At 39.0% G+C, this 125,553-nt stretch overlaps 2 protein-coding genes across 5 annotated transcripts; one reads left to right on the plus strand and one right to left on the minus strand.

The window, feature by feature from the left end:
* Positions 1-7,355: 7,355 nt before the first annotated feature.
* ulk4 (unc-51 like kinase 4) lies at positions 7,356-75,788 on the plus strand. 4 transcript variants are annotated; one of them, XM_029504402.1, is made up of 37 exons: positions 7,356-7,386; positions 8,106-8,246; positions 8,511-8,610; positions 8,920-9,059; positions 9,142-9,304; positions 9,778-9,879; positions 10,142-10,225; positions 10,457-10,523; positions 10,927-11,073; positions 11,385-11,584; positions 12,272-12,341; positions 12,562-12,628; positions 12,776-12,868; positions 13,085-13,145; positions 13,228-13,442; positions 13,960-14,006; positions 14,457-14,535; positions 21,799-21,906; positions 23,948-24,031; positions 34,762-34,923; positions 35,516-35,701; positions 37,580-37,707; positions 42,508-42,641; positions 42,881-43,002; positions 43,208-43,264; positions 43,539-43,590; positions 44,154-44,248; positions 47,163-47,214; positions 48,166-48,355; positions 49,023-49,115; positions 53,887-53,935; positions 56,022-56,127; positions 62,956-63,122; positions 64,845-64,931; positions 67,259-67,453; positions 71,878-71,966; positions 75,384-75,788. In XM_029504402.1, the coding sequence occupies exons 2-37, from the start codon at positions 8,109-8,111 to the stop codon at positions 75,448-75,450; spliced, it is 3,996 nt and encodes a 1,331-aa protein (XP_029360262.1). In that variant the 5' UTR covers positions 7,356-7,386; positions 8,106-8,108; the 3' UTR covers positions 75,451-75,788. The 4 variants fall into 4 exon arrangements, with proteins under 4 accessions (XP_029360262.1, XP_029360261.1, XP_029360264.1 ...); XM_029504401.1 differs by having other exon boundaries at positions 7,372-7,397; XM_029504404.1 differs by lacking the exon at positions 64,845-64,931 and having other exon boundaries at positions 7,372-7,397.
* A 1,141-nt stretch (positions 75,789-76,929) lies between these two features.
* ctnnb1 (catenin (cadherin-associated protein), beta 1) lies at positions 76,930-89,900 on the minus strand. Its single transcript, XM_029503537.1, has 17 exons — positions 89,750-89,900; positions 83,839-83,889; positions 82,990-83,217; positions 82,655-82,908; positions 82,333-82,571; positions 81,876-82,077; positions 81,641-81,785; positions 81,394-81,497; positions 81,138-81,272; positions 80,753-80,956; positions 80,198-80,356; positions 79,890-80,009; positions 79,486-79,636; positions 79,189-79,310; positions 79,023-79,083; positions 78,028-78,278; positions 76,930-77,751 (listed from the first exon to the last, which is right to left on the minus strand). Exons 2-16 carry the CDS (start codon positions 83,849-83,851, stop codon positions 78,064-78,066), a joined length of 2,352 nt encoding a protein of 783 aa, XP_029359397.1. The 5' UTR covers positions 83,852-83,889; positions 89,750-89,900; the 3' UTR covers positions 76,930-77,751; positions 78,028-78,063.
* Between the last annotated feature and the right edge of the window lie 35,653 nt (positions 89,901-125,553).

Below are 125,553 nucleotides of genomic sequence, written 5' to 3' on the forward strand. Positions count from 1 at the left end.
TTGATTAGAATGTAATAGTACAAGGCGGATGCAGTAAGAAGAAAGTAAAAGTACACACATGTCAAACTGACAAAATATAACAGATTAATTAAGTGATTAATATATAATGAAACAACAGCTCTAGAGTTGTGTTTAGAGCTAAGCTGAAGTAGATACTGTCTCTATGGACTGCCCATATGAAGCCACTGATGAACAAGCTACTGTAGCTGTAGACCTAAGTATCCATGATTACAAAGTAAGTTGGCTGACAAGCCAAAGGGGCAGACCAAAGTACAACACATCAGAATCACTCAGTAGCGGCTGGCTGCAGAGCACAGAAGAGGAACTTGGGTAAGTTTCTATTAATAGTCACTGCAGAACACACATACAACTCTGAAAACAAGTTGGTTGATATGTGCAGTACACCTTAACTCACCACTTGAGAAAGTTTTTGTTGTACCACACCCTGTTTCTCTTCTTTTTATCTTCAAATTTCTGTACCTTCTTTGCCTCACCACTGTTGATCAACATCTATCTTTTTCCACCCCAGTCTTTTCCTAGACATATTGAGTCAGATCCTAATGCCTTGTGGGAAGCAAAATTTAGGTCATGCAGTTTCCATTATTTAAGAGGACATCATACTGTTGCTACTGACAACAAACCATACAGTCTCCAGAAAACCTATGACAGGCTGCAATGACATATTTGTTCTATAAGTCAGAGCCATGGTCTTTCTGTTGATGGTAGCAGGCCAGAAGAGTTACAAATTAAACTGTTCTGGGACTTACTCTTCAGACGAAATTTAATCTGACTACAGTTTAAAAAAAAAATAAATTCTTAATTAGACCCCAAATTCTATTCAGCATCAAATAATGACACAAATATTTTTGCCAGAAAAAGAGAAAAGTCTCTTAAAAATGATATTGTTATACCTACTGTACTGCTGACCAAACAGTGTGTTGCCAAAATAAAGGTCAGAATTACCAGGTTCTGTTGGGGCAACAGTATTTCTGCCCTTACTGATCCCCTTTTAGGTTCACAACAACTGAGTTGGATTGATTTTGGAGAAAGTGGATTTCAATAAGCAGACGGATCATAAACTCAAGAACACAATAACTGCAATTTTATTTTTCTCTGTGGAAAAGATATGTTTTATCACTTTCTGTGACAGCTCACAAGTTTTAGTTCTTTCTTAATGTAACAATCAAGAATTTGTGTCATGGTAAACCGGTTGAAATTTGTGTTTTGGTTTTCTTTTTACAAATCAGGAATTCCAGTATGTGTTCAGATATTTACTTGTTCAGTCCCAAGGATAGGCCTGTGAGAAATTACTCATCCAAGTTAAGTGTTATATCCTTCACTTTAATAAGAGTTTCTCATTATATTTTATATTTCTGAACTTCCCTTTCATAATGATTTAAGTGATTAAAACCAAATCAACTGGTTCTCGGTCCAGATATGTAGGGATTAAAAAAAGGGATTAAAAAAGGGGGATAAAAGGATTCACCAATAAAAAAATATTACTGCTGATATTTTTGGAGGGATATGTTGGGTCTTTTCAACAAGTCCATAAGGCAAGGTAAGGCAAATTTATTTGTATAGCACTATTCATTCACCATAAAGCATTTGATCTAGACTGGTCCATGTCTAAAGTGCCTTGATGTAACTCTGTTATGATTTGGTGCTATATAAATGAATTTGATTTGATTTAATTGATGCTTTTTACACAAAAGAGGAAATAGTCAAGGCTTACACTGATTAAATTAAAAAATTGCTTCTAATACAAATTGTAAGGTCCATTATTGAACAAACTCAATTCAGTGGTTTTTCATAATTTCAAGAGCTACAGATACTCTGCTGACTACATTTGTCAGGTACTGTAGTAGAGAGAGTAGGAAGAGCCATGGGGGAGTTAGGGGCATAGTGATTTTTTATCTGTTTCATTTTAATGGGGGGATCCCATGTTATCATTTTTTATAATGTAGACAAAAGCATTCATCAAAAATAATGAATTGATGAAAGACTAAGATGTGATCACTATAACTCCACTTGTTCTATTATAGAATTACAAATGACGATTAGTGTAAGGATTAGTGTAGGACTGCTTAGCTGGGCTGTATTTCTCCCAGAGATGATTTCCCCACACATTCATCTTATCTCTATAGTTCCTGCTGACATTACAACACAGACAAGTGTCTGTATTTTTATATCCAACTCCTGGGAGAGTTTCTCCATTTGAACTCCTGTAAACATAGCTGAAAATCTTTTCCTCTAAAGCCAAGGTCAACTAAAAGAGGGCCGAGTGAAAATGACTCTTAAACCCCTTTAAATCCCCTGTTTTAGACTTCTTTTAAAACTTCTTGCCTGTGTGTGTGTGTGTGTGTGTGTGTGTGTGTGTGTGTGTGCGCGTGCACATGCTCTTTTATGGAACTACAATCTATGTTCAGTAGCTCTCTGAATGGGAAATATGGTTAATTTGACATTCCATTTTAATAATAAACTTCTGTTATTTCATTTTGGCTATTTGGAAGCTAATTCCTACTACATGAAACTCTTTTTTTTTTTTTTTTTTAAATCACATCCAGAATCCACCATCTTTTAATCAAGACACAATTATCAATCAACTGCAAGAAAAGGGACTATTTTACAGCGTAGATGACACAGAAATGCACAGACAAGGTTATTTATTTTAGAAGCTTATTTTCCTGTGACCAAGCAACTAGTAGCAAGTTCGCCTGAAAGTTTGGATATACTAGTCTGTGGGCTCTGTAGCATCAGTCAATATATCAATTCACAATAGATGCCTCTGCAGCACTTTTCAGCAGCAGAGTGCTGAGGTGTGCCCTTGCTAGAGGGGATTTCCTGACTTTCAGTTGCTGATAGACCATTTTGACTGGGAGTGTGGCTGGTTTCCAGTGTAATGCGTCTATCTGTGCGTGTCCTGGTTAATGGAATAAAGAAGGGCATGCTGATGGATAAGTGTCTCCATCGGTTGTCTGTCTGTTAGTTGAGCGGATGCTCACATGCTGTGAGCTGGGAAGTTGCTCTAACACAGGAAACAATGTGTACACCTCACTGTGAATGGTCTCTGCTATGAGGCACACTGGGGGTAAGGACACAAACAAACTGCTTCAAGATGTATTGCAGAAACCCTGTTCTTGTCTGCCTCAAGAAAAAGGTCAGAGGCTCAGTAATAAGGGTCCATATTCCAGCTCAGACCCTCCATAACTGAAAGATATACAAATATCCAGCAGTAACACTGGCTGCCACTGAAAAACTGCAATTTTTGGCATTTTCTTTGTCGATGTTTAAAGACTTTCTGTTTGGTTAAATGTATTAGAGTCTCAGTTTGAACCTACTTGAGTATGTCCTTGCCTGGCCCAGTATAAAGATTTCTCTTTACTCCCTTCTAATTTGGTTGGGTTGTGTTTCATTTTATCCCTGTGAGGGCAATCGGGAAATCACTCATTGGTATATGAAAACAAATTGTTAGGGTTAGGGTTAGCATTCTAGCACGCCTTGTCTTTCTGGGGGGTATGTGTTTGACACAGAGTGAGAAACGCTGAAGGACTGCAATGAAATTTGTGCCTTGGTCACTTTCTTGTAAATTTTCTACAAACTAAAACATGTATGGACACACACTTAGTTCACTCTCAGCTCGACTGGCCTCACACAACAGGAAGACAATGAGGGAAGCTATGGAAAGATGAGAGGCAAAGCTCCTGCTTGATTTTGAAGACCTAAAGGTCACGTGATCAGTCAAAGGAAGCAGACAACTTCTCTAAAATGTGTTACATCCCTTCATGCCTATCTGAGAGTTGAACACCTAAACGCTGAAGGGTGTTGCACCAGTGAGAACGTAAATACTCTAGTTGTTTTAGTTGTGGTCTTTAGTTGTTCCAAATTATATGATGTGAAAATAACTCTTAATGTATTGCCATTTGTGCTTGGTAATAAAGACACATGAAACGGAATCATTATTGGTGGAATAAGTTTAGCTTCAGTTTATCGTCACATCAAAATACACTCATGGTTATAAATGGTAGGTTACTTTATATGCCAAAAGATCAATCCAGTCGGTGTCAGGTCCCAATTAGGCAGATAAGAGTGAATCCTTCAAGCTTTGAAGTTAATATTGAGGGCATCGTTATATAAAGCAATCTTTGACTTTATCCTTCCATTCAATGCAAGTTTACACTGACACAGCAGAACATAATGAACACCATCATTACTGAAATCAAATAATACATATTTCAGTCAAAACAGGTGAGTGTATTTTCTTGAATATAATCCCAACTTGTGTTTTTTGTCCAGTGAGAAGGAGACTTATTTTGTACAAAATGATTTACCATGTGTCATTAGTCTCTGGAGTGAAGAGAAGTGTGTGTGTGTGTATTTCAGAGTGAGAGAGGTCAGAGAAGAAAAAACACACACCACGTGAATCCCTTTATCTGTCAGAAATAGGAGATATTGCTTTATGTCGGGTGACTGGTTGTGATAGCGGAGGTGGTCAAGAGTGAGGCCTGCTGCGCGTCCCAGCACAGAGACAGTATGCAGACCTTCTACAGATCATGTGCTATTCCTTGGCAAAACCTCCTGGAACCTTATTTAGCTTCCCAAGACTGGCTGTGAAGCCCTCCCTCTCAGCTGTAGAGCTGAGGTAAATGAAAATCAATGATTTACTATACGTTTAAAAGTTTAACAGTACATGTAAAAGTGTAACTAATGCAAATGTATCACACTGTATCCAACTTAAAAGATTCTTTAGTGGTACACAACATATTACACATCATAGTAATTCTTATGGTGTGCAGTATATGTTCAATAATAACTTTTCCTTGTGGTTAACAATGGTACGCTTTTGAAAAGGCTACTGTCGTGGAAGACAAACTCAAATACTTAGATCTGATTCACAGAAATAATGCTCATCTTGACCGACCTGGGCAATAATTATATCCTTACTTGGCATGAATGGAAACAGTTCGCTCAGTCTCAGAGAGGGAGCTGTGATGATATTCAGGGCTGCTTGGACTGAGGGGACTTCAGTCACTTTTAATGAGTGGGGGCAGATTGACTGTGATAGGATTAAGTCTGCTTAAATCTGAAATCAATCTTATTAAAAGGTGCCCACAAGCCGCCGTGACAAAGTGTCGAGGCTGAAAATGTTCACTAGTGAGTGAGACAAAGCGTGGCCAGAAAACCGAGGCAGCAGATCAGGCAGCCACATTACGCTCATTCAACACGCTGCACATGATCCGATACATCCGAGGCAGATACTCAACACATCAATCCGACCGGCAGTAAAATAGTTTCAAAACACTCCGTGTGTGTGAAGTTACGGCGAAAACCGTTAAAGGAGTCTCAGACTTAGAGGAGTTAGTAACTCATCTGACGACCTGCACCTGCTCCGGGAGAACTACCAACACAGGACCACCAAACAAACGATCTCTGAAACACTTCTTACCTCGGCAGCACACAGTCCAGAAGAGAAGAGGACCAACTGATTCCGTTTTATCTGTTTGGTAACCAGCTGCAGTCCGCGGCTCCCTCAGAGGAACTCTGCTGTGACTAACCCGGAGCTCCGACAGGACTACAGAGTCCGCTGCCAGCAGGAGATCCGGGACAGGAGCTGGGATCAGGCCGACCTCTGCCACTTCACAACACCCTGCACACTGATTTCCCTCCTTCTCCTCCAGGACACGGATAGAATCACTCAATGAAACAGAGCCGCTGGGCTCAGTGGAGTCATGTAAAAAAAGAAGTGGATGGACATCCGGTGTTAGACATTTCAAAATAAACTTCAGACCTAGCTTTAGCTTCCATTACTGTGTATGTTTGTTTTTTTTTTGTTGTTTTTTTTTTTGTTTTGTTTTGTTTTTGTTTTTTGTCCTTTTTTGGTCTGGATATTTTAGCAAAACTGTATTGTATTGATTATACATAGCCTAAAAGACAAAACCTCCTAACTTTATAGTTTCTAATTTGTGACCATAAACTTTTATTGCCATACTTGCAAGAAAGCGTTTTAATTATTGTAGGTATATATATATATATATATATATATATATATAAGTGACAATTTGTGACAATTTGTTGGTTAGGAGAAATGTAACTATTCACATGGTATATGTCCAAAGTAAAATCATCATCTCATCTCGTCTCAAAAGCTTCCTGTTTTAATTATTTGTGTCAATGAGCTATTTTACCTGTTGTGTCCATTTAGTTTCCCAGTGGCTAACAGAGGAAGGCTGGAGACCTGAGATGTACAGTTGAAAGGAAGCTACCAATTTGTTTGTTCTATATACTGTAATAGTTTTTGTGATCATGGCATGGCAGACAATAGCCATACAAAACATTGCATGTGTCATCAAAGATGTCACTAGTCATTAAAACAAACCTCTGCTAGAACTGTGGTCATTATATTAATTTCATCATTCACACAATGCCGCAAGAAGCAAATGCAGTGGAAATTGAGTTCAATTGACTTCATTTCTTGCTTTTATTTTGTACCATAAAATGCCCTCAGAGGAAAAGGCAGTTTTAGTATTTTCAGGTGACTTTATAGATGGGGAAGTTTTCATTTTAAGTTGTTGGTACTGACACGATTTCTATTGTCCATCGAATCTTGTTGTTTGTTTCTTCACCTCACTTTAGGCTGACATGTGTGGTTCATACAAAAAATATCAACTACATCTTTATCTTTTAATTTATATTTTATTAGATTAACATAGTATTTGACATAGTGGTTGATCTTATAAAGAAATACATTCAGGGTGTCAGTGTATCCCACTCAGTAAATGCGTGACGTCATCCTACTGTCTCTGTTTTTGGGAGTGTGGGGATTATCGACTATAGATTATAAACGTTGAATATAATAACAGTATTTGCACCATTTTCTTCAGTGTGGTTTGAAGGAACAGAAAATAGGTATTTTGGAAAATTAATGCTTAAAAGACAAATTTAACGAGAAGTAAAATCACTTTGATATAAGATGTGAAGTTGTAAAATGTCTGTATTTTGTTTCTGCAAGTACAACAGTGTAATTTGAACAGTAATACAGCAGTTTTACTGGAAATGAAATCCTTTGCTCTAAAATACTGCCTGTGCGCTGTCTGTTGTGTCCACGCTTGTGTCTTAGCAACGAGGGAAAATGCTACTTCGAGGTGGTCAGGTAAAGACCAACAGAAACGTTTATACTAAATTAAAGTTTTTATACGGATCACGTGCAGTTAAAGTTCGTTAATATGCGTTTTTACATTTCTTTGTACACACTCGTTGATTTCGATTGTTGGCTTTTGTTTCATTTGAATTCAACAAATTCAAGACTCCCCCCTTTCTAGCTGGCATGACTTGACCCACTGCGCTTCCGCCAACAAACAGCGCGTCGTCGTCTAAGAGGTAACTTCAAAGGTAAAGAAAGAGTAAGTTTAAGGAAAGGGAAACTAAATTCTGTCGGTGTGCCCAACAACGTTTTGGAGTAACTACGTTGCTTTTTCGATGCTGCAATGAACCGTTATCTTGTTACAAGCGAACTGCCCCCGCCGCTGAATAGACGATAAAGTTAGCGGTTCTCGCGTACTAACACAGCTGTCCACCTATAAGTTAACGCTACATGTTATTTCCTCAACTTTGGAATGATTTCATTTCCAAAGTGTCTTTTGTTTAATATAACACGTAGCACGCAATGTATCTGGTTTGCTGCTTGTGGTAATTTAAGGTACCAAATCAAAAAGTGAATCTCTGGCCAGGTGTCATTGAGCTAATTAGGCATTAACGTTATCATCTGGTAACTTTCACAGGAAGTCGTTTTACACAGAGATTGCAGGGGGATGTAAATAAATACCTGATATATATGTTAGTTCCCCATCGAACTATAGTTTATTTTAATGCTTGTTTTAATATTATACTTTACAATTCTGAGTCGGTTTTTGTTATTGATTCATTGGGAAAGGATATTTTGGGTAAAGTGTTTGCTCTAGCATCATTGTTTAAAAATACAGCTAAGAGAGTAGAATGATAAAAATGTGATTGTTTTTGTGTCTGATATTTATCTGAGTTCTCTTTGTGAATTAAATTATGCTGAAATTTGTAATAGTTGTAACTTTAGGCTTCTTGATTAATCCTCACAGAGGATGGAAAACTACATCCTGTATGAAGAGCTTGGAGTAGGTAGTAGCTCTGTGGTCTACAAAGGAAGAAGGAAGGGCCATCTCGATTTTGTGGCTATCATCTGCACTGACAAAGCCAAAAGACCTGAGATCACTAACCACGTAGGTTAACATGTTAATCTTCTAAAGACATCCGTTAATTTTTTTCTGATAATACTGTTTCATGCAGCCTGATCAGTGATCACCAACCATAAAAAGTGGTTTAAAGATTAGGAACTACAGTGACCTACTTTTGTACACTTTAATTTGGAAAAAAAAAAACAAAAACAAAACACAACATTTTGGTCCTACAACAGCTACCGCTTTTCAGTCTGTCGCTAAAGAGTAACTTTATATATGTAATGCCTTGTTGCTGTTCCCTGCTAGGTTCGTCTCAGCCATGACTTGGATCATCCAAACATAGCATGCTTTTATGAATGGTATGAAACCAGTAGCCACCTCTGGTTGGTAGTGGAGCTCTGCACAGGTCAGTGATTATTATTGACTCTGGATAAGTAGTAATGCATCATCAAATGAAATCATCTTTTGCAGTTCATCCAGTAAATGATGGCAAATGACAAATGCATCTCATAGAAGCTTGCAATTGCAAAATTTTGCAAGCAGATAACTATATTTTGTGACATATGCAAGAATAAGAATATATCTTGTTTTTATGTTGAGAGCTTGCTGTTTTTATTTTTTTTAACTAAATTGTTTAATAATTGTTTATGTAAATTTCTTTGTCTCTCTCCCTTGTGCATTTTCATTTGTCTCTCTCTTCATCTATATCTGTTAGGTGGTTCCATGGAGTCAGTTGTTAATCAGGATGGATGTCTGTCAGAAGATGTTGTGAGGAGGTTTGGATGGGACTTGGTCAAAGCATTGAGATACATGCATGAATCAGGAATCATTTTCTCAGATTTGACCCCTTCTAAGGTTTGAATTCATATATCAACATAACAGAAACACTACCATCATCATTACCTTATAGATAATGGTGTCTGTTTGTCGCCTGCAGATTCTGCTGGATGGTAGTGGCATCCTAAAGTTTGGGAACTTCAGTCTGTCCAAGGCAGAGGGAGAGACACTGGAGGATTTCTTTGTGCAGGTTGCAACATCTGAGAATGCAGGAGAGAGAGATGAAAAGGAGACCTTTGACAACATTAGGAAAAGATTGCAAGGTCAGATAGAAATCTAATCACATTAGCTATCTGTGCATTACTGATTTATAGAGAAGCTTAACAGGAACAAATTTTATGGGTTAGCAAGGGTGAATTGGATTTCATGGTAAGACTTCTGGCCAGATGTCTGGGTTTAGGACCACAGGAGGTTTATTGAGAAGAACACTTCTTGTCTGGCTTATTTCAGGAGTGACAGTAGTCACAAGGAGATGGAGCATGTTTGTGCTATGACATAGTGATCACATCAGAAATTAAAAGCATAGGAAATGTGTGGAAAATTACATACATATACAAATTACATACATATCTTTGGACTGTGGGAGGAAACTGGGAAGAACATGCAATCTCTGCACAGAAAGGCTCCAGGCCTGGGAACCGAACCAGCAACCTTCTTGTTGTGGGGCAACACCGCTAGGCCACTTTCCTGTTTTTGTGTTTCCTCATTAACATACTTATGTGATGTATATTTTCAGGTTCTCAAGCATACTGTGCTCCAGAAGTTTTGCAAGGATCAGAAACCAATATTAACTCGGATCTTTGGGCCCTTGGTTGTATACTCTACTACATGTACACTGGTACACACATGCACAAGCATGCTGACATGCATATACCAAATATGATTAAGTGCACATTGTATTAATGATTTACTAACCCTAAACCTGTGTTGGAAATTTTCAATTTATGATGGTAAAAATGTAAATAGATTGTAATTATTAATAAATAGAGCTAATGTGCTGAGAAACCAAACTGCAAATAGGTAAAACAAAGCAACTGTAAAATAGAAAACAGGATACAATGCAGTCCAAAACTTAAACCCAAATTGTTTTTGTTTTCCAGGTAAACCTCCGTTTTATTCTGATAGCCCTAGTGAACTAACAGACATGATTTTATATCAGCAACAACCACCTCCCAGACAAACAGGTAAGTTTAGTTATAGTTTCTCACACAGCCTACCCACATTTTTTGCAGCTCTACCAAAATATTTTTATTTTGGAGTTGAAATCTCAAAATATGTCATTAGCAGTATAATGCTGTGTTTGGGGCTACTTTATCTTAAATGTTGTTGAAAATAAAGTTTTTAGGTTTAGTTTTTTTTTTTTCCATAATTTGTTTAATTCCTGAAAACATAATTTTTTGTACCTGTGTTTTCAGTCAGTACCCCCAGTGAGGACTTCCAGAGTCTTCTGAAAGCTTTGCTACACAAAAACCCGCATGAGAGGTTAGCATCATGGACACAGCACACACACACCTACTTACACACTTACTACTTATGTCTTTACAGCATTTTGTCACATTGGGGGCTGGAAATCTTGAGGAAGCTTATGATTATATTTGATTGTAATTACAATACGACAGCCCCCCTGTGGTCTTTGAAGAAATACAATTCTTATAACTTATGTATCGCTTTTCTGTGGTATCAACAAAAAAACTAAACACATTTTCCGCTAAACTAAGTCCATTACTTTATTCTAATCCTGTGGCCTGTTAAGTTTTATAAACAAAGTTGGATTGACAGAGAGCAAGAGAAACACTGAAGAATTTTCTTCAGTGTTAGTTTGTATTTTGTGTTGAGCTAGTCATGTTTCACATTTACTTTCAGCGTTGTTGTATTTGTTCTTCAGGATGAACTGGCCAGAGTTGTTGAACCACCCTTTCTGGTTACCTGTACTGACAGAGGAAGACTACATAAAAGAGGGAGAAAATGAGGATAAAGAAGGAGATAAGGAAAAGATTCTCTGCTCTGAGGCAGTTGTAACTGCTAGCTCGAGGTTTGCTGCCATATTATTATTTTCTCGCTCTTACAGTTCCAACATCATTCTACAAACATTTTGTTGCCATTATAATCTAAACAAATCCGTGTTGTGATAAAGCAGTAATAAACACATAAATGGTAGCTACATATGTTAAAGTACTACCTACGCTTAAATTAGTGGCAGAGGTTTAATGTTTTGAAACACATTTCATTGTGATTCTGCAGAATTATAGGGCACAAACCAAACATTATGGTCACTGAAAGCAGTTCATATGATATTTATTTTACTTTTTGCTGAATAGTTTGTGTTGATCAATATCTCTACAGATACACAAGGACTCCTGACCCTGCACGTCCACTACAGGTTGATGAATGCCAGAACAGGCACATGACTTTGCCGACAAATGCAACAACTGACAAATGGCCTGATTGCCAACAAATTGTCAGCGACACTACTGGTGGAACCTTAAGGAACAACCAGAGCTTTGTTAGAGAGTTAGAAAAGGGGAGAAAACAAAAGGGACAGGGTAAGGCAGAAGATAACCCCAAGCTAACTGGAGCCCAGCACGTGTGCCACACGTTGCAGCCCCAAAAGTCATTCACACTAAGTAACACATTAGCTTAGTTCTGTGTTTGGGTATGTTTAACATGTATTAACTTAGACATAAAAGTAATTTTTGGCCACAACATGTATGTTTTCTGTGTGAGTGAACTATATTTGTGTATAAGGAGTTAATATGAAAGGAATTTGATCTGACATTTTATGCTGTATTTATTTAAGCAATCACTGTCGTCATGATAAGCAACACTGTTTGTTTCAAAGTAATAGCAGCATTCAGAATTTGTAACTTTATAGCCACAGGCATGGTCAGCAAACCCACACTGTTTAACAAAAGATTATTTTCTTCAGTTGTCATGCCTTTACCAGCCTATTTTTTCTCTGTTTGAACTATGCGAAGACAGCTGTAGTTATCTGGGTTTTTTTTTTTAATAAGCCAATTCCGTTGTGTCCTATTGTTTCCCCTTTTTTTTTTACTGCAAACCTCTTGATTTTTCAGTTTACCATTTCTCCAATTTTATAGATTCACCTTCTGATTAAAATGTGTGTTCAGTCTTTCACCTGCATTGCCTTTACTAGGCATGAATCCCAGATAAGAATGACACAACGTAATGTCAAATTTCTGATTCAGTGTCTTATGTGCTTCCTTTTCCAGATAACGTGTTGGAGTTTAGGCCAAAGAGTGGTGTGGATGAGGACAACACTGAGGATATTTTTCAGATCAGGTATCAGTTCAGTCTGTCTATCTAGTCTGGTAGGAGTTCTCTGGGTCACAGTGGCTACTCATGTTTTCATGGTCAATTAATGAGTTAATTGATGACCTGGATAATGTCTTTACTCTGAAGAAAAATATTAATCTTAAGTGTTGCACTAATGACTACTCTGCAATTTACAAATTCTGTCAGAGAAATTATATCTAAATATTATTTTTTTATTCTCCTCTAGCTCCCGTGCCAACTCAAGGAGGAGTTGTAGTACCCCAGACTCTCTAAACCAGAGCCTTATACCTCAGGTTACTGCCATCATATAACTACAGATAGATGCGATTGTTATTATACTAGTATGACTGACTTGTACCAACAGTATTAACAATACTTCACTCCTCTTTTAATGAGGTTGATTCTTCTTTTCTTTTTTATTTTTTCTCCTTTGCTCCAAGGCCAGCAGTGGTACTGACATCACATCCTGTGTGAAAAGTCTGCTCTATACTGAATGCGATCTGACTATCACCCCAGTCATGGACAACCCCAAGGTTAAATTATTGTACACAGACCTTTAAAATACATCTATTTACTTTCAGTGAACTTAAGTTGAAAGGGTCTTTCTTGCACAGTTTTCTTTAACTTGTATAACTTGAATTTTTTGCCATGATAACAATAAAATTACCCGAATGGGAAGGAAGGGAAATAGTTACAGGGAACTTTAGAAAGCCATGAATAAAGTTCATTTTTCTCTTTCTGTTTTTTAGATTTTAAAGAGTCGTCCTGTTCGATTTGATTCTAAAACCCTTTGTGTGCCAGCCCATTCAGGTACATTTAAACATTTTTTTCAATCTGTGTTAAAGATTTTTCACAAACTAAAGTGTGCTTATTCGCCTCCTCTCCTCTCTAGTTGAGAAGCTGCAGTCCCTGAGTGAAGAAGAGTGGCATGTCTTCCTCCTACAGCTCTGTTCATCTCTTGAAGAACAGAATGTCCCCAACCCTCTCTCCTCCATTTCTGCCGCTGCTTCCTCCGCCGCCACTCGATCCAAACTCAACCTACTTTGCTACCTCTGCTGTGTGGCTGGACATAAAGTTATTGCTAACCGGCTGATTAACTCAACACTGGTAGGAAAACATGGATTTACTCTCAATGTACCACTTCGTCTCCCAGAGTAATTTTGGAGCCTTAGGGAGATTTTAGATCATAACAGTAGGAATCAATGTAGGAGTCCTTGCTCTTAGCTTAGTTAGTTGAAACATTACTTGTTTGTAAACTAGAACACATACAAAATAATAAATTATGAATTGGTGTTTTTTTGTGGTTCTTGTGCCCTCGGTAACATTTTTGCTCGTAATTTTGTCAGCTATTTTCATAATAGTTCAACCAGGATGATGTAACATGCATAACTTTCTTTCCATTGCTCCCAACTGGTCATTTGTCAAGCAGGAGTCATTAGAGCAGCAACAAAAACATAATCCTGTTGACTTGCTAAGGGTAGATTCCAAGCATCAAACTTGATCAAGGTTACTAAAAGGCATAATGAATCTAAAATGTGTGTTTTACTGTTACACATCAACATTTCTCAGAAATTGGCTTCTCTCTTTCTGTTATCTGTCTCTCCAATCTATGCCCTTCATTCAGCTTCCAGCATTGACACAGCAGTTGCAAAAAGCTCCAAATTGGGATGTGTAAGTACAAATTATATTTCTGTAAAATTGTGAACTTGTACAAGGAATGTTTGGTTAATAGGTACAATATTAAAATACAGACTGGTAAAGATTAACTACGAGCTACCAAGAGATATCAAAAATATTATTGATGTTACAGACCTTAAATAGGATAGAAGAACTCTCATCACTCAGCCACCAGTCAAAATGGTGCTTTTGACTGTACATCAGGGCCAGACAATCACATGGAAGATGGAACTTCCATTTACAAAGATGTGGCATTTTTCTTACCTTCTTTATGCCATCATTTTCTCTCTATTTGGAACTATGTTTCCAAGTTACTGAAAAAGCAAATGCAAAGAAGATGCAAAGATTAGTTTTTGGACTATACTAAGATTGTCCTGTGTTGTTATGCAAATAAACTCAACTAGTCACATATTTGATTTAATGAAAATTAAAAATATTTTTCAGACGAAGCAAGATTCTCAGACTGATGGGTCTCCTGGCTCTGCACTGCACTAAACTTGGAGAGGACAGCCCTGTTTCTGAGGTGCACACAGACAGACATGCACTTGGAAGTAAAGATTTTATATTGTGTTGTTGTTGAAATATTTGGGTTGAAAGTGTAACATTAGCAACACAGAAACAAACTTAATTCTTAAACAAATTGGTGCACTGCAAAACAAGAAAAATTGTTAAATTCAATTCAAATCATGTATTTCATATCTAAGTATAACGGCAAGCAGCAATTACGGGGTCCAAGCCCACATAAACAAATTGTTTAGGGATGTTTATTCTGTGCGCAAAACATCAGTGATGAATATTTTAACAGGATAGTGTATAGAAAATGTTCATGAAAAATATTGGGTTACTGGGGGATTTATGGGGCCCATGTTTCTTGGAGTAAGAACTTTTCCTTCAGAAATTACACAGAGGTCAGTGTAAAGGTTTTCCATACCAAGTTTTTTGTTGATCAGGCCAGTGGTTCAAAAGCAGACAACTATTAAATAACAACAAACTCGTGAACCCAAACCCTAACCCATTGCAATTAGATTGACACATAGCTCTGACACTATCTGATTTAGTGATTATTCCTTTGCAATTAAGATAGAGGATACCCCAGAGGCCCTACAATTTAATTTTTTCAGCATTTGATGTTACAGTTCATGAGAAGATAATTTTTAAGTATTGTTTTTTTCACATATTAAAAATTATCTTCAAAATGGGCATGTTCAAGTGCTTCTGGTGACTGTATTTTTTATGTATTGCTTTCAAATTTGAAATATCTTGTGTATGATATTGGCTCATTTGCATATTAATGAGTAAAGGATTGGCTTGTGGTGGCCATGTTTTTTTGATGTACCATCTTCTGCTTCGCAATTTAGGAAATCATCATTATGCAAATTAGCTTAAAACCCAATATGGCGGACTAGAATGATCCAAGAGGCAAATTTGTTCCTTGTAATGAAGGGAACCTCACTACCAAGTTTGGTGACTTTTGGTCAAAAGGGCCAAGGGGCATGACCTTTTGAAAATGGCAACATTGATCCAAAATGGCTGCCAGGTCATATGACCCATAGACACCAGCTTGTACACTGGTCAATTGATCAGGACATGACCCTCTAGAATCCTACCAAATTTGCTGACTTTTCAATGTATGGTCTTGAGTTTTATGGGCAGAAGAAGAAAAGTGACAGGAAAAAAAAAAATAATAATAATAAGCCGAGCAATCACTATAGGGTTCCATCTTCGCTTGGACCTCTAATTATTATACTGGGGCTTATCCTAACCTTTGCAGAAATACTTAAGTCAAAACTACAGTACCGATTTTCACCATGGGGTGGCTGCAATGACTAGCAGGAGCCCGCCATAAGCATCTTATAAATAGGATGATGAACGTACTTTTATGCAGATGAACATACAGAAAACACATGATTGATGATGATGATTACACCGTTGTATATAGTAACATTGCTTCATCAATAGAAAGTTCTTGTCCATGTTTGAATACATATCCGTGATATTTCCTTAGAATTTTACTAATGACTTTTGATTTAGTTTTGCTTGTGGCATCAATAGTAACAACAGGAAAAACCTATAACTTTCTACAGAAGATGAGGATGGGAGTGGTTGTTTAGGTCCACTGTAAATTGATAATACTATAATCCTAGTGTTTACCAGCAGGGGGCATTAAAAACCTACAAGACAAAAAGTCTATAATTAGCCTCACTGCCCTCCCTCTCATCCATGTCAGACAGACTGACATCATGACACTTTCCCTAGCCCCCATTCTTACCTTAACTATCATTAGTGATAACCCTAGCCCTTACCCTAACTAATCCAAACCTAACCCTAATTTTATCCATCACCCAATAAATCCTCCCTTCCTCAAGTCCTAACCTTCAAACAGCCCTTTCAGTTTGTGAGGATAAGCCAAAATTTGGAATTCCAGCTTATAATAATAGAATATGGTTGTGATATTAACTAGCACAACTATTGTGATAGCTATAATAATGTTTTGATAGCTTTTTGATATTATATTAATCTTTATAGATTATTTGTTTATATGTACAGTATATATTCCATCTTTAAAATTATTTGCTAAATAATTACCATTATCTTTGTCGTAACCTTTCCTTGCTATATAGTAAATGATGCAAGTAGATTATAGCTGCACATAGTTTACAGTATTCACAAGTATTCACTGTAGCCAGTTAATCATTCTAAAATTAATGCAACCTAATACAAAAGCCCTGCAGTGAGTACCATCTTCATGAAGTTTATAATCATCAGTTTTTTCAAAATTTCCCTGTTGTTTATTATTATTATTATTATTTTTATGAGCAAGTTCATTTTACTCAATAGTCACTTTGGAGGAAGTAGTTTGTGGTGATTCTGTTATTTTTTTTCAATCCAATGACAACATTAAAGTGGTCTCAGACTTTTGGATCCCATTGTACATCAATGTGGGAAGACTGAATAACAGACGCAGCTTCCAAAATTATCTTATCTTATCTTGCAGTTAAAAAAAAAGAAGAATATTATAGCCTACTTGAGGGGAGGATTTATCCCAACACTGTTTGCATTGATCTGCACTAAATTTATTTTGTAGTTCCTCATAATCTGCCAAATGTAACTGTTGTCACAAGAAAGTGCTTTAAAGTAATAGGACACACTTGTCGACATGCAAGGTCTTTTAGACAATTCACACACAAAGACAATTCCGATGCTTTATTGAGCCCCCCTCAATGCATACGCGCACACACACACACACACACACACATTCAAACTGTGTGGTGCTGAACTAATTCAACGTAAAAGCAGTTTAGTATGGTGGTGAGATCTGGAGCCGCTCTCCCTTATTTGAGCCTTTCATCCTGAGCAGATTTAAACACCCTTCTCCTGTCTCTCTCTTTTCTTGTTCAATGATTCTTTGTCTCTTCGTCTTCTTGATCACATCTGTTTATTATTCTGAGAGAAATCCATTCGGTTACAGTTGCTCGTATCCTATGTACACTTCTCTTCCGGGATTATTTTTTTCTTCTCTCTTTCACCACTTGTACTGACACTTTACTGCTACTAAGTCGTCACGGCGATTTACAAAATGGCTGACTGTTGCATAGCAGTGTTTTTCGGAGTGCCTGTTGTTACAGACAAATGGCGGAACAGTTTTTTCTACTACCCTCCATACCTCCCTGCAGCTTTTGTTGGATAACAAATTGTTAAGCAATGGGCAAAGCTGTCCTTCTGTTTGTGTCTATGACTATTTTTGTGTGCATCTATAGACTCAGCAGCGCTTCCATGTGTACGTGTCTGGGTGTGCGCACTCAAACATGCATTTGCCTGTCTGCATAGGCTTTTTTGAGAAATATTTAGAAATATTTAAAAAGGTTTTTGCAGGATAGTCTGTACCTTCTGCACCAGTGTTGTTCTATTTTCCTTTCAGTGTGTGTGTATGTGCGTGTGCGTGTCAATGAGTTTGTGCATATTCTCATGTTATAGTGATATACTTATCATTTCTGCGTGTGTTGTCTCAGCAGGGGTTCTCCTGCTGCAGTCTTGCTGATTGGAGTATGAGGGTTGGGTTTAGTTACCATGGTAACTGCTATATACTTCGATCACCCTCCACCCCCCCCACCCCCCACCCCCCCCACACACACACACACACACACACACACACACACTCATATACTCATATACAGACACACACACCTGTCTGTCTCAATCTCGTTCTGTCTTTTTTGTCTGTCTGCTGTTTTCACTTTTCCTCATCTAGTCTATTTGGTTTTGTCCCTCACACTCCCTTTTTCCTGAAATCCTCAAATTGAATTAAATCAAAATAAAAATTTCTGGGTTAATGGTAACATGACCTTTCTGCTTTCCTCGTGCAACTTAGTGAAGTTAAGGGAACAATTTACATAAAATCTCCCCTTCACTTATTACTGATAAAGTTTTCTCTGGCTCTTACAGCAATTCAGCCTGTAAAGCTTCCACTGTGTAAGTTGTTTCAGTAGAATGTGGGGTCAAAAAGGTATACAGTCCAAAAGTCCACAGCAATCTGTAGGTGTGTGTGTGTGTGTGTGTGTGTGTGTGTGTGTGTGTACCTGCCATGAGACATCTGAGAAAATACGTACATGCTGTAAAGGTTAATCATCTCACTAACAGGCTTGCATGTTAATTTTCAAAATTAAGCCAATTTAAGAGGAAAACTGTGGGCGTGAAGATAAGAAGGTTAGAGTTTGCTTTTAAATCATCATCATTTTAAGTCATGTGACATTTACTCTGTAAATGTCTAATAGTTTACCAACCTTCTCCCTGTATTCTGTTTTTGCACATATAGCTGATCCAAGTGCATATGTAGTTACACATAATATATGTTGACATGCACTATTTAAATGTGTGAGAGCACCTTTTGTCTGCTGTGTTGGGATGTCTTCTCATTCTGTGTGCTGAGTGTTGTTTTTATGTGTAAACAAAATGCTTATGTTTCTGTGTTTTTGTGTGTGTATTCATGTGCATTATTTGAGGTAGTGCTGAGATTATGTAAATGTGTTCTGGGGGAACTGTTGTGTCTGTGCATGTGTATGCACATTTGTGTTTTCACTGTGGCTAGTTGCACAGTGGTGCCTTTCACCACCTTATGCCTGACAGCAGCTGCATGGCCAGTTTCAAACACAACCCAGAATCTTAACTTCCTACTCAGCAATTTATATTATAAGGGGGTTCAGCTCAGGAAGGGAGACAGAAAGAGGACATCACAGTAATATGGGAAACAGAAAGAAACCCAAGAGCAGATTTTTTTTTCATTATTCATGTGCTTCATTAATACAGTGGGTTAACAGTGACACAGCATGTTGCAAGTTATATTCATGCTCGCTTACATTCAAAATAGGCAGTAGTAGAGAATAGAGAGAAAAACAACAGAGGGTGGAGATAGTGGAATGAGATCGAAAAATAAAAAGTGGAGAAGGGAGGAAGGAAAGATAAAAGTAAAAAAGAGTGAAGCAGTCCTTACATCAGATCACAGAGGGGGGAAGTTGGCAGTAATGCTAATGCCAAGAAGCAGCAAGCCAGCAAGGCTGTCTCTGCATATACTTAACTCTCTGCCTGTGCCTATGTGTGTTTGTGTGTCTGACTTCACATGTATCCAGCTGTGCGTATCTATAACTGTGTCATCGAGTGTATATCGGTTTGTGTATGCATTTTACTGGTTTGCACTGAGATTGTTGCTGCTGTCCAACTCATATTGTCCTCTTTAATGCTCTCCATTTTACCCAGTCAGTTTTTCTTTTCTGTTTCTTTCTCTCCTTTGAAGTGTGTGAGTGTAAATCACACAAATGGGAAATGGAGCAACTACTATAGAATAGTAATAAATAGAAAAACAACAATAAAAACCAAAAAAAAAGTAGAGAGAATAATATGCCAATGAAAAAGTTTGTAATGTGGCCGAATCACAAAATGGACAGAAGTGCTGAAATTAAGGAGCAATAAGTCTCTTTGAATCTGAAGCTACACAGTCCTCTGGCTAACCTATGTGGAGGGTGACAAACGTTGTGATGACATCTTTCTCTCTACAAGTAAATTTATGAGGTCTAGTCACATCCCCAGGAGTGAGCCTATTGCAGTCAGCCGCTCTCAGGCTATTTCTCTAGACGCATAAAACATCAGCAACGTGATGCCACTGAAGTTGAAAGACTACAGGAAAGATAGCTGACTCTGGCTCTTTGTGTAGAGTTCCTGTTCAAGTCCACTTTGCCCTCCAACAGGTTATACAGACTAGTTTTCTCCCAACATCTCCACCATCTCAACCCCGGTGTATGGGAGCGTAGCTCTGGCCTTCCTGAAGTATACCACAAGTCTCTGTTTTGCTAATGTTGACCTGCAGGTGGTTAACACAAACAAACAAAACTATTTTGTCACTTGTGCTCTCATCAATAGCATCACAATAGTTGCAGTTATAATAGTTTTTTTTTTTTTTTTTGGTAAGAAGACATTGACTGAGTGAAACCAGGCCGGATGAGAGTGCACTTGTGGGTGGAATTTGGAAATAGGCAGCAGTACAGGTGTGGAATCAACTTATTTAGATACCGTGCAGCTACTATTCATTATTGTCATTTCAACTTTTATTCCAACACAGAATTAGATTTTTTTGGTAACAATTCACTGCAAGAGATTATCTTTCAACCCTTCATAATGCTATCATAGCAATATTTTTAATACTTGTAGTGTGTAAATGTAATTTTGGGTCAGTATTGACAAGAAATTAGATATATATAGTAACTGAATTAATTTTAAAACCAATGCTGTTTTTGTAGTTTTTTTTTTGTGGCAATGAAAAATGTTGAAACAACATTGAACATTGATATCAACGTTAAACTCTGAATCTGATTGTTATGAAGTAAACAACTGAACAGTTATATATAAAAATCAACATTTCCTCTGGTCACCACAGTCTATAATGGTGACAATCTTTCTAAATTAACGCAAAAGTCGTGTGATTTGTTGCTACTTAGTGGTTAAATTAACATATTCAGTTGTACTTGTTCTGATACAAGCTAATTTGAGCTAGTAATATCCTGGCATGTTTTTCATTTAAGCTTTTGTTTCGCCAGCAGAAATTTGTAACTTTTTTCGGCAAAGGCTACAACGAGCCTACTGTAATCTGATTGGCTGAAATGCAAAATACAAAAGAAATAAAAAATTGTGTTGGACATACACAAGTATTCTATTATGAGCAGTGTGACAATGGACTGGAGTCAGGCAGGTAGAACCATTAAAAATAGGCTAAGTGACATACAATCAGAACTTTTTACATTGTACTGTAATTAAGACATTCACTTTTCTGAGTCGCAGGGTTGCTGGAGCCAATCCCAGCTGGGTGAGGTTGGGGTACACCCTGGACAGGGTCACCAGTCCATCACAGGGCCAACACACAGAGACCAACAACCACTCACACACTACACTAGACCTACAGACAAATTAGAGTCACCAGTTAACCCAAACATGATGTCTTTGGATGGTGGGAGGAAATGCGCGCAGGCACGAGGAGAACATGCAAACTTGGCACAGAAAGGCCCAAGGCTGAACCCGTGACCTTCTTGTTGTGGGGCAACGGCGCTAACCACTAGGCCACTGTGCTGCCTGTAATTAAGACATTTAAGATAAAACAAAATCATCAAGTGTCGTTGACTAAACTCTGTGGGTTGACTTTGTTGAAAAATGTTTACTAAGGCAGTTTCTTTTGATTTTACATTTGTAACAGCAAAAAACTGAAGTGCTGATAAAATTGTCTCTGTTTCTTCTTCCTTTCCAGGTTGTGTCTACATTGACAGGCCTGTTGAGGGATAATCTGATGAATACTAAAGTAAAGCAATTCTTGCTGCCGCCACTTGGAGAGTTCCTCTACCTAATCGCATCTCAGGTACATCCTAATGCCGCTGCCAAAAAGAATATTCTTTTTCCCTTATCTTTTGAAAGGTTACTTTTTAATATTTTTCTTTCATGAGACAGGCCAAACAGAGGGTGGGCTGTGGTATTTGATAAAGGTTTCTGATGATGTCTTGAGTTTTTGGGTATACATCTTTGTGCACTGGCCTGTGTGAAAGAACTGATATGAAAGAGCCAGGAAAATAGATGTCAAGACAAAAAACCCACTAATGCCATGACGGAGACGCTTTACAGCCACCCTTTTTAAATAATGAATACACTGATCAGGCATAACATTCTGACCACTGACAGGTGAAGTGAATAACACTGATCACGGGTGGGATCAGTGGGTGGGATATTTTAAAATATTTTCACCCTCAAAGTGTTATATGAAGGAAAAATGGGCAAGCATAAAGATTTCAGTGAGTTTTCAAGGGCCAAATTTTCATGGCAACACGAGAAGTCTCTAAAACTGCAGCTCTTGTAGGGTCTTCCTCGTCTTTGGACATTACATCCATAAAAACCTAGTTTGGGCATATCTGAGGCAAGCCTTTAACATATGAAACATAAAGCCCTCTGAGCTGTTCATTATCAACCAATCAACATGAATGACTAAAATTGTGATACGATAGACTGGACATGCTGCAGTGTGTCTGTTTTCAATTTAATCTGTTTGCTCTCTGTGATTGTCAGGTCGACATACTAGATCATATGCTATTAATGACATAATCAGTCAGCCAATTGATTGGGTTATATGCGAGAAGGACAATTAATCCACTTGAGTGAATTCCACTTGTTGCTTAGTCATCTTTCACAGGGAAAGGTCTCTTTTCTTTCGGTAATGCCTGCTTACTTTTGAAGTAATTAGTCAACATGGATGGTGCTCAAAGCAGGAAGAAGCTATAGACCTTTCTTTATTATCTCATTGAAAAAGACCAAGCTTGAAGGAAAAAAAAAAGTGTGTGATTAAGTGTAAGCTATTTATTTGCTATTTATTTGCACGACTGATGGATAACCTTCAAAGATCACCCTGGCTGATTACACTTATCACTCTGCTGAAGGTACAAAAAAATCCCCCCACCCCTTAAATATTTCAGATCAAATGGGAGAAGGGTTTTTGAGTGGTGTGTTCTTAATTTGAGTAAATCTTAAATTTACTGAATAAGGTGCAAGGATTAACAAAGTAAATGAGGGTTTTTTTGTTGAGTAATAGAGAAGTCATGCCAGTAAAGTCATCTACTTTACTCCTCTGTTCTTCTGCAGTGCCAGTCAATGACAATGATTACCAATAGCCTCTTGTGCTGTCTTTATCCTCAAGGTTAGATATAACCTGCAGCCATGCACAGTTGCAATGGAACAGAGCAATGTTTCATAAAAATATAAAAATTTTGGTTGAAACTTTGTGGAATGTAATGATAGTGCAGGTAAGATTGGATATGTACATGTAGATATGTTCTAGTGCTTGTTTCCTCCGGATACTCTGGTTTCCTTCCTCTGACCAAAGACAACATGTCTAGGTGAACTCTAAATTGTCTGTAGGTGTGAGTGTGAGTGGTTGTAGGCTGGTGACCTGTCCAGGGTGTGCCCCGCCCTCACCCAGTGTGAGCTGGGATTGGCTCCAGCACCCCTTGCAACCTGGAAACAGATAAGCGGTAGAATATGAATGAGTGAATAAATTAATATTTGAATGCACCAACAAGAAAAATTTAAGAAAACATTCGTATAATCCTTACAAAACCTGTTTTTCCAAGTAAAATCACAATTTCAAAGAAAAAAAACAAGATTCAGCTATAGTTAATAGTTGCATGCTGCTGCACAAACACTGGAACCAAGTAATCAAGATGTCACAGCTCCTCATGCTCCCATGTCCCCTCCTTAGCTTGGCCCTTTCTTGCTCTTTTCCTCACTTTTCTCTACTTGCATCTGTTCCACGCCATCTCTCTGCCTCTTGCTCATTCCCACTCCTCCATTGCCCCCACCCCCCACCCATACCCCCTCCTCTCACCCTTTCTGTCTTTTCTATGCCTCTCTATCAGGAAGAGAAGAGAGGCTCCCCAGAGGGACTGTGGTTCATTCCCGCTGCCGCCTACACTGGCTTAATGAGGAGCCTGCGGGAAGGGGTGAGTGTCTCTGTATGTGTCTGCGTGTGTCTGTTTTTGTGTCTCTGCCGGTGTAGCTGTGACTAAGTTTCTCTCTCTCTGTGTACCTTCAAGTATGTGTGTATGCACAAGTGTGTGGCAGGGGATCCCTGTGAACAGTAATGATGAGGCAGCTGTGGGAGCCTAAAGCGTTGTTTGCCAGCTGCAAGTCAAGGGCATGCAGAGCAGTCACACACACACACGCATGCGCGCGCACACACACACTCTTACCTGCATCAAACACAACCCTTTACTGCTCAGCAGCCTGACCTCAGCAGCAATTAGGACCCTCCAGAAACACACATACAGCAGTTGAAGCAGAAGCACAAACAAAAATGTATGAAGCCTTTTTTTTTTTTCCAGGCTTTCTATTTCAATTTCTATTCTCCTGTCTCATTCTTTTTATATTTAATTATATTTCCCATCTTAATTAATCTGTAACAAAAAGTAAAGCTGTGTACTTAAATGTGTAAATAAATAAATGGTTAATGGAATAATGTTGCCATCATGCTACTGATGAGACACTGAGATTGAAACTGATCTTAATTTATTTTGGTCAATGCATTCCTATCCCCATCAATAGGTGCTTCAATATGGACTCAGAATGATACCTTGGCCAATTAGGATGAATAGAGATATTTGAATTATATCTCTGTATTTTATTGAGGTGGGCCAATTGTTCAGTTGTAGGCCAAAGCCACAATTTAAATCTCACAAACACTACTGTAATCATGTGAATAAATAGGATTAGATATTATGTCCTATATTGATGAAAATAGGGTGTTCTTACAGTATTTTCCATAGCAATAAAAGACTAAATAAAATATAGTCCAATTAGAGATTTCTTTTCACCTGCTTAACTAAACACACAAAAATTACAGAATCTTCAAATAATTTCACAATTTTAACAACATCAGGTCTTTTTGAGCAGCGTGAATTGGTACTGTCCCTTCTCCATGTTGCAGGAGAACTAATGAACAATTGTGGCCGCGTTTGTGCATTGACGCAGAATGAGAGTAGGTGTTGGGTTGTGTACAGAGTGACAGAAAGGCGACACACAAACACTGATGTGACTGAGGAAACGGGTTATGTAATTCAATTGTAATTGAAATTAATGTTTTTTCACATCATGTGCCATGTTTGAAAATACCTGGTTTTCTACAGAATTGGACTTAACAGCCAATTAAACTGATTAAAAGCCCAATTGAGAAAAATTATTCTAATCCTCAACTGATGGATTGCCACAATAATATCATCCTACAAGATCACTTCATAAGCTTATATTCCTTAATTTCACATGATATTTTCCTTGTAGTGTTGTGTCAAGGTGTGCTTTGGCACACTTAGGTTGTGCATATCGTTTCTTTTTTGAAATTAGCAGCATAGTCTGTGTTGTCCTGCCATGGAGACCATATAGCATATGCAACATGACTTGGATATGATAAGATCATAAAGAACGATGTTCATCAGCTCTGGTCCTCACTTCAAGCGTTGAGCTTTTACTTGGAGTTTTTTTTGTTGTTGTTAAGTTATTTATCATTCATTGCTCTTTGGGTTCATCTTAGGTAGATAAAGGTTCTTGAAGATCGTGAAGAGAATAGCAACAGAACTAACTAATCTCCATCTATAGACAGTTTATCTGTTTGCTGATGAATATCTAACACTTTGAGGTCACTGTGTAACCTTTTCAGCCATATGGAGATCAACATTTCTAGATCTCTGAGAGATCTCTCTTTTATGAGGCATGTTTCACATCAGAAGATGTTTCCTGTGCCAAGCAGTGTTTTCTGTAAATCCAAATAACTATAATCGATGCACACAAAATTTGTTTCACTAATCCAATAATTTTTGCGTTCTATGTGTTAGCATTGAATGTATTGTATTTTAGTTGAACATCACACTCGATCACTCATTCATGTTCAACCACTTCTGCTTCCGGGTTGTGCGGAGCGCTGGAGCCAATCCCCGATCACATTGGGCGAGGGTGGGGTACCTCCTGGACCGGTCACCAGTCCATCACAGAGCCAACATACAGAGACAGACAGAGACCTACCACTCACACTCAGAACATTTAGAATTAACTTAAACATGGATGTCTTTGGATGTCTTTGGAATTGGTACATTGGAATATGGAATTATAGTATAGTATATAGTATAGTATGGAATTATATTACAACCAAGTGCTTCCATATCACGTCATAATATATAGTGATCTTTGTAGTGTTCTTACAAGGTGAGCCAATGCTGCTGAGTATTTTAGTGGGTTATAAGACTGATAAATACAGTGGACAGTTGGGGAAGGGGAAGGATGGGCGTTGTTTTGTCTCTTGGAGGTAGAAGGGGTCTTACTGGGGTGGCCCACTATAGCAGAATGAATATAGATGAAACTCTGCTCTGCACAGTTGTCAGCTAGTACCTACTGTTGCTTCATTACCACTGGGAGTGCAGTGGGGGGCAGATGAACAGAGGAGGGTGCATATGACAGGAGCAGGGTGTGGGGTTGAGGGGAGGAGAGAGGAGGTTGACTTATTTATCATTATTGAGCTGTGAGAGTACGCTGATGGAAACACACACACATTCATACTCACAGCCTTAGGGACCAGACACTCATCCTAAGACCCAAGCTGCCTCTCTCTTACCATTTTTTTCTCACCTTCCTCTCCCCTCCCTCTCAACCCTTTCTCTGTGTTATTGGCTTTTTTTCGTGTGGATGCACAAGTATATTTAGCATTATTATTACAGAGCTGCCTAATAGTCTGACTGTGTCTCATGGGAAGTACATTTCTTGCACTAACAAGGCGGTCACAATATACCATAGCATACTATACTTTCATAGGGAGTCATATAGCTGTACTGTTGAGATTTAATGATATCATTCTTAATTCACAATGGCCATGTATCTGTTCATTGTTTCAAGAATGCAGATTAATTGCACATCAGTATCAGAACACTGTTATATGATTTTATTTATCAGTGCAATTTGTTACATTGCAATGTAATCACTGCTATCATTAGATTGTTTTTCAGAGAAAAGGAAATTCAGTGTAAATTTAAGCTTTGGTGAAATGAGCAAATGACAAACAATCCACTTTTAACCCTGCTCCACCAGAGGTTGACATGCTACATAAAACAATATCGGACAGGAGTTACTGGCACATGTTTCTCCAAATCACTATATTACTGTAATTTGCTGTCTGATGAGTAAACCGCGACCAGACAGGGCATTGTGTGACTTGCTAGTTCTAGCATGTTTTCTGTCAGCTGCATGTTAGTGTTTAGCTCCCTACCTGCATTGATGTATTGACAACTGGGAACTCAAGCATCAGACACAAACAACTGTGAACCAGAAAATGTAATATCTGGGCAAACTGCAGAAAACTAAATTTGATTATGGAATTTGTGTACAATATACGTGGTTGTCTTCAGTGGATGAAGAAACAGTTACTACTGCCTCCCCCTCCTTCCAAATACAAGCTCACGCCCTTGTGTTGTGTGAAGACTGACACATCGATTTAGTTTACTGCAGAAATTTGTATAATTGCTCAATGTGTGATTGCCAGTAATATGAACAGTAAGAGCCTGCAGAAATGCTAAGGATATGCCTAATTTAGATGAGTTTTGAAAAAGCACTTTCAGTTTTACCACTTTCAGTTACCATCATGGTCACAATAGTTTGTAATATCTAATTTGAAGAATCCCAGTCAAAATTTTGATCATGTTATGTTTAATAAATATTGGCTGACAAATAAACCTCGATGAACCAACTGTTCATCTGGCTCAAATAAACATAACGTGTATGTTTATCAATTTTCACCCCTTTCATCGCAGTAAAATCTTTCAAAGCACAGACACAGAACTGTCACCTGTCCATCACGGTGCTCTTAAACCAGAAACGCTGCTGCTCCTCTGTGCTGGGGTATGACAGGGATCTTGAGCTTCAAATAAGTTGTTAAAACACATAATGACAGCTCACAGTGTTTGGAAAGAGTGACTCCGATTCTTTTACAGAAGATGAGTAGAACAATTTGATTACTGGTCCGAGCAGTTGTCAACCTGGGCAGGTAGTGGAAAAGGGGTCAATCATCTTTTATTAGCAGATTTACCTGCAGAAAAAAGAAAAATTATATCAACTACGTTTGGTGGGAGAACAGAAGTATAGAGGAACTTGTTCCAATTTAGGGTGCGCTTTTCTTATGGTCTGTCACAAAAGGAAGCATGAAAACATATAAGAATACTGTTTAGTAAAGCTTTAGATATAATAGTTCAACTACTAACTAACTACAACTACGTCTTTGAAGATCAATCAAAGGTGGAATGAGGTCATTCAAGATTCAGAAATGTTTGTCTCTTGGGTTTAATTTGACCTTGATTTGAAAGTTAAATATTCATTAGCCCCACGCGATGCCAGAAGCTTGCTGTGGTCTGTAAGCCTGTTCAATAAACTGTCCTCTTCTGAAGTCAGAATGTGTACAAAGGAAAAGTTCGACAATCCAAGCTTTGGTTGTTTTTGTCTAATTTGATATATCACCAGTTGCATTCTTATTAGTATTTTTGCATGAGCACAGCATCAAATAATTAGTACTGCATCTTTAGTGTGGTGTGGTTTGGACAAGGAGATTGCCTGCCAATGGCCTAAATGTAAATATGGTGCCACACACTCTTTATCGAGTGACAGCATTGAGATGCAGTGCCAAGACCTTGTCTAATGTGCTCCAGGCAGTTTGGTTTTGATGAGTTTCTGACCCGCAGGATCACCCCAGCCCCCTCCGCTGCTTTTGAGAATTTTCCTGATTTGCAAGTAAAGCACTGGAGAAAGAAGCAGAGCTTGTCGGACTAGAAAAACGGTCAACTGGGGAGGGGGGGGGCATAAAGCCAAAGAGAGCATGGTGGTGGAGGTAGTGACAGAGTGAAAGAGACAGTATCATCAGTGTAGTGCTAGAGGGGGAGTGATGGCTGGGAGTCAGAGAGAAAGAGAGAGAGTTGTACTTGGAGAGGGGGATTGGATGGCATGGAGTGAAAGACAGGTTTCCAGGCCAGACTTGAGCTGCAGGAAATTATTTATGAGCATGAACAAGATGATGCCTGTGAAGAAAAATCTGTGTGCTTGGGCGCATGTGTGTATGTGTGTGTGTCTTTGTGTATACTGCAGAAATTGGGTGTGAACAGTACTACAGATAGAAGCCAAGGGGCAGAATGCAGAAATCCCTGTACATCCACACACACAAACATACATACATGTGCACACACACACACACACCCCATACACACTTATGCACAGCAGTGGTGAGCCTATTAATGATTTATCAGTGTCTTCCACAAAGGAAAGGAGAACAGAGGGGCACTTTCTAAGACAGTCATAGGTCCTGCCCTTTAGTCTCTAATATAGGATGGGATATGACCACTCTGTACAAGTGAGCCTGTGACTACATTCACATGTAGTGTGGCTGCGAGCTATTGTGTAAGATAGTAATGCGCTTGTATTGACTAGCTTATTTAACAAAAAGAAGAGCCCCATTATCCTTTACACACATATAGGGGACAGCTGATGGAATAATGTATAGTGTATAAAGATGTAAAGATAATGACCAATAACATTACACATTCATGTACAATACATGCTTGTACTCCTGCCTTTCAGATTGATTTTTGCTTATCATTTTGTGTCTTCTTAGGTAATTGGCCAGTCTCTGTTTGCCTACCTATAGCCCATTTTTTTTATGTTTGTATCTCTCTCTTGTCTGTTAGTTTGCCTATTAGTTTAGAAATGTTTTGTCTGTCTTCTTCCCCCTTGAACTTGTTGCTCTTTTCTACCACTTTGTCCCTTTCTCTTCCTCCTTCCTCACACCTCACTGTCTGCTGGCTTGTAAATCAGACAGTCTGTCTCTTTGACTGTGATTATTAAAGGTGTTAGATGTGCTATGAGCAGTTGATAGATGGTGTCTATTTCTGCCATAAGGGCTCATTCAAAACCAGGTGCACTGGCTTTTAAAGCACTTTAATTACAGAGGAAAACCACATCAGACATGTGAACACACACACACAATTGCGCACACAAAGGAACACAGACAAATCCTGAATCGTTTCATGTGATGTGTATCTCTTTCTACTTGAGACTCAGCAGTCAGGTGCAAACATGTTGGGATATAAAACTAATCTACTGATCATGACTTGAAGACAGATTTTTATTGTTAAATATCTGCCTAAACTTCAACTCTTTTCATCTCAGAAACAATTTTCTAACGTTTTTAGCAAGAGGTTCAAAGTTGTGCAAGTCCTGTCTATATGCCCTGAGATGTAGAATAAGGGAGGTTTTTTAATTTATCACTTGCCAATAAACCACTAATTTCTGTTGGAACCTGACGAAAAAGGTGGAAATATTGTGTAAACGGACACAGCAGTAAGAGAAAATAAAAGCATGTTGTTTTTTTTAGCAGTTGCCAAATTGACATGTTCAAGATAATTTGATTAAATCACCTGATTAGATTGTATTATTATGATTAAGTAATTATTAATATGAATGGTTGTAAATTATACTTAGTACCTACTCAGAAATTAATGCCGGACATTGGAAGCCAAACATTGGATCAGACTAGATCTGTCATTGAATTAGATCTGCCAGTTACATCTCTTTAAAGCCGAACTCCATACTCAAAATTCACAGAAATTCAGTCTCTTACTGATCATAAAAAATGTATAGCCATCGTGCAGAAGGAGATGCAGAGTTGTGGCAATGAAATAATGAAAAGATCTGTAGCATTTCATAATCTTTTCGTAGCTACACTTGCTGTTTTGTGAAGTGTAAGGCATGTAATAATTTCCAGTACCATAATTTTATACTTTTATTATATCCCTTTAATTGTCTATTTCTTTTTATTTCTTTCTGTTCATGCAGATTTTTCACATTTGCATAGTAATAACATAAATGTAAGATATATATATATATATATATATATATATATATATATATATATAAAAAATAACTTTTACTATTTACTAAGTCGATGATAGAATAAACTGGATCACTGGATGAAGATATCACATGTGTGTGTGGAGTGGGCACAGGGAGTGCATGCACACACACACACACACACACACGCACACTTACATCTAACTTGTGAACTTATCATGGGAGAACAGAGAGGGATGGTTGTTACTGGTTATTACACACTGTGGTGCCAGAAACTTTGTACAAGTAAGTTAAGGGAGAAACTAATCTTTTTACAGTTTACAGAAATAGAGGGCTCCATCCATTATTTATTTATTTATTTATTTATTTATTGCAGGGTGAATTTAAAATGTATCGCAACATTATTGCATATTTAGCTATGAATGAACATTTTTGTTCCTTTAGCAGCATGTTTATGCTTAGTGCAAACAACATAACCTCCCTTCCTAAATATTCTGTCAGCCAAACGATGCATAGCTGAGTTTCAGCAGCCGCTAAACACACAAGCACTACTAAATCAAGTCATCCTTCATACAATGAGCTCCTAGAGAAAACAATTATGCACAACAATTAACTAAATATAGAATTGTTTTTATATGCTCCACAGTACATCCATGCTGACAGTTAGCCAGCTAGCAATAGCAACATTTGCACACACCAAACATATTCACAATACTGTTAACCGCTCGTCAGCTAACTCCCGACAGGAGAAGTAATTCCGCCTTGGCTTTATCTGCAATTGCAAAAAGGAGATGAAACTGCCAAACAAAAACAAACAGGAAAAAAAATGCAAATTACAAATGTGCTTTCTCGGCTGTGACATGACAAAATGCTACAGGTTATGGAGGCTGTCTCTTCTTTTCATATATTGTGATTGCTTGGTCTGTAGATGTGCATTGTTGCAGCAGACACACTCTTAGGTTTCTGACAACCTGAATTTCGCCACAGGCACAGTGCAATCTGGGACCACTGTTGGACTGATGACAACAGACTCTTCCATGTTTCTCCCATGACTGCTGACTTACTTTCAGCCCAAAACTGTACAGTGTAAAGGGAACTTTAGTCTATTGAAAACTATAAAACTATATAAAACTACATAACTATTTAGTCAACAATCTTGGTATTGTAGAGAGGGAGTGAAGACAATTCTACAGCTCCAATGATTTAAATGTATTGTAAGAACAAAAATTACAGTGGTTGTATACTTTGAGGAGTAATGTAAAATTACATATTTCTCACAATTTACACCCAAACTTCGAAAAGCTTTGTGCATTAGATGACCTTGCAGGAAAAGTATTGCGAAATCTATTGAAAATTGTTACTTTTATTTCTTTAAAGTTGACTTTCTCGAGATGTGAGGTTTAAGTAGGACACTGAGTATAATATAATGAGTGTGTTTCTTCGACAAACTTGTTTCACACACTGGAAGAAATTATAATGAGAATAACTTAGTCTTTCCTCTGCTCCTGAATTTCTCTCTCTGCATCATAATGATGGAGCTTCTTGCATGTGCTGCTTGTTTCTCACCACATGTAAGGATATTCCTCTCATTCTATCTTTCTCTCTTTCTTACAGTCTCCCCTTCTCCTTCTCTCTTTGTGTAGTTCCTGGCAGGGCTACACTCTATTAAATACACAGGCACTGGGTGCTCCCCCGTGGGCTCATTAGTGAGCTGGCCCGCAAAGTCTGGGGAATGCTGGAACAGACCATTCTATTGGTTCCCAGAGGGGTGCCAGAGGATTCATTATGTTGTCGTGCTACGTAGTCCCATGGTATTGAATACACAATGTGATGTCCTGTATTAGATTAATTGCTAGGTATCAGTTGTGTTAAAGTTCCCATGTGGTTGAATATTGTCTAATTTTAGTAAAATGTTAAATAACTGTGGATCACAGCCTAGCCAAAGATGTATTTCAAATGTCAGAATCAAGATTTTCTCCCTTCTAAAATGCTAATTTTGTGATGGACATAAGGGGTTCTGCAGTGGAACATGTACATTATCTTGCTCTTTTATCATAGTGCATATGTTGAGCCAGATGGGCTCGAGGTGATTCTTTTCATGAAACTGATGAACATAGGTTGACACTCAAACTGGCAGATTGTCCAGCAGCAACAATCTGGCCAATTTGAAGTCATGCTTATTAGAGTGGACTCCAAGTTTCATAACAGAAGCATATGAAGTTGTTGTTTGTGGAAACTTTTCAAACTGTTCCTGCCGACATGAGCTACCCATCATGTTTAGACTTCCTGGGGGGAAGGGGCTGTGTAGCTAGCCATATTTTGCCAAGTCTATGACTGCTAACTGTTTGAAACATGCTGAACCAAAACCTGGGTGCCATTGGGGTTCATTTTAGATAACATTAGTTTCAAGTCTAAAACAGTTTAACATTCACTTGTTCAAATGGCAGAGATTTACTTTGACATCAAAAAGATGACAGGTGATTTAATAATTTGATTCTGTCTGTGTTTATGCCTTTCTTTTCATAAATGCCACACATTCCATATATGCATAAATGTATGCATAGCCAAGGAAGCCAGTTGTAAAATTCACAATTAAATAATGTAATAATGGCATTATCTCTCACCTGCACTGTTTTTCAGAATTGCCATAATGGATTGTTACAGTGAAATGAATGTTTGAGCTGTTATTATGAACCTTTACCAGGAAATGTAGTTAACTATGCTTTATGAATAGATTCTATTGTATCTCATATCTAGGGAGAGTAGCATCTAAATGATGTAACACAGTGAAACAACAATAACCTGACAGAGGCAATCACTTCTGTTCTACTTCGTGTCTTTCTCCACAATGACTTTACTGGAAAAACTCATTTCCTCAGCCACAGAGATTTCATTAGCCCGGCCCCATTGTCTGTAGATAAATACAGTATACTTACAAGCATACAGAAAAACACTTTCACACCAACTCATAGACATAGACTAATTCACACAACCCAACTGTACTCTTCATGTTCTATCTTAGGTGATGAGGAGAGCTAATCTAAATGTGATTATGATTGTGTAATTTCTTTATTCAGCTGTGCCTTTTTATATATATTTTTTACTGAGTTTTTTTGGTTTTTGACTTTAACTTAATCAACTAGAGGATTACAGCATATACATGAAAAACATTGAGACGGAAAATACTACAATGTTCTCTGGTGTTAGGATGCTTGTGCACATTTTTACAACATGAAAGCTTATCTTCAATCATTTTAGTACAAATAAAAGGCACACCCCCACACATATTAAATATTTGCACTGGTCCAGTGGCTGTACCCAAGGGGCTTTTCTACAAGTATTGTACTACAACAGTAAATTATTTCTGTTCTGTTTCCTATGGTAAGGAGTGTTATTAAATGTATTTGAAGGAATACGCTTTGACTACACTCTTGTTATTTTATTTTGTATTTTTTTAGTGGTGCAGTAAGCAGTATTTTTTCACTAAATGGACTCTAACATTGTAATAGCTATTTGCATGGTTAATTCTGTATTGCACAACAGTAACAATGGGGTCCTTTTTAGTTTGGTTTTCTAGCTGTTGTACCATAGTGAATATAAATGTTTTAGCGTGTTTTTCCACTTAAAGGACTCTGACATGAAGCATTTGTATTACAACACAGAATTAATCATGCAAATGGATATCATGATATTAGAGATTTCACTCGCTTTATATTGGAAAGTGGCAAAGGGGTCTTTTTAGGATGGTTTTGTAGTCATTCTACCATAGTCAATATAAACAATTGAAGCTGTTTGCCTCTTACAGGATGATCCCATAGTTCATCACATGGTTGCAAAAATTATAGAGAACATCTCTACCACTGTTTCTGGATCCTCCCACCAGCTGCTTTCAACAAACATAGGCTCCGCCCTGTGGTACCTTTTCACTCACTCCACTGTGGAGGCTGTCAGAGTCACTGCAATCTCTGTAAGTTCACACATGAAAACACACTGTGTAGGTACAACAAACTAAAATGAAGATCAGACACACATATAGGTAGTAAAGATACTTTCACAAATTGGAAAAAAAATGTTTTTGATCTTCAAGCAATACATGTTTCATGGAGACTAATGGAAAGTCAAGCTAAAAGCTGGCAAATCCTGCTTGTATTTTGTGATTGCTGATGATAAATGATATATTATATAATAATATATTTACATCTATTTACTTAACTCAGATCATGAAAAAGAATGGCTTCCTAAAGCTAAATTACAACAAAAAGCTTTTTGCAAATCTGTCAACTTTGTTTTACATTGACATTTATTATCTGTGTTCTTCTGAAGAATTTAATGTCCCAAATCCCCAATTACCTCATCATCTAACATCATAATTTTAGTGTTAATTGTATTCTATTGTAGGTTATTGATCGCCTCATGTTAATGCATGGTTTGCGAGACAGTAATAGCTTAATATCAGCAACACAGAATACAATGTGACATCACGAAGGACTCATGATCCATGGATGACATACATTACCTGTGTGTTTATTGGTCTAGTGTTTCTATCTGCTTGCCTCCAGTCTATTTCTAGGCTAACCCGGGTGGCCCCTGCAGTCTTCTTGGCAGTATTTGACACATGTGGCCCCGCAGCCATCTTGGAAGGTCTGGATGGAACAGGGGCCAGGGTACAACAGCACCTGCTCACTGCTATGGCATCTGCCTTAGTCACATCCCCCATGCAAGCACACCGTGTCACACAGAACAGGGTATGTGGATGCTGTCTTGCATACTTGTGTGATATTATACTGTACTGTATATTGCAAACTACAAAAATGAAGGTTCAGAAACAATAGATAAATCCTCAGTGGAAATAGTGTGGTTACAGATGCAGATGCAGAAATGGCCTTCTGCGGCACAAAATGCCAAGTGCCAAGTTTCAAACTTGGACTTTCGTTAATGCTGTCATTCTCTGATGAAAAATTCTATTTTTGCCTTATCTTTATCTAATGTATCTATCATTAAGCCACTGCCACATCAAAACCGAGAGGTTAAAAAATACGCAACATAACTGTTGTGGCATTAGTTGGGTGCAATTGTTTTTTTCTCCTGTGATTAAGGCAGCAAATGGTCTGTCGTATCAAAACCATAGAAAGATTAAGTAATGCGTCCTTCATAGAAATGTAGTGAAGTAAGTCATAAAGTCCCACAAAAACAACACTCAATTAAGGAACAGATATTCTGCATATGTGTGAGGAATGTCAATAATCAGGAAATCTGAAAGCCCAAGAGATGAAAACACTCGATAAACTGTAGAGTAAACTATAAATCACTACAACATCAGGAACATCTCAACAAACAAAATGGCTGCAAAAGCTTTAAACCTTCATGTTATGTGTCCTCTCTCTCTTACTCTCTCTCTTCCATACAGTTCATGAACTATGCTGAACTGTGCACGAACTAATTTGTACAGAATTACTTATTGAATTTTTCACAAGACAGCCCATGTAATGTGTATGTGAAGTGCTAATCCTACTAGGGCAGAGTGGCTAAAATTGATTTGAAGGTTTTTAACTTTGAGTCTAGCATTGGTAATTGACTCTGAACAGAATTTATTTGCATTGAGCATTTCCAATTTAACACCAGAATACAAACTTAGTACTTCAACTCTACTCTAATTATACACTGATATGCATTCACCCCCAACCAAACCCCCTTCTCCTCTTTCCCCTCCCCAAGCACAAAGACAGACAGTCCAAAGTTTGTTTACACAGAACTGTGTGCGCGTGTATGTGTGTGTGTGTGTGTGTCTGTGTCTGCAAATGCACATAGACTAATTTGTAGTGTGTGTCAGTATCTGGGCTAATTGGCTGAATGAAAGCACTACAGCCCTCCACTTCAGCAAAGCATTATGGGTAGTGGGGAGGGACTTATCAGTCAGGCAAGCACTACTGGGCTTTGAAATTAATTAACTTGGTGGGTCCCCTCATAACATTCATCAATGTACAATTGTGCTCACACACTCACACATAGACACACACAGTCGGTAGTGAATGGTGTTGGTGATAATGGTAATGAATGTTGGCCAGTCAAAATTTTTTCCAACCAGTCAGTGCTGCTGAGTTTATGTTGCTAGAATGAGTGTCTGAAGTAGCTGTAGGCACAGCAGTTGTTGTTGGATGCCTGTGAGTATGTGTGTTTGCAGGTGTCTGATAATGTAGAGTTGGCACAATTGAATTTAAGTCTGATAGTTTCAAGCATTTTCAGAAAATTAGATGTTTTTTTTTGTCTCCTTCAGGAAAATATTACATTCAATCATTTCCTGATTCTGTACATTAATTAATTGAATCCAGTACAAGAACTGGACTACATCAATCTAAGTATGATATTTTTTTTTTTTTGGGTCATACTCTTAATCAACCTACTGAGATGGATTGTTGCCTCATAAACATTTAGGTGTTACTTTGTAGCCTTAATAAGTTTAAAAGGAAATATTTTGTAGAGTACAAGGCAGACAAGGAAAAGACTTAATACAGCAGTTTCTTTACTAAGTTTCTTTACAAACACCCACAAAGCTGACTATTTGAATTACAAATTATCGTATTTTTGACTTTTATTCATTTTATTCATTTGTGTTTGTCTTGTAGGATTTGGTGTTGAAGGTTCTACGCTGTCTAGAGAGCCCGTCCACGGTAACAAGAGCCAAGGCATTACTACTACTACTGCTACTAATACAGGACAACTCACAAACGCTGCTTTACTGCTGTCAAAATAGGTAAACACACACTGTCACACCTATACAAATGCACGCAGTGGAACTCGCATACTGAGAAAAGTGAAAATCTGTAATACATTTATTAAAAAACCTGCATTTTAGTTTACAACTATCAAGCAGTTATCCATGATAATTGATGGAATCTCATGTCCCAGATATAGGTATTCATAAATTGCTTAAAGAGTTTAATTAAATAACATTTTTTACAGCAAGTTTTAAAGTTTGTCCGTAATTGTATCCTCTTACAGTATCCAAATGGTAAATCCTTCCAGTCTACTATGGAGGATTATTTGAAAGTTTGTCTGAAATGCCGTTGTTCACGCACAGATCAAGCTGTCAGAGAAAAAACAAATGGCATTTGTGAGTTCAATATCAAGGCACTCTTCTCCTTTAATTATTTAGCTGTTGAATGTGTGTTCTCTTACCCTGCTACATTGTCACTACTGTCACTTGGGCATATTGCTATGCATATTATTTTGGAATTTGTCAGCTGAGGGTGGTGCAATAGTGCAGGATGGTGCAATATTGAATTGCATCTTTTGTATTACTGTGACACATCAATTGTCTATGTCTCTGGTGTGTATGTCTGTTATATGTAAGCGGTACTGTTGTCTGAGACAAATTACCCCTCAGGGACAATGAAATTATCTTCAACTCACCTCACTAAAATTAAATTCAATATAGAATTTGGTGAGCCAACACAAAATTATGGTATTTTTGTGTCCATGAAATGTTAACTGTTAATTTAAGGAAATTTGCATTCGCTCTATCACAACTAATCAGTGTACTACTTATTTTATGCATTCAGAAAAATAAGACCTTTTAAAAAAATTCACGTTTTATTTATGCTGCCTTGTGCTAAAGCAAAAAAAAAAAAATGTTCTCTGAGCAATTAAATACCCAAAAATGACAAAGCAGAAGAAATTAAACTCAGCTCCCTAACATTTCTCTTACTCATATGGATGTTTCTGTGCTTTGATTACAATCTTTGGAAAATTCAATTTACCAGACAAATACTAGATTTATTATATTATCAAATCAATAAAGCTGACCATATTAGCAATGCATTGTATTATTTAACTTGAGGCAAATAAATAGCTTTCAACACAATTATCTCTTTTTTAAAGCAGCCTGCGTTAGAGGAGAGGCTTCCTTCATAAAAAATTCTCCAGTTGGCAGGCAGTTGCACTCTGTGTAACCTTTGTGTTAACTAGCACAGCAGCCAAGGGAATGATAATATAAATGTATGTACCCTGGCCATTCAGTCTCTGCTGCCGCATTTTGTAACTTTGCTGGAACTTCAAATGGTTCATTAGAGCTGGTTGTCCTGTGTTTCACCCCATACTAACTTGCAATGCAGATGTGAATATGCTGTGAATCATCAGTTGCATATGCATGATATATACACTCACTTCCCCTGGTAATTCATGACCAGTTGGCTATTTGAGTTTGAAAAACATGCCCAGATTACTGACATATGGATCCTCATAACAGTCTCATCTCTTTTCCTCTCCTTTTTCCTCTCTTTTTTGATCAGTTTTCTTTCTGTTTTGTTTTTTTTTTACTAAAATGCTTCTTTCTTTCAGTCCCAGATGTGAACTACCTGATTAACTTTTCCATATGGAGTATGGATAAACTTAGTATGTGCATTCTTTTTACATGACTACTCAGGAGTTAGTGAATTCATTCTTCATGTTGTGGAATATAAAATTGTCACATTTTCATGTCTTCTTATCTGTATAGTTGGTCTAAGTGCCAGAAATCATTCATATGCATGCAGCCTGCAGTTAGTGGCCTCAAGAATGTTGCACAAAACTACAATTGCTACAATTTCATCCAGTTTCTATTTAGACTTCTTAATGTGTCAGGTTTTGCTCCACCAGTCTGTTCAGCCTTTAATCTTGTCAAAATTATTTTTCAACGGCTCAATTGATTCCTTATATCTTTCTATTTTAAGTTTTCAATTTAATCAGTAGTGTTATTTTACACTTGCACTGAAAACCAGCTATTATTCTGGCTGTATATTTTGTCTGCAGTTTTGCTTACTCACAGTTAAGGGATGATATCCACTGCCTGGAGTCAGAGCTGTGAAAAAAAAAAAAAGCTTTTTGACAATTTTGACTCCATAGCTGGAGCTGAAGGTTAGACTGCTTCTTTTCCTTCTCCTGCTAATCCACTTGCCATATTTCACTTTTGCTGTCATAGCTTGTCGATCGCCCGTCACCATGATCTCCCAAATGGACTTGTATTCTGTGGCCTTGTACGCCCCCCTGGCAGGCCTCAGCATACACTGTACCAGTGAGTCTAGAAGGTTTAGCACTGAATTTCATTGAATGTGGATGCTTTAATGCTGCAGACAGTCCCGCTGACCCCACTAAATGGTCCAGGGGTTAACACCACAAGGCCCAATATTCGTGGGTAAAGCTTCAGCAGTGGCTGCACATTACCATTTGCTTTTACCTGTGAGTTTTACCAAGCTACAATAGTTTGGATATCCTAGAAGTGCATAGAAAATTGTGTTTTGAGGAAATCTAAATCTCTATCTAATAGAAATTAAGATTTCTTCAGTTAATTCGTTTTTGTACAAGGCGTTCTGGTGTATTAACTGCCTACAAACTTTACCATAAAGAATCATACTTTCTATTTTCAAGTTATATTATATCCTTTGGAGCTGGGATGCAGAAATAGTATGTGGCAGGAAGTGAAAACGTTGTGGCAAGATAACATAATTTAGGATCTTTTCTGTTGGACCATTCTCCCACAGAGACAGCTTTAACACCTCCATTTATACATGACCCTAAAACAGAATGAAGTTGTTTTTATTCCTTACTTCCTCTTCAACTCTATTCCTCTTTTGCCTGTCTTTCTCGTTCACTCACACTCACACACGTCATCTTTCTCCTCTCGCTCTCTCTCTCTGTTCACTGTGTTAGAGCTGTCAGAGTTGACCTGCCTGTCTCTCTCCCACTGAGCACTCTGGATGATTCAACTGCACGCAGAGACATGTGTCTTTGCCTCAGACCTGCTATCACCCAGACATGTTGTTTTTAATTAGCTCCATAGTTGTGTGAAAATTGTACTTATTTTTGCCTGAATGAGATAAACTTGTGCAGACTTCACTAAGGAAGATTGCCGTTGGGAATGGAGGCACACACACACACACACACACACACAGAGCAAGCCACTTGCAGGTCAGTTGTGTGTCAGTGCTTGGTCTCCCACAGTGACTGACACAAAGGTGGCAAGTTTGTCTCCATTTAGCAGTCTGGAAAATTGTCTGTAAGACCAACAGAGGATCACATGCAGAAGTCTAGCAGGGGAAATAAATGGAGAGAAAGACAGGAAGGCATAGAGCTAGGTAGAGTCACAACTACTGAAATTGACATACATGTGTAGTAGAGGAAAAGGTAGACTAACATTTAGTTGATTTCTTTGTGAAATGTCTCAATAAAAATCAGACAGTTTTCCATTAAATAAGGCAGACAGCATAAGACTTTGCCACTAAATGTCTGAGATGATTGTCCCTCTAGGAGGTTTTCTCAGCTCTCCAGTGGACATCTGAAGCTCAGTTGGAAAGGCTGTTAGGTTCTTTTTCAGTCTGATTGAGGACCTTCGTGTCTGCTGTCCTGAGTTTGGAATAATGGCCAATTCTAGGAACTTGACGGGCTCTGCTGGTTCCAAATGTCCAAAAGTAGTGGAGTCACTGGCCTCTTGAGCTTTCAAAAGAGTTTTAAGCTCTTAACCTGATTTTTGCATTCAATTCCAATGGAGACATGGAGACAGAAGTTCTCTGGTGTGTCGTCATTGCACTGAACTAGTTTGTAGATCTATAGCAAATTGTTGGAGTAATATGCACACTACCTGATGGAAGTAAAATCCTTTTTTTGGCTCCTCATTATATGATTCATTGTTCTAATTGTTTCATTTTGAGTATTTTTATTAGTTCTGCTGTTATATTGATCCCTATAAAGTACAACTCTTGGGGAGGAATGTTTCATTTTTAAGAGTCCATCATTATCAACTAAACTGCTGTTGTGACTGAATGTGAAGATTTTACCGGGACTCTATGATAATTTAAAGCGGATGTGTTACCAAATTGTCTAAAACAAGATAAACTAGTCATTTGCAGATTTGTGTGACGAGGAGGGCTTAAGATTTGACTGGAATTTAACAATAATATGGCTTGAGGGACTTGTTTTTATTTTTTTGCACCCATAAAGTGATAAGTAATAGCTGAGGCTGTGTCAGATAACATTTAGCTCACAATCACCAAACAACCTGCACAATAGCCACCCTAAATTTTACAATCAATATTTGTTGACTAATGTGACCTCCCTGAATCCCTCTGCATGGGTCTGCATTCATTCTTCCTAGTGCTTGTGTGTGTGTGTCCTGATACACGTGTGGGTGTTAGTGTGTCAGTAATGAATATCAGTTAACAGTGGTAACCTTTCAGCACTGCTCTGAGTTTGCGAATAGCATATTATTGATTTCTGTTCAATACAGGCAGTCTGCTGAGAATAAAAATGTTCTCTGGGCCGGTCTGTATGTCTCTGTCTTGCACAGCTTTCCTGCCTAGTCTTTTTTATACATCCAGGCAAAATTACTCACTGGCTTGAATCATTTTGCTAATATGTCTGCATCACAATGAGAGGAGCAGCAGAATATACTGGCACACTACAAGCAACCAGAGTGAGCAAATAAGAACCTGATTGGTATACCGTATTTGTAAATATGCAGACCATTTTTGTTGTTTCTTTTTTACTCTGACCTGCAATGCATGTGTGTCTTTTGATCTAGACTTGTCATGTACCTGGAGAGAGACCTACGTAAAGCCTCACCTCTCAGAGACAACCCCAGTCAATCAGGTTACCTGTCTCGGTGTCTAGACTTGGTGATTCTATATTTGAGTAGCACCGCACCAATAATACTGGGTACAACCATACACACACACAAAATAACTCTCAGCATGATTTTACATGTGAATATTTTGATACTATAAAAAAATTGTGTCATTTTAATAGAAAAATGTTTTTGCTAGAATTGAAAAAAGAATAAAAAAAAATAACTTTAAAATAGACAGCTATAGTTTATGCTTGCATAAATCCCATTAGCTCTCTACTCTCTCCCTTCTTATCCTAGCTACACTCTTTTTGTCTCTTATCTACTCTAGAGGATGTCTTGTGTGCACTGAGAGATGTGATCGGAAGGAGACACCCATCTACAGTTCAGAGCAGACAGCTTAAACACACATTGCCCACCATGTCTGTAGTTTTGGATCTTCTTTCATCACAGGTAACTAGGACCAAAAGGAGTAGGGAGGAAATCGTATTTTAAAGTTTTAGTATTGTTGTTTGCAAGTTTATCCAAAAAGATTTTCTAATAATTTACCGATACCTATCAAACACAATTGTTGTTATTTCACTTTTTTTTTTTTTTTTTTTTTTTTGTCTTATTAACCCATTCCTGTTTGAATGTATGGCTGACTTTCTACTGACAGGTCTTTCGATCTCAAATTGTCACTGAAGAGTTTTTGGCTCAAATTGGAATGTTGCTTGTAAGTGTTTTGTCATACAGATTGTTTGTTCAAGTGTGTCAACATGAGAGTAATTATTTTACAACATAATAATGGTGTTTAAATTTGGATGCATTTGGGCATTTTAATCTGAGTTTGTTTGATATGCTGAAGCATAAGAGGAAAAGACAATTAGGCTAACATGAAAATAAGCAGAAATTGCTATCACAGTCCTTGCATCACAGTACAATTGCCTTGACCAAGTGTTGATGAAGTTTTTAATAGATGTGTAATTTTTGCCCGCCATCCTTCTCAGAGCTATATCACCTCTATAGACTCCAATGAAACAAATCTGGGCGGTGCTGTGAGTAAGTTATTTTTTAATTGCTACAATCATGACACTTATCACTTAAATTTAGTTAAAATGTGATCTATTTTAATGTACTACACTTTTCATTGACTTTTCATGTTACATGCATTGCATTTATCTTACAGTCAGTGATCTATCTTAGTGATTATCTTCCTTAGTACATGGTCTCGAATTGATCTAATTAAGTAGTTGAAAAAGAGGGTCTTTGAAAAAAGCTGTGTCTTTTAATAAATTAAGGCATGAATATCTTTTACCTTTTGATCGTGAGGAAAAAAATATTGATTATATATTTAAAATGAGGAATGGGTGAAAATATCCTTAAGAGAGAGATGTGGCTTCGAATGTCAAATATGCTACAGTACATAGCCATCTGGGGTTCATTGCAACTGGTGGAGCTCAGGGCTTTATAATATCAACAATACTGCAGCGGCTTGCTCAAAAATGAAATATACACAGGTGTCAGTCCAGCAGATTCAGTTTCTGGACAGCCTGTGGGTCATCCTCCACTTTTACTGAGGGGATGATTCAGTTGAGCTGAATGATTTTTTTGATTCCCTCTAGGTGCACCAGTGTGTGAGGAGTTGATTAGGACATCTCTGTCCATTGTGGAAGTTCTTAGTCAGCACCACCTTCTCATTACTCCACATCGGAGTGCTGTAAGTATGTACACAAGCAACCATGTAGCTGACTTCCTGTCTGACTCACTTTCCATCTTCCTGATGTAGACTGTGAATGTTTGCCGGTCCGTCTATATCACCTGCTAGTTTTGTGTTTTTCTGACTAACTGATTCAAGGGAAGGTTTTATAAAGAAATGTCTGTCCTACATTTCTTTCTCTGTCCTGTGAAATTCAACACCAGTATATTACATCTGACAGGACTTTGGAGACAACCTGTCATCATCCTGGTATTCTTAGAGTAACACAAGAGATACTGTTAATTTGCAGTGATAGAGTGCAAAAAACAAGGGAATGATATAAAAACTGTCAGGTTAATGCTCATATATTCATGAATATCTCCCATTTTGTCTGTTTCATAAAGTGTTCTGTGGTTTAATATTCATTGTGTGCCTTCTGGTCTGTTACACCTGTCTATTCATGACCAGAGGACATAGGGTCAACTTGTGGGCTGTTAGGCAAGACACTAATCAACTATTGACCCAATAGAGCCTCATGAATTCAGTGTGTATGTGTTTGTGTGTGTCTGTGTGCGTCAGAGAGAGAGTATGTGTATGTGATGGGTCAAGGAGATTGTGTTTAATGACTATTGACGTATGGAAGTGAAGAGCAGCAGGAAGTAGACAGGATGGAGGGAGCGAAAAGAAAAGAGATGAAGAATATAGGAAAGGAGCAAAAATGAGTCTTTTAGCTACTGAGAGTCAATAACACAGGACCACACTTTAATTACCATCAGCCAGCTCAGATTAACTTCTATTGCCAGCTGGACGAGGAGTTACACTCAAGTTTCAGTTAGTTCACATTTCTGAATCCCTATCACAGCACGAAGTTGGTAAGTTTTGCCACTGCAATACTTTTCAAAGAAACGACTACAGTTTGAATAACTTGCACTACATATGCACTCAGCCAATATGGTAGGGTTATTATCAATAAACCAATAGTATTTGAAAACAAAAGATCAGGCAAAACATAACCAATGGGAATGTAGTATGTACTGTGCAGAAACAGAATAAATAGTAAACAGCAAAACCAAATTATTGATTTGGTTATTACAGTATCAGATTTGTCACTTTCGCAAATTGAGAACATCAATATCTTCTAATCATAAGTCGGAGAAATATTATGAGGTTTGTATTTATATTTTTCCCTTCTTTTGGCTTTTCCCTATTTGGGGTCACCACAGCAAGTCAGCTTTGTGACTTGCATGTTTGATTTGGCTTCAGTTTTACACCAGATGCATTTCCTGCCACAACCCTCCCCTCTTTATCTGGGCTAGGGACTGGCACAAGGCTACCGCTGGTTGGCCTTGTAGCTGGGGTTTGAACCCGAGGGCTCTTCATGCAAAGCATGCACTGTACCACTGGGCTACTTCCCCACCAGGAAATACTATGAGTATGTATCATTAAATATTAGTGACTGTTTCCAAGGTACTTGCTAGCAATGGCCATCGTACTGTTTAATTAATGATATACATTATCTTCAGTACAGCACATACACCAGGTACCATACTGTATGGGTTTATACAGAGCTATAACAGTGCAATTTCTTTACCAGCAACAGACGTTAAGCTTCAGACTAGCTGTTGCCTCTGATTTACTAATGGCAAAAAAGGTCAAATAAATTGTCTTTCATATTGGATCTTTCCTAGCCATGGCTGAATAGTATTTTGCTACTTTTATAGTGGCTACAACACAAACTGAATGAAATTCAGTTCTTTAGTTCCAATTGTGGTGATTTTTTTATACCTGTGCAATGGACAGAGGGATTACTATGCAATAGAGCAAAGACCGAAAAATGAGGATTTGAATGAGTACTTCAGAAAGTGGAGGGACATGTCAACCATAGATAACAGTTCAGAGAAACTGCACCAAACCTTCCTCTCTTTCTCATATACGCACACACACACACACACACACAAACACACTCTCCTTCCAGTCTTTTGATGGTTGTGATATTAATATACAGACCATTAAGTGGTGGACAACATCCTTTGTACTTTTCTTTCCCTGCCTTCAATGTAATGACCTCGCACACGCTCACTCGGCATTAGTGTATTTTTCTATGGTAGTATGAGTAATCATGCAAATTCATGCAATACAGATTCATGCCTAAATAAAGGCTTTGAAAGTTGTCTAAGTACATTTATGTTCATGTTTACAAGTGTGTGTGCGTGTGTGATCAAAGAAATCACTCAACAGTGTATTTCCATACTAATCTGGTCTTCTGACAGTGGTCTCTGTGGTTGATGCCCACTGCATTAATTTAGCACATTGTCTTTTTATTCAGCCTAATCTAAAAATATATCTGGTTTCTGCCTTGCTGAATATTAAGTATGATTTCATAGGATAACTGAGATTGGTTGATACACTTTTTTCCCTAAATTAAAGAACATGGAACCAAATTAAATGATTGATGATATTTATTCCATTCATGTTCAACACAGATTGAATCTGAAGAGAAAGACTGTCAATTTTTCTGGTATATTTTGTGCAACTTAATTTTTTTAACACTGACATGTCTAACTAGCACTTACTATACAGTTTTAGTCCTTTCACTAATTGAAAAGATATAGTACTTACACCGTCTACTACAACTCTTTAGTGATTTCCCACACTTGTAGGTCACCTTGGATAAAGGCATCTTCCAAATGATGAATGACACTCTAAATACATTTTTATTCTGCTACATTATTTCTGTCATTTTCTATCTGAATGATTTCATGTAAATGGCACATTGGCATGATAGATTATCTGCATCCTGCATATATTATAAGGTTATTATTAAGTCTGCCACACTGATCCTTTACTATACTACTGCATTTAAACAGACTCTTACTCAGTATTGTGTTAAAGTATCAATAGTGTTTAACACGTAAATATTTTTGGTTTCCTGAAGGTTGTGGATTCCATCCTGCCCCATCTGACAGCACTGGCTTTCAGCATAAATGGTAAGAAAGGTGGTAGGAGCCTGAAAAAAAGAAAATGAAGCCAATCAGAGGTGTTGTGAATGGCCAAGCACATGTTAAGCTGAGGAAGAGAGTTGAGCATTGGAAATGGGAAATAGTGGAAGAGGTTTGGAAAGAAAGGGGCAGACCTGCAGTCAAAATGTAAAGGGCATATGAAACAACTCCAATGGCATTTGTATTTGTTGCATATCATAACCCCTTTCATTCAACTTGTTTTCTGTCTAATATCAAGCAAAGGGAAAAAAATGTAAAGATGTTCAGTGTGCATACATCAATGGGTAGACACATTTAATGAGGTTGTAAATAGATAAGGAAAGGTATTTAGACCGAAGAGATTCCAAAGAAGAAGAGAGGCTAACCTTGAATGTCTAAAGTTATAAAAATTCTAGTGTCATTGTTGGTATCCACAGCAGTGTTTTAGTTTTGTAACCTTCAGTGAGTCATTGTTTGGCTTCTGTGGGTCCTGCCTGACAGAGTAATGTAACGCATGTCTTGTGGAAACAGTTTTTTGGGTAAAGTTATGGCCCTGTTTTGTGTTAATCATGGATACTGTTTGTTACCTAGTATCAAAATGTTATTTGAAAGGAGTTTTTAAGACTGAGTCATCCACGGAGCTCTTCTGTTTTTGAAACTGTTGAAGTATCCTAGTCTCCACATACATTATCTGTTTTTTAGCTATTTCAGTTAAAATGAATAATTCAAAGTGGACACCATAAAGGTCTAAGATAGTAAATAAGATTCAAACATAGATCTGGCCTTAAGCTGTGCCACATCTTAAAGTCTGCTTGTTGCATTTTGTCATGGGTATTATTGCTGCCTCTAAATCAACAATTTCTCTATTATTTCTAAAGCAGTGATGCAGATTTCATCTTTCTGAAATGTGCTATTTTTTTTACCATGTTAATCCTCTCATTATGTCTCTGTGTGTTACAGTGGAGTGGTCTGTGTTTGTTTTGAGAGTACTGTCCGAAATCAATCTTGTCCTACTGGTCCAAGATGGAGATGGCCCAAATGTAAGTGAGAGGACAGAGGAGAAGAAAGAGAGAAGAGCAACAGAAAGAAGGGATGAAGGAAACTCTTACAATCAAATCTTAGCTCTCATCTCTAAATCTCTGCTACCAAGGTTGGTCTGGCACATATTTTTGTGGTTCTGTATGTAATTTCTGAATATTCTGTATGAAAAGATTCTTATGATTCTCAATGAGATGCTTGTTTTCACATTTAAGGCATAACTGCCTTAAATGTGAATCTTTCATGTAATTATTGTCAGACCATTGTCAAAATAATTTCTATCTTCTGTTTTTAGCCAGCGGTATTATTTTTGACTGATAATTTTTCTCAGTAATAAAACCACAAATAATACTTCTTCTATACTTTGTGAAGTTCTAAGATAAACAAGTCTACTTACTTTCTTGGGGTTCCATATACAAGTGATTACACACAAGTAATCAAGTTATTTTGAGTCATTCAGTGGGTCTGTTGCTATACTATATTTTACCCCCTTTTATTGCACTTTTCTTTCATTGCTTTATTATGAGTTACTAATTTTTTCCTCTCATAATTCTCCTCCCCCTCCCCTTTTACCCTCTCAAAATCTCTCTTCTGTTCCTTCTCACACATTTCTTTTTCATTCCTTCTCCTATTATAACTCTGGTTTTCCCCTCCCACTTTGCTCTGCTCTTTTCTCCAGATCTTTTCCAGTTTACACTCTGTTACTAATGATCAGAACACTACATTAATTATTAACACTATGACAGCCAAATGTTGATCTCATGAATGTTTTTGTCTAGGTATGAGTCTCTTCTTAGAGCAGCAGAGCCTGTCCCTCTCTACGCTCTCAAACTGCTTGTGTCAATGACTGAACACAGCACGCAGATTTGCAGGTACTGTACACATAGTTATTCCGTAAGTCACACACAATCAATCACACTGAGTGAAACACTTAAGTGTTTTTCTCCCAAGGCTAGTCATTCCCAGTTCAAAACTGCTGTTTTTTATTCACAACCACACACACACAAAAACACCTTCCCATGCATATATATGCACACAATTATAAAAATGCAACATTGGCAGTGATTTATTTACCTACCACAGCATGTACAGATATCCACAAATAACAATTTACTTATTGACTATGATGCACATTCAGGGCTGTTAGCACATACAGTACAGCAAGGATACTGGTAGTGATCTACCTTGAATTAAACCCGTTTCACCCCTCTTAAAGCTAAAGCTTTCTACATTAGTGAACAGTTAAATGGAGGGTATAGTTTAGTACTGCATCAGCTAAGATGTGTTAAATCTTGACACATTGTGCTTTTATGTCTGGCACAGTAGCTACTCCTGCACATGACTTAGACAAAATTATTGATGGTGTTAAGAGTAAGACTCACTGGCATAATGTTGAAGTAATTTGCTATTCAGTACTTTAACAATATTTCTTGAGGAAGCAGTCATCTGACACCAGAATAAAATGAAGTAATGGTGTGTTGCTGTTGCACAGAGAATCTGCTGATCCCTCTTCTAACCATGAAATTATTCACCTGTGTATGTGCATGTGCATCCGTGTGTTCATCTGTGTACATGTGCTTAATAGATGTGCTCTGACAGCAGCTGTCACTAAGTCTTGATTCTCTGGTCATCTGTCTTCTATTTTCAGCTGTTGATAGACACAAAAAGTGGGGGTGAAAATAGAGAAGTTAGACCAATATATATATACATTTATAGAGAGAGAGAGAGAGAGAGAGAGAGAGAGAGGGCAAGAACTGGATAGAGGGGTGGAGGGAAGAATAGCAGGAAGACCAAATGGGGATGGAGAATGAGACAAGTTGTCGCTAAGAATCAGAGAAAACATTTGCACAGGAATGAAATGCCAATTGTTGAGGTAACATGAAAATGTGTACATCTCCACCTGACTTTAAAAAAAGGACATAAAAGAATGACATAAAAATGGTGCACATGCCCCTCATGAGTGTTTTAACAGCTTAATAAGCCAAATGATGGTATTGGTAGCCTCATAATTAATTTATCCCTAAATTTTGTATGCTGTGTATAATGCAAGCTACCTTTTACTTTTACTTATACACTCACACAACCACTTCAGTTAATGTACAGGAAGATGGAACACATGTTGGGCATTGCTGCCTGTCACACCTCCTCTGGTGCCCATGGGTCAGCAGCAGGGTCATCAGCCGTGAACCACCATTCACTAACGTTTCATTCCTTCACTCCTGGAACGTCTCCTGGTGGAGGAACAGTGACAGGGATGTCTATCTGTCACCCTCTGCGGCACCAATATTGGTCAATCACAAAGTGACCATATTGTCATGCATATTTTTATGTTTCATTGTAAATCTTTCAATAGTTAGCACTGGATTGCAACAAACATAATTGTGAATCACCTATTTTGCTCTTCCATTATTTCATTCCACTCTTTCATTTACTTATTTGATCTACTTCAACTCAATAAACCCCTTATCACTATTATCCCACTCTCTGGCCATCTGTATCCCTCCCTCCAAGACATCATTGTTCACCCTTGTTGGTGAATATGCCCCTACTTCTCTTATCAGTATAAGTACCTCCTCTCGTCTTCATCCATCTCTTCCTCACTCACTCCTCATCCTCCTCTTTCCTTGACACAAGCAGTGACATGAACTTTTCAAATTGGTGTCAGCACTCATCTTTCTGTATCTTCGTTTTTTTCTCACACTTTTTCTCTGACATTATTAACAATATTTAAAAAAATTTTTCTCTCGCCTTCGTTCTTTCTCTCACCATCTCTAATTTATTAACATTAGTCCACATTTCTCTTTTTCACTGTGCCCTCTCTCCACAGCTCTCCCTCCATCTTTGCAGTTATACAATCAGAAATTAAATTGCCTGGGTCTTGGTTAGATAAGTGTGGCTATGAAGCCAGCCGTGCGGTAATTAGATGGTAAATTGAGGACATTAACGTTGGGAAGGCAGCCTGCTGTTTCTCTCTACATTATCACAGCCCAGACACACCTTCAAACAAGTACATTTACTATGACCTTTAGCCAAAGAACCTCATGCTGTTTGTGTGTGTGCATGCGAGCGTGTGCGTGAGTGAGCTCTGTGAGTGAGGGGGAGAGAGAACGAGAGAGACCATTTATATTCTTTAATGTCCTTGTATTGGTGTATGCCTCTTATCAGCAAACTAACAACTATTTTCTCATAGTTTAACTGGCTTAGTTATTGAATTGAGGTTGGGGAAGAATATCTGTACAAAATAAAACTCATTATTTTTTATGTTTTGTTTTTTTTTTTCTTTTCATTTTCTTACATCAGTAGTTAATAGGCTGAAAAAATTATCCTCACAAAACCATTACATCATGGAGTGTGCACAGTCATTGGGACACGAAAGTAAACCAGAGAAAAGTGTAATCATTAGGTGTTAATAACATCCAGTGTGTTTGTTTTCATGTTTTTAAAGTATGCTATTGTATGCAACAGACTGTTTTACTGATCTGCTCTCTACAGTGAATAAATGCATTTGAAATATTTAAAAATATGCTTTAGATTATACAAAAACCTCATTAAGGTGCATCATTTCTGAATAATTTGACCATCCTCCAGGGAAAAGCATTTGGTGCTTTGTGACAGAGGCTAATTAAACTTAAACTTCCAACTACTATCATATGACCACTTGACTGTATTTTTTTGCTTGAAATATTAACAAGGATGGACTTCGTTACAATATTTGCCCTTTCAAAATGATCTAATTTGAAGTGCTTAATGTGCATAGTTTGCCATAGTAGTATCTGACTACAGCAGCAGAAAGGTGATTTCAGTATAGTCTATGTTGTGAAAGTATATTTTCATTTATAAAGCTGATGATGTATGACTAATATAGCGAGGCTAGTCTCTATTGTTTGTTCTATTATTGGCAGTCTCTTGTGCTCTTTTTGTCAGTGTCTGGTTTGGTGTGTTGTTTCTGTTGATATATGGTTGGTAGTTTAAAGGTGGTCCAGTTTATCATGTCGTGCTGGCCTGGGCTGTCCTCTCATCTCTCAGCCTATCACCCACCTAATGGGCGGCCATCCATCACAGCTACACTCGCACATACACACAGATATATTTACCCTTTCATAAAAGGCCTAACATAGTGTACCAAGCCAAATATAAAGTGCATCACAGATGTCTGGTTTCATTCATCATGACAAGTAAAGAACAGTTAACACAGAAATGTGGTCAGTGTTACAGCCCCATGTCTCTACAAGCCTAAAGACACCCCAGAATAAATGATAGCTTTCCTGCTAAAAAGAAACATTGTCACGATGAGCATGGATGCTCTTATTTCAGTGGTGCTAATGGCTGCATAGTGTTAAACAAAGAGCTTCAATGACCACTAGTATTCTAGGTCCCAATATTCCGTTGACCAGGACTCTGGTGAGATTAGCACAGCTTCTTGAACATATTGCCAAATTATGCAATTAGGTGAAACTGTCATCTTGGTTTCTTGCATTACCATCTAAAGCAATGAAGAATTAAAAATATCAGACGCAATCTCCAAACAAACTTCAGATTTCAGCCGCTGCTTAATACAATACAGTACAGTTTCTTTTCCAGATCCTGATGATATTGATGCCTGAAGCAACAAGAATAAAACTAAATACAAGGACATTTAATACAAAGTGAGCAACTGTCTAGCAATAGAACAGAATTTAAAATTGTGAGGAAGGAAAGTGAAAAGGTGGGAGAATTTCAGTGCACCTTGTGAACATTGCTGGATGCACATTAAGGGCTCTTTTTTACTGGCCAAATACATTTCTGCCAGAACACTTACCTCTTATTAGGTTAAAAAATAGTCTCAAGTCAATATAAATTGTAAAATTGAATCTGTAGATTCTTGTAACATATTAACTGAACATCACGGTAATCTAAGTTCAGTCCCTACCAGCAACGTTTGTGATGAAGTGTAACACAAAGTCTGCAGTTAAAAACCCTTTTCAGTGACAGTGTTGAATAAGCCTGTTTAAATAAAGGGTTCCTTCAATGGCCTGATGTCTACTAGAAAAGCCATAAATCATAATTAGAACCAACAGATTTATAAACCAGTCGACAGGCTTTGTTGCCTGCAGTATATTAACACCTGTTTGACTCATCTTGTTTTCTAATGCTGTTGCTCCATCTGTATAGAAATTTGTATGTATTTTTTTTAACCTACTCACTAAGTTGGTAGATTTCTAACACATTCTGCTTCTCTACCTTCTCTCTGCTTTTTCTTCAAGTTTAGATATGTCCTCTTCTTTTTTCCTGTACTTCCTTCTTCCACACATTTGCTCTTCCCCTCCTCTGTCTGTTACATCTTCTCATTATCACTCTAACCTTCCCCTCACCTTTCGCTCATTGCCAAATGTACTCTCCTCTTCCTAAGTCCTTCCTTCTCTTCTCCCTTTTCACTTCATCTGCTGTCATTGTGTCTCCTGTCCTCATCGCTCACCAAATCCACCAGAAAGGAGTTGTTGTTGCGGAACTCCAGTATTAATGAAGATAAAACAGATTAGTGTGTTTGCATGTGCAAGTTTATGTGTGGAAAGTGTAGTGAATTTCCACTAAGTTAAATCAATTTCTCGCCTGCCTTTTTCCAGGTCTGCTCCAATATGTATTCTCTCTTTCCTTTTCACTCAGGGTGATCAAACGCAGCAGGATCTTACCAATGGTTTTTCAGTTCATCACGGTAAGAAACCAATCTCAGTTAACCAATAATTTTTATATTCAGCCAGTCACATGATCATTCTCTCAGTCCGTCAGTTTGTTAAACAGTCAATCCACAAATCAAACCAAGTTATTACCATCTGTATTATTTTTACACACATTGTCTTGTGTTTTCCAACAGCTCAGCTGTTTTGTACCTTTTCTCTTCTCCTTTCACATTCACTCTATCTAACCCTTATAGAAGTGTTTATGTAAATTATTCTGAGTGGTGTTGACCTATTAGAGGGCTGGTGTAATTGACTGGCAGGTCAGCAATAGAGACGCAGAAGGGTTAGTAGAGTGGGAATATGGACTCTGCTATTAAGATTTCACACAAACACAGCACTTGTCTGTTATCAGTGAAGCATAACAGTGTTTCCTGTAGACAATTTATTTCACCTGACCCTTTTTGCATCCCGGCAATCTAATGCACCCCAGCACAATCTGTTTTCAGCAGGCTAAAACACTTGTCCTGCAGCAAATTTATGCTTCACACACACACACACATACTTAATAATCAGCGTTCTGCGTGGCTGCCTGTCCAGCCCTGACTAGCTGATGCAGAATGTTAAACACTGTTATCCAACAGCCTGATTAACTTCTCTCCTGATTGTTTACTCCAGTCCGAACCAGTCATGTCGTAATCCATTAGTGCGGTCTGTATTCCTCACATTTGGATTGATTTATGCTGCCTGAAACACTCTGATCTGGATTGATTACTCCTGTCATTAGTGATCACACTTGTCACGGAGAAACTCACCTAATTGTATTTGTCTAGATGATGAAGTAGTTCTACTTCAGACATAAAAGAACCCCTGGAAACCAGCAAGACCAGGGTTCTTAATTGGTCGGCTGCTGTGCCTGAGGAAGCACATGACTATTCAGAGTAGTTTGCACTCAAATACTTTTACAGGTCTTGTCTCACTTTTACTTAAATTGCATTGTAAGTGCATCAGTAATATCCACCAAGTTCAGTATGGTATCAGTCAGGGGAAAGATAGTAACACTCAAAGTTAAAAATCAATTTTGCTTGCCATTTTCCATTGTCCATTGCAAGGTTCAAGCTTTCAGTTATGTAATTTGTGTCTTATTTGTCTGTAAAGATCAAAATAAATTAGCTTTAGTCATTTGTTGTCACTAACAGGCAAGTTGCCCTAGGTGTGAATTAATGTCACTGTCTTCAGCATCAGGCTAGTGCACATGATGAGCACCAGCAAGGCTTATCAGCCTGGACTCAGATCACACTGATGCGCACAGACCCTTCGGGCAGAGCTGGTGTATCTCAGGGAGGATCAAATACAAAAACGAGGGCAGGAAAGAGAAGGAACAGGGAATTAGGAGGGAGAGAAGATTTTGCAAGTACCACAAAGAGAGAAAAGGGAAGGAAACCAAACAAGAAGGAAAGAGTAAAAAGATATGATTTGGAGGAGAATGTAGACTACTGACAGGCAGCACAGCAGCATAGTGGTTAGTGGTGTTGCCCCACAGCAAGAATTTTGCAGGTTCGGTTCTCGGGCCTGGGGCCTTTCTGTGCAGAGTTTGCATGTTCTTCCCATGTCTGTGTGGGTTTCCACCATCCACAGACATCATGTTTAGGTTAACTGGTAACTCTAAATTGTCTCTGAGTGTGAGTGTGAGTGGTTGTGTGTTGGCCCTGTGATGGACTGGCACTGGAACTGTCCAGGGTGTACCCCATCCTCATCCAGTCTGAGCTGGGATTGGCTTCAGCACACCCGCAACCCAGACACGGACAAGACACAGACAAGTGGTAAAAGAGGAATGAATGAATGAAATGACTGGCTTGCCTAACTATTCAAACCAGCCAAAACTCTAGAATTCACTGACAAACAGAATTATTTTGATATTTTGCTCAACTGCTTTACTTTAACTAACTACTTTAATAACAATTTTCACATGAAACAGAGTATAGCATGAGAAATAAATTAATGCATTGCATTAATTAGACCGTTAATTTCTTGCTGGTCAAATTCTGTGTTTGTGTCTGTGCAACATTTAGCTTTGGACAAATATGGAACACTGGATACTTTCTCTGTCTCAAACATTTCCAGGCTAGCCATGGTAATATTTTCAGCGGGATGGTCCAAAATGCACTTGCTTTGCTCTGCAACCTTAGTGGAGACACAGCCTGGGACCTGGAACCACTACACCAGCAAGGTACAATATGTCTATGGACATTGTGCATTGAGATTGGAGAGATGTTTACTTTGCTCACCTTTCAAAAAAAGATTCTGTCACTCTTCTCAACTTTTCTTGATTTGTGCTTTGTGTTACACCAGTAAGGCCCATCTGGCATTGCATCTGCTTGTTGACATCTTGTTTTCCTTGGCTGGCTGTCCTGATCCAATATAATGCTTATTCGGGTCAACAACCTTGTGTGCGTGCGTGCGTGCATATATATTCATGGTAGTATGTGGCAGAGGCAATGCTCTTTGTCCTTTACCTGTGGTGAAACATTAGGAATTCTTAATGATGCAAAGTGATCATAATATTTCCTTCAGAAGATGTTATTAGTGCCCTTTTTGAGAAGTTAGGACATTTTAGACCCTTTTGAGCACCCAAGAGCTAGTTAATGGTTTTCACTTTATTTAGAAGGAAAGACTAATTAAGCACACATGGGGACGGAGCCTAGCTCTTGCATTAGAGAGTGAATGCATTAAATTTAAGATGTTCACGGGAATAGAAATACAAATACTAGTTCCCCACTCCCTCACCTTCTATGGATACATGTTTGTGTATATTTCACTCATTACTTTGTGTTTGATTTTGTCCATCTTTTCCTCCTTCCTTCCTTACCCCCAGCAGCCAAAACACAACACTATCAACCCCTCTTTTCCCTCAACTTCCATTGGGTCAGCAGTATGGCAGTTCAATAGTCAGCATCATTATCGTCCAATCAGCTCTCCTCTCAATAAGAAACTGTCAACCCAGCACTAATACTGGCCCAGCAATTAACGCTATCTCCCTCTCCTCTCCTTCTCAGCTCACATTTTGTCCCTCTCTTTTCCTCTATTTCTTTCCTCTGTTCCCATTTTTACTCTGTCCGCTATTTTGGGCTCCACTCCAATCTCCTCCTCTCCTCTTTCTCCCTTCTTTTCATTGTGGTTCACTCCAGACCAGTGTGGTGATGGCAAGAAAGAAGGGAGAGAGCAGGAGAAGGGAGAAAGCGTATATAATTGGCTTTTTAAGGTGTGACAGAAAGAGAAGGGGAAGTGGTGTGTATGAGGGTGTTTGTAAATGTATGTGTTGGAAGGCAACGATATAGACAGAGAAGAAGTGCAAAATAGGGAGGTGGGTTTTTGTGCTCATCCTTGTGTGTGTATTTCAGACAGAGAGGGGATGTGTATGTGAGTGTGTGTGGTATGTGGTGTGTGGGAGGGGGGTGGGGGGTGGACAGTTTTTGTGTGTGTAAGAGAGAGAGGAGATGAGGTTTATAATTGGGCAGATTTGCCTCCGACTGAGATAATACCCCCTGGGGAATGAAGACAGTGGGAGCAAATAGAGAGAGACAGAGATAGAGAGGAAGAACTGAACAACACGAAGAAAAAGATGATGGCAACGAAGCCATGAGGGAGAAGGAGGAAAGCAAAATTTGTGGTTAAAAGGCATAGCAGGGAAGGCAGAACAGAAGAATAGGACAGAGCATGTGGTTCATTTGGGTGAGAGGACAGGGAAGAGAGGGGAGATGATCAAAGAGAAAACTGGTGGTTGAAGTGGAACAGGATAACTGTCTTTGGTGATAAAATGATAACAAAGTTATCATGATACATGATTGTGGATCTCTCATTTGAGACAAAATTAATGTAGAAAATTCTAACCCTAATGTGATTGTATAGACATATGAATGCTATGACATTTTTGAGCATGCCGGAAATATGTAGAATATTCAAAATCTGTTTGCACAAGGAAACCCTTAGTTTGGTCTTAGGTAGAGTTCCTGACAAGGTGTCTGTCAATTAAAGCTTGCTTGTTCTTGAATTAATTTAAAAATGTCTTTAGGGCCCTGCGTGCGTCTGGAAACCTCCAAGGTCTTTGAGGTTCCTCAATGGATTTGGTCTGTCTCCAGTCCTTGTTCTTTCTCTTGACCTTCTGTGCTAAGCTCAGAGTAATTTTGGGTAATATCTTCTCTGCTGGTCTTATCTAGTTCCTGTGGTACTAGTATGGTACTTAATACTAGATATTTAAAAATGACATGAAAATTAGAATAAGCAATCTTAACAGATCAGATATTTACATAATGATAATATGTGATGAGTTTTAGGTGTATGAGGGTAATCAGGGATTTGGGGGCTATTTTTGGTTTGTTGGGTAAAACTAACTTAACTTAACTTCAAGTATATTTCCTAACTAACATGAATGTTGAACACTAAGTAAAAAAGTTGTAGCTGCTCTGTACTTGCAGAAATATTGAGTGCAGTCAGGTTTTCTATGAATTATATTATTTTAGGGTGTAAACTCAAAATTATCCAAAAGGTAACAGGGTAAGCTACAGCTGAAGACTATAGGATCACATCGTGGAAAATACGACCATGTGCAACATTCAGTGAGAATAGATATTCACAGAGACCATCAAGCATACACAAGACTTGACTGAAGTAATTACATGTAATTGATGAATAATATTTATGGAATTAGAGTTTAAATTAATTAAACTGTTTTCAGCTTTTTTTTATTTATTTTTTTTACTTTTGTGTTACGTATTTATAATTCTGATTTAATTTGCTTTTTACTCCTACAATTAATATTCATAATGACAAAGAAAATATATTTGTAGGATCACATCGTGGCCAAATTTCTTTAAAATCAGAACCAGAGTTGGACCCATCTACTGGTTCTGGACAGTGGTCGCTGTGGTATAAAGCTTAACTGAAGACCAAATTAACTGGAAATCATTTAGAAAAGCACAACCTTTTGTCCTAATGTCTAACAATTTACACTGTTAGGAGAACAGTGACCTGAATGATTGTCAAAGAAAATAAGTTTGGAACCACCTGGACTCTTTCTAAAGTCAACCAATGAGCCAAACTGAGTAATTGGAAAAGGAGGACCGTCTCAGCAACGCTTCATCCACTTAGCCCATGGAGAGTTTGCCAAACATAATTTATAGGACAGAAGTCAAACTCTTTCTATTGGCAGGGCTTCTCAGAGGCAAGGAGGCGGAGGGTGTAGGGAAGGATGAAAGCAAGCAAACAGAAAAAAAACACATAACATGAAATGACAACGGAAGGTGTCAACCAAAGCCCAAACTTAAACCCCATAAAGCATCTGCAGGGAGACATAAAAATAGCAATTCAGATTCTTCCAAGTCATAATGGATCTTGGGAGGAATTACCTGATCATGGGATAAACAAACCAAATCCAAGTGTGCAACCTTTTACCAAAGACTCAAAGCTATGATTCTGTTCAGGGTACTTCTACAATCTCCTCATAAGTGGGTACAGAATTACCACCCTGATTAACTTTACAAATAAGAATTTGTTGACGTTTCTACAAATGTTTCATTTTCATTATTGGATTGATGATTGTTGATTGATGGATAAGAATTGCAATGTAAATTAAATCCATGACAAAACAAAACAATTAACAGGCCTGAGCACTTTCTGATGCCACTGCACTCTATGCTAATACAAATTAATGAGAAAAATTACTTAAATAACTAAATGTGAACTATTCTAATCATTTTAAGTTTATTTAAATCTGTTGAAACATTATTCATTAAGGGTTAGGGTTGCATGTGGAGATTTTTCTCTCCACAAAATAAATAAATAAATAAATAAATAAATAAATAAATAAATGACAGTAATGTTATGAGCCATCCATCCTGTCCCTGTAGAACTCGTTTTACAGTGGTTTATAAATAGATAATATTGCAAAGCACTGTGGATCATCTATTTTTAACTTAAAGTCCAAAATAGGACACACCGCAATAGTTTTCACTCAGATTTCTCCCCAAGCCCTAAGATAAGTGTCACTTAGATGTATGTTTAAAATGTCATTAAAAGTATTGATTGAATTAAGCCAGTGTCCCTATTATGACTATTTTGGTATATCCCCATCCTACAAGTAAACAAGTAAAGACACACACACGCACACTCACACACAATCACAATCTAGAGACACATACAAATCCATACCAGTCAGTAAAACCTGTTCTCAGTATTACTTCAGGCACACATACAGAATTCTCTAACTGGTTGCAACACCATAACACCATCAACTTTTCATTCATGCCTGCTAAAGACACCATCAAATGTGCTTGTGTGAATAACCTTTTAAATAGGAGTTGCTGATGATTTACTGAATAGATGCCAGCCAATTAGAGGGCAACATATATATGAACAGGTAATTAAGATTTTTATAGTATGATGATCTTGCCTTTATGGCCATTAGAGTACATAAATGTTATTTGGCTACATACTTTCATTACGTAGTCATCCATTGCTTGACCAGAGCCACGGCTGTGTGAAGTCTTGGCAGAGGACAAAGTGCTAAATGAATAAAAGGATTATTTTGTTTGCTTCTCACTTTATTCTTTATTTTATGGCCAGTTTCTCTCTCACTCTTTATGATTTGCACATTTAATTTGGGAAGTCTAGGGATTTTAAAGAAACCAGTTCAGTTTGCTCTTAAAAGTTTGTATGACTCTTCAGCAGTAGCTCACAACTTGCTAAGCATGATTTAATCATTGGTTCCCCAGAGTGGGTCAAGTATGTATAAATGAGTTGTGCTTTGGAAATGCAATATTTTTTTAAATGGACATTGCAGAAAACCTATGCTCTGTTAACTGATGATGACTTTAGAAACTCAGTCAGCTCAAAGGAAAGGTTTTAATCGGGGCGATTCTAGGATCAGAGCTTTAGGGGGTGCCCCAATTAGGCAGGCTACACACACACACACACACACACACACACAACAAGAGAGAGAGAGAGATTCATGCATCTCATCACTGGGTTCTAGTTAGCCAACTTGGATGCACTGATACTTGGGGTTTGATATTTTGCATAGGATGAAACAACAACAGCCTATTTCTCTCCAATTCAAACAGTGCACACTTGGTGGATTGACAATACAACATTAAAAAACTGCCAACTAGCTCTATCTCCTTCCTAACAATATTAAAAGTAGCCTAATATGTGGGTTTGTGAGGCAAATGGAGACTGGCAATAATTATAAGTTGTTGGTAATGAGGGATAATGTATGAAAGTGTGAGACACTTTTGTTGAGCTACTTACTGGATCCACAGCCTAACAGCTGAACAACTCTGGCTACCAGTGCTAGCCAACTGGATTCAAAGCTTCAGAGCAGTGCAGGTACAGGGAGAGCGTGTGAGAGGAGGATCGTACCATTTGCGAGGGGTGGGGGTGTTCTTCTTAATTATATGAATATATTATGTTTCACCTACAAATTATTACATTATTTGGGACATTATTTGAGCTTGTGAAAGATGAATTAAAAGTGTAAAACAAAAAAGTGAAGCACCCCAAAAATAGGGCTAGCGTCGCCCATAGTTTTTATACTGTGAGCATAAATGACAGTAAAACTATTAATCTAAATATCTCTCCTGGTTATAACTGATTCATTTCAAAGACCTTTAATCTGTAACTACAAATAGCTTGTTAAATCCAGTCCAATGAGTGAGAGGAGACGGTATTTATTTGTAGCACTCTACTTCCATACGATCAGGTGTGTTTTGTTTGAATAAAACAGCTGGCCTGGCTGAATGAATTCACAACATGAGATAATCAACATGTTTTATAGTCAACAGGTGGTTTGGCAGAGAGCTGCCATTCCTGAATTAAAACTGAAATTTTGGAAATTGAAAAAACAATGGTTTGGGGTATTACCCCTTCTGCCTTCCAGCCAGTAATGGATTCTACACCAAAGGCAGAAGTCCAAAATTCATGTGAGTCAGGTAACATGAGGTCATGAAAAATGCAATGACTGTCCATGAAGTGCAGCACAAGACTATAGCTACACAGACAACTAATTAACAAACAAGATATGGGTAAAGTGGACAAAGCCCAAAACATCAACACACCCTGCAAAACCACAACGGGAATGTATAGATAAAGAAAGTCTACAGAGTTTATTTGATAGAATATACTATCTCTGTTTTGTGTTTCTGAAGAACAAGAAATTATTCCGGCTATTGTCAACTGATATTAGAATAATATATGAATATGATTAAGATATACTGAGCAACTATTTATGTAGAACAGAGTTTGTCTAAACAGGACTGCATTGTCAGGACTGAGCAGTCCAAAGTGGGGCAGACTGTTTATTTAATTTATGAGGCTGTTTGAAAAAGTAACCGTATCTTAGTGACAGAAATCTGGCTTAATAGCTTTCTAGTGTCTATGTTGCACTTTCACTCTCAAAAATAAACACACACATCTACTTTCTAAAATAAGATCTATTGGAATAGAAAATAACCTGGCAGTATATTCCCCAGTGCAGATAATGATTCGTTTTATTTGCTATTCAACAGGGACATTTTTGGTGCACAGAAAAGGAAATGAAGTACAACATTGGACTTAGCCAGCATTAATATTCATACAGTGTGCGGTTTTTGGATGGCATGTGTCATGTCAACATAGTCATGACAGAATCTATTCACTCATCACTTACAGAGATGAGTGATGACAACACCTAGATAAGCACAGATAAAGCTGCAAAATGTACAATATCTTTCATCTTAAAATTGATGAGCCAAAGAACATGGTTTTGCACTTCACTCAGCGGTATTTAGTCATGGCTTAGCACAGGTTAGCATCTGTAAAACATTGGGCAGTTTTCAAGGAAGGGATTGAGTGAGCTCAAAAGGAAGAAAATAATGTATTTTTAGGTTTGCATATAACCTACATTTTGCTCTGTTGTTGACTGTCTGCAGAGTATAGAATGAAATAATAAGATTATCCAAATTAGCTATACCAATTGTAGTCCGGCTGCGGTCTTCTCATGATGATCTCTTTTTCTGCTGCACAGGCCTAATACAGGTGATTGTGAATACCTTCTCAGAAGCTGCAGCAGTTTACCTGGATGCAGACCGACATGCGATGAGGAAGACCAGCCATGTTGTGTTACATGCACTTCTGGAACTGCTCCACAACACCCTGAAACAAACATCGCTCGTAAAGCGCTCTGCGCTTAAGGTATCCACATTCACACGTTTAATAAGAACAATAAATTCACTACCCTTTCTTCAACAGTGGTCACCAAGCCGCCTTAAGGCAAGGCATGGAACAGCTCAGAAAATGTACTGAAATACTAACCTGTAATGTCATCTCAGGATATCAGGATATATTAATGGTAATATATTGCAAATTATCCAGTATGGTTGACCACCTACACAAAATAAATTAATGAAAGCATCAGTAGAATTCCTTAATATAAAAATACCTTGAGAGAAAATAAGGACAATGTATAGAACTGCTTTGGGTAACTCAACTAGTACAAATTTCTGCACAACTAAAAGTGACTAGATAGCAACATTAGCAATCCTTAAGGAGCCGTGAAAGCTTTGCATTTATTTATTTATATATATATAGTAGTGTTGCCCTTGTGCTTCAGTTGTTTTGCTGTATCATGTTACATTGGTCCTTAGTCACATTTATCTCCCTCACTGATTGACCACTATTTATCACTTTCATCTCTGTCAAGCACAGAATCGGCACTAGAATCACAAAGTCAGCTCCCTAAAGATATTGTCCTTGTGTCCTGTCCCTGAAGGTGTTCGTGTGTTTGTGAGTGTGTGTACATTGATGTGTGCAGAGGAAGCTCCCAGGTTTAAGCAAGTGCAATATTGAAGTTGTGGACTCTGGAGAAAGCGAATGAGGTCCCAAGTCACTGGGACAAAGACACACAAACCCACATACATGCACGTACGCACACGCACACACACACACACACATATACTTGGAGGCGTACACAGAGGGGCCTGTCTGGCTATGTCCCTGCGGCCTCATTATCACCACTGGCTTTGTCCTCAGCTTGCCTCTCGACACACAGATGCACACACACTCACATTTGCTCACATACACACCTCAGCCCCCATCTCCCCAAAGTGTGCACCCCAGCCCAACGCATACATATTAATGTTTAGACAAGGGGGTGGAGGGGGGCAGTACAGGGGAGGGAGGGTAAAAGACTGGATGGAGATGGACAGAGGGAGAGGGGAGGATGGAACACTAGAAGGAAAGACAGACATGGAAAAGGGAGCATGCAGTCTGTGCAGCGGAAATCAATTCTGTGGGAAATGCAAAGCTCATTAAAAAGAAAACTTCTTCCCAAACCAAATTCATTTGGGTAATAAGGTCTGATAAGGAGAGAGGACGTGACTAGACCGCTCTTCCCAAACTATTACTGTTTTGGTCAAGAGAGAGAGCCAGAGACTACATTTACTTCAGAAAAAAGAGAAAGAGATAGAGAGAGCATACAAAAGGAGAAGTGACTTTGGGAAGAGAGAAAAATTATGCCAAAATTAATCACATTATTCCAGTGCTAATTGGCCTCAAGTTCCACTGTAGGCATGAACTGAACTAAAATGATGGACAGAGGTGAGTAAATTGTTCAGTGTGTGTTGTCCTGACCACATCTTGTGCTAGGGACGTGTTAAAATGACACACTGTATGCAGGCAAACTATTTCCTCCCTTCGTCTATCAGTGTGTCTTTCTGTATCTGTCTCAGTCTGTCAGAATCTCTCTTGGCAGGTCTCCGGATCCATTATTATTGACTGTCAAATCTCTATAAATGATTTAGCGTGTGTGTGTGTGTGTGTGTGTGTGTGTGTGTGTGTGTGTGTGTGTGTGTGTGCGTGTGTGTGCGTGTGTGTGCGTGTGTGTGCGTGTGTGTGCGTGTGTGTGTGTTTGTATAGAGCCAGAGGCTATCTTGTCCAGCAGCAGAGAAGCTGCTCCTAGCCAACAGACCCCTGAGCCAACTCAGCACACACCTCATTCACATGGTGAGACCAACACTCAGAGCCTGTATGTGTGTGTGTGAGTGCGTGTGCGTGTGTGTGTGAAGAGAGAGCGATGGAGGGATACCAAAAGAAAAAACATGCCTATGTCTCGTTATTTGTTTTCCCAAGTTGTTGTAGGAATAAATGTTGTTATGATTTCTGCACACAAGTAAATGTGAATTAGTCAGCAAATGTGACACAAGTAAAAACCATAAGTACTCATTCAAGCAAAAGGTCTCCTTGTCCAGATGAACTACTTACATTGATATTGACACTTCACAAGTTGCTAATGTTGATTTTACTCACCTCCACCATACACCTGACAGGGTACAAAACTTTAGGGATTGTATATGCCTTGTCATTTCTCAAGTGGTTTCACATTTTGAAATTCTTGGAAAATGTTCTCCACTATAGTTGTTCTGTAGGTTAAATCAGGACTTCTATTTACTAAAGGTAAAACTGTTTCATGTGGAAGAAATGAAATCTGATGAAGCCATTAAAAGCAGCAAAACCATCTGTTGTTACTGAATGCTTAGTTCACTAAAAATAGATCTTTGATAAATTATGTCAATTCTTCTTACTCCGTCTGACTACACACCAAACCTATGTAGTTAAAAACTCCTCATTAGCTTTTTTTGCTGATATTGTTTGTATATTGCTATTACCTCTGCAAGGATATTGTTTTTACTCGACACAAAAAAATTATACATGACACAGCCAATACATTATCTGAAAACTATGCAAATAGAAAAATTTATTCACTACAGGACAACAGCAACAACTACAACAAAAACTAAAGGCTAAGAGCCACAATTGGCGTTCTTTTGACTGGCACGCTATCTTTCTACAGTTTGTTAACTAAATGCCATACACTGAAGTGTAATGTCATTACACCCAAAAATAGCAAATTTTATAATCTCTGTCAGAATATTATTTTAAAAAGAGACAAATAAAATTTGTCATATACACTTACATGCAGAGATACTGTGTACTAGTTCTGTTGAAGTTTTTGCTAAAAATATAGGCCATTTTTGTTTTGATTATGTTATATGTCATTGTCATGTAGGAATGTAATGTAAAGGATGAGGTATGCAGCTCATCATATTTCTGTTCTACACAGATGGTTATCTTAGTGTGCTGAAGTAATTATTCTACAGTTATTTCAATTATTATTCCCAGAAATCTGCTGAGAAGGGTTATATCTGCAACTAGCAACAGAGACTGTGATGCAATCTGAAAAGCAGGAAGATAAAAGTGGCTGCAATCTTGGCCTTTCAGCTGAAAGAAATGTGGAAATGTTATCACAATTGCTCTTCATACATTTTGTCCTAAACATATTACTGAGGATTAAATAATCACTTAAAATTGGATGCTAAAGAATAATGTGATGCAAAATAACTTCCTCGATCTGCATTCAGAATATTTAAATGCTTGATGATGGTCTTTATTGCTATTCTTCAACTTTCCATTTACAAAAATAAACATGATTTGTAAACTTTTATAAACATATAGTGACTTAGATATTAGATGAATAAATATAAGAGCTGAAGAAGAGAGGTTTAACAGTAGAAAAGTTTCAAACAAGTGAAACAGAGCGGAGACAATAAAATGACGTTCAAAGATTGAGCGAATCTATTCAAAAGAGGTTGCTGTGCAGCATCCTGGGAAGTTGAGAATGTAAAGGAGAGGGGGGAAGAAAGAAGAGTGGGAGGAAGAGAAAACGGTGTCTCCAGGGACGCAATAGAGGTTTTCACTTATACTTGACACATTCAGTTTGGGTGAGTGTTGATGTGTGTGTTCATGATTGCAGATGAGAGGTTTAAGGGGGCAGCTGATGCATCTCTGCCTCTGCCCTGCCTCTTTGCTCCATTGGCTATTAGTAGGAAACAGACAGTGGGAATGATTTAATGATATGCATATCATTAAACATATCATTAAAGCTGGTAAACTTGTTTGTGTGTTAAAATAATGCAGCTGACCAGTTATATTGTATGGTGTCAATTACAGACTGTGATTGACTTGATATGTCCTTCAAGGGAAATTAATATATCTAAATACACTAAATAAACTTTGCTGGCGTGTCCACAGAATTGCTTTCATTATTTGTCCTTAATATGGCATACTATAATACTAACACATTTGCTTAAATATACTAACCTATGTCTGTGGAAAGATGGCTTAAATATCAGTACTTATATCTGATTTGAAATATTTGGTTTCTGGTTGTAGACTATTAAAGTCATATAAACCCATATAAATCACTAATAATATATATAAAAACATGAGTTATTTTATCATTCATTTTTTCAAATTATTTTCTTTCTTTATAGCTGTCCACTGAAACCGAGGAGGTGTGGGAGGAAGCCATTCAATGTCTGTCCCTGTTGGTCCAGCTATATGGTGGAGAGGGTGATGACTGCCTTTCACCTTCTTGCTTGCGGAGCTTCTCACATGTGCTGCGTACACACATGCTCGCCCAAACCCACCAAATACATCGTCCAACCCTTAGGATTATCAGGCGACTGGTGAGTGTAAAAACCCCATGTGGGCCGACAGACACAGAAGCAAAAATCTATGAGAAGTTGTCCTTACCTGACACTTGAAATTTAATCAGATATTCATTTGTGCATGAGTGATCTTTATTCCAGTGCCAGTAGTGATCATAAGGCAGCAATGAAACACGTTTGATTTGTTCTGTATCGCAGAAAAATCTTTTGTTTGTTTGAATTTTGGTAGTTGAAATACTAACTCCCACCACTGCAGAAAACAAATTCAGTAAAAAAAAAAAAAAAGCAGATTCAGTAAAGGCACACACACACACACACACACACACATGTTCTGTCAGCCCTGCTGTGCTGCTGAAAATAGTGTAGTTTCACCAAAACTTGACTGACAGAGGGAGCAAGACGAGAGGCAGAAAAAGTGTTGGTTTGTATCTGCCTGTCACTCTCTGTTCGAGTGTCTGTCCAATTTTGTCTGATAGTCAAAATGATTCGTAGTACAGGCCAAAGACGGCTGACATCTTGAGTATACAGCAGTAAAGCAGGTGGAGATTTAGTGTAGCTCCTATTTCCCAAACATAATTCATATTATTATGTCAAATTCGTAACATGGGTAAAACTGAGGCAGCTTTATGCAACTCTCACCAGAATTAGAAACACGTTTACTGCTAATTTCTTGTCCTGATAGGCCCAAAAAGTAATAGTGTGGTAATAACAAAGCAGTTGAATTAAAAAGCCAGGAAAAATATTGATAAGAAACACATGCCATATAGAGCTAGAGCCAGTTGTTAAACACAAGCACTGCAAGCCAAGTTTGGCAAATTTGTTATGTAATTTATTTTTTTTGTTTGTTTGTTTGTTAGTTTTTTGACTATTTTAGTTAGTTTCTTGGGAGACTGTTCCTGTAATAAATAAGGGTTTGCCTCATTTATTGTAAGATCAGTTTCCCAATCACTCACAGAAAGAAGAAAGATTTAGGGGGTTAAAGAGATGGGGTGACTTGCAGCAAAGGGCCTGAGACTGATCTGATCCCAGTCCACTAAGGTAAGGACTAATCTTAAAAGGTATGTTGTAAGCTACCAGGCAGAACATGGGGCACAACTATGGGACAGTTGCTTAGCCTTTCAATGAAATAAATTCATACTAGGTAATTCTGCCTTTAACAGTTCCCACCCAATAAAAATACTCAGTGGCAATGCCGAAATTCTGTTGCTGTTCCTGTGTCATCAGCACAAATAAGACTGACGTTTGCATCGCAATAAGTAATCAGCATGGTGGCAATATCTTTTTTTTTTTTAACCTCAAATACATATTTTGGATTTTCTAAACTTAACCATACAAAGATATCAATGTCACAGATTCATCAGGAATAGGTGGTTTGAAAAGGGTTGGCACTGGATGTTTAAAAATTTAGTTTACATTTTTTGGCAGAGCAATGCAAAATTACAGGGTTGAAGAATTAATTATGAATGAATTCATTTCTGTACATTAGATAGAAGGTGAGCTGTCAACCTGAGATCATGTAATCTGAATAAACTTAAAACGTACTTATTACAAATATTAGGAGTTGTGTGTGTAGGAGAAAGAGCTTTTGCGTGTATGTGTTTTTGATTCCTCTCACTAATTAAATCCAGCCAGCTAAACCACCCACACACACTCTCTGTCACACACAAAATCACAAAATTACCTTTCTCTGTCCGTTGTAACAAATTTGTCCTCATGCTAACTCCCTCATTACTACACTGCTAACATTCAAGGTCAAGCAGAGTAAACATTCCTCATAGGTGTTGAATGAGTCACTAAGCAGCCTGTGCTAGGAATCATTTAGTTTGCTCCATCTTCCCATACATGTAGTCATTATTTATTAGTTATTAAAAAGATTTAGCTGCTGTAGATTTACCTAGTACAAGTAATAGTAAAAAAAAAAAAAAAATATATATATATATATATATATATATATATATATATTTTTTTTTTTTTTTTTTTTTTTTTTTTTTTTAAATCACCTTTCACGACACTCAAGGACACTGTACAAAAACATCAATGAATAAAATTTCCCCTCGCAACCCAGAAAGAGAGAAGATGGATGAATGGATGAATGAATGAACATACAATAAAAGAAATTGTGGATAGTGTAGTACAGAGTAGTGTTGCAGTACTTTTTTTCCACCTTGCATGGTTAGTGGTTGAAGTTTTAATGACTTATTAAATCAGCATCGTATAACTATTTTCTAAATGTTTGCTTTTTTGCATTCTGTTATCAGTCAGCTGGTACAGAGCATGTTCAACAGAAAATCCTTGTCCTCAAAGCATATTCTTTCACATCTATAGTATCCCAGAAGCACAGTGACTTGCAAATTCTCTCTCAAAAACACACCTACACACTGGCAAGAGCTTGCCCTTCAACAAAGGCTTTTTAATTATCCGGCATTGATTTCAGGGCTCCGTAAATCTCAGTCAAAGATCCCACTCAACTGCAAGAAGGGACAGAGTGAATTGGTGAAATTTGTCTTTTTCAAACACAGTTTTGTCTGACTTAAAGGAAAATATTCATTCAATTAAAAACGGATTCAGAACAAAGAGTGAATTATTATTCATAAGCAGTTTGATTACATTCATTCATTCATCTTCAACCGCTTCAACCGGAGTACCTGGAGGAAACCCACGCAGACACATGGAGGACATGTAAACTCCACACTGAAAGGCCCCAGGCCGCTAACCATTACGCCGCCGTGCTGCCCCAGTTTGATTAGCAACACTGAATTTATTGTGTTCTGTAATGGACTGGTTCCTTCATCTTTCTCAAGTCAATTTCACATGATATGTGCAGTTTGCAGCATGCTGTTGTTCAGTTTTGTACAGGAGCAGTCACTTTGTTCCCAACGTTACCTACAAAACAAATAATCATTCCCTCATGAACTAGTCATGTTCATGTGTGATCGACTGACTAATGTACTACTCCCTCTCCGTTGTCAGGTCACCTGGTTGAACTTAAAATCTATTGTGACAGACAGGGAGGCAGCATGTCTCAGTGTCTGCATGTCTACTGTCGGTCTCATATGACTGTCCACTATTATAGAGTCATGGTGCCGGTCAGATAGAAACGAGTAGGAGCAGATGATGAAGAAGAGGGTGTGGTGTGTTTGTGTGTGTGTGCGTGCGTGCATACATGTATGTGTGTGTGTTTAGTGGTTGGTTGGCTTGTGTTTATGTGTGTGTGGTTGCGGGTAAGCAAGGGGGGCATCTTTGTCTCATCCTAACCCCGTTGCCTAGCAACAGCTGTGCTGTGTCGCCACAGAGACAGAGGTGATGATTTCACTGGAGATCAGAAAGAGCATGTTCACAAAAAACATGGACACTCATCCCCTCATACACATGCGTGCACATACTAATACTCACACATATACACACACCTTGAACAATGTTCAAGTTTTCCTGAATATATTTAGTCCTATATGTATATTTAGACATGTGAAAGTGTTACTATAACCCGATGTCAAACTGTAACATTACACCAAACTTAACCATCAGTGCAAACTTTTTAATTAGCTCTTTTTAAAGTCAGAACCATCCTAAACACACACACACATACATACAGCAGTCTGAGAACCAGCTGTCCTGGGTGGGTGTGTAGCCTAGATATGATGGTTTGGAGAGACGTGTCAAGACAAGAATAAATTCAGAGAAATGACAAGTGAAGAAATAAATCATGAAGGAAGGAAACTCAGTGAAGGAGAAGAGCAGACTGCTCTTTACCTGTCTAGTCCAGAGTTTGCAAATTCAGCAGCAGAATCATGGAAAAATTCAAGGATGAACAGAGTTGGTCATTCAGGTTGGACTGGGAGGAACAGACTCATAAGAATAAAGATAAAAGTTTAAAGGAAGATGTGAACAGAAGAGCACAACATTTGTTATATAAGAACTTGCGTCAGTGGTACTGTTGACACATTTGATCAGTTAAGTTTGAAATGGAATTGACTGAGTGTGATATTTCAGAGCTGCACAGCAAGCATATGATGATACTGGTCCAGACGGTGCCTAAGTTGTGCTTTTGCCCTTCCAGGTGAGACAATGGTTATAGCTGCTTGTCTTCTCCTCTTATTGATAAACCCCAGTAGCCTGAAAAAGACAGACAAAGTTCACCCTGAAGATGATCTTCACTGGTATTGCTTTGTTGAGATGACTAACATCGCTGATAGAGTTATGTCCTGTTTGGCAGTTTGGGAACATGATGTCATGCAAAGCAAACATGCTGCGCGTTTCTTTCGTTTGTTTGTCAGCTTGTTTAGGTTTCATAAACAACACACACACTTGGGGTTAGGGTTCATGGATAAACAACCCATTTTAAACAAAAAGGAAAGCAATCGTGAATTTTGTGTTCCTGAGTTTTGCCAGCTTTCGATTGTGTGAATATTCACTGTCTTCTTTCTCTGTCTGTCGTTCCTTAGGTACAAACTACAGACAAATCCGATTGGTCAGAATGTCCTGAAGGGGCAGAACTAGCAGGTTTACTCCAGGATATAGCTGCCTCCAACAGGTTTGTTTCTCCAGTCTCAGTATGCATACATTCAAGAGGTTTTCTTTTATTTTGATAAAAGAATTGTTTTGAATAGATCACAGGAACTGTCATTTCACACTAGCAAAGAAGAGTATCTTGATGTTAAGGTGTAAAGCTGTGTTGGGCCTGAATGTGTTTCTAACCTAAGACGAGTCCATCCATAGAGCGGAGGGCTATTATTTATGTATGTCTTTAAATCTGGTTCCTCAAAAGATAACAATAACAAATCCTTCTGAATTTAGATATGTCTTCTCCAGCTCTTTCCTTTATCTTATTATTTTTATGCCTGTCTGAACATGTCTGCACATTACAAATGTCAAAACTGATCTTTTTCTAGTTTTTAATTCAAAGGATGAAAGCTTCTGAGTCCAGTGTCAGCTTAATGGCTCCCAAAGAGCCAACAGATTAGATATATACATTTATTTATTAAAAAGAAAGGCTCCATTTTTGGTTGGGGGCCTCTTGAGATTTCATATCAGCAGCATGAAACATGACTTGCATCCCCTCTACACACATGACAAAGTAACAGCTGAATGAATTTTGGAATTCCAAGGTTTGTGTGGAGACTGCTAAGATGATGGAAGACTCAGAATCGAGATGAGCACAATCTTAGCCACAAAAACTTCAACTGTGACTCTCTCCTTAATGACTTATTGCCAGTAATACTCATTTTAAAGTATGCAGCAAGTGTTACAGGCCAAATTAACTGAGAGGAAAAAACACCTGCACGTGCTTAGACCTTAGAAGCTTTGAGCATCAGTTTTACTTTATAGAAACTTTGTAAAACAAAAAAAAAGTGAAATGTTGTGTTTTATGAACTAATTCATAACTTCTTCAAATGATGGTCACTGTGACTGTGTTATAACATGCTAAATGAAATCCGGTGCTGTAAAGGGTGCAGGGACATCTCACAGCCAGGTGAGCTTTCATCGCCTTTGAAGCTGTGCCAGAGACAGGCGACTGATTGCTGTGACTATTATCTGCCTTCTTTAGATTAAGATGTATAAAATACTTAATCTAGCTGGAAGAAAACAAATAATAACGGCGTGTGTGCGCTCACACCTGTGTGTGTGCATCTGGATGGAGAGGAGTCTGGGCTGAATGTGTGTTCCCTCTTTGAGCCAAGGGTTTTGTCACCGTAGCGACCATGCTGTCTTTGATCTTTTGATGTATGAGATCAGCGACCTGTCTCTCTTTCTCTCCATCTCTCTCTCTCTCACACACACACACACACACACACACACACACACACAAACAGCTGCTTTCACCCCCTCATATATACAAACTCTGTCCCTCAGTCTCTCTCTCTCTCTCTCTCACACACACACACACACACAGACCCCGTCAGATCAATAATGAAGGTGTATTGTTGTCCTGGTATTGAGGCCTCTCCTACCTGCCCCTCCCTCTCCCTCTCTCCTCGGTCACCCCTTTTCTTCCTATTTTGTCACCTTCTATACCCATTCCTCCTCTTTCCCCCCTCCATGGTCTTTCTATTCTACTTATTTTTTCCATATCTTTCTCTCGTGCTTTCCCTCTCCCACTTCTCGCTCCGTCCTCTCTCTGGCAGATGAAAGCAGAGATCAGCTCTAGCTTTGAAGTAGCTGAGACTGGCACACTCCCACTGGTTTAGTGGTAGGAGGAGGGGAGGAGGGCGGCAGAGGTTTTAGGAGAAAGGGCAGGAGATGAGAGGAGTTATGAGGGAAGCAAAGAGGAGAGCAACGGAGGGTAGGAAGGGTGAGGAGAGGTTTTAATTGAGAGGATGAGAGGAGTTGGGGCGGAGAGAGGACATGGAAGAAAGTGGGAAAGAGAGGGGAGGTCTGGGCCGAGATCCTAACCCAAATGATGTCATTCAGCCTTTACCATGGCAACCTGAGGAATGCTTTTTCAAAACGTCAAGCCTGACTGAGTGGGTTTGTGTGCGAATATATGTGTGGTGGGGGGTTGTTAGCTTGTTGTTAAGGTCAGTCAAATATGAAGCTATCAGTAGTGCGACAACAACATTGTCTTAAAAACTACAAATTAAAACTCTGCAAACGCTCAAGACTCCCAGAGTTTGAATCCAGCTGCAGCTTAACATGCACAGCACTGATTCATATCATATGAAGCTGCCTGGTGTTGCTCAGCAGGCCTGTGTTCAAGAAGCTGCTCAGCTAATCATATGAATTTTTGTTAAACTAATATCACTCAATATTGTTATTGTTATTGAGGCAATAATTGTCAACCAGGGAGTAAAAAAAGAGGCACAATGAATTGATGGCATTTTAATAAGCACAGCTTCCACTGAGGTAGTGACACAGTGAATTAACAGATCTGCTGTACTTCAGCGAACAATCCAGTTAAATGAAGAATGTGAATGAAGTTCACCTGCTTGGTTTCTATGTCTTGTTCTTTTGCTCCGTCTCAAATAGTGCTTGGACAAATTTCACCCAGAAAGCAAGCACAGTGTAGAACCGCAGTGCTGCTGTAATCATTCACTGTAATCTAAAACCAACTGTTTGATTTTCCACTTCGGGACTGTGGAAGTGCTAGAATTGAATGTGAAATCAAACTCTAAAGTTTATGCTGAAACTCTTATGGATCTAATTTATGTTTTCCAAATCCACAAACTTTCAAGGATTTCTGAGGCCTGCGGGGGCTCTGTTAATTAGGTTAATTATTTAGGTTTTAATTAACTAAGGAGGTAGGAGGGCTTCTGCTGGACTGCATGCCCTCAATGACACCTGGGAGGAAGAGAAGAGGAATGGGGAGAGTGGAGGAAGATAAGAGAGGGAGCGAGAGAAGAAGTAGCTAGTCGAGGAGAGGAGTAAAATTGCAGACAGCCTGTAGGGCTCTGACTGAGGACTCAGTATTTTGTAGTAAATCATAACGAATAGGCTTTATGGCAGAGTACAATTTAAAGAAATCCCACCTAATGCAACAAAAAATTATGATGCAGGTATTAACATCAAAAGTAATGTACAAATATAGCCAAAATAATTTCATACATACACAGTCATGTACATGTATGTTATGAAAGGTTACAATATTGGGCTAACCGTTGGAGTCAAACTTTTTTCTTCTGCACGGTTACCCAATCAATGAGAGAGCAGAGGACACTGAAGGCCAGATTTGTGTAGAGGCATCGGCCCTGAGGCCTTGACTTCCATCATATGTATTTCAGTTTCCCCAATGTTGAACCACTTCCTAATGAGCAGGTGTTTTGGCAAGAATAACATACTATAAGCATGAATTCCCTGTTTGGGCTATTAGCCTGTAATTTTACAGAAGACGTGCAACACTGCTACAGTAAGATTACGTGTTCTTTCCACAGCTCTTATGAAGTGAGTGTGTCAGTGTGTATGTACATAATACCATGTCGTCATCACACTGTGACGAGTTTTATCTCTGTTTCAGGTGTGATGTCACTTTGGCTCCACTGGCTGCTGAGATCCTCCAGGAGATCTCTGGATCCTTCAGCTAATCACAGACTGCCGTTAAGAAACACTCTCATGATGAGTAGCCTATTTCACTTCTTCACATCACTAAATTTGAAAAGATCCTGGTTTAGGAATTGTCTTTCAATATTGTTTATTTGTGAAATCTGTAGTCAGTATAGGCTTATTATTACAACCCAGACTTGATGCAAACTTTTTTTTATAAACAAGCATTGAACTGGTTTTTGATGTCAGGCTCCTAGAGGTTATAGACATGAGTGACTGAGCGTGTGACCAGATCAGAGCATTCAAACGTTTCTCTACATGTCTCACATTGGATCATTGGCATTAATAAATATTGCTCTGTCAGTGCAGTGCTTTGACAGCTCAATCAAAACATCCATCCTTTGTCCATCAGACTGTAAAGGATTACAGCATGAGCATTCACTGAGCATTCACTCAAACTGTCACAGGCGTCACAGCACTGGCCTCAGGTTTATCTGCACAGTTCCACTCCTGTTGGTGGCTATAAAACCCCAAACTGCTCAGCTACTGCCACCTTTTCTCTTTTCCTTAGTGCCACCACACAGTCGAGCTCTTTTATCAAGTGTTATACTCACTAAAACAGGCAGAAGCACGACGACTCAGGCTTACAGACAGGTCAGGTGTTTGCGATAGTTCCGAAATATTCCAACTTGGTGTTTCTATGCAGGTTAGTCCATCGTTGGATTGAACTATTGTGTATTTTGTATGTCAGGATCAGTAAAAACACCTGGGTGGTACCGCAGGAGGGATTGGACATCCATCACAGTGTGTCTGAAAACAGATTTATTAGAGGCTGAAACAGGACTGGGGAGCAACACAAGGCACAGCTTTTGTGTTTCATGCAACATCATGGAGATAAAAAAACTAAATCACGCGCAGACCACCGCTGGCAGGCTCTTAGTTCTTCACTGCAGGTTCTAATTTCAAATGCAAATCTGATTAAGCTCACTAAAGCTGCAGCAAACACAGCTGTCACAGTTCAGTTGTCTAACATCAACCTCCTCAATAAAGTCTGAAATTTAGGACACATTCTCATAATGAGCTAGGTAGTCAGCACAACTGGCCTCCTGCCAAACTGCATGTCACTGCAGGTGGTTGGGGACATGTTTCACAGGATCATCAGTTTTCTGTCCTTTGCAAGCAATCTCGTTTGATGTGTAAAACTGAGGTCATCCCTGTGTGGTTGTTGCTCACTAACTTTGTGTCATGCCCTCATTCTGCCTTCTGCTGCACTTGAGTGTTAGCGAGCATTATGTTGTGCTGTACATCAAGCTGTCGTTAATCAAAGGAGCCTACCACAAACCAGTGGGAGGAAGCTCCTCAGTGTAGTTCTGTCATCTATGATCTTTTCTTTGGATGTGCCATCTATTGAGATTCAGTAAGAAGACACTTCAGACAACCACTGTGCTGTCTTGCTATGCATCATGTGTCCTCTGGATTAAGGTGCAGGTAAATGAGACATGGAGGCATCCAGGTGAAATGACAGTCCATTTTTTATTGTTTCAGAACACAGCAGGCTACAGCAACCAGCTCCTCCCACTACCCCACCCCTTAGTAACAGCAGACCAGTAAAAGTCCCCCTCCAACCCATCTGCTCACAGCCACACCTATCCAGCCTAGGTCAGCTTCACCCCCCCTTTGGAACAGCAAAGACACATCAGTGTCCACCTTTAAAGCAAGAAAATAGCTTGATATTTGGACCATGATTTCCAATTCATGTTTTATACAAAAGCTACACAATGTTACACTTGATCATCAGAATACAAGTCAACTGATTAACTTTAGTGTTTGGACACCATTTAAAATGTGATCAGATCTTTACTTGGATGGAGCATTTCCACAAAAATAAAGGGGAAAAAAAACAAAACAAAAAACACTTAAAATACAAAGGACTGCAAAAACAAGAGTATCATAATTCAGAATAGTGAAAACAAACTAGGATCAGTTTGTACCATTACAGACTTAATGAAAAGAGAATAAAAAAGTAAAATAACCAATGGAAGTAAAAATGAAAAAAAAAAAAAAAAAAACAATACATGAAATGGGCTTTGAAGAAGGAGAAAAAAAAAAAAAATCTCAACTGTTAAGATCAAAATCCATGTGTCAGGTCAGGATTTGATGTCAGCCCCCTGTCAGGCTGAGAGACCAGAACAGAACCGCACTTAAATCTTGTTTGTCCCAATGGAGTTCCTGTGGACAGGAAACTCTGCTTGCTGTCGAGTCATCTTCAGGCACTTTCTGAAACCCCGCCTCCTCCATATGGGCGAATCACAATGCAGGTTCATCCAGATCACATGATACAGCTGCAAAGGAGAAGGAGAGAGAAGTTAGTGGATTAAAGAAAGACGACAGACATTTTAAAGACCACACACAGAGATCAAACACACCACATCACACAGTTTTGCAATTAGAAGCAGTGCAACCATGCAGCAGCCTCAGTGAGTAAAACTGCTCTCCTCTCCAGCCATTTTACCCACACTGAAAACATCCCTGCTGAGCTTCCACTTTTATCTCTTTCTTAAGAAATGGCTCCCATTTTCTCCAGTTAACACAGGCCTACAGACAGAGGATCTTCTTACCTAGTAGAAAGTGTAGTGTAATGTTGGTTGCAGTATTTACAGGTCGGTGTCAAACCAGGCCAGTTGGTTGGAGTCACCAGGCGGCAGGCCTTCTATCAGTTCCTGGGCATGTCCCAGGTCAGGCAGCCCCTCTACAGGAGGGTAGTCCTGGCCAGGGTGGTGGCCTCCACCCAGCTCATGGTCCATCATGGGCTCCATGCCCATGGTGTCCCCTCCATAACCCCCTGAATGGAAGGAACGGTAGCTTGGGTCTGAGGTGGGGAGGAGTGGATGGAGGAGAAGCAGGGGAAGCAGAGCAGTTGTTAGGAGCATGTTAAAAAAAACCAAGCTGTCACACAGTAGTATGATCAAATGTTACACTACACAGCAACACAGCACACAAATCAGCCTCACAACTGTTGGAAACTACAGCTGTTGAATGTGTTCCTCAATGTGGTTCCAATAACTGACGTGGCTCTACAGTCAGGTTGTTCTTCCTATCGTCAAGTCTGTCTGGCTTGGAGCCAACTGAGCAGAGCAAACTAAAATCACCAATCACTGTACGCCCCTTAGCTTATTGACCGATGCAGTCCAAGGTCCTGGTGACTGCTAACATTTAGATGGCCAACTGTGACAACTACTAAAAGCAGCAGTATTGCATTTCTTAGAAGCACCTGTGCTGCTCTGAATGGCAGCAGCGATAAAATCAATCTCCATCTGCAACTTGAAAGCATTATTGCCCTTCACCACTGTCTCAAGTTGCCCATGTATCATGACCTTTAACAGCCAATCCTGTCCACAGAAGTAACAGCAGGAGAGAATGAATGCAGTCATTGGACTGTCACAAAATATAGTTGTGTACGAGTTATTAAAGGGGCAGAAGCTAGCACAGCTAAGATTGTCAAGAAGGTAAAGAATATGGCCAGTTTCTGTCACAGTCCAGTGTCTCCATCATGCCATCCTTGTCTCGTGCTGTGTTACCCCAACAAGCCAGCAGAGGTGAGGAGATGATTTACCTTCCTGTCTGTAGCCCAGAGGCTCTCCCTGAGCTCCAATGTCCAAACCCAGGTCTCCGGTCTGCAGGAGAAAGCAGACAGACAAGGATCAGTTAGAAGGCATCTGTACACTGAGATCCCAGTAACGAGCAACTGGAGAACAAAACTGATTCTGAGGGCCTCATACCTCGTTCCAGGCCATTGGCTCTGTTCTAAAGAGTGAGCTGGTGAGCTCTACAGAGAGGCGTTTCTTGTAGTCTTGGGGTTTGTCCTCTGACATTCGGAACAAAACTGCTGCAGCATAGGTAGCTGTGGAAAGAGGGCTGATCAATAGATCTGTCACCTCACTGTGGTGCATCCAAACAACACATACTAAAGTTATCACAGAACAGACAATGCAGTATTTATACAGTTAGTCAAGCTTTATGAAGATCAGGTAGGCTGAAGAGCAGCCCTTATGGGAACAGTGTGTTTCTGAACATACCAACTCCTTCGTTGCGGCTGTGCAAAAGCTCTGTGAGTGGAGCAGTAGCCCCCTCAGCCTCAATGGCCTCAGCAGCCTCTTTGTCCTGAGCCAGCTCACACAGGACGCCTGCTGCAACACGCTGGATGTTCTCAATGGGAGAATACAACAGCTGCAAACAAACACAGGATGCTTAGAAAGTCAGCTTGCACAGTATTCTGCTCCAGCAAACCACATGTAGCAACTTGTAGAGCCTCATCACGCGAGAGCTAAACATGTACCTCAATGCAAGGTAGATACTTTTTTTTTCTCTTTTCCAGAGACACTTCAGACAATAGCATCGCTAAGAGACTAGCCTAGAATCGTTCTATATTATTTGGGTTGACTTTTTCGGAAAACAAGAACAAAACATAACTAAATGTTACCTGTACAAAGAGTGGAATGGTGTTGAGTCCTCTGATAACTATTCTGTTGTGAACGTCTCTGGCCAGGATGTGCAGTGCTCCTGTGCAGCCCTCCACAATCTCCTCCATACGAACTCCCTCCTAAAACACAAACACTCAATTAGTGATGTCTGAGCTGCACTCTGAAGCTGTGCAGACTGTGTTGAGCACTGCTGCCAGTTGTAAGTCCTGGTTTTGAAGAGGATGGTCAGTATCAAATCTGACAAACTGCATGTTATAGACATGACATCAAGCATGTTCAAGTTGTGTGTTTATGTTCACCCTCTTACCACAAATTGCTGTTGTGTTCCTCCCATGCTGGTGCGTCTCTGTGTGTCTTGGTGTGCTCGGACCAGCAGCTGGACCAGCCTAGGGATGGCTCCCTGTTCCCTCAGAGGAGCGTGGTTCGCAGGGCACAGAGCCAGGTTACGGATCAGACCAACTGTAGCCTGGTGGAGAAACAGAGCCGTTTAAGTGTACTCTAAAAGTCAAGGTTTAAGTAGCTGTTACATCTCATCAGGGAACACAGCCAGAAGCTGTTTCATCAAGTACAAGATTTTAAAATGCAATGCACAGAATAAGCAAGATTTGTAGAGATGGTGCAGTTTTCATTGGCTCACAGCAGAACACAAAACATTCACTCATGAAAGACCCAGAGGAGATCAGCTGCCAGTGTTGGTAAACAGACAGCTCCACTTCAGAGACAGTGTACATTTAAAGTCAGGTTTGGAACATTGTTTTGGCTTCAAGGTGTGGTCAAGTGTAAACTGTTTCAGTCGGAATACCACTAAAACTGACAGTACGAAACGAGACAGCGTGACTGCAGCTGTCAACTCTGTGTGTACCTTAATGAGTGGCCAGTGTGATGGCGGATGGAGCAGTTTGACAACCACAGGCAGCCCATAGTGGAGCCTGACAGCATTTTGAGCCATCTCAGCATCCTGGTGTCGAGATGTGAGGTGACGCAGGGCACAAATAGCTGGCTCTGTGATGTCTTCTCTGTCTCCTGCCCTTAGCACTGTGCGAACTAATGCCTCAATACCTCCAACCTACAGAGGGACAAAGAGTGGCAGATGAATGACTACAAAAACATGCAGTCTTATTGTCATAACAGTTTTAATATTTAGAGAGCGACATTGCAATTAAACAAGCCTGTACTAATATTAATATAAGTCTTTAAAAATGCATATGTTATGTTCATTCACATTAACTGTGTGCACATCTACTCACCTGACAGACCATCATCTTGTTCTTGTAGTTATTACAGGTCAGGTTAGACAGAATGCCGGCAGCACAGGTCACCACATTGATGTCGTCACTGCCAAGCAGTTGGACCAAAGTTCCTAACAGACCCTCCATTCCCTCCTGGAGAGTGACATGTCAAGTTAGCGTGGAACAAATTAGGACATTTGGCTGTATTTCTTCAGTGCTCCTGAGTCTGAGTGAACAAAAGAGCATCAGTTTGTAGGAGAGCACTTCTAATTACCTGTTTGGTGGCAGCATCTGATAAGTTCCTGAGTGTCCAGAGACAGTTCTGGACCAGTCTCTGACTTGGGTCTGTCAGGTGGAGCCCCAGTGCCTGCATGCCTCCTGGACAGAAGGACAAACTTTATTTTTAACAAAAGAATTTTGAACAACAAATAAAATCCCTGACCCTTTAATAAAAAGGCTAATACAATAAATATAACAATATTCAGACTTATGTTTCAAACATGGATGTTGCTAAGACGTACCTGCTTCTACGATGGCAGGCTTGTTACTTGAGCAGACTGACAGCACTTTGAGAACTCTGCTTGTGGTCCACAACAGTTTCTCATATGTGTAAGTTCTCATAATGTTGACCAATGCCTGTGGGCCACCACTGGCCAGGATGATCAACTACACAAACAAAAACACAAAACATTAGGGGTCTTCATGTCCCCATGATAGCCAATGTGGAGCACTGCTGGCTTGAAATATCAAACAGACCTTGCTCTCCTGGTTGCCATAAGCCAGGATCTGGAGACAGTCAGTTGTGATGGCTAAGAACTTCACATTAGTCTTGTTGAGTAGAGCCACCATTTTCTGTAGACCACCAGCTAAACGGACAGCCATCTTTGCTCCCTCCTGGTGCAGGAGGAGGTTGTGGAGGGTGGTGATTGCGTAGAACAGGACAGAATCCACTGGTGAACTGCAAAACCAAGGACTTGATGCATTACTGTCCCATTGGGTAATGACCACAACTAAATACATTAGGTTACTTGTCACATCTGACAGTTAACAGCCATGTTTTCCTATTGCAGCTATTAGGCTGTTTCAGAAAATAGCCATTTGCCAATAAGATTAAGAAAATCCTAATGTTGAGAAACCCTGCTGCTTCCTTTACAAGTAACAAAAGCCCAAGAAAAACCATCCACATCAATTCATCTGACTTCCTTTCACATACCCAAGCATTTTAACAAGAGCTGGTATTCCTCCAGACTTGAAGATGGCCAACAGGCCCTCTCTGTGATGGGAAAGGTTGTGCAGTGTGCCTGCAGTGCAGCGAGCGGTCTCCACATCATTTGTGTTCTGCATGGTCCTGACAATAGCTGACACCATCTGAGGGGAACGCATGATGGCATGGCGAGAAGCTTCTTTCTTTGAAAGCTGGTGGACCATCACTGCAGCTTTATTTACTACGACCTGAGGAGAGAAACAGTTGTGAAATGTTACAAGTCACTGTAAAGTGATAAAATAATACTGAGACAGTATTTTTATGAACTAACCTGGTCCTCATCATTGAGTAGTTTGGTAAGTTCTGGTATGGCTCTGGTTGCCAGTTCAGCATCATCTTGATAATTGATCAGATTGACCACAGCATGTTTGAGCATTTGTGACGGCTCTGCCAGCCTCTGGACGTTGGTGGGGTTTGCTGCATCATACTGCGTGGATGGGATCTGCATGCCCTCCTCAAGAGTCTCTGGAAACATCGCAGCACGCACGCGCTGGGCACGCGTCATTGCATACTGACCATCTATGTCTAGAAGAGAGACAACCAGTCATTTTTTTTATATTAGCCTTTAAGGTGCTATTACAGTAAACAAAAAGCAACATGACTCACCTTGTACTTGGTCCTGGGAGAAGTTTTGGTTGAAGCCCTGCTCCCATTCATACATGACCTGGTTGTTGTCAACATCATCTTCTTCAGGATTGCCCTTCCCACTGAGGGAGGGAGCAGTTGTGGTGGCTCCTGAATGGATGCCTGAATCCAGGTAGGATTGTTGCTGCCAGTGGCTAACTGCGGCCTTGCGGTCTGGCTCCATGGCCATATCCAGCTCCATTAGATCAGCTGGAACAGGGGAACAAAAATAAATAAATACACACCAAAATGAAAAATGGCAGTCTGACCAGGTTTACAGTAGTTGTGTGAAAGAGCAAATACAATTTAATTTATGTGAAAAATGTGTGTTCATTGCAGCAGATGACTGAAATTCACAATGCTAAGAAACAAGTGCTGTCAGCTGTATAATATCTCAGGAACAGCGTGAGCTTTGATGGTTTGACAATCACATTTGAAGTTTTACAATTAAGTTTCCCCATTCTGAATGGCACTTCTCCCATCTCATTGCAGTCAATACAGGAAAATTTTAGCTTTTCAGCCATTTCCAGACAACACTGACTTCAGCCACTGCACGGAATGGATTTATTCTTCACACGTTTTAATACTTTTGCTTTCATGTTATTTATGAGTAAAAGTCTCTGAGCAGGAAGTTTGATTTTGCACATGCTCCAAGTCTCAGATTGAAATCGATATCCTATTCACTTTGGTCTGATGAGAAAACCAGAAGAGCTGCTGCGGAACTGAACACACTTAAAAGTAGTCAATGCATGAGTGTTTGTCACAGAAAGATACAGTCGAACAATGAAACATGATCAGCGAGGTGGTAAAAGTTTGTCTCTGAAAACTTACCTTGGGAAGCCATGTTCCTTTCTCAAACTGCGACCAACACAGCTTCCTGATCTGAAACAAAGCAAAAGCCAATCAGTACATATGCTCTTGTAACATCTTACTTTCCCTGCACCTTGAAAGTACAACCATTTTAAATCACAGCAAAATTTAAGGCAGAAAAAACAGACTTGGAAATCAGCAGCAATTTTGTTAGAAAGACCAGGCAAGTGACTTTCCAGGGCCTTCTTTCCTTTCCTGACTCCTCCCTTTTTTTGGATTTCCTCTTCTGTTCAAGGCAGTCATGAAAACAGCAGCAGCACAAAGCCGCCATTAAGTATAGCAGCTAAGAACTATTTAGGTGAGGAAGGCGAGGGGAAGTAGAGCACAGGGTGGAAAGAAAGAAGCAAGCAGGGGGAGGAGGGAAAACACATTCCTGTGCTGGCTTTGAAGCTGAAACGACTCACTGTAGGAGAGTAAACACTAGCAATGGCAGAAGAGAGCAAATGAGAGGGGGATAATTCAGGAAACTTTAAACAGGTATTTTCATTGCATACACAAGTCTAAATGTAGAAAAAACGTCTGCTTAAAAATCAGACAAACCGGAGCTGTGGACTCAGTCAGGACCCCTTTCATCAAAGCCTGTCTACGGTGAAGCCAAGGAAATGTAGACTAAACCCCACACCAACCTTGACATGTAAGAACGAAGAGGCTGATTGGTGGAAAATAAGGGTCTGACAAAAAACAAATCATGAACCGATTTCTACCTTACCAGAGAAAGCTAACCAAGTGGCAAGATGCATTTACTGCAGTGAACTCACTCGATGAAACGGTGAAAACCAAAGAACTACTTAGTGTCTTTTTTTTTCCCGTACAACCGTCAATTCAAAAAGCTCTAGATTGTCATTCCACACAGCGGAACCAAGTTTATACCTTGTGTGCTCAATAGCGAAAAAGCAAACCGTAAATCAAAGACCATTTTATTGAACATTATTTTTTCAGTCATCCCCAGATTCACATTCAGAGCAGAGAGCTTCTGCTGCAAGGCTTGATGCAACAGGTGAGCAGCTGTGTTGCTGATGTGACAAGTGACTAACAACTTTGATGTTGATGTTTGAATTTCTTTTTTTTTTTTTTTTTTTAATTCTGTCATGATTCAGGAAGGTTTGCAATCATCCAGATATCATGTCCTGACAGTCACATTTCTGCATAGTGTTAAATTGTACTCCACAATGAAAGTGCCTGTTGACTTGTAATACAGAAGATAAAATGTGTCTGCAGGATAAATCATTACATCATCCTAAACATCAGTCTAACAATTTGCAAAACATACATCACAATCTCTAAAAAGGGCTGTTGTATCTATTCACTTAACTCTTATAACAAAGTTATGTTGAAAAATAATGACAGCACCTGAGTGATAAATAGAATTGAGGGCTACCTCGTGTTACACATTGAGGAATTGCGAATGTCCCAGGTCTCTATGTCAAAACAATACTAAGTGCCTTTTTTTTGCATTTCACCTTTTGTTAACCTTGTGCAGTGAATTTAGTAGATACCATTAAAAATGTCTTAAGCCCTGCAATCTCTCAGCTGTGTAAAAATAAGGAAAACGTTAATGTTAGCATGCGAAAGCCTATTTATGGACTATAGTATCTGAATGCTGGAAACCATTTACGCAAAGCGACTTTGGATCAAGAAGCTGCCAAGGATTGAACACACACTGAATAGACACTATCTGCTAGTTTAATACATTGTAGGTCATCTGATGGAGTGTTTTGTGGGATATTACTGATTAAGCAAAAAGAGAAGACTTAAAGGTCATCCAAAGGACATAAACGTGGAAAAGAAAACATAAGTTAAGTCAGTCTGAAACAAATGCCAAACGCGTAGGAGTTTGTGGCATCAAAAAGCTGCCAATACGCAAATACACCCATAGACAGCTAGGCTATTGCACTGAACTACTTCCCTCCTCTCTCCCCCACACCACTCAGCTCAGCTGTGTCATTAAAACACAATCTTTAGTCAGGCTTCAAACCTGCTGCTTCTAACCACAAACGCACCAACCCAAATTCACTGTTCACACGGCATCCTTCAGCGCTGTGCAGACCTGCCCTCACATAACCTAGCCCTATGCTAATGGGAGCCATATGTCCTATACACAGCCGCATTTATATAAAAAAAAAAATACACCAAACATACAATCAAAGCACACAGTGGAACCATTTATCATTGATGTTGGTGGAAAATGTGGTCTTTTACATCTGGCTTTCGAAACTGAGCTGATGATAGTTTTTTTTTTGATGTCTAAACAAAAAAGTCTGGTCCCCAATTGAGAGGCACAAATAGCAGCCTTACCATAAAGTCAGACTCTGTGCATTGACAAAAAACCTCATTACAATAAGAGCTCCAAGATATCAGGCTAGCTGCCTGACCACAAAAATCTAAACCAGGGGGTTCTTTGAAGCCTGATGTGAAATCCAATATGTAGAGTTGTGCCTGGTCCAGTTGAAGCCATATAACTGAAACCAGATGACTAATGGGTGACACATAAATCACAGAGTTAGATGGTTGTCTTCTGCAGTGTAAGTGGGTCCAATTGAAGAATATGCACCAAAGAGGGAATGAAGCGAAGAGAGAAGTCACACATGCTTGGATAAATCCATCACCCTGGGATCGCCTCTTCTTAGTGCGCACACACAAATACATGGGAATGTGGAAACTCTCAAAGCTTTACGAAGTGAAGTGTATCCACAGCACTAGCATCCCAAATCAGCACTCAAAATGACAGGCCTACAGCTCCAGCACAGAAGTGGATGGCTGGCTATAGCGTACTTCAATCTACTTCACCACCCTGAATATGGCAAGACATAACCCCGATGTTAAAATGGAGAGCCATATTTCATTTATTTGTATGTAATGAGAAAAAATCTTAAAGATGAACACCACAGATCCATTCAGCAAGGAGTTGGTCTTACCACAACTCACCACTATGTTCCATCAGTTGAAGTTTTTAAACAAAACAAGGGCATAAAACTTGGAATTAATGTGGAAAAAGACAAGTTATTTCAATCATGACCAAATGTTCTAAAGATTTTAAACCCACTCATGTGTGATAGCAACCTCAGTTCTTTGAATCATCAGGATTTCCAACATGCATCTCGTATTAAAAAAAAACAAAAAAAAACAGGGCTTCTCAACCAAAACTAGGCAAAAATTAGTAAACTTCCTTTTAATTTCAACAAATACAAGACAACATACCCTGCATATTAATATGGTTCCATGGTTACACCAACAAAGTCTAGTATATGCCAATATAGTTTAACTATCTTTAAGCATCAACATTCAGCAAAGCAAATGCAAAAGAAATCTGTAAGGGAAAAATATTAAGGGCAGGAAAGAGCAACATTAAAAAAAAATGCCCTTGCTACATTGCTACCTTTCAAATTTCACCTCATCTTATTTTTAATTTGTGGAAACCAATCAAAGAAAGACTGATTCCTTGCTGGAACTTGCACCACCTAAGCACATACAAATGCTCAAATCCTACTTGAAAAGAAAACAGCCAACTGGTTAGCAAATGTGTGCCAGACTATCAACAAATAAATTGAAGTGAGTCACAATTTACATTGTAACAAAAGGACAGTGCGATATAGTTTACAAAAACTAAAAACTTAACTACAGTGTGAAACCCATGTCCTCTAAATGCATCCCACTTTGTCTTCCCAGCATTCTTCTGCATTTAAGTAATTTATGTAAAGTTAATTTGCTATTTGTAATACACAGTCCCAGAGTGAAAGAAATAAGTTTTTGAGAAGGCCAAAGAGACAATCCCATTTACAGTCTTCCTGCATGGCCCATTTCATTCCCAAATGCCCCCCCCCCAAAAAAAAAAAAAAAAAAAAAAAAAAAAAAAAAAAAACAGTGGGTCCAATACATCCATAGATGTTGATGACCCAAACAAGCTGTATTATCGGCACAAGCTGAAAGACAGCAGCTGCCACGGGATTCAGTGTTAGCCACGTAATGTGCAGGGTCAGCAGCACTCACTGCTGGCTGCAAACAACACAATGAGCTCAATGCCTGCAGCCGCTGCAGTGTTTGGTCTGTGTCTCAACTGCACAATGTTGGAATGCCTGGGGAGAAACAAGAGACACCGGAAATATCCACAACTTCCACAGCATGACGACTTTCCCCTTGATGTATCCAATAACTGACTGTCTGATGGAAGAAATATGATTGCATTGATTCAGTGGGTTAAAAAAATGTTTCATGTCCCACATAACGCAATTTTTGCACAAAAATAAGTTAAAAAGTCACAAAGTTCTTCCTCTCCACCCCATGAGGAGTAATGGGTTTTGTCAGAAACGCACTTCTCAGTAGCCTAAATGATTATCAGCACTGTTATTTGAATAGCTCCCTCTCACCTACTGCTAACCCACAGAGCACCATCTGAATGCGGAGAGGCAAATGCAGAGTATTAGTTAATGGCAACAGCCTTCCTGTCTCGCCAAACAAACCACTACCGGTGTCGGATGTAGCCCACGCTTCCGCTGCAAATACCTGAACGCACTGTTGGAGAAAATTTCGCTGAAATGATGAGGCTTGTCTTTTTTTTTTTGTGTGCGTGTGTGTTCCGTTGTGTAATCTGATTGGGGATTTCACCGAGGCACGCGCAAAGGCGCATAAACAAATGAGTTTAACCTCCATGAAGAAAACGCAAGGCACGAAAACGCCAACATTTTAGTACCGTCTCAATATCAGTGCCTAAAAAGTCGATCCCAAATAAAACTACTTCAGTGACAAACTGTCCGGATCCACCGGATGAGCTTTCAACATCTTTCGACTTCACATCTGTCTCGTTTACCAAGTCAGATGCACCTGAAACATTCGATGGCGTGTATTTATTCATTTCTTTTTTATTTCTTTGAGTGGGCCAGCAGTGGTCCAACTTTTCCTGCCCGTCCCCTCCGGCAGTGATCGGCCTTGTTCTCCACAGCTGCTCCTGACTTCTCCTGCTCCAGCACCGCTGACTCAAATTTCACAGCGAGGCTCCTCCTCGTCTTCCTCCCTGAGCTCCGCGCTGGGGAGGAATTTGTCGGTCTTTGTTTAAAAGGACAAATGGAAAACGCTCACTTTCGGATACTTAGCCCGAAAACTAACCCAAATAAAAACCAACATGTGCGTTCAGAGCCATTTTCCCCGTCGACTTGCTCCATTTACCATCAAACTTTGGAGCAGTCTTGAGTTTTATGAAGTTCAAGCCGAACTCAGGGAAAATGTTTTTGTTAAAGTGGAGGCTGCTCCACCAGTTTGCCCAAAGTGAACTAAATATAAAGTGTGTGTCTGTGTGTGTGTGTTTTTTTTAAAGCACAAAGACACACACGGCCCGACGGAGCCGGTCTATCATCAGCCCAGGTTAGCTCACGGCTCCGCTCAGCCACATCAGCTGCAAAAACAACCAGCAAAAGGGGCGAAACTCAAGTCGAGCAGCCCGGACCAACAACCGGGCTAACCGCGGTTAGGCTAACTAACCCGGGCTATCCCGAGCTAACGGTGACCACTCGGACAGCCGAGGACACAACATCGGAAATCCCGATTCCGGTTGTCCAATAAACTGGAGGGCGATGAAAACCATCGCTTTCGGCTACACGCTGATAACTACTGACCAAATTAAAGCAGGGCATTACACTGAAAACACACAGTCAGAGCTTTTCGTCAGTAAAATGTGCATATGTCCCCCAAAAGGCGGTGTCTGGCAGCTCCCACATATCTGCCCTGAAAGCAGCTGGCTCGCTAGCTGCGGCGGCGGCGGCGGCGGCAGCAGCAGCATCCCCGGCCGGCCCGTCTCCATTCCCGCTGGTGTTCAGGGAGAGCCCGACGGGAAGAGAGGGGGAAACTGAGCGGAGCCGATAGTTTGAATGTCGGAGCCTACCCTTGTCAACACGGCAACTCCGTCCACCTGGATCCTGGAGATGTAAAAACCACTCAGAGATGGAAAAAAAAAGTCGAGGAAAAACGTGAAGAGGAGCGTCGGCGGGGAGCCCTCGTCCACTCCCTCCGTAGTCAGACGGCAACAGCGGGCCCGAGCAGGAGAGACTGGGAAAGGTAAGATGGCGGCGGGTTTATATAGACCGGAGAACACCTCCTGTCCTGACGTGTCCTGCCGTGCGCTCAGATAAAATAGAATCTAAAAAAACCAAACAGGTCTTTATTTCATATCCCTATTTCGGATTTTTTGAATATAAGCCCCCTATCATAATCACCACATGATCTCATTATGATTTTCTTTGTTAAATCATAGAAAGTAAATCAAAAGTCAGAGTCTACAGCATGAGTATGAATACACAATTGAATGAAGTTCCGGCGGACTGGAAAAGGGAAATCCGATTCCTTTTTCCAAGTTGGAGCTCATGGACTGAGGAAAACCTGCTCCACCTGGACACTGCAACAGTATTACACTGCAACCTCTCCAACTACTACCAGCGAGGGGTTCAGTGCTTCCTCCTGCTCTAACAACCAATAAATCGCCCCACTCGGTTTTAAAAACACGTTTATTGGTTCACAATGTCAAGAAAGGCTAAAAGTCAGTTGATAACAGGTATTTTCATTCATTCATCTTCATTTTTTTTTTATGGAGCTGGAGCCAATCCCAGCTCACACTGGGTGAGGTTGGGGTACACCCTGGACAGGTCACCAGTCCATCACAGGGCCAACACACAGACAGAGACCAACAACCACTCCCACTCAGACCTGCAGACAATTCAGAGTCACTCATTAATGTCTTTGGACAGTGGGAGGAAACCCACGCAAGCATGGGGAGAACATCCAAACTCCACACAGAACGGCCCCAAGAGCAGGAACCGAACCCGCTGCCTTCTTGTTGTGGGGCAACAGTGCTATGCCTCCACCTGTTTGGCAGACATATAGAACATAAATGATGGGAAACGTCTCCCATTACACTGGCAATTAATCTATAGACGGAGGTCTTAGGACTTTGCTATTGTGGTCACAAACGGTTGGACAGTGAATTTGTAGATGTGTGTAAGCTCAGGAAGCATGTAATTGGGGACACCCTAACCTAAACAAAGATTTATAATTCATCCAGTAGGCAATAAAACACTCAGAAATTCGTCCAGCGCCTGTTGCGATGAACTTGTGAATCAGTGATTGCAGTGACTGTCAATGAGTCCTGTACTGGAACTACACCTGAACATTTAAATTATTGATGCCAGAATTACAATTGGTAGTGTTTGGTTTTTGAAAATTTATGCACACGGGGGCCTTATTCAAAGAAGCACTTGCTACTGTTGCCATAGTTTGACTGGGAGAAAATCTGTGTTCAGGCAATTAATTGCCTGAATGTTTAAGACTTAATTGATCAAACAATGTGTGCATTGCTAAAGGGATTAATTCTTCAAAATATTGTAGACTGTAGATTAATCATATTTCCTAACTCCATTAAAAAGCAGATTCAGTCATTAAAATTATTAGAAATCTATGGCCATAGCCATGGTCCTTTAAGTGAATAGCATGATCTCCCTTTTATTCTAAGATCACAGAATTGTGGCTATTAATTTTCAGATGACTTTCTATTTGGTTCAGTGGTAAGTTAGCAGATAGACCATGTACGAAATTTGAATATGCATTACAAATCCTCTCGTCAGTTCAGTCCCTTAATCTCTATGTTATAAAAGGTGCGGAACAGGTAATGTGCTGCCTTCATACTATCCCTTCATTCTACAGGTAACAATGTCATTGGCAAACAAAGGTAAAATCCTCTCTTTTCATCTGCCTACAGGCTATTTCATTAACCTTTAGTCATAGCATGTGGGTGGAATATGTTACCAAAAGCTAAACTGTAATTCAAAACATGTGAGAGCAGCCGTCCCCAGATACAGAAGTTTTATCAACACAGCCACAGCTCACCATATGTGAGCACGTCACCTAGAGTGAGTCAACCCTGTATCATTAGACTGCAGCATCTAAATTTATGGTAACTGAGAGAGACTGATTTTATTTTGAATGGTTTTCAAGCCACAGTGAGAATTGCTGCTGTCAGTTTAATATATAGCCATTTTTGTGAAATTGAAAGACTCATTTCATGCAGTCACATGATTTCACAGAGGCTTGCTGATAAAACCAAACAGGTAGAGAGTCATGGCACGCTGAGTGACTTTGAGAAAAAGGAATGGCATAACAGTCTGAGACTTGCAGATATTTTGATTATATTCCAAAACATATAATCAGGGGAATGGTAGTGTAAAATTAGGGAGACAGCCTGGTGACTAGAAATTTGTGGGATTCCATTTCTAATATGGGCGGAGAGACCTGAGTTAACATGTAAATACTTAATATTGTTATTGAATGAGGCACTTAACCTGCATGAGTATATACTCACCATTCCAAGCCTGTCGTTTAGTGTGCAGATATATATTAAAAAAACAAAACTGTTGTATAAAACATGCTCAAACATATCATTAAGATGGGATTATGGTGCACTGCTGTAATCCTCACAATCATCTGTAAAGTTCACTGGCCTGTAAAATCAAATAGATTTGTGAAATTCTGTATGAAAGAAGAGAGACAGGCGCCACGTCTGTCTCTCTATGGCTGCAACACATCTCACCCAAGCCTAGCGTCTATATTAACGCTTCCGAAACCAATCTGAAAACATAGCTGCTCGTACTGCTGGTTATTATGGTAAATGTTTAAAGTTGATTGCCCAAGAGCAGCACAAAAATCAAAAATAAGTATCTTATTGGAGTAGAAGAACGTATTTCAGTTTGCAGCGTATTTATGTTGCACAATGTAAAATTTTAGCTGTATCCCTATTAACTCATCGCGAATCAAAATGCAAACTTTTACTTTTTACTGCACAGTTTACAGGCCTTCCAATGTAATTGTGTCTCTGATTGTGCCTGTACTTATAGCACAGGGAATAAATTATGCACAATGATCTCCTTAAACAAAGGCAGTAGGGGATTGGCTGTGTTTCAACAGAGGATGCCGCTTTGCAGTAACAGAGCTGGGTTTTACTTAGAATAAAGTTTTAATCAGAACCAGACTGTCACCATATATCCTTTTGTGACCACTTGGTCTGGACTGAGAATCAAAGGGTTTATGTCTGTGGAAGTCCTGCTCAAGTCTGATCTGTGAGTTACTCAACATTCAGTCTTTGTATTCAGGGTATCTTTGTCAAAGTTCTTCACTGAAAAGCAATAACAGATTGAGTGTCTGATTATACATACAATATAATGACATATATATCATTATATTATATTATATTCATTTATATCGGGCTGCTCTGCTATAACCACATTTCCAAATCTATACTACCTCATTGTATATATTACATTTATTTTCATGTTAAATGGCACTACGCCTGTTACATTTAGACCTGTCAATCAGCATGCTTTTCAAACAATCTTGGTAACATATATGCTCTCAGCTCAAAATAATGAAACAGTCAATTGCAAGTGGAGGAAGAGATGAAAGGTTGCTACTCTGAATCTTTGTTTCTTTGTAGTTTATATGAATAGTAAGGTCGAGTAATAAATACAAATATTTTCAATTACTGGACTAATGGACTATTAAAATTATTTTCTTTTAGACAGAAAATCACATGGCAGAAGTGCTAACCCTAAAACACTTGTTGTATATTCAAATACAATATTATTCATATCAAAAAATAATAAAGAAGCCTGGAATTTTGTCAAGGGCTATCAAATGTTTTGCATTAACTGATAGGACTGATGATGAATTTATACTGCTTCATGCTTTGGAAGACTCACTTGGAAAGCTATAGTTTCAAACCCTCAATAAGGTCAGGTAATACATTTAGAAAATATGTGGGGTTTAACCTAATGTGGGTCACAGTCAATCCTCCCAGTCATGGTTCATCACACAAGAACTCTCAGCTCTAGGACATGTGAGGTTAAAATCCAATTTAGTTTGATCCTGGAGAGATCCTGCCAAAGATTAATTCATATTGCCTGTCAAATGGCACTTCATCCAACAGGCTATGCTGAAATAACACAGCTTGTTCTGTTCCCAAACATGCTGTGGTCCTCCAATGACCTGGTGTTGCACCACTTCAGGGAGCCCACACAGCGCTGGTTCTTCCAGCTGGAATGGCCGTTTCATATTCCATGATTGCTGCAGGAAAAGTTTTCTGGAGTACAATTTGTTGAAAAATGCAGATCGATACTGGCATCAAGATAGGATATTATATGGCACAGGCTTAATGCAATTATAATCACAGCATTTAAACAAAAAGCATTGTCTGACTTTTTAAATAAAGGTCATTGTGGTTCAATTAAAGAAAAATGTAAAAGAAAAGCTTCAAACTTATCACAGTTATGAACATTGAACTTTTCATAGAAAACTGTAGTGTATTTTCTCCAGCTGATGTTACCCAGCATGAGCTACCAGGCAAGGCAGTCGTGAATTCACTTTGAGGGTGAGCAGTTAATAATATACAGCTTTCTGAATTCCTGCATGGAAGTGGACGAAAAGTGGTTTTGTATTAAAAGGATGACAGCAGTTTCCATGTTTGACAAGCAGATTAAGAACAATGTTGCATATTAGAACAGATGAGCAAACTGTAGGAGACTTCATACGCTATAATGTGCTTGCACAATGCAAATACTCACACACCTTAACAGAACCAACTATTATCCATACTTGTGAATTCATCCATCTTAATGCATGAGAAAACTGCATGTATGTGTACGTGCATGCCTGCATGACATCACACAGATACACGCACACACACACACACACACACATATACACACAAAAAACAGGACTTTGTCTTTGTTACGCCTGGAGGTTTATATTCATGAGCTTAGCAAAGGTCACAGTCAAGCTCTGTTCTTATTGGCTAATGCCTGCTCTGGTTTTAAATTTGAACGTGCATACGTTTGATTGTATACACCGACATATGCTTGTACCATATATATATATGTTTGTGTCTGCGTTTAATTACAATACTATAATAGCAACTGCAACTGAAATCCCAACAGAGTTAAATGCCACACACACATACACGAGGCCCGGCCTGAGGGGTGTGGTTCCTTTCTCTGGCTGTGAAAGAAAGGGGCAGGCCTGATCTATAGACATGTAGACAAAACAAATACCCCTAACACAGGGACACACATCGCAGTGGCGGCGGTGGGCCAAGGAAGTGCTGTACATGGAAGTAATGATTATTTTGCACTGACCCTTCTAATGAAGAGGCTTTAATTAATTATCTTCTTGAAAATATTTCTCAAACAGGTGCGCAAAACCAACATTTATTTTTTTAAACACACGGTGAACTGCAGTGAACTGCAGTTTTAGTCTGTCACCATTTTTGAAAGTGAAGTTCCCATATTCCCTATGAATTTAATTTTTGACTTCACTCATTGGTGGTGTATGATAGAAAACAAACTGTGCATTCAATAAGCCAGAAAAAATATGAATGGATCATCTTTAAATCCATCTCATATGTCTGTGATATTATTTTTTACTACACTGTTTGTGTCAGCGCACTGTGAACGTTCAGTATACAGCACATGCAAACATTGCATCATGTAAACATCACCTCATTCACCAAAATATGACAAGAGTGAAAATGTTTTCCTTTTTTTTTGGGGGGGGGGGGCGAAAACACATTAACATTTTAACACACAAAGTTATTTTAATCACTACCCCATGCAAAGCCGTAAAGCTTTATTTTTCAAATTTGCCCAGTTGTAATCCACTTTGTGAAAAGGTGGTAGAGGAGGAATCAGAAATCCTTGAAGAAGGGAGAGAGTACACAGCAGGGACCGTATATTTGACTCAGGCTTCATTGGGATTATGAGGATTGGGCAGTATAAGCTGATATAGGAAACAATATGAAGGAGGCACTTGACCATAGTGGCTGAGCTACCATTAAAAAAATTGAAGTGGTGCTATAATGTCATATATAAGGGCATGGTGAGGAGAGATTATTTTGTCATCTACAAACTGCTGAAGTGAATGTGAACGTAAAGGATTCTGTTGTGTTGAAACAATACAGGAAACAAAAACTTCATTTTTACAGCAGAGCCAAGTGGGATTTAATTTTGACCACACCAGACATCAAAAGCCCTCCTTGCTCATTTAAACCAATATCCTGGATGACATTTCACCTGCGTTCCATGGATCCTGTATTGTTCCCGCAGAAGGCAAGGCTCAGTCCCTGCATCTATACTGCATTATTGGTTGCCATGGTAAAAGTCCTCCATCCCGCATCTACCCTGCACAGACAGAGAGGCAACACTCATGCTGGTTTCTGCTGGAGGAAATTGAGGGTCTGAGAGTCAGAAACAGCTGAAACCTTGCGACAGCTATTCACAGTTACACAGTTAGACCGATGTAATTGTGATGTACCTGGAAAATCATGCTGAGATTTCTTGCACTGTAACCATCACACCTTCACTTCAAAGCACGACATGGCGACTGGCAAAGTAAGCCTGTGGACAAGGATGGCCATTGACTGGATTCACAGCCAGCTACAGTTTTATTATTCTGTTGTTTCAGTTTCAGTCAGTTTTTAAAGAAAATCTGCATCCCTTTCACTAATGCAGGCGCACAGTGAGACAGAGAGACAGACTGACGGAGAGGCAGCAGGGAGCCTCGCACTGGATTTTGGTCAATATGATGTTGTGAAAATGTGCCTGATAAACTAAGCAGTCACACTATTCCCTGATATTTGATTGCATTTCATGATGTCATGTTCAAATTAAAATGTACATGGAGAGACTCTGGAGCTGAAGGGTTTAAAGCGTATAACAGTCATTTATCAGATGGATTATTGCTAACAGCTGCTCATTAAAGACGTCCACATCTGGATTTATGTGCCATTTGTGCCACATACACAGCAGGGCGCAGTGACTGTCATTATTATTGCCACGTCATTATGACCAGAAAAGTAATTTTAACAAGCCACCAGAGTGTGTAAATGTTAGCTGGATGGTAAATGAGTGGTAATAATTTTGCTCTACAGTGATTTTTATTCACAGGCTAACCAATGTCAATTTATTTGGATTGACTACAATAAATAAATCAAGTAATGCTCAAATGATAGCAGCCAGTAATGCAAGTTACAACAGCTTTTTGGAATAAAATCGAACAGTACTCATAAATGGTCTATTGCACAGTTCCACTGATTATTATTTAAAATATGCCACATCATAAAACTTCCAAACAATACTTGGTTTTAACAGTAGAGTGTGATTACGAACGAAAAGTAAGAAGCAATTCACTTTAGAAAAATTAAGCGCGCACATAAAAAACTATTTTAGTACAAAGTGAAAGTCAGTCTGTGAAAACGATGGCGCTGTTATTGGCACCTGAGCCAGGAGTCCTGAGCTGAGACCAAGACAGCGTTTCTCGACAGCGCTGATTTCATTCAAATGAACTGAATAAATCATGATTGAGCGTATATATTTCCACTCATACTGTTACACAATAATTCAATAATTATAATTTGGTCAACCACAACAAATTCAAGCAATAAAATTGATATAAACAGCAGTGTCACATTTATCTCAAATCATCTTTCCAAAGCATAAAACAGCATCCTGCATGCCTGGCTCCAGTTCACCTTCAGTTTAATCAATTTAGGAAGCCAATTTTTCTCCCAAACATTTGAAAATGGAGAAGGACAAGGTTGTTATGTCCATCTTAATAAGAGTGAATACACTATCATTAGCAAATCAATTGCAGTTTCTATTCACATTTGGAATGGGTTGAACCGAGAATGAATTGAAATGAGCTGACACCCTCCCCCTTCTGTACAAAGCCTGATTCACTCACACTGAGCTATATGTGAAGTGAGAAAACCTTTTCTTGTACAAACTATTTGGAATCGTCCTTTAAAGTTCTTCACTCGCTCCAAAGCAGCTTATAGACAACAATGTCAAGTTGGCCCATAGACGACCTCTAGCATGACTGATCCTCCGTATGTCTGACAGATTCTGTGTGTGTGTGTGTCTGCTCGTCATAGGCAAAAAGCGTGACACGGATAGAAAGAGAAAGAGTGAAAAATCAACAAGAGAGAGGGAGTATTGTGGACCTCAGTTAAAACCTCAGTTTAAAAGGCTGCAGGACACAAACACAAACGCACACACACACACACACACACAGGAGCACGACGAAACAGTTCTGTTTACGTACGACGGTTGATCATGAATAGCAGTCTGCAGCACAGGCCTCAACTAAAGCTAATAAGAATGAATGGGGTGGATAGCGTCAGTGGTGAATAGAGACACTAGTTTTAAATGTCAAAAGGTACTTTAGCATTAAACAAAGTCATCTTACAGCTACCAAAGCACTTTACACACCTTCTTGTTTCTTGGGCTTGAAGGTAAATCACATGATCATTGAAGTCAGAGTACTTCAGTAACTATAGAAATCTTATCTATTGTGAAGGTTAAGTGTATACATACGGACGTATATGTTACCTGAAGAGATAAGAAAGGCAGAGCTTGGTAATAAACCGGAAAGATGTGGACATTTATTATCTAGATAGATAAAAAAAATATGCAGCGTGATAATAAATCTGGGAGAGACGATTCACTTGAAGTGATTTTAATTTTGATCACTATGAGAGCTTCGATCAAAAGCTCTCTCTCTCTTTCTCTTTCTCTGTCTCTCTCTCTCTCTCTCTCTATGTATATATATATATATATATATATTTTTTTTTTTTATCATAATTCCTTTCAATATGTGACTTTGTGACTCTTAATAATCCTACAGTGGTTCACTCCCATGGCTCAGAAGAAAGACAGCATTAGAGCTCAAAGCACAACACAGAGTCTCTGGTTTCAAACTGATACTTACACTAGATGACAGCTTGTTTGTAAAAAGAATATGAATTTAGTTCATTCTCATCTATTCTAAAATTTTCTGTAAGACTAATTAAAATGAAATGAACTCAGGTTTAAATGATCAGATAATGTTCCAAATGATTTGCTCAGCGCCTGATGTTCGAGGACATTGTGCATGTGGTGAGAAAAAGAACTAAAGGGACCAAGGAAGAGAACAAATATAATCACTGTCATGAGGTGTGAGGTATGTGTGAGCTATGAGCTCATGATCAACACTGCAGCCAAAATACCCACAGCTAAACTATGACAACATTATAGTGCACAAAAAGTGGATCCATCAAATATAGTGCACTCAAGAAATTAAGCCACCTGAAAACCAGGGAGGAGGAGCTCTGCTGTTCAGACACATTAAGTGTTTTATACAATTACATACAATTATACAATTTGATTTGTTTTTATTCTTTATAGAAATAATTCAACAAAGACATTTGTGACATAATTAATTAAATTAATCTATATTACATCAATATTTCCTGTAACAAAAATGACAACAATAAAAATAACTATTATACCGCAAACTTTAATTCTAAAAATTATTATTAAAACAACAATAATAATAATGTGTGTCGCCTGATTTATTCATGACACTTGACTTTAGAACCTACATTAACATTGATATCTTATTGCATAGAATATTTTAATGTATAATATAAATGACACTACAACATTTTTTTATGATGCACTTTTTGTTTGTATTTACTCATCTGTTTTACTAAACAACATGTTTCGGAAATCCATGAAATGGATTTAATCAGGTTGGTATGCTGGTATGAAAAATAATAAATCAGGTTTTTAAAAATGATTACATTTTCATAGGGGCAATATACTATATATATTTTCTACATTATGTGATTTTTTTTAAGATATTTTAAACCACAGATATATATAGTAAAAAAAAAATACAATGAGGTAAAATATAATAAAAAAAAATTACATAGTGGATGTCAATATTATTTCGGAATTTTTGCTAAAATGATAAATGAGTAGGCTTTACATTACTGAAAATATGCTCATTAGATAAAAATTATAAAGCTGAAACTGTGAGATTATAACACAGTCTGATAACACTTTGATTTTGAGATGATGGATTTTTAAAAATGAAATTTATATTTTGTCACATGTACAGCAGTGTATAGCACTTTTTTATCGAGCTATATTTTTACGATGAGGTCAGGGCACTACATATAATAATATAATAAAATATATAGACTCCAATTTGAATAGATGCAACAACACTGAACGAGCTTTAAATGTGGAAAATGTCAGTAAATATGTGAGATGTGGTTGTGCCAACCTTCATGCTTTTATCAAAATGATTACACTAAGATTTTGCAAAAACTATATCCAGCTATTGTGAGAAAGTAGAAGAAAACAAATAGGTATCGTATGAAAATTTGAAGCGACAGAGGCAACTCAAGCTTGGAAACAACGGTTATGGTTGCCACTTTAGCTGTCTGTCCCTCTGACTGCTCTGTTAATCCACTTAACACACAATAGACAACAGAACCACTGATCTGCTGTATCACTGCTCTCCTTCCCTAAAAATTGAAAATGAAAAAATAATAATTTCATGTGTTTTTCTGCTCATATAAGATTGTAACTTTGGGGGGTAAAAATGAATGAATTCGATAGACACTTTTTGTATGAAAAACGAGTGCTGGGTCAATGGCACTTGGCTGTGGTCTGAGTGATTTTTCACGGTGTCTTCTCCCTCGCTCTTTCTCTCTCTCTTCTGCATTACCTTAACAAAAGCCTCACACTCACACACACATACACGCACGTACATCCACTCCACTAGTGTGACAGACAGGGAGACAAAATGGCTGAATAATGATGGAGGCGCTGCGTGTTCCTTTATGTGTCGACTAATCAGCCAGCACTAACATGTGTCAACACTACACTCACACTCTGCTCAGAATGGGGACATTGTCCCACAGACAGAAGGAAAAACTAACACTTTCGATATCCTGACAGCAAATGATAAGCAAATAAATAAAGCTTCATCTTTTGGGAGAGCATCCACTATGAAATACTGCATCAGGACAGTAAATCTCACAAAGAAGTGTGTTTTAAGAAATAATATCAACTGATTTCTGATTTTGATTTTGATTTAAACAAAAAAAAAAAAAAAAACAACAACAACAAAAAAATTATTTCTCATATTCTATGCTTATATGTGTGCTACCAGTGGAGCTTTTACAACGACAGCTCCATCGCTAGAGCAATGCTTTTGCCGAAGGTTATATTCCACAGGCTGCAGCACTGATCTCCTCCACCACACGCGCACATACAGTGTCATCGGTAAACCTGAATATCTCCAGTTCTGCTGTATTTTTATACATATGATTGACAGCTGACATCCTCTTCAAATGTAAATCATATTCTATGGCTCTGAAGTCAACTGGGACCATATTTTCTGTAAAGCTGAAAAATGTATGTCGTTATAGAGAGATAGATCGACAGACAAAATTTAGATAGACAGACAGACAGATAGATAGATAAAAGTGTGATTAAATGTTGTGCTAAACTGAAAATAAGAGAAGACAAGAAGGAATGGAAACACAACACAATGATGGACATAATTGAAAACTGTCTTGACATGACACTACTCTTTTTGAAAATATTATTTCATTTTTTTATCACCGTTTGATAATGAAAAACACAAAGACAATTTCACACAAATATTTCATTCACGTTTCCACGTAGCTTTTTGAATTTCTTGTGATCGATGCCTTTTCACTGAAATATCAGGAATATACTGCACGACTGACAGACAGAGAGACAGACAGGGAGTTGAAGAGGTGGAGAGATAATGAACCTGTGTCTGGAACCGCTATAGGCAATCAGGAACTAACCTCGTGAATAATCGAGGCTTGGCAGGCTGAAGAGGGAGAGAGTGACTATAGCACCAGTCTCTAATCCCATCAGTCCAGTCCATGGTGTGTGTGCGTGCGTGTGTGTGTGCGGGTTGTTTCTTTAGGAAGGCTCCCACTGTGAGCAGAGAAAAGAAACCTGGAATCAAAGCTTAAATTCATCTGTGTTTGTGTTTATCACACAATGGCAAACCTTCTCTCACTGAGGCCTTCTATACATCTGAATCATTCTCCACGGCTCTCTGCCTCACCATGCATTTCTGGGGTTTTATTTTGTGCCTGTGTGTGTTACATATCGATGGTTTCCCCTTGAAACGGCTTTCTCTTTAGGCAGTGCATCACTGTCAAATGCACGGAGAAATGATAGGGTGTTTGTGCAAGGTAAAGGAGAGCATGTATTAGCTCTCCCACCGCTGCTATTAGAGTCAGGTGGGGGTGGCGGGGTGGGTCTTACTGTACGCATACTCTGGTATGCATTCAATATTTTTTTAAGGTGGCTCCACCAAAATTAAGCTTCCACTGAGAGGACTGCTTCAAAATGAGACAAGAGTGCAACTGACACAGAAATTTACTTTGTGAAAAAATAAAATCGCCAAATAAAAACCAAAAATGCCAGAAGAAACTGAATACTACGCTTGACTACAGACAGGATGTTTTCCAGAGCCACAGCGTTTAAAGACATTATATAACAATGCCAGTATCCTGTTATTTTGCTCTATGTGTGTGTGTGTGTGTGTGTGTACACAGCAACTGTTATGCCCTCTTTTTGACAAGGATGGAATTGGTACAAATTACCCCTGATTATAGTGTGTATGTGTATGAGTGTGTGTGTGTGTGTCTGTGTATCTGTGTGTGTGGTTGTGTGACAGAACAAACAACGGCTGATGCTGAGGACAGGTGGACAGAAGGTTGCTTTCCCCCCCACTGATGTTCATACAGCATTTTAACGCACATATACGCTTGGTACATATAGACACACACACACAAACACACTCATCTCCTAAGCTTACATAACAGAATGGCAGAACTAGTCCTTGTCATCCATATATTGTTCAGCATCCACGCATCGTCCTAGCCCAGGTCAGAACAATCAGGAAAACACGCGTTAACGTTTAAAATATACATATATATCTTGTCAACGTCATAACAATGCTCAAGAAAAATGACAAACCGGTGTCCACTGTCTTACGAAACTGTCCGCCAAAAGCATATTTTTCGCCCTCCATCTTACAGCTGGCTGGCCGACAGGCAGACAAAGAGACACTACTGCAGTGTGAAAATATACTGACGTAGCTAGCTTCTCTGTGGCTGAGATTCAGTCTGTCTGTCTGTCTGTCTGCCTATCTGTGTTTGTGTTTGTGTGGTTCTGTGCCTCAATGGACCTCAATGTAAATACGCATTCTATGTTTTGGAGCGTGCATCTGTGATTTTGTTATCCTTGAACATTTGAACATAATTGTTAATAATACATCAGACACTGTTGCGAGTTTCCCTTACTGCATCATCGTAATTATTGTACTTGCATGCTAGTCTCCTTCATGTGTTCTGTTGCTCAGTTCTTGTGTGTTTATGTGCGTTTCACGCGTACAGTGGTGATGGGCAGGTTCTAGGTGGAGTAATCTGAACTCTCACCATCTCAATATCAGGTCTTCTTGCTCATTCTCTGTCTCACCCACTCTCCTCTCGTAAGACTATCCCTCAATGCAGGTTGTACATAAAATTGCAATGCTAGAATTTCAATGACAGTCTTTTACTTCCACTTCTGATTACTGCCGAGATAGACTCACAGAGGAAACAAAGAGCAGAGTACTTTTTACACATGTTCAAGCTTAATACATTCAGGCACATTCTATAAGTGATAATGATACTTAGTAGCGAAACATGCTCATACCATGATAATTTAAGGCTGGATTCAGCTATGAGACACAGTAAGAGATGCCTTGATTTCAATTGTGAGATATCAGCTTTGTCATGACAAACAATACTAACAAGCTGATGCCCTTTACATCTACCAGTTGTAGAAATATATATGTATAAATATAACAACTACATCTAGTTATTTCACTTTATTGTACCAGAGCCTTCAAAAGAACATCTGCAAACAGTGTAAATTGTGTAATTTTGTGTGATTCTCACCTGTATGAGCCAGTTGCTGGCAGGTTAAAAAGCTCTCCATGGGATGGTGGCCTGCATCTTTTTGATAAACACAAAATAAATAGAATGGGCTGTCAGATAACCCTTAAAATCCTCTCCAAGTTAACTAAGGGTGATAAAAATAAATCTAGATGCGAAAAGAGATGGTAAAAATAGTCAACCATCTTTTGATAAAGAGGAATATTAAAAACGAATTGATAGTAGAGACGGAGAGAAGAGGTTATGAGGAAAGGACAAATTATGAAATAGACAGAAAGCTAAGACATGCTAACACTTCACTAGTCAACTTTCAAGTTTGAGAACAGAAGCAACAGATGCAGTGGTGGTGTATTGTTGAGGGTATTAGGATGAGGGACACCCCAAAATCTCCCCCACTGTGTGTATGCATTTGTTTGTGTGTGTGAGTGTGACAGCAGGGAGCAGCTCAGCGCAGGACGCTGCACACAGCAAGGGGCCATTAGACATGGTGGGGTGACCCACATAAAAGACACACACACACACACAACCATGAAAGTTTCTTTATTGCGGCCAATGTGCCATGATAACCATAAAGCCAGGATTCTTTAGCATTGAGTTTAGCATGGCTATTGTCACATGATTCTCACAGTGTAAGCTTGGGACTGCTGGTCCAATAAGCCTCAGTATATTCATTGGAAATCCAACAAACTCTTTTCACCAATAAAACACATTCTCTCTGCTCAACTTTCTGGACATAGAGTTTTCACAGTCTATGTGCACTTAGGCACTGTCAGCAGCATTGACTGGTTTGTGGCAACAGGGTGGAAAAGAGCAGTTGCTGTGGGCTGAGAATATGAAGCTCATTCTAACTGGTGCAAACACAACAAACTACAGCTATACTACACTCAAAATCACTTATTACGGTCTCTTTGACAATGTCTAATTGGAAAATAATTACAGAATATACACAAGGGAGGTTATTGGCCGCAGATGTTTAGTTGGGATTGCATTACTGAATATTGTGTGGCCTATCATTGGTCCCATGCTGGGAGATGTACTGGAAAAAGGCTGAAGAGCAGGTTTTCCTTTTCCCTGCACGAGGAGCAGGCGAGTTATTGTAAGGTAAATAGGGGCCACTACTTATATTAACTGACAACAATTTATATCAAGAAACTTTGTTTGTTTTCAACCACATTAACACACCAACTGGACAACAGGACGACACGTTCCTAACCATCCATGTTGGACTCTACACAACTTATACCGCACCCCTGCAAGGTCTGGAGCTGTTTAACGTGACTGCTATGAATTGCAATTCTAAATGTCTAAAATCATAATAAATGGACCAAAATAAGCATTTACCAAATAATTACCAAATGCTACCATAATAGAACTTAATCCTCAATGAAGTAGCAACTCCTTTGCTTTTACTTTAAAAATATAAAAAATACATTTGGATTTTATTAATTTGCTTTTCACTTGATTATTAGATGATACATTGGAAGGCAAAATTCTAACTGCAACACTGTAGTATGACCTGTAAATGCTAGACTAATGGCTATGCTACCTTCGAAGGTGCCTGAGGGTTCACTCTGGTCTAAATAAATCTGTTTCCAGTTAGAAAAGTTACTTGAGAGATTTTGGCATTAATGAAAATATTCATAATTAGTTCCATGATTGTCTGCAAACTGAATGAAAAAAATGTGAATCTATGGCCCAGTAATAACACTGTCACATCGCAACCTGACTTGTTTACTGAGACTGAAACTGCAAACTGAAGCAACTTGTGCAAGAGGGATGTGAGACTGTAAGTTAGGCTCAAATATTTGAGACAAACCGATGGGTTATATCAGATTGTCTTCAACATTTGTACCTAACTTTCTTCAGTATAGTTACTTTCTAGTGCTAGATTGTTGTCCTCACAGTGATGATGTCCATACACTGTTTTATCTTATAAAGAAAAACAGAAAATAAATGTTCAGATTTGTAAAACTGGGAAGCAAAAAAAATGGGAAACCAATATGTGGTGTTTCTAATGTTGGACCGTTACGGCATGATTTTAGCTCAATGGGCCAATGGATAAGGCTGGACCCTCTATTTGTCTGAAATGATGCTTTTATCTTCAGTGTGACTATAAAGCGTGTCCAGGATGAAGACCAAAATGGGGGTCACATCATTCATCCTATGCAACATTCAGCTGCTTAAAAGGGTTGAATTTTCAGTACTTGTTATACTGGCCCTTAATTTCCATCTCCCAAATGATAGTTTTTGAAGGTTTTGGAAGAGCAGAAGGGTGGAAAGCAGAATTCCCAGGGTTTCAGCCATTAATGAAATACATAGGGCCCAATGCACACTGCTCGCCACACCTTATGAATGATGAGGCTAATTATTAATCTGAATAAGTTGAGGCAGCGTCAGGTTCTACAGTAACTCCACCACAATGTTGCTCTCTGTAAGAAATCTTGAGCCATGTCTTTTTTCTCTCAGATAATTACAATTTGGCTGCACAGCTCCACTTGCTCACACTGCTTTGCAGGAGACAGATTGTTGAGTTGGTGAGTTGGCCAGCAGTTCTAAAACTCTCCTTCTTTCATTATCCTTATCGCTCCATATCTTGCTCCTGCCCCCACAACGCACACACACACACACACACACACACACACACACACGCATGCATACACAGACACGCACACACGTATATACATTGCCAGAGGGATTTGCAGCAGCAAGGCAGTGTAAGTGTGTCTTAGTGTGTGTATGTGTATGCACATGCACAGCAGGGAGTTGCCAATTACATCAGTGATTAAAACCCAGTAGTGTGGAAAGAGAGAATGAGAAAGAGAGGGGGAAAGAGGGACAGAAGGATTGGGGAAGAAAGAAAACGAAAGAACTGTGGAACGAGGGACAGACAGACAGAAAGAGATATGCACAAGGACACAAAAGTGTTCCTCCACATGCAGCTTTTCCTGTAAATGCTGTGATTAGTAATTGTGAACTTAAAATTTCACGAAATGGCTTTCGGTAATGTACCATGTGCAAGCCCAGTATAATGTGCGTAAACATGAGTTGTATTGTATCAAAATAACCAGCATCATTATTGTAACTTAGGATAATACCAGATGATCATATCCAAAGTGCATTTCCCAAGGAAAAATGTGCATTGAAGGCTGCTCTGACTAAACGAGCCACCATCCGGTCCTGCCATCTGCTGATAAATTAATGCCACAACATTGTACTTTTTGCATGAGAAGCCATTTAAAGTGTTATAGAGAAATGGAGATGGCTGGGAATCAACATCAGTTTAAATGATTTCCGCCTTAAAAACCTGTGGTGACAGTAAATGCAGTAAGAAACTCTGTGCCAAAATCAGGTGGGAAGAACTTCAACCTTCAACCTCTTCCCTTATTTCCCTCTGACAGAGCAAGAGACAGCAAATGATGGGGAAATTTAGGGCACAGGGAAGGAGACAGATGCTGAGGAAGAAATATGTGGAAGGCAAGCACAAGCTGACGAAGAGCATGAGAGAGGAGCGAAATGGCAGTGCGAGTATTTACACCAATAATTCATAAGTGATGTCTGGTACAATGGCTGGAATAATATTTCAATCACAGCAAAATCCAGAGAAGTGGGCACGATCTCTTTCTCTGTGGCTCAGCCTCTTCATGTGAATGTGCAGCTAAACCTGTTCCAATACCGGTTATCTTGGCACTCTGCAGTGTCGGTGTCAATGTCTCAGTCATTATCAGTCGCTGTGGTGTCACCGTCTCAGGTGTGTCACAAGTTGGAGGAGAAGGTCTCTTTATTTCAGCTTTAATGGGTCTGATTTGTACACAAATGTAGCAATAGAATTGTAACTGCATCTATTCCTTCACTGAATTGTTTCTTCTAATGAAACCCATGACCTAGCTAGGCTTTCAAAGGACAGCACAGCAGTGTCACGTGCCACGAGGCCGGGTGCTAAAACACTTTTTACAGGGTTGGGCAGACTTAAAGCACCACAATCCCTCGGCCCATGACGTGATGTCATATGCTGCATTGGTGTCCTGTCAGATTTACCATAAATGCACGCTCCCCACTGAGAAGAGGCATTCATGTCAGACTCCTGCTGTACTTACAAGCAAGAGACGTGGTATTTTTGCTGGCTTAGAAATCTCTTTCTATCGCAAGCTGAAATGTGTTGACATGGGCAGCAAACACCCAAATAAGTCCACTAATATGGACTGCAGTCACTGTAAGCACTAGGTTAGCTCCCACTAAGTTTACAACAAAAGAACATAAACCGCTTTTTCAATCTTCCTTTTGTGTGTGGTTGATATTTAATATTATATGTTTAACTTTTCTATCAAGACATACCAAGTATTCTGTCATGGTTTTTGTCTATTGCAGAGATAGCGTAGCTCACGTTCGGCTGGCTAAAGCATCCTATAAATATTCAGAAAAGTTGCCGTCGCTAAACTTGATCAGATCTTTGAACTTAAACATAAAGCCAATTTGACCACCTTATGGATTTCCTCTTTGAATGGCTGACTAAAATTCACGTTCAGCAAGAGAGTAGTGCTGTTTTGTTGCTATTGTTGTTTTGTAATCCTAAAATGAACCTTCAAGATAAATGAAATCATGATAAAAAGTGACGTTTTTCCTCCAAACATGTCTTACAACTAAGTGAGAAAGATTCATGCAATGGCCCTTTTAAGATCACTTTTATATCATCATCTTAAATGGCTATTGTGGGGACTGATTGGCTGAAGGAAAACTTGCTCCTTGTCAGTGTTAGCTTGTCAAACACGGCTGCATTCCCCATCGTGTCTCTTGAAATGTAACCACGTTTAGCACAAAGAACAGAAAATGGTCTGTAAACACACTTTCAATACAAATTTGATATCTTGGGCCTCAAAGCTGAATTAAAATTCCTTGATTTATTTTATTCATCATATCGAAAGCCAGACGGTCTGTTTCTAATGAAGCCAGCGGACAGTTTGATGTTTGCAAGTATTTGTGTGTATGGTGTGTGGGTCTGCAGAGTGGCAGGTGAGCGAGCTATCTGCAGTGCTCACACACTCACCCCCTGCTGTGTTTAATCAATACCATTCTGAATTCCAGCCTTCACACACACACACACACACACACAAACACTGCAATATCTTTCTTTAAGACACCAAGGGAATACTAAGTATGAGCAACTTCACACGTACACACACACACACACACACACTAACACAAGTTAGTGAACGTGTGTATTTATTTGTGTGCCTTTTTTCGTCGATGTGTGATACGTGTGTGTCCATAACGGGTGGGGCTAATTAATTCTAGACCATCTTGTCCACCGGGAGAGTGGAATATCAAGATTGAATGAGGTGTGCGCATGCGTGTGAAGGTGTGTGTGTGCATAAAAGCTTGTTGAGAAGATTCAGGGCAGCAACCAGATCGATTGAAGTTCACCCAGGATGGAGGGAAGAGGAGGGTGAATAAGAGACAATGAGAGCGTGAATCTTCATAATCTTCATAATGATCAACATTCCCTTTCACTTTTTCGTTAATTTCAACAGCATCATCATGGGTGCGGTTTGATTTTGAAGGTTAAATCCATCGGCCCAAGGCACCTGGCTAACCTTTGCTGTGGGAGGAGCCGGACACACATCTTCCCAGTGGGATCAACCAAACTCCAGGCTCCTGTCTCATGTGACCATTATTGCCCAAGAAGAAAAAAAAAATAAAAATCTGACGCTCTATTTGTATGTACTTGAACAAAAACCCCAACAGTAATAACAGGTTAATGAAAAGGTCACTGGTTGCTCTGTGTTTCTGCAGTTTGGCCAATGCCATTCGATCACAGTCACGAGAAACTGAGGTGTCAGGTCATGAGTTGGTTTTAGTTGGAAAAAATGACAAACCAAACAGGAAGTGAAGTTTCACCAGCATTACTCTTTGCTTCTGCTTTTGTCTTTTTATCTTGTGAGTATTGTGGTTCAGTTTTTTTTTTTTTTAAATCCAGAGCTGAGGTCTTTGGGTTTTGTTTTTTTTTTTTTTTTCAAACTGGTATATTGCAACATTTCCAGGAGACTGCAGCAATCTATGTTACATGATGTCAGCAGAGAATTTAGCGACACCACAGGATGTGGCAGTATTACAGAACGTCTTATCAAGCAGAGAAAATCAGAGAGAAGATGACAAGAGAATATTGTTGGTGATACATATAGCCCAATATATTTGAAACGTTTTAAATATAATTAGTGCAGGTGGATAATTTGTTTTCTTTTGTTATCTTTTAGACCGATGAAATGTACATGGACACATTTATATGATCACTCAGTCTTTTTTAGATTTAAAAATATTATGGAAAAACCCATTTTAATTCGATAAACGCAACAACCTTTCTGAGCTAATGCTTGCTCCAAACAAGATATACAAATGATATAAGATGGTATTTCAGCGGTAGGTTGGAATCAATTAATATGCCTACTAAAATCCTGGAGGATCTCAGGGCAGATGTGTGTAGCTCTGTGAGTTAAAGAGTGACTCACAAGCTGCTTACTAGCTGCTTCACAGCCTCCTCATCCCGTCTCTGCTGCCTCTCTCCACCTTGTAAAAATAACTAGTTAGAGAAATCTGAAAATAAACAGCTTTAAGATGGGAGATAATTAAGGCAAGTATGAAACCAGTTTTTTTAACTGTCACACTTTCTTCCTCCCCCTTCCTCATTTCAGGGCATTTTCTGTCCCTCCTGACACCTTACCCCCCCCCCCCCCCCCAACACACACACACACACACACACACACATACTACCTCCGCCACCAACCAGTTCCCCTGCTGTGAGAGCAAACACTCATTGCACATGATCACCATGACGATATGGAAATATGAATTATGCATAAAGTCAGGCTCGTTTCTGCTGTGGGTACAAAGCTGTGAGGCTGATATTCTACTTTCTGATGATATGGGAAATATCCCCTTAGTATTAATAATATAATAATCTCTCCTGCCATATTATTCTGTCTCATGGACTTGTGATTTGTTAGGTGCTCCTCACAGTTAATAGGTGTACCCCAATATGCACCCATCATGGAGGCTTCAACAAATTTAACTCAGAAAACATCTGTGGATTGTGTGCTTAATGCTGAAATTAGCATAAATTATGAAACATTGTGTTCATATTCCAAACTTCATTACAGACACACTAATTCCAGTATTGCCCTTCAATAAACTGTGAGAGCTGTGGGCGTGAATGTAATTATATCTTGCTGACTTTGCTATTCTAAATGTTCTTCATTGTGTCATTTCAAGGTCAGTGCAATTAAACATGTCCACAAAGGGAGCGCATAATAGGCATGCAGAAATGTACTACAATGTCACCATATTGTCTTTTGTTTATTAAATGGAGTCCAAGCTGTATTATACGCAACCATTTCATCAGCTCAGTATTGAAGGGATCCTGACAGTGTGACAATGTGAAACAGCTCTCTGCGTCTAAACTCTGGCAAGAGCCATCCATCTAACAGACTAGCTATTATTAGATATTTATCTAATACAAATGTGACATTGAGATTATTGAAGTAGGAACAGATCCATTGTTGACAGGCAGACAAAAAAAAGTGCCTGGCTATATTTGCCAAGAAAAAAGCAGTTCCTGGAAGTGAAAATAAAACAGAAGAAGCCCACAGAGGCTCTGAAACATGGGGAATCTGTAATATATGACAAGCTCTGTTAGACATGCTTGGGTGGAAGGTTACATTATGGCTCCATACAATTTCTGTATAGTAGGTGTTACATGAGCCAATGGGCAGAACAGTGTGTGAGACATGATGGTGTAAATAAATGACTGGGACACAATGTGAATTAACAAAAGCAGTTCTATTTTATTTGGCAGCATCCAGCCACATTAGAATGGTATAATATAAATCACATTAAATTTTGGCTGATGTGAACATTTTTATCCCAGGCACCCTGCAGGCAAAAAGAAATGACCATATTACTCTGAGTTCATTTTTATTAATCAAACAAAAGAATAAATTAGATAATTTCTGCTTCCTGCTTTATCATAATTCATCCCTTTCATCACGTGTAATCAAATGCTATTAATGATTATTCACATTGTCATCTAAATTATCTTATTATTTTGATCATCCTTACTGCTATTTTGGAAAAAAAACCAAAACAAAACAAAACAACATTTTGTCGCTCAGAATACTGATCAAAAATATTGTTGATATCTCATCAGCATCACCATAAAGTGCTGCTGACATTTTCAGTCAATTCTCCACAGGAACCTTCCATGCCAAACGCTCACATCTTGAATGTTAAAAAAAAATCCTCCAGAATACTTTAGGCTGGCAGCAAACATGGAAGCAGATTTAAATACTGCGCAAAAACATGTTGATAGTAAACTATAGAAATGTTCTGGAGATAATTACATTATTAATGATGGGTAAAATTCACATTATGCCAAATACACCACAGTATAATCATTATAATCCTATGTTATAATACATGGCTATTAGATAATACAATATTTAATAGTTTTACCATGATAATTCAGCATACAGCATATACTGTTTGTTATAGTGGGTCTCATTCATCAATGTGCCGTATTCATTCATTTACTAATTTTTTATAATTCATAATTTTAAACCACTAGTTAGTGTTGTTTGTTCTCCTTTGTGAAATACCTTCTTGTCATATTCTACATACAATGCACTGATATCACCATTAATTATAAAAGAATAAGTAATAAAATAGCTAACATTACTATGACCTGGATGAATGACAACCTTCACAGACACATATCAGCATCAAATAACATTAACCATTAATGCAGAACCTTTAAGTTCATTTGGCATTTTCAATCTGTTTTTCAGCATCTGTATTACTACTTTTGTTGTGTTGTTGCGCCCTGATGCAGCGCATTAACAGTATAAGGCCGTCTAACTAGCCACTCTCAGTGCCATGACTGATGTGTGTGCAGGTGTGGATGCGCTCATCTGTCATTGGGTAGGTGCAATGGTACCGACGTTCCCATAACTGTGTGCTGACACCTCTTCAGTATGTAAGAACTGTCTCTCGAGCTGCATTATTTAAAGGCTGAGAGGGAGACAGAGACAGCAGGAGAGGGAGAGGGGGCGATGAGAGATAAAGGGAAGGAGAGAGAGAGAGATCCAGGTATCCTTCAAAAACCGTCCCCACAATATGTCTGAGTTATAAACCACCGCAAAACTTGACTAATTATTCCGCTTGCTGCCTCTCGTCCTCTGTGTTTATTTGTTTCTATTCTCCCCCCACATCCCCCTCTCCTCCCCCACCCCTTGCTTTCCCCCTGATCCTCTCTCTCCTTCTAAAGCTAACAACTTGCCAAGAGAAATATGATTAGCACAGTGGAGAGCTGAGAGCCACAGTTTGCAGGAGAAGAAACTCAGGGTGTGAGAAATAATAATGCCGGGGCAACACAGTCGCTGACAGATAAATTAGTTGGCTTCCGTGTGCAGTTTGGATGACCCCACATGTTTGCCTGGGTTTCCTCTCATAGCCAAAACACACAAACTGCCCAAATTGCCTCTGAGAGTGACTGTTTGTTTGTGTGTTTTCTCCATATGATGCTGTGGTGACCTGCTTAGGGAGTTACCCTGTAAAACTCAAAGCATGCTGGGAAAAGCTTTAGTCCCGGGGCCCCCTCCACTGTCACCGAACAGTGGAATCGCTCAGTAAAAACCAAAAGAGCCAACAAACCTACTAACGTTTAAACCGGTGAAGAAAAACAACAGCAACAGTATTGTTTCTAATTTCCCCTAAACAATAAATACTGCATTCTAATCCACTGGTTATCATTCATATACTCCCACAATTCCTCAAAACATATTTTATTGTATTTGAGACAGTCTAGCAAAATTTACAGACAGCAGAAAAAAAAAAGATTTACCGTTCCCCCTTTTATTTCCCCCAAAGAAAAAAAAATGCATGTAGTTTAAGCAGATAAAACTTTTACAGTTTTTTAATGATATAATTTGTCTTTTGACACTTTTGCATGACGGGTAGAGAGAATCCCAAACCAGTTTAGTTTTTTTATAACTGCTGTACAGTGACTATAAGTGAGAGCCTGATTTTGATTCTGACTAGTTTTCCTACAACAATGATGCAACATTACAATCTAAACAATAGTTTAGTGACCACTGAAAGGGAAATTTAAATAAATTGACAAATTAGAGGACAGTTCATACTGCAGACATACAAGTCAAACTATAATTGATATAAAAAAAAAAAACTGACAATGGTACCAACTGATGATGTAACCACGTTACACTTTAAGTGTAACCTTTAAAATGTCTGCTTTTAGTTGTGTCTTAGAAAGAAAGAGTGAGAAGAGAAGCAGAGACTGAGGGAATGAGGGGATGATGAGAAGGATGAGAGGGGAGGAGGGAAGGAAAGAGGGAGGGGAGGCGGAGTGGTTTTACGCTGATGTGAAAGCCAGCAGGTCACAGAGGTTCCCTTTAAATTTAGAACGAACCACAAACACTGAATGTCTCCTCCAAAAGGCTGAATGACTGATTATAATGGCTGCCTGTTACGATCTCGTCCCGTCAGCCTCTCAGCTCTGCTTTCTTAAGAGGCCTGTGACTAGTGAACTAACACATGGGCAGGCCTACAATTTACAATTACAATTAAGGCATTTAGCTGATGCCCTTATCCAATGAGACTAACAATAAGAGCAGCAACAGAAAAGGCTACAGTGCCTGTGAATCCCTGAGCAGGCTGCTAAAGAGCAAAAGTGAGGGACAGCAACACAATGTGAAGACCTCAAGAGCAGGTGCAGTGCCAAACAAGTGAAAGGAGATACCGAGACAACAGTACAATGCACAAACACTTATCAACATGCCTCAGAATAAAAGGACCAAGGTGTTACTGTCTTCACACAGTGCGATAACACACCTACTTTATTTTAATGCCACATTACCAGCTCCCTCTGACAGGAAGGGTTGTGGTGCTTTTGCGTTTTGTTCATGAATGTACTGCAAACTGTGTCTTTTAATGATCTGTGTGAGTGAAAAAGCAACAGCAAGTAATGAAGGAAGACAATTTTTGAATTAGAAATGTACAGGGTGAAGCTGCGTTGCGTTTGATACATACAGACTAAACATATAAACACGTACTTAGAACACAGACTTTTCTCTTCACACCATAATACCCCCTTGAAATAAGATGATGTGAGAAGTGGTCCATGGCAGGCCAAACAATACCGACCTAAAGCTGATAAAAGTAATGATACTGCTTGAGGTTACTCTGCAGGTCAGTCTGCATCAACACAAAGATCTGGTTGCATCAACACACCACTGGGAGTCTGACCTCCATCTTCAAACATCAGGACACATCTGTGATGTGCATTTGTAATATGAAGCATTTGGGTGATCGACTTGTTGCTCATGTTCCTCTGCAGTACAAACTTTGACTGTATCGTTCATGACCTTCATTCTGTTAGTTATAAAACTGTGTTTTATACTCAGTGAAGTGCATGAAAACCAAAGTGCTCAGTCTTCACTCTGTACTTAAAGAAAACTATGTTTGCAGTACACGTGCAACGAAAATGTAAAGATGCACTCTCATCTTTTTCTAACACGAATAGACCACCACCAATGAGCCACCTATCACACTGCAATAACCCCACTAAGCCTCTATTGCCACACACACACACACACACACACACTAACAGTGAAATTACTCTCTGCTCTTTCTTTTACATCTGCTGATAAACAAACAAAATAATCACTTACATGGGTTTAATTTTTCACGTGCGCAACACGTTCAGAAATCAAAAAAACCCTGTAGAGCAACAGAAAACAAAATATAATTTTAACTGGCAACATGCCAATGCGTCTGAATAATGTTTAATGTCTTAATGTTAAAATAATATCACAGACACAAGTTGTCCAGCATACATAGAGCTAACTGTGCATCGAGAGTTTGATTAATTCTTTTGTTTGTCAAAAAAAAAAAAAAAAAAAAAAAAAAAAAAACCTGCTGGAAATACTGACTTAAACCAAACTGGAATTCAACAAGGATTGGCCAAAAGAGCTCTGTGTCTCCTTCCTTTTTTGCACCATTTAGTTCAGAAAGCTGTTGTTTTATTTTGGTGAAAGTTTCCATTTAAACAAGACTTGAAGCAGGTGGTTACCTGCATGTGAATGAAAGCAAAGGAATAACATTAATGTGTCTTTTCAGTTATCTGATGATCTAATTAATCATCTACAGTCCTGTACATGTGCTTATTAAGGAGTAATAATGAAACCAGAGTCTTATGAGAGCAACAGCAGGTCTTGTGATTAATGTAATTATTTTTAAGACATAAAAGTTATCAAGCCACACAAGCACTATATTCTCAAAATAAAAAACTCCACACTGCCAAAAATCTCAAAATAAAGTTGCGTTATCTGCAAATACGGGTCTTTTGTCCACAATACACTAGCCAATTTCCATGCCAATTTTATTTGTTTGTAATATCAAACAATACAGTGACAGGATTAGAATTTACAAAGTAGTTTTAAATGAATAATTTCAGCCTTAGGGCAAAATTCTGTAGTTACTGCAAAGATTTACGTTCCTTGTAAATGCACAATATGCTCAGGAAGCAGGGCACAGAAAACATCATAGAAGAGAAGAAGGAAATGAAACAGAGCAGGTACTCACTCAAATAGATGTAGGAATAGCCCCCTAAACACACCACCACCATGCAGACGTCTGTCTACTATCCTGTCAGGGTGCAAGCGAGTTGCCTTGGCCCTGGCTGGGTGTTATTTGTGAGTCAAATCCTTAAAGAACAAGAAGCTTTCTCTGTGTCTAAACCTACCGACAGACAGGGGGCTTTGAAGGCCCCCAACTGAGCTCGTCGCAGAGCTTTGAAGCCAACTGAAAACTCTGCTTCATGGGACTAAATGAAAGCCAAGAAAAGAGGAAAGTTATAAAAAGCAGAAAAACACTGAGCTCTGTTGCTATTTTTCCTTGCTGCTTCATGGTTGGGACTTTGTGAGTATATTTTGATGATTAATTGGAGCCCGTGTTTAAAAATATATGACTGAGGTGTGTTTTTTCATGTGTGTCAGTAAACACTGTGACACTGCAGTTTGGTGTCTGTTTTGTTTGTGTTACAGTGGATGTGCTTTTCAATTTCAGACATAAACTGCTGTTTTTACATCTCAATTATTAGTTAATGGTATCAAATGATAACATTTAGTCAAAAAAAAAAAAACCAAACGATTGTACCTATTGAAAAATGAACAAAATCAAATTGTAGTCAGCAGCCATTTACTGCTAAAAGCATACTGCTAAGCATTTATTCAAATGTGGCAGACAAATTCAGATATAGTTTTTCCAAGAAAAAGATAATAATACTACAATCCTCTTGTGAGTAAGTTGTGGCTAACGTCAATGACCTTGGCAAAATTTCCCATTTATATATTTCTATTTAAGTGTTATTAAATTAATACAATGTGACTATATCACCTGTACAGAAACTTCTGCTGTTTCGCCTTTAGCCTCTAATTTTCTTTGTTTGATCATTAATAATGAAAATTCGGATGTTTCTGTTATTTTCTAGATGAAAAAAGACCACATACTTCCCAAAATAATTTGTTAAAGAAAACACGGCAGTAAAAATATTATTGGAAAAACATTTATTCATGAGGAGCAAATTTTCATGTTGTTTATTCTTTCATTTACAAATATATATATATATATATGTATCTGTAATCGGAGCCACATTATTATGAGATATTTTGTCTTTCTGCTGTTTTTCATACTTGCACAAAATACTAAAGTATTTCTTTTTTTCCAGCCACATATATGAATTGTAAGTTTGTTTTCTTTTTCTCACAGCATGTTGACATTCATAATTTTTGCAGTATTTTTGCTGCAGTTCTGCTGAATATATCATCAGATTTATCGAAATCAGACTTGAAACCAAATTATTATGGTTGAAAAAGCATCGTTTTAAGTGGCAAATTGAATAGTTTCATGGTTAGAAAGATGGGCCTGTGTGGCAGGCGTGGTAAATAGTTGCCTGTTGGGTGAAAATCTCAATTCTGTTTTTCAGTTCTGTCACCTTGATGTCTGAACTTCAGTTCTGAAAAACAATTCCGGTGCCAAGAGCTGTCCATGAAACATCATTACCATGGTGCTTTTTATGTTAGTTCAGCCGAATTAATTATCAGGAAAACAAACAACACCTATCTAAATGGAGGCCTGTGTATTTTCAGGATGTTGAAGCTGACTTTTTGGAGTGCACATCTGCAATTAGATGACTCGCTCCAGACTCTCAAACCATTTATCACTTTCTCTGTCCTTCCTTCTCTCTCTTCTTTAAATAAGTTCTTTAGAAGCACACAAACCATCTCCAGCAGACAAAACAGTGGACAAGACTCTGTGATGTCCGGACTCATTCTACTCCTCTTCTGTCCAAAGCCTTGGGGCCGACGCATTGGGACCCAAAACCAACATGCACATAATGGGGCCTTGTTGGAGCTGCCTTAATGTTTCTAATGTTATGTAAATGAGGAAGGAAGAGGGCAGGGAAGGAGAAGAGAGGAGCAGCGCGGAGGAGGAGGCAGTGGGAGTGTTTGTGTGTCCGAGGAGGCTGCTAAGCTCCCATTACCAGGGGATTAGGCAAATGCTGCCGTTGTATCGACGCTGGTTCGACAGCGGACCGCCAACCCTAATCCCCTCCTCTCTTCTCCTTCCGACAACGCCTCGTCAACGCCTCCTCTCCTCCTCGCTGTATAGCCCCCCCACCAATCGTTTGTCAAAAATCCTCACCAAACTTTCTGGATTCAACTTTTCAACCCTCTCTTCTTATTTCTCAGTCATTCTCATACACTTCAGCTCACATACACTCAAAAACACAAATACTACTGGAATTACTTGGTTCTCAGCCAGAGTAAATTTGTCTGTTCATTGATTTCTCTGGCATGTGATGTGAGTGTGTGTGTGTGTGTGTGTGGGTGTGTGTGTGTCTGTGAATATGTGAGAAGTGATCAATATTGAAAGCCAGAGAGTGCCTTTCTGGTTCGTCTGTGATGTGTTCGCCTGGAGTCTCAGAGTGCAGATATGACCTACTGGCATCTGTATGCATCAACTCCTTAGTTCACTGCTCCTCTGACTCTGGGCAGGAGGACGAGTGCTGGTCTCTGGGTGCTGCTCACTTGTCCCTGGGCACCCTGGTGGCTCCTTTTAAAGGCATTCTGGAGACATCTTTCTGCTTCATCTTCCTGCAGTGAGACAGTGCACAAAGAGAAGAGAGGGCACATTGTGTTCTATTTGTAGATGAGCTGTTTCTCCAAACTTTGTCTCTTGTTCACTTACTCGCATTATTTTTCCAGATTTACTAATTACATTTTATAATGCAAAAATCACAGAGAAATAAGGCATCAAAATTACATACTGCACGGATTCGCTTATTAACATAAATTCACAGTGAAACGATCAAAATGAAAGATTAAGCAATTGTCATGAGTGAAGAAATGCAAATGTAAGCAAACAATGCCAAATTTACATTACTGAAATGGTGCGACATACAACGTGCAAGCCAACATGCCATTGGAATAAAGCAACAACAGCAACAACAAAAAAGGAAAGATTAATCTCGGCCTGCGTTATCACTAACTATTCAACACAGCTCAGGCTGAGGAATGTCATCAAGAAGTGAGGAAGCTATTCTGAGACAAACGAGTTGTGTGATGTTTGTGTGTGCGTGCATGTGCAAGTGTGACACAGTTGCAGGCAGAACTTGGAATACTCAATTATCACATTAGCACATCCAGGGAGAAGCCGAAAGGCTACACACACGCACACACACACACACACACACCACCACCCCCACATATCTCTGGAACTGCAGGCCCCCTGCTGAGAAGCTCAAACAAACCAACCGAGGGTGGGGGGTGGGGGTGGTGGTGTGTGGTAGGGAAGAGGGGAGGGTTGCTGGATTGTTGAGAAGCATAAGGCTGGTGAGGGACATTGAGACCAAGGTTAAACACAAACCATCCGTTCTGTTCAGCTGTAGGCCACACTGAGACTGGCATCAGCACTGCATCACAAAAACCTCCTCATTCATTTTTCAGAGACCTGCAAAGCGACAAGTGAGCGTGACGCTGCTGAGGCCCCGGACAAAATAACAGATCTCTGCTCAACCTCATCCACTTCACAACGCATCATTCAATGACATTCACATTAGCCAGTCATATAGGAGCATGACCTTGTTAGCACATTCCCAGTAGGTTATGCAGTTATGTGCAGTTTGCAGCATTGAACGAGTTTAGGTGTTCGCCCTGTAAACAGGAAACTCAGGAGACAGAAGCTTTGGATTGCTGTAAGCATAAACACAGACCACACAGGCTGGCGAAGCACTCAAAAGCAGCATCGCATTTGGCATAAAAACAGAATGGCAGAACGCCCAGTCAGCCATGAAACTTTGAAACTTTGTGCAGTGTTGTTCTCTACTCTCCAAAATCTGACATTTGATGACAATGTCATATGGCATCTGGGAAGACGTAGACACAGGTTCATATTTTCCTTTTCTTTGACAGCTAAGGTCCACACAGACAGAGCCTTGGATAGCTCTTCCTCAGGCTGTGTGCCTACTCTAGGAAAACTACCAGGCCTGTTTGGATTTTCCTGAGCTGCTTTGTCTTTCTTAAGTCTGGAGAGTTTGTCAAATCAGTGTTTCTGCTCTGATCTTGTAAAATCGTCATTATTTATTATAAGATAGCTTGGTTCTTATATTTGACACAATTTGGTTTTCTTAAATTTTCCCACAAGGAAAAAAAACAAGAAAAGATTATTAGATCCATGCAGTGATAGAAAACCTTGCCTTTTATTAGTTATCCAAAGAAAAAAGCTAGAAAAATCAAACAGGTGGCTGATGCTGTTAATTATATTGTGTGGCAGTCGTTGCTAAGGAAACTAAGAAAAAGGGGAAAGGTACCAGCAGTGGTTATTATTCTGGATAAATAACTCAGCTATAAGTGTAGCACTTACAAACAGTAAATTGAGAGAGGGCAGTTCACATTTTTATAAATGTGACAAAGCCGGGATGTGAATAGAGGCAACAGCTTCTTCTGTTTAAACCGCCATCAATGATACCATCCGTCCATCCACCTTCTACCGCTTTTCTGTTTCCAGGTCGCAGCTGGAGGCTGCTGGAGCCTATCCCAGCCAATGTTCGGGGAGAGGGGCGGCGTACAGCCTTGACAGTCCGTCACAGGGCCAACACAAAAAGAAAAACAACCACTCACACCTACGGTTAATTTAGAGTCACCATTTAACCCAAACATGATGTCTTTAGATGACGGGAGCACCGGAGACCGGCGCACCTGGTGGAAACCCATACAGACACGAGGAGAACATGCAAACTCCGCACAGAAAAGCCCCAGGCCAGGAACCAAACCCACAACCTTCTTATTGTGGGACGACAGCGCTAACCACTATGCTGCTGTGCTGCCCCTCAATGACACCAATGTGCTGATAATTTGTATTGTTAACAATTATTGATAGAAATCAATATCTGTATATCATAGATATACAGATATATAGATATAATTATGTACTTGATACACACACACACACTCAGAAAATAGCTCTTCCACAAAATACATGACTCACAAAAGAACAATCATGGCCAATTTGTCCTCAGTGTTTCCACAGCATAAGACCAGGAAGCGTGTGGAATAGCCACTCGGTGTCAGCTTGGCTCCCTGTCAGCTGATACGCTGTGAGAGGTGTCTAGCAAGTCTGGTGGTTGGTCAAAAGAAGTGTTGTGTACAAGCATGTGTGTGTGCTTTACCGTGCGTGATTCTAGTGTGTTTGAGCTGAGGCGTTTTTTTTTTAAACTTTGACTCGGCTGGCATGTCGTAAGAAGAGCAATAGAGGGAAAGGAAAACGGAAGCCTAAGAGAGCAAACAGAGATATGTCATGAGCAGACAGAAAGGCATGTTGAGAGGGTAATGAGTATGAAATATGTGTGAGTAACAGGAACACCATGATAAGTCTGGGCCTTATCTGGCACCCACTGTTACAGCCAGTGACACAATACAGTCACTATGTGACAAAGCCATGATTTAATTGCCTCAGTAATCCAGATTAAAAAAAATAAATAATTAAATAAAAAAATAAAATCATATCATAATCATCAATCCTTCACATTTCAGATGACACTGGATTTTTTGTTACCATAATAAGTTTTCTCCTGCCAGGAAGCAACTGTTTATGAGGCCAAGTTTTCCGTTTAATATGGGAAGTGAGCTGAAATAAATGAAGAGTGGGATCAGTGTTGAAAGAACTGACCTGGCTAAACCTTTACAGCAGTGCAACGTCATCCAGTCAGCGAAACAAATAGTAAATTAGTTTGTAGCCTGAGCCTAACAGTTTAAAATATACATTTCTATGGCCTTAAAGAACGTGTTACCACTTATGCGGCTCCTTATGTGGTATTTGTTTTTCCTCAATGAAATGTTGTTTCCTGTGATGTACATTTTAAAAGCGCCAGAGCTGTTACTGCTCTGTTACTGTTGAAAATGAATGCTAAACCTGATACACTCACAAACATGTGTTCTTTGGCTAAAATTTGAAATAGGAAAAAAAAAAAAAAGCTGTAAAAGAGTACATGAATAATAAAGAGGGAAGTCAAAACAAGGAGGGAAAGGTGGATGAACTCATGAATGTGAAATAGTGGAACAAAAGTTTTCTTTCAGTTCCTTCAGAAAAAAAAATGTACTCACTTCTAGCAGACACATTTTTTTGGCTCGTGATCAGGCATTGAGACTTGACAACTTGACAAACAGATGTAACTAATAACATTAATGAAGGTTACGTTGCATTCAGTGCTTCCAGCCCCGGGGCCTGAGTGAAGTTCATGCTGACACGTAAGTATGACTGTGCCACCCAAACGAAACAATGGTTTCTCCACCTCTGCCAACAAGCTGCAGCAACAGTAGAGTCTGTGTTATCTGGAACGGGCAGGTATTACCCAACAAACATCTCAGTCACCTTTAGCACTGACAACACAATTCAGGGAAACATTCAGGGACATTCAGGGAAAAAGAGGACTGGGAACAGTCACACATTTTTACTGCTTTATTTTATCAACCTTAAATTGGCTGTTTTTATCATGCTACAGTTTTACCTTCAACCAACTTGTTAATAGATGAAATCAGACCAAAACAACAGCTCATTTGGAAACTTGACTATGCATAACTAACAAAGACTGTTGTTCATGATATGAAGGTGGTAATAGGTCCGTTAGCCTGGCTAGAAAACTTGAGTTCAGGTAACTTGGATACAATGTTTAAGCCATTTCTCAGCTTAGAAATAAAGCACAGAAAGAAAAAAATTTGCCCAAATCGCTTCAGGTTCTTCGACACATTGCTTTTTGTTCTTTTAGTTATATTTTTTATGCTATAGTGCTGTGAAGTGTCCACTGTCTAAACATTAATTTGGAAGACAAACTGAAAATAAACTGTCTGCATACATGGAGAAAGAAATTAGATAGGCGTTACTTAAATATTACAAATGGACCTTTAAGTGTAATAAAAAGGCTAATGAATAAAAAAAAAAGCTTAAACATCTCTGTCAGGAACCTTGAAAGTGTAACCCTAACCCCATTAACAGGGAGGATGCACAGTCATGGAACAGCTCTCCGGATATAACCAATGATTTGAAAGCAACCTAGTGAAAAAATGGAAGACAGCCAAAAAACAGTGGCTTGTTTTGACCTGGCAAACTAAAGATTACAGAGATGCAGTAAATGCAGCACTTCCATTCTAGCAGTCAGATAAGTGTTTACTACTATTACTAATACAATGTCTTAGTGTTTACCACAGTTTAACTAAAGTTACAATGTAAATCTGTCCTCAAAAGATGAATGCAATTCAAATTAAAAGACAACATAGCTTACGATATGTACTATATTACTATATTTATCTAGACTTCATTTAGAGGGAAAGTATATGGCCCTTGTTTTGTTGTTATAATTCATGCACCGCTATAATGCTCAAAAATTGCATCAATAATAGCAGATTTGCAAATTACAAACATTTCAGGATGCATAAGGAGTTATTTGAAAACATGTTAACAGCAAACACCACCGGCAGTCTCAGTTGTTGGAGCTTATTTTGCTCTTGGTGGTTAAAAAGTATAAATGCTACTGTAGATATGGATATTTTTGATTATTTCCTTCCTCTCAACTTGCCTTTGCAGCCTAAAGCAGGCTACTGATCCAAATCATCAATAAAGTTTATTTCCATCTATGCAGCGTTATTGTTTTATTTTTTTTTATGTTTATCAACAATAAGAGACTTTTATGTATGAATGCAATGTTTTTCCTTTCCACTTGTCTAACTAGCTGATAAATTGCAACTGCAGAGATGGGGGAGTTTAATTGGATGGTGACTCACAGGTGGTGAATAATGTCTTTAAGCCGTGATGTGTTTTCGTGCATGTCCACCTGTGTTTCTCTGCGCTACAATGAGTTTGCATGAAAGACAGGGACAATTACAGTAAACATGAGAAAGGTATACAAGATAGGCGAAAAAATAATGAGATGGACAACATGTTGAGACATGTTACACTACAGGCATTTTTCATTAACACCAAAACTAGCAATGGCAGTTAGCTGTCCTTAAAGTGTCTATTTCGTGTCTTTACATGCAGTTTCGTGCATCTGTGTGTCAATATAAATAAATAAATCCATGCGCACGCGCGCACACACACACACACACACACACACACACACACACACACATAAATGTCAGGGTTAAAGCAAATATCCTATATTTTCCATTACATGAACTGGAAAAGGAAATGAAATACAATCTGAGGGCATGAGAAAATGAACAAGCTACTGTGAAATTGGTCATCAATCGAAAAATGGAGGTCCTCTACGCAAGGCAGTTGCAGGTAGCTCAACAAAGGGTGATTGAACTATACGCTCTCAGCACTTGAAATTATGCCATTCCCATTGTGATGAATTATTTCAAACTCTTGAAATGACACATCACAGTTGCAAACATTTATGGCACAACTGAGCCACTAAATGATATGATTCTGTTCAGTTGCCCCGATGACTAATGGATGTTTGGATGTTCCACTAACCTATGTTCCTTTATCCATTACAAAGAGGCTAAAACCTAATCTCAGTATTAGTGCACTATATCATATAAATGATTTAAAAATCAGCATGATCTACTAATCTTTAGCCATCAGATCATCAAGGACAATTATCATTACTATTATTATTTTGGATTTTTTTATACACTTATACAGTCCCTGCGACTAGGAAACGGACAGCGATCGTAGAGTGTGGGCAGGGAAATCATTTAATCATCATATGTCCGTGCTGTGTGAGTGCATGTCCCCTGGTTCTATGTATCTGCTCTGTTTTCTGTGTTGATTATGTTCTCTAATGCTGATTTTTCTTGGTTGGTGGTCGTTTGGTTTTGTTCAGATTTGATGATACTGCATTTGTTTAGTGAGCAGTATAAGAGCTGATTGTATGGCAATAAGCATCTTTTTTATGTTTCTCAACAATGACTGTGAAAAATCAGTGTGGGAATAAAATGTCTCTTCTAAATACATCGCTATCTAAACTTTCACCCAAGCCAAAATATCGGATAAGTGAAAAAACAACAAATCAATCAAGTTAGTACCTAATATTGTCAGCAACCTTTTTTTTTTTTTTTTTTTTTAATTCAGCCTTCACTTAGTATATTGGCTTGTGTCCATCTAACATGTAGACCCCTCACTTAACAGCTGACCCAATTCACTCTCCAATGAGTCCTACAGCCAACCGAGACCATTACGGGGACACCTGAGCCAGCCTTGCCAAATTG

Source organism: Echeneis naucrates, chromosome 6, assembly GCF_900963305.1.
Source record: "Echeneis naucrates chromosome 6, fEcheNa1.1, whole genome shotgun sequence".
Taxonomy (NCBI): domain Eukaryota; kingdom Metazoa; phylum Chordata; class Actinopteri; order Carangiformes; family Echeneidae; genus Echeneis; species Echeneis naucrates.

What these genes read in the sequence shown, in the direction of transcription:
- ulk4 (XM_029504402.1), top strand. Translation starts at nt 8,109, where the DNA reads ATGGAAAACTACATCCTGTATGAAGAGCTTGGAGTAGGTAGTAGCTCT. An exon ending in TGAGGAGCCTGCGGGAAGGG is followed by an intron (nt 24,032 to 34,761) that starts GTGAGTGTCTCT and finishes TGCCTCTTACAG; the next exon opens with GATGATCCCATAGTTCATCA. An exon ending in CACAGCACGCAGATTTGCAG is followed by an intron (nt 49,116 to 53,886) that starts GTACTGTACACA and finishes CTTTTCACTCAG; the next exon opens with GGTGATCAAACGCAGCAGGA.
- ctnnb1 (XM_029503537.1), bottom strand. An exon ending in CAGATGCTGCCACCAAACAG is followed by an intron (nt 81,273 to 81,393) that starts GTAATTAGAAGT and finishes GTCACTCTCCAG; the next exon opens with GAGGGAATGGAGGGTCTGTT. An exon ending in ACAAGATGATGGTCTGTCAG is followed by an intron (nt 80,957 to 81,137) that starts GTGAGTAGATGT and finishes GTCCCTCTGTAG; the next exon opens with GTTGGAGGTATTGAGGCATT.